The sequence below is a fragment of the Amblyomma americanum genome, chromosome 10 (genome assembly GCF_052857255.1).
Source record: "Amblyomma americanum isolate KBUSLIRL-KWMA chromosome 10, ASM5285725v1, whole genome shotgun sequence".
Lineage (NCBI taxonomy): Eukaryota > Metazoa > Arthropoda > Arachnida > Ixodida > Ixodidae > Amblyomma > Amblyomma americanum.
This window is the reverse complement of record NC_135506.1, coordinates 105,125,369-105,269,547: the sequence shown is the minus strand read 5'-3', so window position 1 is coordinate 105,269,547 and position 144,179 is coordinate 105,125,369. Positions and strand designations below refer to the sequence as shown.

The window sequence follows — 144,179 nt, the reverse complement described above, 5'->3', positions numbered from 1 at the left end:
TTTGATTTATGAGGGCTTAACGTCCCGAACGGACTAAGGCTATGAGGGATTCCTTAGTGAGGGGCTCCGGAAATTTCAACCACCTGAGGTTCGCTAATGGGTACTGACATCGCACAATACATGGGCCTCTCATCTCCCTCTATCTTGACGTGACTCAGAACCCAGAATCTTGTCATGCGACCTTCCGTTCTGAGTTTTTCTATGTTGTGTATATTACGCTTCCAACTATAGGGCTGAACTGCATTTCTAAAATGGAGTGCATGGTGTAGGCTCAGTGAATCAGTGTAAATTATGCTGTTTTTAGTGCTGCAATTCATTATTCTGCCCATAGCTACACACACCGAATAACATTCAGCTGTGAAATTTGATGCACAATTCGGCAGTCTTACTATCTTTTTCCCAGTTTCCTTGTACTGCAGCGCTCCCAACATATTTTCCCGATTTTGAGCCATCTTTATAAAATTATATGTACCTTGCGTACTTTTCCTTAAGAGCCAGATATTCATGTAGTATGTGTTCATGTGGCTTTTGTTTTTTGCGAAAATGTGCTAATGTGAAGAGAACCTGTACCATGGCGGTAGTGGATTACGTATTGGGGTAATTTCAGGTAGGACATCCAGCAATCTTAACTCTTTATATTTGTATTAAAAGCGTAACATCTTAACTGTTGATATTTATCTTCAAAACGTAATAACAGAGGTCTTATTCATTGGGCCTTATTACTGAAGAGTCTTGGAAGGGCACTTTGTGACCTAAGGACAACAGAGGTGTTTCGGTAAGGTCTTTAGTTTTAGTAGGTATGCGCACATAAGCAAGGCTCTTTTTTGTGTGAGGAGTGGTTCATCGGTTTCGACGTAAATACTATTAACGGGGGATGTTCTGTATGCACCAGTTGAGAAACGCAAACATAGGTTTTGTACCGGATCCAGTTCTCTAAATTAATATGATCTCACTGACCCATTAATTTAGACGACTAGATAACCGCTGGTTCTTAAGTGTAACGGAGTGGATTCCAAGAGAAAGTAAGCGCAGCAGGGGCGGCAGAAGGTTAGGTGGGCGGATGAGATTAAGGAAATTGCAGGCAAAGGGTGGATGCAGCTGGCAAAGGATAGGGTTAATTGGAGAGACATGGGAGAGGCCTTTTCCCTGCAGTGGGTGCAGTAAGACTGAAGATGATGATGATGATGACGACCCATGAACTAAACGTCCATAATCTAATGTAGAACGTAATACAAAGCAGTAAATTCGTAAATGGCGTCTTCTATCGGACCCCAGTATTTTCGTGAACGTACTTTGACTATGTTCAGGGACTGTGAGGCCTTCTTTCTGAGAGCGTTTATGTGAGGTATAAATGTGAGTTTTTAGTCAAATGTAATGCCAAGAAATTTATGCTTATTTTTTATAGGCAATTCGCTTTCGTTTAGGTGTAAGGTGGGGTCGGTTTGTAGGCCTCATATGAGTGAGAACAGAACAGCCACTGTTTTGTGTGCAGAAAACTGGAATCTAATCCTATCTGCCCGTGTCACTAGTTTGTTTATTGCCAACTGCATTTGCCTCTCGCATGTTGCTACATTTGCGGTTGTGCAGGCTATTTGAAGATCATCAACATAGACTAAATACATTATGACTTTCGGGATTGTTTTATTTACGGAATTCAATTTTGTAATAAAGAGCATTGTGCTAAAAATACACACCTGAGGTACTCAATTTTCTTGAACGAAGTTCCTTTGGAGTGTTGAGCATGAGTGTACGTGAAAGGAACGGTTGGACATGAAATCATTTAGACAGTTTAACATCTTGCCACGGATGCCAAGCACTTGTAGGTCACGAAGAATTCCGAACCTCCAGGTTATACCGTATACTTTCTCCACATCAAGAAAGATAGCAAGGCAGTGTTGTTTGCGTAAGAAAGCTTCTCTGACTGTATTTTCAAGGCGAACTAGATAGTCAGTTGTTAAGCATGCCATTTTGAAACCACACTGATGGATGTCAAGAAGTTCGCGTACTTCAAGGACAAAAGATAGCCTTATATTTAGAACATTTTCAAAGACTTGGCGAGACAGCTTGTAAGGGCTACTGCCCTTTTGCAACTAGGGGAGGTTGGCAGCTTTCCAGGTTTCATGAATGGTAGCGTAATAGCTCTCTTCCACTCCTTGGGTATTTTTCATTCAATGAATATCTTGTTAAAGAAATTCAAAATTTTCTCTACAACAGGCTGGAAAAGATGGAAAACCGTTTCATAGTGCACCTGGTTGAGTCTTGAGTCCTGGAGCAGTTTTTTCTGCTGGCAGAGAGTACTCTATTGATCTCTTGGAGAGTAATCGAACTGTTCTATTGTTCGTTCGCACCTCCACTTATCGGGAGTGCTCATTTTTTCGCTATGTTTTGTATGTTAAAAATGACTATGTATAATGTGAAGAACTTTAAACCACAGCACAGTGCTCCCCCAATATGTCTGCCGGTTCCCCCATACTTGTTTGTGTACAAGGTGTTATCAAAAAAGGTCTTATAAATGGTGAATAGCTCCCAAAGGGGTGGAGCGCATATGGCAGGTTCTCTCAGATCGTGAATGGCAGTTTACCAATTTCCCCCAAGAGAAAAGTGTACAACAGCTGCATCTTACAGGTACTCACCTACGGGGCAGAAACGTGGAGGATAACAAAAAGGGTTCAGCTCACGTTAAGGACAATGCAGAGAGCTATGCAAAGAAAAATTATAGGTATAACGTTAAAGAGACCGGAAGCGGGCAGAATGGGTGAGGGAGCTAGCGTAGATTCATGACATCCGAGTCGAAATCAAGGGGAAGAAATGGGCTCGGGCAGGGCATGTAATGCAAAGGCAAGATAACCGCTGGTGCTTAAGTAACGGAGTGGATTCCAAGAGAAGCCACGCGTTTGAAGGGGCGGCAGAAAGTTAGGTGGGCGGGTGAGATCTAGAGTAGAGCGTCCTTTCGGGGTAGTTGTTTCATTGCAGAAAAAAGTTTAGTACTACGCGAATGATACACAACAAGAGAACAGGAACAAAAACGACAACACCTGCAGGGGCAGACTTCCAACTGTTTATTCGAGACCGAAAGGCAAACTATATAAGGGCTGAACCTAGGGGCATAACCACCACTGTCATTCACACAAGACCTGATTCAAATCTAGACCACATTGATTAAACATTTACATTGCAGAAGGGCCGATAAACCGCAGAGCACTCAGACAGCATGTCCTCAGACACTCCATGTGAAGAAAACGATAAAAAAATAAGGAACCTAACAATCTACCTAAGTATAGAGGGGAGAAAATACGCAAAGTGACATTGCAGGTAACCCAACAGACAACAAGAGTACAAAAGAAACTATGAGAACACGATAAAATCATAATGTTTGGAAGCGCACGTTGTATGCTCGTAAAATGCGCCAACGTAATCGTAGCCTGCCAGCCTGCCCTAGAAAAATAATGCAACCACAAAATAGGAGAAAGCTTTAGCCAGCAAGTTCAACGTTTCCGCGCAGCTGGTTATCCGCTCTACCTCATCACTGCAGCGTGTGAAAGCCTACTACAGAAGCTTAAAGGCCGTAAAAAGAATGAAAAGGACGAGGAACAGCCACTGCAGGTGATGCCTACATTCAGCGGGTATCCCACAACATCAGAAAAGTGGCGAACCGATATGGTGTCAGGATGGTTCTTTCGGCACCGATTAAGCTGAGCAGCGTCTGCCCTTTGATGTCGACAGAAAAAAAGAACCAGGCCGCTATGCCATACCAATCACGAAAAGAAGTTCACAAAGTGTGGTTCTGGCCTTTTCTACAAAATTCCCCTCACATGCGCTAGAGTGTACATTGGGCAGACTGGTAGGTGTTTTAATGAACGGGCACGCGAACATAACTTGGCAGTGAAAAACAATATGGGAGGTCATCTGGCACATCATTGTAAGAACTGTAAAGGGAAGGTAAGGGCAAGAAAAAAGTGTCTTGCACTCCAGTTTTGTGCAGCACTACCTTTTTGTTTAAATCAAGAGATAAGACGGAAAGGGAGGTCGTCGAAGCCAATCACATCGTGAAAAATGATGAAAAATGTGTCAGCACTCCGTTTCGCTTTGACTGAGTGAAGTCACGTTTTTACAAGGCCAACCTGTAATTGTATCACTTCTGTCCTAATTTTGTTCCTAAGATGTACTTCAAGGTCGGAAATGTAGTTTTATTTGGCTTTATGCTCACCTGTACACTTTTTCTTTGTTGGCTTTCATGTCATGGTTGTTTTTCCATATCTCATTCCACTCTTCTAGGTGGTTTTAATTTTCACCTTTACTTTTGTTCTTTGTTGTTTCCTTGCTCTGATGGCGGATTTTCCATATATCACACTATGATTATATTGCGTTTTCATAGCTTTTTTGTACTCCTGTTGTCTCTTACGTCAACTGCATTGTCACTTCGCGTGTTTTTCACCCTCTTTACACAGGTTAATCGTTAGGTTCTCTACTTGTTTTTAATCGTTTTCTTGACATGGAGCGTCTGGGGACATGCTGACTGAATGCTGTGTGGTTTTTCGGCCCTTCTGCAATGTAAAAATCTGATCAATGCGGTCTAGATTTTGATCAAGTCTTGTGTCAATGCTGACTGAATGCTTGTGGTTTTTCGGCCCTTCTGCAATGTAAAAATCTGATCAATGTGGTCTAGATTTTGATCAAGTCTTGTGTGAATGAGTGATGGTTATGCGCCAAGGCTCATCCCTTATATAGCGTTTGCCTTTCGGTGTCGAATAAACAGTTGGAAGTATGCGCCTGTGTTGTAGTTTTTGTTCCTGTTCTATTGCGTCTCATTCGCGCAGTACAAACCTTTTTTTCTGAGATTAAGAAGTTTTCGGGGATACGGTGGATGCAGCTAGCAAAGGACAGGGTTAATTAGAGAGACATGGGAGAGACTTTGCCCTGCAGTGGGCGTTGTCAGGCTGATGATGATGGTGATGATAATCTGACCTCTGATATCTATTTTCCCACTTTTCTAAAAAGGGGAATGTGCTATGAATTCTCCAACTACCACATTTGGCTCTGGAGTTGCTCTACAAGTAGGACGTTCTTATGGGCTTCTTGGTTTATAGCTCAAGTAATTATGGAACTTCGCAAAAGACAAGGACATAAGCAACGAGGAACACACAAAACACCACGGGCGTAGGATACCAACTGTTTATTCATGAAAATGCAATGCAGTCCACATGAAGCGAAAACCCAAGCATGTGACCGCCTCGTCACTCGCACATGTTCAGATGAAATAGAGGTGAGAGCACAGCTGAATAACCAGTAATACCCCTGGATACAAAAGACCAATATAAAAAAATGTAAAAACTTCAGCCAAAGGAACACTGCGCTTGATTAAAAAAGAATAAAATGAGCAACAATATTTGAGCATGACAAAGCTGGAAAGAAGGCAAAAGTCATTCAACTATCGACCGGTGCAAGGGCGAAAAGTGAGGGAATAAAAACATGGAGGTAAAAAGCAAAGAACAGACAACCAGATTAAAAGCCTACAAATCAACAGACAGCCAAGTTAAAGATGAAAATGACGAAGTTAATAACGTGGATTGCAAAACTTGAAAGACTGGCATGAAAAAGGCAGAATGGGCGCGAGTGTGGGCACAAAAAGCAATGGTAAAAAAATGTTTACACAGCAAATGACACGTGAACAGTTTCATCACTGGAAGACTGAACAGTTCGAAAAGAGACAAGAAAAGTTCTCAAGAAAAGCAATTTCCTCTGGTAACAGCGAAAGAGAGGGGGTACCGACACCTATGTTACTAGGCTTTCTTATGTGCAACGCGTCCACGACTTCCCTTTCTGTCTGGTCCTTTGAAAAGGGGCGAAGGTGAGGGAAAAAATGATTCCATGCAAGCCGCTGTTTGAAAACACGACCTTTGTGTTCAGATCGAGGGACCAGACAGAAAGTAGGAGGTGGAGGAATAAACATTTTATTGAAATAGCAGACTGAGGTTCTTGCGGGTGAAGCCCCTATTCCAGGGCCCCACTGGCTCTAGCGGCTCGTTCGGCTTGGTCCATGGTTGCCTGCTGGCTTCCCAGGTCCTGCCGGGCGAGTCGCGCCTTCCACGACCTTTCAAGTTCGTTGCGTGTGACGCGGGGTGAGTTTCCCTCCGCTGGTCTTTGTTTGCAATGCCAAGTGATATCTCTGAGGGTTGGTGTGTCGCCGCACCAAGGACAGCAGTCATCGTATTGGGACGGATGTATTTTGCTGAGTGTGTGTATGTTGGGATATGTGTTGGTTTGTAGGCGTCTTCAGTCCCTGGATGGCCAGCGTGTGAGTTTAGGGTGGGGTGGCGCCATTTTCTGCCTGGCGCGTCTTTGGCTGCCGAGGATATCTTGCGGCAGCGTAGGTGTGAGGTATTCCTCCCGGGTCGATGTGTCCGCGGAAATTAGTCCTCGAGCCAAACGGTCCGCCCGTTCGTCTCCCTGTACACCTTCGTGAGCGGGGCACCATTTGATGATGTGATCTTCTCGAAGGTTTGTTCCTAGTAGACCTAGGACGCTCCGAGGGAGGACGCCCCTGAGAAACAGTCGGCAAGCTTCTTGCGAATCCGTGAGAACACGTGCAGATTGCCTCATACCCTCTTCCGCTCGTATAGCTAGTGCTATGGCTGCCGCTTCGGCCACGGCCGTGCTCTTGGTGCGGATCGTAGCCGACATGATTGCTGGGTTTCCTGTAGTGACGTCCGCAGCAAATGCTCTCAGCCTCAAGGGGTAGGGAGTTGCGTCTGTGTAGCGAGTGTTTATCCTTCCTTCTTATCCTTATCCTAGGATAAGAATGGGGTGGAGAGCATATGGCAAATTCTCGCTGATCATGAGTGGCAGTTTACCAATTTCCCTCAAGAGGAAAGTGTACAACAGCTTAATCTTACCGGTACTCACCTACGGGGCAGAAACGTGGAGGCTAACGAAAAGAGTTCAGCTTAAGTTAAGGACAACGCATCGAGCCATGGAAAGAAAAATGATAGGTGTAACGTTAAGAGACCGGAAGCGGGCAGAGTGGGTGAGGGAACAAACACGGGTTAATGACATCCTAGTCGAAATCAAGAGAAAGAAATGGGCTTGGGCAGGGCATGTAATAATAATAATTGGTTTTTGGTGGAATGGAAATGGCGCAGTATCTGTCTCATATATCGTTGGACACCTGAACCGCGCCGTAAGGGAAGGTATGTAATGCGAAGGCAAGATAACCGCTGGTCCTTAAGGGTAACGGAGTGGATTCTAAGAGAAGGCAAGCGTAGCAGGGTGCGACAGAAGTTTAGGCGGGCGGATGAGATTAAGAAGTTTGCAGGTAAAGGGTGGATGCAGCTGGCAAAAGATAGGGTTAATTGGAGAGAAATGGAAGAGGCCTTTGCCCTGCAGTGGGTGTAGTAAGGTTGATGATGATGATGATGAGCAAGTGTTTGGGTCGTTGCGTAACCGTTCGAGTGCCACCGCTCTCACTCGTCTGCGGCCGGCGTTAAACATGAGGTGCATGTTCTTGGGTATTGTGTCCACGTGTATGCGTTCCCTGTCTTGTCTGTGTATTTGGTGCGTCTCCATCCCGCCGAATTGGGGTGCCAAGGGGTAGTGAAGTCTCGGTAGCAAAGCTCTACCTTGGGTGGTCGAGTTGAGTCTCTCGCTCTGCGCGATCAAGACTGCCGCGGCGTGTCCATCGTATGTATTGTAAATACCAAGACTCACCAGACGCTCTGTGACAGTGCAGTCAGGGAGGCCCAGTGCAGCTTTGTAGGCAGTGCGTATGAGTACTTTGACCTGCTCTGCTTCACATCTGTGTGAAAGCTGGTATGGCAGAGCGCCAGTCCTTACTGCGGGCGATTCTTCTTATGAGTCTCGATACACTCCTGGCCGTGTGTTTGAGTTTGTTTAGCGTTGCCGATACGCTGCCCGTCTCCTGAATTAGCATGCCTGGGACCCTGAGCTCCTGCTCTTGTTTGACCTGGCTTCCGTTGATCTCCAGATTGAGGATAAGGGAGCGCGTCTGCTGGGTGTTTTTAAGCCTAATTTGTATAAACTCCGATTTTTCCGGTGCGCATCTCATGCCTGCCCTCCTCGCGTGTTCGGCAATTGCGTTCATCGCTCTTTGTACAGTGTCTTGTCTGTGCCCGTAGGACCCCTTGGTCGCCCAAAGGGTGACATCGTCCGCGTAAATGGCTACTCCAAGTTCTGGGTCTTCCTCCAACGCTAGAGCCAATTTCCTCATCCCTATGTTGAAACGTATTGGGCAGAGTATAGAGCCCTTTGGAGTGTCCTTGTTGACCATGTGAATCTTGTCCGATCTAAGGTGGCCCAGCCCTATGGACGCCGTTCTGTCTTTGAGAAAACTATGCACGTAACTGTTGATCCTCTCCCCACAGCCTACCTCTTGTAGGCCGGTGAGTATCGCGACATGTTATATGTTGCCAAAGGCCTTCTGCAGGTCCAAGGCAAGCAGGATTCTGTTCATGCTTCTGGGTGGTGGGTTGAGAAAATCGTCCCGAAGGAGGAGAAAGACGTCCTGCCTGGACACCCCATGCCTGAAACCATACATCGAATTTTGTAGGAGTTCGTTACCCTCTAAACATCTCACAATCCGTGTTTGGATGACTTTTAGAAAAGTTTGCCAAGGCAGGGGGTTAACGAGATTGGTCGGAGGTTCTGTAGCGATTTTGGTTTCCCCGGCTCAGGTATTAAAATGATCTCAGCCTCCTATCTTCCAAACCGTGTCGTTGAAGAGCTGCGTTAGTTTCTCTAAAGCTTCGGTGCCCAGGTTTCTGATTATGACGTTTGTGATACGATCCAGTCCGGGCGCCTTGTTCCTCTTGAAAGACAGTGCTGCAGCGTATACTTCTGCAAGCGATATCGGTTCGTCAAGGGTGGGGTTGCCAGTCCCGTATAACTTGGTACACGCCTGGCACACGTAGTGGTGTTACAGAAGGGATACGGCCAAAGGTACCAGCCTACTGAAGGCAACTCAGACTCACGATCTGATCCTCGTCCCGCAGCTTGACTCGCTCAACAGATTGGGAAATAGCGTGTCAAGAGATACGGCCCCTGACCTCACTTTCTTAAGTGATGAACGAGGAGTCACTTGGACTAACCTAGACGAGACATTGGGGAGTGACCATTACATTCTCAGTGTCTCCATTAAAAGGCAAAAATAAGACATCCGATAGGCACGGCACGTCTGACAGACTGGAATAAATTTAGAGAATGCCAAACTGGGGCCCCGAACTTCAACACGGTACAAGATTTGACGGGGTATTTACGGGACGCAGCGAAACAAGCCACCAGACAATTTCAAACTACACAGGAAAACCCAGTGGTCGACATCCATCTGAGCCACCTTTGGGAAGCAAGAAGAAGCCTTACCAAAAGATAGGAGAAACAGCGGCACAACCGAAAGCTTAGAGAGCGCGTAGCACAACTCACGGAGGCAGCCAATGCATACTCGCAAGAGCTGTGCGCTACGAACCGGAAGAAATTCTGCGAATCTCTCCACAGCACTCTAAGCACTAAGAAAACGTGGGCAATCCTTCGCAGTATGCTCACCCCTGCAACGACGCGGAGATAAACGACGTTCGCCCTGAAGCGCATAGCTAACAACTACGCAGGCTCAGACGAGGAGCTACTAAACGAGCTCCAAAACACGTACGTGGGAGAAAGGGCGACCTCAATCACAGATAGAAAGGGAAGTCGTGGAAGCGTTGCACATAAGAAAATGCAGTAACATGTGTGTCAGTACTCCCTCTGCTTCGCTGTTGCCAGAGGTAATTTCTTTTCTTGAGGTCTTTTTGTAAAATCTTGCCTTTTTCTGAACTGTTATTCCGTCTTCCAGGCATGAAATTGTTCACGAGTCACTGGCTGTTTAAACATTTTTTTACCATGTTTTTTTGTGCCCACACTAGCGCACATTCTGCCTTTTTCATGGAAGTTTTTTTTATATTTGTAAATCACGCTTTTAACTTCGTCATTTTCGCCTTAACTTTGGTTGACTGTTGATTTTTAGGCTTTTACTCTGGTTGCCTGTTGCTTTATTTCTCGCCTTCATGTTTTTATTCTCTCACTTTTAGCCCCTACACCGGTCAATCGTTGAATGACATTTGCCTTCTTCCCATGCTTGTCATGCTCACTTATTGTTGCCCTTTTATTCTTTTTTAAACAAGCGCAGCGTGCCTTTGGCTCAAGTTTTTATATTTTTTTTATATTGGTCTTTAGTATCCATCAGTATTACACGGTTATTAAGCTGTGCTCTCACCTTTATTTCATCTTAACATATGCAAGTGACGAGGCGGTCTTATGCTTGGGTTTTCGCTTGATGTAGATTGCACTGCATTTTCATGCATAAACAGTTGGCACTCTACGCCCGTGGTGTTTTGTGTGTTCCTCGTTGCTTCTGTCCTGGTCTTTTGCGCAGTTTTAACATTTCTTGTGCTCTACAAGAATTTCTAGTTCCCTGTGAGATACTGTCAGATGTGGCTCGAAGTATATGAAGCACACTGCAATGGTTTTATATGTAAGCAGCGTGGCTGCTGCAGCCTCTAATCTAGCTTTTGTACGTCACGAGCTGCAGCTAAACTTTGTGCTACAATGGCAACTTCGCCCGAAAGCCTGCTCTCGATCCCTGTGGAAAACATTGTATTTCTTTAGCACATTTGTGTGGTGGGGCCCTAGGTTCGTTTCCTACGTGCAAACGGCGACAGGAGAAAGTAAAGCAAAGATTTATTTTTTTGTTGCTTAACTTACATAAAAGGTGTTTGTTGGCTCTGTGACTTGGAGCCTCCAATTTTTTGACCAATCCGACCATCCGATGTGGACGGCAAAAAGCTGCCTTGGGTCTTGTCCATCGTCTCTTCACAAGTGCTAGAAGACCGTGCTGAAGGCACACAGACATTTGAGTTCAACCTCGCGACCTGTGGGAAGTGGCCTTGAAAACCGCCGACCCGGAGGTATGCACAGCCTGCTTTGGGGTTGGCGGTGTAGTGTTAGCTGCTCCACCTGGCGGTGCGGATGGCCCTGCCATCGGCTCACTGCATGCGGCCTGGCCAGTTGCCGAAGCCTTGTGTGGTGCGCCGCACCCACGCAACACATCGGCGAAGTTTGCTTTTGCAGTGAACGAGAATGTGTTTGTGGTTAGAGCAAATCGCCTTCTTGCTTTCTTGAATGAAATGTCTTTAGTAGTTTTCAGTGTCATTATTTTTCTTTCTTCCAGGATGCCCCGGAGTATGCAGCATGGTCTCTGTCACAGTTTACGCAGCGCGTGGCGGTGTCACATTCAATAGATGGGTAATCTTTTGAAGTGCATTTTGTGCAAGTTTTGTGGCCGCGACAACTCTGTTAGCTATGGCCAAACCTCTGGCAATTGAAACATCTGCACGGGTTAAGTACGTATAGTTTTGTTTTTATTTTCATGAAGCCCACTTCAGTGCTTTCAGGCAATCTGGTATTGAATGCCAGGATTAGGTGTTTGCTGTCTATTACCTTGTGATCCTTCCGAACCTTGATCCAGTAAACATCTATTACATCTTGGTCTTAAGCCCTTCAAGCATATCTCTCTTAGAGAAGTGGACAACACCGATTTCCGGGATTACACCTCGGAGAGTGTTTAGAATCGGTAGGGAGTCACGGAGACAGGGATGTCCCCTATGGACACAATGTTTGAGAATTTTGAGTACTGCACAGTGTAACGTAGTTCAAGCAGTAAGTCATTGTGTCCCCTATGGACACAATGTTTGAGAATTTTGAGTACTGCACAGTGTAACGCAGTTCAAGCAGTAAGTCCCTGCTGGCCATTTTTGATATCTTGTAGCTAAGGCCCAGAGCATCTGTCAAGCACTTTGGGACTAGGAATGGGGATATGGTTCTTGCTTGTTTTCCTTCTGCTTCGCTATAAATTACATAAAATTTGGGGAATCTTACCTTTCTTTTCTGAAAAATGTCACCTGCTTCGTTCCACCGTCTTTTCAGAGAGAGATAGTTTTTGGAAAGGCGGAGCCTTATGTTGTTGTTAGTGGCCATTTATTAATAAAATAACAATGCAAGGAAAATATGTTGCTAGCGGCGGCATCTGCCATCGGAACCTGAAGCACTTGAGCTGCGACTAGTGGTAATAGAAAGACAGGGAGAGGGAAAGAAAGGGGGGAGTGATAGTAAGAAAGAATACGGTTTGGGGGTAATATACACTATGTACAAATAAATAATATGGAAATAAATGCGAGATCCTGCGCTGCGCATGATAGGAGTACTCGGTACAGGTGTATGCAAATAATGCTTGGTGGGGGGAAATGGCCGGTCATGGCCCACGCGATATCTTCTATGCCGGCACAGATGGGTTGCCCTGCACCAGGCCGAACGTCGCGCGCGACCATTGTCTGCATGCCGGGGAATCGACTCTCACGCACTCTCTCCCTTGGCCGTCACGTGCCGACCGCTCACAGTAAATATTTATATGCTGCGCCCTTACCTCTAGAGTCCAACCACTAAAGAGAAAAAAAGAAAAACATGGAAGGAACACGCTCGCGGCTCACTGTACAAAAAAAAAAACGAGTGGGGGCGTTCAGCTGTAAAGCATTCGAAGGTAGTACTCGCGGAGCGTTTTGTCACCGCGGAACAGACGGGACATCAAGCCCGTCTGTTCGAAGTATACACAGAGCCTCACCAGAGTTCACTCACGTGTGCGCGCACTGTCCTGCGGCCACAGGAGTGCCGATACACTGTCCGGGATAGGGAGCCATACAAACACTAATTTTCTCGGTGATGGTGCCAGCCACCCACCATGGAGCCCAAACAGGGGACGGGACAGGAACTTGCAAACAAGTCCTGTCCATGCCAGGTGTACACCCCAGCTATAACCAAATATGACGCAACTCAGGGTAGTTAGTCACACAAGGTTAACCCTCGCCGCCAGGAAGAAAGAAAAAGCCAAGAAGTGAGCATGAGAAAGGAGAGATGTGAGAATGGGATAGGAGAGTGAAATATGGAGGGGAGGACAGGAAAATGTGGCTGCCGATTTGCTCCGGTCGGTTTAGGCTGGAGGTGGAGCTGGGGCCAAAGTGATGCATTGCCATCGCCAAGGGGTCTTAAAGGTCCAAACGCTCGGCATCGGCTAGACCACCAGGAATCCCTTTTTTTAACACGACGCTGCCACGCACGGCTAGAAATTGGTGCTCGGGTGCGTGGTGGCGCACTGCTGACCATCATCCCCCTACGGGGGTGTCCCTGCAGATGCTCAGAAAGCCGTGGTGTCGCCACTCACTATCATCTGCATAATGCAGATGTTCCTGCAGGAGAACAGTATGTAGAGGGCGGATGAGCGTGAGGACCTGCTGCATTTGAGAAAAGCCAGGTCATCGAAGGTGGATGTAGGTGATCGTAGGCTTCTGTAACGTTGTTGAAGGAAAGCTAGTGGTGTAGAGAAAGAAGGGCAGTAAAAGAAGATGTGGTCAAATGTTTAGGGGAATATCCCAAGGTTTGAACGAAAACATCTTCGCGGAATTCCGTCTGTTCGGGGTTCTTAAGATCGTTGAGATAGTGAGAACTATCCCCCAAGGTGGAGTAGACTTGTAATACCGGAGTAATGTAGAGCTCTCCTTTACAGCCGTAAGGCTGCGCTTGGGCGGATGCCAATGAGTAATTAATCCCTTATTACAAATCTACTCCACCTTGGGGGATTATCCTAAACATTTGACCATCACTATACCCACTTCGAGTTATTCATCAATTCGCTCTCGCCCTACAATAAGATTGCCCTCCCGGTCAGCTCAGTTGGCAGTGACTGCGCCGGTCAAGCGGTGGTCCCGGGTTTGAACCCCGGACCAGGACAAAATTTTTTTCAGCTACGAAGTTCCTGAGAAAGCTGTATAGCTTTCCTTTGTAGCAGTATGGCTGCGCTTGGGTGGATGCCAATGAGTAATAACTCCCTTGTTATAAAAGATGTGCTCTAATGCCTCTGCTGGTTGGGCTGGTTGCACAGCCCTGGCCGAACATTCATTCAGCGGTGTAGGTGCTGCCAAACAACCAATGCAGAGGCGGAGAAGGAGCGAGCGGAGGTGTGCTGTCAGACCAGGTTCTGTAACGAGGCGGAAGAAGAAGAGACTATGCGGGGATCAGGATGGGAGAGGGAGAGATGTTTGCAGATGAATCTACGAGTGTCGTCAAGGAACGATGCAGAGAGCCCAGGTGGCTGTGCATCCATTGTCTCGTGCAAGGAGCTGTTGGAGCGCATGGGCTGCTTGGCAGAATTCAGCAGTAGATGAAGAGAGGGTAGTTTCCCATTTTAGGTTAGACCTTGGTACGGTACTGGACTTTGCTACGCCAGGGAATAGAGGCGCTGTGATGATGGAGGTTGGGAAAGTTGTTTTGTTCAGCATGACAAGGGTGGGCAATGATGGCCTCGGATTTGGCTGTAGAATGTGAGACCGAGAGAGTCAAGGTCTTGAGAGACAGGAGTGTGGATTAAAGTACAATATTAAGTTAATGATAAACTGCAAATTAGAAAAAATTTAGAAAAAATGTGGGTTAGGGTGAGACATATAATCCAAATAATAGAGAACTATTAGTCCGTTCAGCTAACATATTAGATTTCAAGTCAACTAAACTAGCAGAGGACAGCCGAAACTCATAGGCAGATGTTAGCAAATAAGCTGGTATTGCAGGCTGTGGTTTGTGCGTGGTGCAATGATAATTGCAGATCACTGGGAGAGCCCTGTGTTCTTCACAGTATCTAATACAAGCAATCATGATGAATCGAAAACTCGGTTTCCAAAGTAGGTATTTCAACTGCAGTGCCCAATGCAGTGCAGTTGAACTATACTGAGTGGGAAGCCTCTTCACCCACTTGAATCACTCTGTTCATAATGAAACCCTGGCATGGATTCAAGTGGGCAGAGAAGCTTCCCACTCAGTATAGTTCAACTGCACTGCCAATGTAGAGCAGTTGAACTATACTGAGTAGGAAGCCCCTTTTCCCACTTGAATCCATGCCAGGGTTTCATTGTAAACAGTGTGAAAAGACACACATAGGAGGAACACCGGACTAGCAGTCCTTCACGTGGTCATTTTTTGCGCTTTTTGTCATAATGAGCTATTTCCACTTTCCTATTAAATGCCCACTTATCACCAAGTTCTTACTTCCAGCAGCTAGGAGAAGCTCATACGTTCTTGGGAATATAGCAGTTACATTACAACTGAATCAGACCACTTCTGCTCAGTTGAGACAATGGATTTTCTACAACTTGAGAAAAAGTGTAGCATTGCTCATCAGCAGGTGCTTGTGCAGAGGAAAGTCATAATGCCTTCGATAGGTAATGTAATTTGCGGTTTCGTATTTCGTTGAGATGTTACGATTGGTTTCACTTTTCCTTTCTATGTGGTGATCATCATCGTCAGTTTGACTGCGCCCACTACAGGACTAAGGTTTCTCCCATGTCTCTCCAAATAGCCCTCTCCTGTGCCAGCTGCGGCTACCGTATCCTTGCAAACTTCTTAATCTCATCCGCCCGCCTAACTTTCTGCCGCCCCTTGATATGCTTGCCTTCTCTTGAAATCTGGTCCGTTACCGTTAAAGGGGTACAGACACAAAATTTAGAACGCATACAAACCGCAAGATCTGTTTCATAGGCATAAGAAGATGCCTTGTAGCAGTTTTCAGTCACAGGCATTCAGGGGAACATATTTTCAGTGTATTTTCAGTTTTCAGTGTTGTATGAGCAGCTTCTTGACGTTTCCGCCAGAATAGTGTGTGTCAGAGTGCACCTACCCCAATTATTGTAATGTCATTGAACCCAGTGGTTGTTCGCAGGAACAACTAGAGCTTGCCGGCAACGCCGATGTCACCAGAATGTGGTAGCCCAGGCTGGCAGGTCAAGGTGCATTCCTGAGCTGGTGGCGACCGAGACTGACACTGCCAGCACAAAGTCGATTGTAATTAGTTATTCGCGCTTCGCACTGGTATTTTGAAATCATTTTCATTTTTGCTAGGCCTGTAAACCTCTTTCAAAGCAAGAAAATGAACACCCAAGATCTTTGTGTCTTTGCCCCTTTAACGACAAACAGCGATTTTTCCTTCACATTACATGGCCTGCCCAAGGCCATTTCTTCTTTGTTATTGAATGAGATGTCATAAACCCCTGTTTGTTCCCTGACCCACTTTTCTCTTTTCCTGTCTCATAACGTACGTCACACTTATTTTTCTTTCCATAGGTCACTGAGTTCTCTACAGTTTAAGTTGAACCCTTCCTGTTAGCTTTCATGTTTTTTACCTTATCAGTGAGCACCCATAAAGTACAGCTGCTATATACTTTCATCTTGAGGAGAATTGATAAACTGCCATTCATGGTATGAGAGTACCTGCAAAATGCGCTCCATCCCATGCTTAGTCTTCTAGTTACTGCACTCTTGTGGTCCGGATCTGCAGTCAGTATACCTGCCCTATAAGTAGGTGTATTCTCTTACCACTTCCAGTGCCTTGCTACCAGTCAAACTGCTGTTCCCTTCCGAGACTGTTTAATTTTACTTTATTTCCTACAGATTAATTTTCAGACCAACCATTCTGCTTTGCCTGTCCAAATCATTCATCATGCTTCGCAATTCATCACCTGATCAATGATTCAGCAAGGCAGTATTAAACCTGCAAATTGCAGATTATTTAGGTATTCTCCGCTAACTCTTATCCACAACTGTTCACAACTGTTCCAGGTTTCTGAATGGCTCCTGTAAACTGGCGGTGAATAGCACTGGAGAGATCATGTCTGCCTACCTGACACCCTTCCTTACTGCAATTTTATTGCTTGCAGGAAAGGAAGCATGCAAATGAAATCACGAGGTACGTGCTGGCATACAATAAGTTTGAAGATGTCTTTGAACACTGTTGTCCTTCACACATCTATTAAATATTCAGCGTGGTAGAGAATTGGGTCAGTTGGCACATAGTTCTAAGGGGAAAAAAACCAGCGGAAGGACGCAGGCACAGAGCGTGTCATCCTGTGTCCCTCTCTGTGTCTGCGTCCTTCCTCTGGTTTTTTTTCCTCCTTATACCTATTAACGATGTCTATGAAACAACGCCGCCTCGCGTGCAGCGCTGAATCAGGGGGGGGGGGGGGGGGCTAAGGGGGCTGCAGCCCAGGGCCTCACCTCGGACAGTAGGAGAAGGGGGCCCATTTATACTAACCTGTTTAGTATATGGAACCATGAGCAACAGAACTTCGAGCGACATATATGAAGCGAGAAAACGAGAACGAGCAGACGGGGCCCCCCACCTAATGTAGCAGCATGCGTTTATCCTGATCATTTGGGGAGAGCTTGTCGAGCTGCAAAAACAAGAATCCCCCGCCACCCCAGCGGGGATTTCTTTCTTACGAAGCGAGGCGCGTTTGCTTGGAAGAGTTTTCGTGGTTTCCTGTCAGTCCATCTGTCAAGTGCTGTCTGGAGAGGAAGGGCAAGAGGGAGACACTTAGAACATGTAATGTGGGATGAGGACCCAAATCTCCCTTGCCCCTCGTCACCACCACGCCACCATCCACCTCTCAAATAGTTCCGCCGCTGTCCTTCTCATAGAAAGGATGTGCTACAGTACCCATCAGTGCCTCCCATTTGACTTTCTTTACCGTGATGGTAATTTGGGCGAGGAAGGATGAGTCCGATATCAGACGATGATGAGTCTGAAGGCAGAGTCTAGGCAGGAAAGGAAAAAAGACGTAACACGTGCTTTTATCCGCGTGCCGTGGGGCATGGAATGTTCACTGTTCGGGCTAGGGTTGTGGAAGAGTCAAGGGGAAGTTGGAGAGCTGGACACAAAGGACTGTCTCCAGGGCCCATTCCTGCCTAGTGGCTGCGCACCCTCGCACGCGCTCGACAGAAAAAGTAGGTCAGACTGGCTGCCGACCTTTCCAGAAAGAAATAAAAAGGAAATTGATCGCGGACTGCGATTCAGGCTCGAGCCGCCGGTTAAGCTTGCATAAGCCCGCCGGCTGAGGAGCTCCCGGGGGACACACCACTCTCGGCCAGCCACGGACCGTCCAAACAGCGTGCCCCAGTCACCGGGACGGCCACTGTTGGACACCTGCGGTCGCGTTGGACTGACGAAGTGCCCGGTGCGGTGAACAATTAGCATCCATTCAGGCGAATATGCTCGGTCGCAAGCATCAAAGTGGTGCGTTTTAACGAAAGGCGAAGTTAGAAAGAGAAGAGCGTGAAAAGAAGCTACCAAAGATGACAAAGGACCTTCTGAATGCAGCTTCCGCGGAGCAGTATGATCGCTCTACCCAGAGTCCGTGTCAAACCCTCAACAGTACCGACTGTGCTTCTGTGGAGGACTTGCCAACTCCATCACCACGGTTTCCTGGCAAGAAGGAAGGTTTGACTCATCTTGTTTTTCCGGACCCTGTTCAAACGGTGCCAACCTCGGTCGTCTATACTTCTGAAAAACGGCGGCTAACCGAGCCCTGTCCTGTTCCTGACACCAACGTCTACGCTACTCGGCCAGGCCCCTGCCATAGAGCTCCAGGTGCACGGTCCGCCACGCTCAATTTCTACTACTGCTGATCAACAGGCGCCAAACCTCCCCGATGAGCCTCCTTCTACTGATGAGCGCCAGTATGATACTCCAAGAAGCGACTAACTTGTTTTCTGTTAGTTCGGCTTCAAATAATCATGTTCCAACCCACAAAGTTTGTCTCAAGAGGACGAATGAGACGGCTTTTCGTTGCGGCAACAGAGAAGTACAGACACTCCCGCAGCAAGAGGTACGTTACGAGATTCTCCGAAGTGACCCTGCTAAGTGGCCGGACGTTATTATTGACAGCTTTCGGAGTGTATACTTTGAGAAAGGGCCATTGTATTTTCAAAATCGGGCAGCAAATTGTCCGTCTTCCGAAAGGCAATAAAAAACTCAGAAACGCTATATGTCACCTCATTTTTCGTGCGAAAGGCTGTAAACGGGGAGGCGTACGAGCGACACTGGTTAATGTGCTGGGAGTCCAAAAGTTTCGTTTACTATTTCATGTGCAAACTATTTTCGATTTCAAGCAACCCTAGTGCTTTCACCACGCACGGTTTTTCTGATTGGAAAAGAGCAGAGGAAAAGGTTCGCGCACATGAAATTAGCGTCGAGCACCGGAACTGCGTGGCAGCATGGCTCGCCCGCTCTAATTCGAGCAGCACAATTGACAAGGAGCTGGTGAAGCATCTTGTCACTGAGACCGCTTACTGGACAGAGGTGTTGAAGAGCGTAGTCGTTGTAGTTAAGCTTCTAGCTGAGCGCATCCTAGCGTCTAGAGGCAGTGAGGAGCTTTTTGGTTCACCGAGAAATGGCAATTATTTGAGAGTCCTTGAGGCCATCGCCAAGTTTGATCCCTTTCTAGAGGAGCACATCAAACGCTACGGGAACAAATTAAAAGGTCACCCATCGTATCTGTCAAAAACCATTTGTGATGAATTTATCGAGCATATGGCAAACGCTGTCAAGGAACGTCTCGTTGACGAATTGAAAAGCGCAAAATACTTCTCTTTAATTGTTGATTCGACTCCAGGCCTTACTAACGTTGATCAGCTGTCAGTAGTTTTACGAAACTATTTAAATGGGAAAGAGTACGAACGCTTTCTTGGATTTGTTCCAATCGAATCGCATACCGGCTTTTATTTTTTCGATACCGTAATATCCCTCTTGACGACCAATGGCGTCTCAATTAATGATTGTGGGGGCCAAGCTTATGATAATGCGAGTAATATGTCAGGAAAATACAAAGGACTGCAAGCTCAAATCAAGCACCTGAACGAATTGGCAGTCTACGTCCCGTGTGCTGGTCATTCACTGAACTTAGTTGGCGCGTGTAGCGTTGACAGTTGCCTTGAGGCAGTCAAATTTTTCAATGCAATTCAGAGACTGTATGTGTTCTTTGCTGCCTCACCTAAGCGATGGAGGCATCTTTTGGACAGCATGGGCGGAACTGGCCAGCAGCTTGTTTTGAAAAGTCTCTCTGAGACCAGGTGGTCAAGACACGCTGAATCATGTAAGACCATTCTGAAAAACTTCAATGCAGTCTTGTGTTGCCTTGAAGCTATATCAAAGAACGAAGAAGAAAACGGTGACACTAGGAACAAAGCGCGCTCTGTTTTCAAGAAAATAACAAAACTAGAGACAGCATTCATGGCGATTTTTTGGAGTGAAATCATGGAGCGCTTTGACAAAACGAGCGTAGCACTTCAGAAACTAGGCCTAGACATTTCAACTGCTGTAGACCTGCTGAGCTCTCTAGAAGGCTTTTTTTAATTCTTTTCGACCCCTCTTTGATACCTTCGAAGAGAGAGCACGCACGCTAAGTACCAATCAATGTTACCAGGATGAGGGCAAACGCATCGTTTTGAGTAAGCACCCGGACGGAAAAAGTGATAGTGCGCTACAAGATAGAAAAGAGTTTTGTCGTAGAGACCTACAATGGTGTAATTGACAGTATAGGCTCTGCTTTGCGTGTGCGAAAGGCTGCCTACACTGAACTCTGCGAAAGGTTCTGATTCTTAAAATTGCTGACAGAAGTTGGGAGCGAGGCCTCTCTGGCACAGGAGGCTGAGAAGTTGGTGAAGACCTACAAAAAGGATTTGGAGCCAGCATTTTCCGCTGAAATCGTTCAGTTTGCGAACTTTCTGCACAACTCTGTGTGCCAGGACACCAGTCCCCCGAGAATAATGAAGTTGCTGCACGAAGGAAAGCTTATTGATGTGTTTCCGAACGTTTCTATTGCTTTGCAAATGTACTTAAGCATACCCGTGGCGAACTGTGAGACCGAACGATCGTTTTCCAAGTTGTCGTTGATAAAAAATCGCCTTCGTTCGAGCCCCTTTGATGACAAGGCGAGCACGCTTGCTATCATGTCCATAGAAAGCGACCTCCTCCGCCGTCCATCCTTCGGACAGACTATATCTCATTTCGCCAAAGTGAAGGCGCGAAAGATGCCATTTTAAAATAGGACTGTTTGCGCTATACATGAATAGTTCCAATAAGTTCGCTGTGTCGCCTCCCAGGTTCCACGTTGCCAATAAAACGCTGAGGAATGTAATTCAAGATACGCAAATCTTCGTTGCTCGTCTCTTGTTTGTTCTTCTTGTGATATTTAGCGTGCTTATAAAGAACTGTATTTTTGTCGTTTTTGATAGTGCCACGTTTATTTAGTGTCGTCCTTGCTTGTCTTACCTTTAACGAAAATATTTTCAAAAAATGTTTTGTAATTACAGTTGGTAATTTTCATCTGTATTCTAGTGCGTTTTTATGGTGTTTGTATTGCCTTAAGTATTGCATATGTCTATTGCATATTTATACGGTAACGTGTATAACGATTACTGCAGTCTGATGCTTGAATTTTAACTAATGTTTTGGATACAATCATGCGTCTCCTCACGGGATTAAACTTAGTGATGCAAACAAAGCCTAGCTTCAAAAGGATCGACATCTGAGCTGTGTTGTCTTTTCTACGTTCTTGTTCGTCTTGAGTGTACTAAACTTTAAAGCCTAGCTTTTGCTGAAAAGAAAATGGAGATTAATCACAAAGTGAACATATGTGTTGGTGTTTACAGCAGCGCGTGTTTCAAGCAAGTTTTGTTGTTTTCCTTATAATAATAACAATAATATTAATCCCGTTCATCGCACTTCGTTCTTTTTAATTTGGTGGAATTAAACTGAAACATGGCATATTTCCAGTAGCATAGCAGGCGACAGGGGGGGGGGGGGGGGGGGGGTCAGTATGGGGAAAGGAGGCAGGCATGCGCATTAGCTCAGGGCCCCCATTTTTCTTAATCCGGCCCTGCTTGCGTGATCGACGATGGACCCGCAACGAGACTCGTGCGCGCACGTTGAAAGCAGCCAGTTCAAATTACGCCCTTTTGCAAATGCTTGAGTGACAGCAATGCAGGTGACGACACTGGCGAAACACAACAACGTTTTTTTTTTTCAACAAGAAAGGCACTTAAAAACAAATTAACTTTCATGCTTGTAATCTCGTGCGCAGTTAATCTATCTTTAATTGAAAGGCGTAGTTTCGCTTGCAGCAAAATTTTAGAATATGGCACTGCATGCGCGTTTTTTTCTCCCCCCCCCCCTCGTCTTTTTTTGCGCAGACTTTGAGCTGCGGCGCATTAAATGAAATATGGTGTAAATGATGTTTGTCGTGTTGTTGTTCCCGATTACTGCCCTTTATGTGCTCCGCTGCGCCTTTCGATGCTTTTTCCGGGTGCTGTTAATACTAACGAACCATAAAATGGCTTATGTTCAGAGAGGCATCCCTGCGGTGCCCTCGAACCTTCCCTTGCAATGCGCATCATTTCAGTAAGTGCAGCAAGACAACTGGCAATCTTGCCAGTTTTGCGGAAGGTAGTGTTTGTTAATACTGATTTCTCGAATCTCAACGTGCTTGAGTGCCATTGTGGCAAGTACGGTGCATGCGCTGGAAGGTATCGTACTTGCCAGTCGCGTTTCGTCCGCAAATCGCTGTGTGAAATAAGCAGGAACGATTTTCTCCGAAACGTTGAACTCCACTTGACTTAGCGGCTAAAAAAATATTTTGTGGGTGCATATGAGCATGTTTGCGGGAAACTTACGCCAGATCTCGAGATACTTTGACTTTAATTTAGAGCGAACATGATGCACGCGCGCCTTTCAGTGGCAGTTCTAGGATCATCGAAACCAACGGCCGGTTTACACTCGCAACTGACTTCGGACGTAACCTTTTATGCTCGTGAAACCTGTTATGCTAATACAAGAGCTTATGATTCAGTTACCGAAATATGGCTACCCTGGACGCTCTGTATATTCCAAAAAATGCAATCGAAATTGAGAGCGGGGAACTCCTCCCACCGGCAGCTACCGCCATATTGAATGCTCTCGTGACGTCAATAGGGCCTACACGGAGCAACGTCGTCTGCTCTCGTTGCTGCAATCTGCGCAGCGAGGTCCCATTCCCCCCTGTACATTCGCGGACGATCTAAGTAGCAGTCGACCCCCATATATGAGCGACTGGTGCCGAAAAAGCGTTAATAACAGTAACGCAGTAATTCTTCGGTATAGGTAGGGTCCGGTTACAATAGGCCGATGCGACGACGATCGACGGTCGGTTGGCTGGTCGGTATGCAAATGCCGTCGCTGACGCACCGGTCTGTCCCGCTAGACCGACGACGACGCCAGCACGACCAACGATCCCGTATCGCAATATAGTGTAAAGAGTGAACTTAGTGGGAACTGGCGAAGTGTGGTGGGGGACTAGTTGGTATGGCATTCTATAAACTTAAGAATTTTAAACTTATTGGAGCTGATCATGCTAGCCAAGGCGACATACGCGATGTGCGTGCACCATGCAGCGAAGATGTGCTTTTAACCGGTGCCTGCGCATAGAACCTATCGGAGAGACAAGCGACACGGGCAGAAAACGCTGCACGACGGTGCCGCTCGTCGCCGTCGCCTGGGCTTGTGCGGCCGAGCGAAACCTTCACGCCAGGTGAATAGACGGCCCGAAGAACTGCACTCGTGTACCTTATCCGTATCGAAAAAAGCGAAACGAGCGGCTTCATTTCATATCTTCACACTTTCTTAATAATCAGCGGGGAACTCTTGCCAGATTCTTCAATTTCGGTCGACGGTGGACCGCCGGCCCCTTTCGTGACGAGGCCTAGCGAGTGCGCGGGATTCGTGTGCGCGATTTCGGCGATTGCGGAGAGCGAATTCGCAAGTTTTAGCACCTGAAAATAGCTGCCGAGCGTAGTTTTGGATACAGTGCCCTCAAAGCGACGACTGCCTACATCGCAGGCCTCGAGTACAATAAGGGGGTAGTGTCGACATGTGGCCGTCTTTACAGCGTGTGCTGAAGGCAGACGGCAGCAGCCGTCGGCGTCGACCGTGGACTGGTTGTTTTCATTAATTCAAGTAATGTCCGAACTCATTTTAGCTAAAGCAATTTAAAATCAACTATTGTTTACATATGAAAAAGCACATACAATTAAGCGGGAAGCGCCGGTCCTACTTGAAGCGTTTCCCAAGCAGGCGATATAGCATATCAGCGGCGCTTAATTATTGCAATGTTATCATATATAGTGTGTAAATGAGTAAAACTACAATTTGTGAGCAATACTACGTAATATTTAAGATAAGGAGAGCCCACCTTGAGTTTTATGCCACGCAAACGAGCTGTACTGCTTGCGCACAGCTATGTAAGCAACCCCAGCGCGGGGCTGCAGTTGTAATCGTCACATTCCTAGGCAACACTGCGCACGCACAGTAAACACTAAACGATGTACTATTACTTTCAAGAACTCATTTAGACGGCGGCGACTATTCATCGGTGCGGGCAGTGAAAGCATTCGAGTCGCGTAGGGTTTTGCAAGCAGCATTGGTTCCTGCAAAAAGGTTCTACGAGCCGAAGGGAATGTATGTACGACTTACATATGCACACCTGCAGCGGGAAAGTCGTCTCATTCTGGACTTTTCCCTCCTGCTTTCGTGCTTCAAGGTTACTCTAGTGCCACCTTGTGATAATTTCAGTTTAATTATCGAGGCGATGAATAGCGTACAAGAAATTGGTAGGCAGCTACAGAACGCCGCGGCTTTCACGGCGCACATCGGCGAAGGCATGCACGGCACGTGCCGCTTTTCACATACGGGAGCACTTGACTGCTGAAAAGAGACCACACTAATAACATAAAAATAACATGTTTCTGAGCGTAAATAATAAAGCAGGGATCCATCGATTTCTGTTTTCTCAGCAACACAAAACGAGCGCCACGAGCAAGTGCGCTTTCCCAAGGATCACTCAGCTCGCGTACTAAGCTGAAGGCTTCCGAAAAAAAACACGGAAAATGTATTTTATTTCGATAAGCTAAAAAAATAAAACTTTCCGAGCGACTGCCGTCTATGCTGTCCATGCAAGCCTCAACAGCACCTCAAAAGCGCGAAGCAGACGACGCGGGGCGGGTATGCCCCTGTGACATCAGCGATGAGAGGTTGCCAGACCAGCAAGCAGTTCGCAGAAGAAATGGGAAAAACTCGTTTTAAAAATATTTACCGCACAGAATTGACTGAAACTTGGGGGAATTTTAATTTAACGTGTTGAGAATTAAATGCGATAAGCAGGGCATGCGTGAAAATAGGCTGATAATAATAATAATAATAATTGTTTTTTGGGGAAAGGAAATGGCGCAGTACCTGTCTCATATATCGGCGGACACCTGAACCGCGCCGTAAGGGAAGGGATAAAAGAGGGAGTGAAAGAAGGAAGAGGTGCCGTAGTGGAAGGGTCCGGAATAATTTCGACCACCTGGGGGTCTTTAAAATGCACTGACATCACACAGCACACGGGCGCCATAGCGTTTTGCCTCCATAAAAACGCAGCCTCCTCGGTCGGGTTCGAACCCGGGAACTCCGGATCAGTAGCCGAGCGCTCTAACCACTGAAAATAGGCTGTCATGGCCCCTTTTAATGGGGCTGCGAATCACCGCCTGAGCGGATGCCAGTTCCACTTTAGATGGATTCTTTATGTCACACAGATGCTGACTCAAAAAGAATTGCGAGAGTCGATGCATAGGAACGGGAGTTATTCAAAGAAATTTCAAAATACAAGCAAACAAAATGCTGCCCTCAACTCGATTTTCGCGCAGCTTCCCATTCCCATTTCATCTCCCAACGACGGCCCTTACTGCGACGAATCAAAACAGCCTATGTGAGCACGTGGCGGAAGTTTGTCTCCATGGTTGCCTGTTCTCTGTAACTCGTTCATGCCATGGCTGGCAGCACCGTTTGCATAGTTACAACAACTATGTGAACGTCCAGCTGACCCAGCGATGCCTCACCGTCACGTCGACAGCGCATAAGGGAAAACTGATGAGTGACGCTACCTTACTTGTGGATCCGAACTCGAGCGCGAGATAGTGCGACGGTGTGACAGCCTGCGCAAAGTATCAGACACATTAGGCATAGCGCGTACCGCTACTACTTACCGCCAACCATCGCCCGTCGCTCCTAGCGCCCTGGTTGGTCACGGCGAGCAAGGAGCGCGCGCTGTTGACGGGAACGTGGCGCCATCTTGCGCCGCCGCCCGGTGATCCTCCACCAGCTGACGATGCGCACTCCCTACCAAATGAAAACGAACGCATCCTACCTTGGGACCGGAACGAACGCTTATAGAGTTCAATGGCTCGATCGGATCGATTCCGCAAAGCCGCTCTCAGATACATAGAGAGTAGCCATAAGTGTTGAGTGCTATGTCGTAGGATGTTTACAGAAAGGCGCAAAGTCCTTCTATTCAAAAAGTAGCCAGACCCTCTGGCATGTGTATTTTCGTTTTACTTGCTTTCCAGTGCTTTTATCTAGGGCAAACAAGTTGGTTTTGTTAGTGTAATATAAAATACAAAAACTTGACAAAACGTATCCATAGTCATTAACATAATTTGCAGTATATTTACTCTGTCCAATCATGAAGCTCCCATTAAGTGATGCCATATCCGCTGCTAAAAACCGCTACTGTATGGTGACACCGTCAGCGCCACGAATTTCTTTTTGCGAGGTGATTAGAATATTAAAAACCGCAAGTATACGCAGTACGACCGATGCTAATAGCATCACGATAACTCATTCTATGCAACCAACAAGCAAAACAATGCACTGAAAATGTGTTTAGGGGCCCTTTTAAGAGCCATATTGGTGGACGAAAGTGCGGAGGAAGCCTGTTCGTCCATCTAATCCGCTGATAGCTGCCTTCCCCATGGAAATTCTTAATTCCGCCTTCTTATATAACGGTTATGGCTAGCGGGGCCTGAGAAACACTGGTGTGAAGGCTTGGAACAATCTTCCCCAGGGTGTTCTGCCTACATTTTATAAATTAAAAACAACAGCATCGAAGAAATATTTTGGCACAGGTTTCTTGATGATGGCGTTAAAATGGGATTATTAAAATAAATCTGCCTGGTCACAGGTTATGTCCACACATTTGTTAAAGGGGCTGCGAAACACCGCTTGAACGGATGCCGGTTAAAGGGACACTGAGGAGAACACTATCGAAATTTTTTTTGTTGGCAATATCTGATAGTTCGGCATTTCATGGCTTTGTTGACGCTTGTCCGGGAGTGAAAGATGCATTTATTTCAAAGAAATTTGGATTCGAAGTTGAAACATTTTTTCCCGCCGCTCAGATTCAAACTCGAGAACTCTTATGACGACACGGAGAACTCTTATGACGACACAGAACGGAGTGACGTGAAACGTGACGTAAACGGAGCTCCGTGATTTCTGGTGGCTAGCGGTGCGGTCTAGCAGCTGCCGAAATGGAAGCTACCGCCGCCGCACGTTGAAGGCATCTATCGGGGGTCGCCACCGTCGCTTCGTTTACGTTTGCACCGGCGTCTTGCCAGCGTTACGATGGATCCCGTTCCCGAACCCGACGACGTTGTTCTCGCAAAAACTCTGGCCTGCATTTCAGCGGCCTCAGCCCCACAGAGCGTGCGATGCTTTTGAGGGAGCACGGTTAGGTTAGGCGCCGGCGGGTGGTTTCCCCCTTCCTCAGAGAGCAGCCGTTGCAAACTAAATATCATAACCCCAGTGCGGGGAGTCGCGAGGGGTGCGTTGCGCCCATAGGAGGCTTGCCGGGGCTTTGGGCCCAACGGATTGTGATTGCTTAAACGGAGCGGTTGCACGGCGCAGCAAGCAACGTCGAGGTCTCCCACTGTTGCAAGGGCCAAGTTATTTATTTATTTTTGGCCACAAAAAACAAATGGGTGCTCGACGGCGGTCGCGTTTAAAGTCGGCGGCTTGAAACCAAAGCCGGCGCACGACGCTTCAACGGCTTCCGCTAGATCCAACGGGTCCACTGGATCTGGCTCTCTCGCCAACTTGCATGTACCTTCAGATATGTACTGTGAATGGATTAAAATAGCCGAGCTCGAAAAGAACAGCTCCGCCGAACTGTCGCAGCTATTGAATATAACGCGCACCTCGCCGCGGAGCCAAATCAGTCTGACCGGGCCGGCGGCGGCTGGCGCACTCGGCGCGAAATAGATACATGTTCCAATCTCCCCGCCAATGAGGTCAGAGTGCGCCGAAGCCGCCGAACACGTCGGCGGTCAAGCGCAGTTGCAGTATAGAGGGTCTCGCTTTGACCGGCGTAAATTCGCCGTGCAGGGCGCGCGCGCGCGCGCGCCTCGCCGCAGCATAAACGCGCCTTAACAGAGCTTGCGCTCAACCGCTAACCAACGTATTCAGCTGCGGCCTCCATGGGAGCCACTGAAACACCCCGCCCACTCACTAAATAAAAGAAAAGAAGTTCGGTGCCGAGGTTCGGAATTGAACCAGGGCCTTCGGCGTTTCAGGCGGGAACGCTGCCGCTCCGCCACGACGGCTCAAGTTACAGCCGTCAATAAAGGCGCATCTAGTGAATGCACTCTTCTGATGCAGAAATCTCCGCGCTTTCGCTGGGTATATCCTGGCCTAACAGAGCTAGGCCATCAGCAATTTTTCTGAACTACCTTGTACCTTGTCTCCCGTCCCTGATAAACGATTTCCGTTAAGTAGTTTGAAGTTGACTGGCACAGACGGGAATGTTTCGCCGGGCAAGTGTGCGAATACACAAGTGCTGCCTTGTACGATCACCGGCCATCGCGCCATCATAGCTTTTCATCGACCGTGGCGATCATCTGACAAGCCTTAACAGGCTCCTTCAAAGGTTAACTAGCACTTGAAGCGGTACTTGGAGTTCCTCTGCTGTTCGGCGCTTGTAAATCGAAGCGCGTCAAAACCAAAACCACGGGGCACGCAAAGCTCATAGACGCGAAGCGCCATAAAAAATCGAAACTCTCCTGGCCGCCTGTGGCGCCGCCAAGCATCTGTTTTCTTTGCTTCCAACATTCAGGTTGTCTTTTGCCTGCCTGCCTTGTGTGATAAAAGTGCACTATTGGTTTTAAAACAAAACTTACTTCAATATTGATCTGCGCAATCGGCGTTTTTGTGATCAGGAGCTGGTATTCTATCGATACAAGCCAACTCCAATTTCTCCTCAGTGTCCCTTTAAGCTTCAAATGGATTCTTTATGTCACACAGATGCTGACTCAAAAAGAATTACGGGAATCGATGCATAGGAACGGGAGTTATTCAATTAAGAAATTTCAAAATGCAAGCAAACAAAATGCTGCCCTCAACTCGTTTTTCGCACAGCTTCCCCTTGCCATTTCACTCTCCCAATGACGACACGCAGGGCGACCAATCAAAACAGCCCATCTTAGCACGTGGCGGATGTTTGCACTCCGTGGTTACCATCGGGTCAGACTGTTTCAGGTTACTTTTGTTCGTTAACCACGCATCCCTTATTTGTTGCTGAACAAAGCGAACAATTATTCCTGGTATTGTCTCTGGTCTTGCTGGTAGCCTATGAACAGATACCACGTCCTGTTCGACTACATGAGGAACTGTAAGTTTGTCAGGGACTGTGTTTAGTGATAATAATAATAATAATTGGTTTTTTGGGGAAAGGAAATGGCGCAGTATCTGTATCATATATCGTTGGACACCTGAACCGCACCGTAAGGGAAGGGATAAGAGAGGGAGTGAAAGATGAAAGGAAGAATTAGGTACCGTAGTGGAGGGCTCCGGAATAATTTCGACCACCTGGGGATCTTTAACGTGCACTGACATCGCACAGCACACGGGCGCCTTAGCGTTTTTCCTCCATAAAAACGCAGCCGCCGCGGTCGGGTTCAAACCCGGGAACTCCGGATCAGTAGCCGAGCGCCCTAACCTCTCGCAAAAACTCCGGCCTGCATTTCATCGACCTCAGCACCACAGAGCGTGCGATGCTTTTGAGGGAGCTCGGTTAGGTTAGGCGCCGGCAGGTCGTGCCCCCCTTCCGCCGTGAGCAGCCGCTGCAAACAAAATATCATAACCCCAGTGCGGGGAGTCGCGAGGGGACAGGACAAGGTCGGCGCGTTGCGCCCATCGGAGGCTGGCCGGGGCTTTGGGGCCAACGGATTGAGACTCCTTGGACGGCGCGGTTGCACGGTACAGCAGGCGACGTCGAGGTCTCCCACGGTTGCAAGGGCAAAGTTATTTATTTTTTTCCACAAAAACGGATGGGTGCTCAAGAGCGGTCGCGTTTAAAGTTGGCGGCTTGAAACTAAAGCCGACGCACGACGCTTCAACGGCTTCCGCTAGATTCAACGGGTCCACTGGATCGGGCTCCCTCGCCCACTTGCATGTGCGTTCAGATTTGTGCTGTGAATCGATTAAATTAGCCGAGAGCTCGAAAAGAACAGCTCCGCCCAACTGCCGAAACTATTTAATTGCGTCACAACGCGCACCTCGCCGCGGAACCGAATCAGTCTGGCCGGGCCGGCGGCGGCTGGCGCGCTCGGCGCGAAATAGAGACATGCTCGAAGTCTCCGCCAGTGCTAGGGAGCCTTCTTGTGCCAGTGCGGTCAGAGTGCGCTGAAGCCACCGAACGCGTCGGCAGTCAAGCGCAGTTAAAGTAGAGAGGGTCTCGCTTTGGCCGACGTGACGTCGCCGTGCAGCGTGCGCGGGCGTGAAGCCGATATATAAACGCGCCTTAACAGAGCCTGCGCTTAACCGCTAACCAACGTATTCGGGCGGCCTCTATGGGAGCCACTGAAACCCCCGCCCACTCACTGAATAAAAAATACTCTGCCGAGGCTTTGATTTGAACCAGGGCCTTTCGCGTTTGAAGCGGAGACGCGACCACTCCGCCACGACGGCTCGAGGTATAACCAGTAATAAAAGCGCATCTAGTCAATGTCTCCTGAAGAGCATGCCTGAAGCATCAGCTCGATTTCAATGGGTGCCGAGATCGCCGCGGCAGTGCGCAGACTGGCCGCGAGACGGCGCTAAAAGATGACCCTCGCTTCGGTTTCAATGGCTGGGAGACTGTGATGCGTGGCTCCCTATCATGCTGTTTCATTCTTTTTTCGGGCTTCGAGCAAGAGCATTTAGTTAACGAAAAAAACATGTTTTTGGATGTCTCAGAGTGCAGCAAATGTTTAAAAAGTCTAAGCTGACTTCCTGAAGGGGGATCACCAGTATCGATTTCGAAATCTAAAAGCGTGCTGTGCACCCCGTTCTATCATGCCGTTAGGACCTTTTGTCTGCTGCATAACCAGTAACTTTTGGACGGTTTGCAACAAAAGGAACATGTTCGAAAATTTCGTATTGCAACAAGTGCTTGAAGTGGCGAGCAATGCCGCGAAATAAGTATTTAGACTGCATGATGCGTGGTTGTATATTGTACTGCTGCCAATGGCAGTAAATCAATAACTACTTCGGACAAGCAAAAAGGGAAAATAATCCATTAGATAGAATAAGGACAGGAGGAAGTCCGGAATTACCTGAGCTCTCAACTGTAGCCAGGTGACCCGTTGGAAAGGACGACTGCATGGCGCTCAATGGAAGCAAGCCGGAGACGTTGCGGTGACCTGCCTGGAGAGTTGTTGGCCCGCAGGAGGCACATCCCTCATATCTAATGTTCTTCGAACTTTGCGAAGCCCGCGTCTGTTGCAATCTTGCTGCGGAACGTTGCGAGAGATGTTTCGATCGGGTGAAGCACTTGGAAAGCCCAGCCTGCGCCGTTTCTGGTTATTTTTCCGACGAGCCTTCGCCGAACGGTACCTCCTTGAATAACGTTGACAAATTTCAAATAAAGCTTTGCTCTTTTTCAGTATTTCCGCAAGAAACACACCCCACTAGGTTCCTTTGTGATGCACACGCGCACACTGCAGTGACTTTTGGAGTAACACAGCAGGCCTGACTGACCGGATTTCTCCAAATGACAAGCACGTGCGTTGATGAAATGACAACTGGAACAAGGGGAGTATCAGACATGGCGAGCGACTTGTGTTTAAAAAAAACTGCGCTTGAAGGCACAGACACGTGCGCGTGCGCACTTACAAGGAAAAATTGCATGCGTCAGTGCGATGAAGGCGGCGGAAATCATTTCTTACTGCAGTTTAAAGAATTTTTGGGAAAGAGGTTTCTTGTACATCTTTGCAGCTGCGTTTTTGTCTGTTATGTCAAGTGCATGGTTTGTTAGCAATGGTTTGATGAACTTCTTGCATATAATATGCAGTAGTACTTCCCTGTGGCCGCTTTCCTTGATCTCGCAGGTCAGGACAGGCAAACCCATGATTTTGTTCATACTATAGAGCAAGCATGTGTCCAGTGGCCTTTGAAGATGCGTTCGGTCTTTGAGCATGATATCGATGAACTTCTTGAAGCCCTGTAACACTCTCAGGAGCGCTGACGTCGGGTAAGACTCCACCCCTGTCTTGGTGGGCAAACTGTCTACAGCAGCATTTCATTTGGGTTTTAGCACCAAACCGACACAGCTGTCACATTCGACCTTCTCGGAAACCACACGAGCTATGTAGCCCCCAATAAGGCTGATAGCTGCCATTTTCGGATTCGGCAGGATAGGCTGCGACGACATATACGTCTTGCAGTGCGTTTGTAGCCAGTTCTATAGTTTCGTTTTCAGCAGCACGGCGGCCCTACCTTCAGTTAAATTGTCAATGGCACGGGATGAGACAAAGGAAGTGGAGCTTCTCACGTTGCTGTTCTCTGAGGCTGCAGCAATACCTGTACGTAGCATTTTCTTCAACCCGCACAAAACACTTCTCACATCTAGCATGTCCTTATATCATGCTGAACGCCGCAGAGCCGAAGAGAGGCTCAATGGGGTCACTTGAAAATTTGCGCGTCAAGACGAACTTGAAGTTGCACTCATTTAGCAAAAATCGAATGCAGTGCACATTTGAAAATGTCGTGAACATGAGGGCGTGGTAGGTCTCTTAAGCTAAAAAGTTCTCTTGGGTGCTCGCATTTTTCAGGCCTCCCATGTACTCAACGAATTCATGCACCAGCCAGTGCAGCCTTCGATCATCAATGTCTGAAAATTCTTTTGTGTCCGGGTAGTTCTGATGAATGTGCTGGCTACAGTTACTGGTGTCCATGGTTACAAACCATTTGTTCATGTTGCACATGAACTCGACTGTCGGGCCTACGTTTAAGAACTTAGCATCGCATGTGTGCCCAGCCTGTTCTTTCGTAAAGCTCAAGGCAGCGGTCACAAGAGGTGAAAAGAGCTCAATCGCTGGTTTTACTGCCATTTTCTCTATGGCGGATGGGTAGACGTGTTTTCTAGTGAGAAATCGCACTGGCTTCACGGTGGACCCCTTTTGCATGTTGTACGGTTCTCTGACATAGAGTGAAGAGATTTCTTTCTTTGCTTCCATTTCCTACGACAGGAACTGCGAACGTACGTTTTTGATTGTGACTGGTCGAAAGCCAACATGAGGTGCCTAGACGGGTCGGCAGCATGTAGCACTCGTATTTGTGGCTGCCGTTGTTATAGGAACTCCATTGCAGTCACGATGACCTTGTGGTTGTCTGTGACGAGTCAGACAATTTTATATCCAATTTCTTCCATCTTCTTTACCACATGCCTTAGCTTCTGCCAGCACTTCGTCTGTGCATCCCTTGGTGAAGAAATACCCCACTGGAATTTTGAACCTGGCGTGCAGCCCGCAGAGCAGGAAACACAACAAAGAATTGGCGAGTTCACCCCTTTCCTGCACTGGCAGGAGATGGTCAAGATCTGGGCTGATATCAATGTCTCCCAGAAAATCGTCCCTCTGCCTGCGATATTCCAGCTTCTGTTTGATGTGCATCTCGTCTATGACTAGGCCACACACTTGATTGTGAAGTGACTAAGCAATCTAGCTCTGTGCTCAACCTTCTCTTGACCAGGCTGCCGAGCCCAACTTCTCTTGAGCAGGTCCGCATGTATTTGTTAAGTGTGGTTCTACTAGGCAGGACAAGGAGTTGTTCTGCTCAGAGATGCTCATAGCACCCGGGAGAAATGTTGCGCAGAATGATGCAGTGTCGGACGGTGGTCTCACTCCACACTTTTATTTTGCCGTACAGTTAACCTGCTCTAGTAATAGCCTGGCTTTCTGGTCGTGTTCGGAGTCTCCCACAATCCGGAGGAACGTTTTTACGTGGCATGTTTCCTTGAGGCGTTCCAGTTCTTTTTTGTACGCGTCAACAGTGCATTTGAGCCTTTCATTTCGTGACTTCCAACCACGTTCCTTATTGCGCTACTTTTTTCGGTCAAGGAAAGCCGCTGATGATTTTTTTTTGTCTGTTTGGATGCCGGACGAAAGTAAGACGGGCGCGGTCTGACGGACGGGAACAGGACTTACTGTGCCAGCTGCATCACTTGATTCGCTGGCCGCCAGGCAAAGCTCTACGGCCTCTACGGCGGTCACGCCCGATGGTCCAGGTTCAGGACTATGGACGGTGCCCACGGGCGAGTCTTCGCGTTTTCGCTTTTTTATACTGCTGTCATCGCGGGATTTCGTTGGTGCCGGCCTTAGGTACGACGGGTACTGATTGAAGACGCTTGGCACGACACCCTTTTTCAACATCGTCAACTTGGTGTCTTCTCGAAAGTTACTTGGCTGGAAATGCAAGCTACAAACACAGAATAATTTGATGTGGTGTTTGGCTGTCAGTTTTTCCTTCTAATTACCTTGAGCCATCTTTCCCGGGGTTCTAAGTCGGCAGGAATTTCATGGAACGAAACGCCGGGCTTCTTGTTTCGCTGACTGGACGTGCAAAACGGAACGCAACAGCAAGGCATTTTCGCTCGCAACTCCCTCCAGCAACTGCAGTCATCAACGTATCACTTGTTAAACGGTGACACTAAACACACCACACCAAAAATATAAGAAACAGCGCACCAGAAGGCATACTTTTTGCTGAAACGGCAGTGACAAGAAAATTCTGTACTGCCTGCGTGTCGTCTGCTAGAGGGTCAGCTGACGGCGCCTCCGTACGGCGGACGCGCGCTCTACGGCGGGCAGAGAAACCCCTGACGCTTCAGGCATGTTCGTCAGGAGGCATTGATCTAGTGAATGCACTCTTCCGATGCAGAAATATACGCGCTTTCGCTACGTATATCCTGGCCTAACAGAGCTAGGCCATCAGCAATTTTTCTTAACTGCCTTGTATCTGTCTCCCGTCCCTAATAAACGAGTTCCGTTAAGTAGTTTCAAGTTGACTGGCACAGCCGTGAATGTTTCGCCGGGCGAGCGTGCGAAGACACAAGTGCTCTTTATACTGCGAACTGCCTTGAACGATCACCGACCATCGTGCCATCATAGTTTTTCATCGACCGTGGCGATCATCTGACCAGCCTTAACAGGCTCCTTCAAAGGTTAACTAGCTCTTGAAGCGGCACTTGGAGTTCCTCTGCTTTTCGGCGCTTGCATGTCGAGGGCACGCAAAGCTCATAGACGCGAAGCGCCATACAAAATCGACTCTCCTGAACGCCTGGGGCGCCGCCAAGCATAGATTTTCTTTGCTTCCAACATTCAGGTTGTTTTTTGTCTGTCTTCCTAGTGTGATAGAAGTGCACTATCGGTTTCAAAACAAAACTTACTTCAATAATGAACCGCGCAACCTTACTTTGTCAGCGTCGGAGACTCGCGGCAAAACGTAGGAAGGAAAATTCCTTCAAGGTGGCGTCTCTTGTCCTATGACGTCGCCACGCTTGTACTTGCGAGATTGGCCTGTGGCGGCGATACCTGTATTTTGGTTCTTGCTATTTTCTACCTTACAAGAGCTTTGTTTCAGTAAAAGTGGCATTTCTGTGATCAGGAGCTGGTATTCTATCGATACAAGCCAACTTCAATTTCTCCTCAGGGTCTCTTTAATATTTATGCGAATTGGCTCCGAAACTAGCCTTCAGCTATGGATCCGTTCGATATAGATTTACCCTTAAATAACAATAAATTTAAATCGAAACGATGCATGGTTTGAAGTTTAGTTTCTTAAAATACATGATGAGAAATGCATGCATACACTGATTGGTCATACAGAGAGGTCCCAGAGCAATATTGTGTAATGGGTCCTCTCCACCATCATGTACGAGCCATCACATGTTGCTTTTATGCAGTCCAGGTTCGTGCACTTTGATGCAATGTTCTTTCTTGCTTCTCAGAAAAGGCAATATTTATTCTGTTCTGGCACCTTTTATGGAGATCACTCTTGCATTTTTGTATTGTTCAGATTATAGACATCTGAAAACTGCAAGGAACCTTCAGGATTCATGCAATGCATTCAAGTCATGCTGCAGTGTGTATGCAGTCAGTAAAAGTACCATTATGTTTGAGTGTACAAAATAAATTTCTACCTTTTGCATGTTGGCTTCTATTGTCCAGAACGTATTAATTGCTGCTAGGAAAGGCTGCAGTTTAGAAGAGGCTTTTGAATGCCTCTTTGCTGCTTTATGTGCCTGGTTATTACTGTCTGGCATGCTAAACTTTGCAGCAGTGCGCAAATTATGAGAACATACTTTGGCAGTTTAGGCACCAGAAGTATCGTACATTCTATCCTGTCGAGTGATGTTAGTAATAGAAAATGTATGTATAATTAATTGCGCTGGTGATCAGCCTGTGCCATTGATGATTATGTGTCTTAATGCGTGCATGTTTAGGCAACTAACTCAGTAGACACAGCTAGGGAACGCCAAAGGACGGATGCGCTACTGATGGGACATAACATGTTGCTTCTCTTCATTAGGTGTTTTGCAGTTCGCCCAAATCATCAAGCAAATGGAAAGGGAGCACCCTGAAATCGCGGGCTGAATGCCGCCGATGGTGCCACCCTCGTTACCAGAAAAGTAATTATCACTCCTGCTTGCTCGCAGTCACTGCTCGAGTAATTTGTGTCTGTTCTATGTCAGGTTTTTTGGCATTCATGCAGTTTGGTATATTGTTATTTTTGATGAAGGCGGATATGCTGTAGCCCATTTTATATTTATTCCTCATGCCAAAATTCAGTGACTTGTGCTTTTATTCCTGCTTTTGGCGATTTTTGATTCCATATTCGTCATTTCATTCGCTTCCTTTAGACAATTCCAAGAAGCCCTCCCTGGTCAATGCCCACCCTGCACGTAGCGGTACAGCGAGTAATATGCCAACACACCCCCAGGGAGTGCTTTCTTGGAAAGGTTTATTCAGTTGTAAATGCCATCCATGTAAATTACCACCTTCTTTTTTGTGTTGCTCCGATTCTGAAGTTGGCTGACATTGCAAAACAAAAAATAGCCAAAAATGCACTTCATTCATAATGAAAGGAAGCATTTAAGAGTGTGCAAATAGGCAATTCATTGAAGTCACATTACCATTTTTGATGGCACTATAATAGCAGGCTTGGTATGACGGACATGAACTTTTTTTTTCAGCATTGTCACCCAAGTGTGCCCTACCACAGTGTGCTGCGATTATAATCTTTCATTCTTGCTTTCATGGCTGTCTAAGCAGACCTCACTGCTAATCATGCATTTTTGAATGGGGCTGTTTGAGTCAATGACATTAGACTTCAATTAGGAGATGAGCCTATGTGTACCCCATCAATCTGAAGTTTATGGAATGCAATATTAGCAAAATATTTTAATTTCATTGCCATCTTTGCACACAAGCTGGGATAGGTAGATATATGCAGCCTAATTCTGAGTGTGTGTATTGCACAGTGCATTAATAAATACTGAGCAGTCTGCCCTACACGTTAATGTTCTGTGCCAAAGTTGCTTTCCATACTTTTTGATGCAAGGTGTACTCAAAAATGACAGCTTGTGCTGAACAAAAAAAATGACGGATAGCACCTAATGAGTTCCATTATTCACAACAGCTCAGGTGTTTCTCATGCTGCTAAAGTCTGCACAAAATTGCCTTCAGGCAAAGTTAATTTTGATGAGTAAAGTGAAAAAGTAAGCTGCCTCATTGATGCAGCAACCTGGGCACATAATTTGCTAAAATTTGTATACAGATTGTGGTAAACTGTGGCGGAAGTCTGGATTGATGTTTAGAGCGAGTTGCTTTCACTTATTTATGCTTGATGTAAAAGGAGCTTTTCCGTGTAAAGCACTTAGAGAATTCAGACTGCAGTGTATTCAGCCTCATTTTTTTATCTAGAACGCTTTGCAAATCCTTTAATGATTGTCTTAGCTTATGGCAACTGCACTTTCCAGAAACTCCTTGCACATTCGCGTGCAGTTAGTTCCCACACAGATGACTTTGGAGAAACTACACAGGAGTGGTGGCAATAACAGGAATAGTCTGCTGGAAACCTATATTGTGTGCAGTGAATTTTTCAATGCAGTATAAAGATTTTGCTCGTATTGGTGTACTTGCAACACTAACTTATAGTTATAGACCACAGCTGCAGTTTGGAAGTGCAATTGTTTACGTTCACAGTTCAGCAAAATTGTTTTGAAGGCGTTCTAAAACGCTTTACACAAACAGTGAGGTTTCCTTGCTTTCATTCTCATTTTGACATCATTAGTGTGTTGGGAGCCAAGGTTCAAGGCTTGGCACATCATGTGCGTGGTCCTTGGCCAGTAGCGGCATTGCTAGCATGTAGTGAAAGCTACATGGGCAAGCTTGGTCTAGCACACGCAGTGTGAGCATTCCGTGACTCATGCGTCCCGTCCCTGTGCTGTGTCGCTTTTTTTTTATGGTACACACCAACTTGCTCTCGTTTCTCAAGAAGAAAACAAACCTGTGCTGAAATGTTAATTCATCCAACAAAAGAAAAGATGCAACGAATGGTAAGAGATTGAAAGGAGCACAAAAATGTGTGAATTGTGTACAAGGGCCACTTTTCGGGGGTACCAAGTTGTTTTCAGCCCCTTCCTGCATTTATTTCAACCTTAACCCTTCCACTATTCTTCATGGCATTAGCATGCTGCTAGTAGCATCATAAAAATAAGATGTCACCATTGGGTGGCTTTGTTAAGCATTGTCAAAAAAATTAGCTTGAAAGCAGTCTGTTCTTCCATTCGAGTAAACGCTGGCAGAAGCCCGCTCTGCACTTGCAAGATGTATGCGGCTAAAAACACCATCACATGTAGCCACAGAATGCATCATGCACCATCATTCAAGAAACTATGTCTACAGCTGACGTATGCATAATTCTTGTGTAATATGCAAAGACTGACTTGTAACTTAGTGGCCCAACTTGAGGCACTTGACAGAAAAACGTTGTGGCCTCATGCACACAAGCAGCGTGACAGCATAGCTTCTAGAGCTCTGGCAATGCCCAAACAAGAGAGAACCTTGGAGATAAATAGCAGTTCCAATAGAGGCAATTCACGTCATGGTTTAGAGCAGAAGTGGAAAAGTGGTGCATTTTTCTTAAAGGTTAATGGCAGTTTTTCAGTTCAATTCCACACTGAAAATTAATTGCTTGTGAAGAGCCTTTGGAACCAACTCTTCAGACACCATGTCTTGCTTACAATAGTAAGTGGCATTGTTGGCTGCAGTGTTGGTTTTGTGAGCACTACGCACTGTTTGGGACCTTGTAATGCAACTGAGATGTTTATGAATGTGCGGTCTGAATGTGATAACTTGTCAAGGTCACGGCTGCTTTGGGAAAATCTTGGACATGTGCTTGCTGTTTGATTAGAGTCTGCCAGTACCATGCATTCTCAGCACTTGAAGCATGTTGTTGCTGACCATCACATGATGAGCCACATGACATCACAGAATGTCCACAGCTGCAGTAGCGTCTGCAAAGCATAATTTTGAAGGTTACCTTGTGTATTGTGGCCATCATTAATAAGCTGATTATGAAAGATGGAGCAGTTTGTGCGGTGCTATGACATCACAGAATGTCCACAGCTGCAGTAGCGTCTGCAAAGCATAATTTTGAAGGTTACCTTGTGTATTGTGGCCATCATTAATAAGCTGATTATGAAAGATGGAGCAGTTTGTGCGGTGCTCAGAACCTCAAATTTAGCTGTCACGCAAAAAGTTACCATTGGTATTTCAGAAGTCTCCTCGATTTGGCTGCACTTTCTGCACAAGTTCAAAAGGCTCAGCATTCTCGCACTCAATCTGACTCCGTGCTACACGAGTTCTTCTGCACTAGCCTCCCAGCAAGTTCTCTTCTCGTGCAAGTAGTGCAAGGTGCTTGGCGCACTCCATAGCAGATAGCTAAATGGCCATTTACTGAGTGGCATTGAGAAAATGGTTGAGACAGCCGCGTACCCGTGATAGATGTGGCATCTGCGCTGTGTCCTCACCAAAAAGCTGAAATGATAGTGCGCGTACGTGTGTGAATGGCGCACTGTGTATGGGTTCTCATCTTTCTGTCCAGCCTCGCATGTTGCTTTACACCATTTCTATTTTGTATGCAAGTATTATTATCACACGTAGCGCCGATGGAGCATTTCCATAAGAGGCAGATGGTGAGATTTTTTTAATACGTAAGTGATCGCAACGTTCGTGATGGCTCGCTGCGACATCAGTACCTCCGCTTATTGCAGCTACTGGCCTTGAGGTCACCATCAGCCCACACCTTTGCCTGCCAGTTAGTCTCTGTCACTCCGCCGTCACCATCCGCCAAAAGTGAACTCGAGTTGATGAGTTCAAATATAGTCGGAAGTCATCAAGCAACTCTTTTGTTCTGTAATAGGCAGACAACTGCAGTCACTTTTCGATAAAACATCAACAGCCTGAATCACGCGTATGAACTGTAAAAAGCCGTCTCGAGCGGAAACCTAAAGAGGCGGCAAAGTTTGAATTCGAGAGGTTATTCAAGTATCCTTTGAAATGCTGACGGTCAACCGGCCTGCGCCACTTTGCCTAGCGCAACGGAAAGGACGGTGTCAAATTCTTCACCACTTTTGTAATTAACAAATTTCATAGCCGCTCCACAAGATGCACCACTTCAAACAGATGCACAGGGTTCAATACAGCTAGCACAATCCCATGCATATGTCAAATCCCGCGACAAACACCAACACACGGCCACAACAGACGAACGTTCCTGCACTTATGCACTCTCTCGCTGCAAGAACTGGAGATGCACTGGCACGGCACTTTTGTGAACTAGTGCAGTAAGTGCAGCCAAATCAAGGAGACAGCTTGTGTTTGTGTTAGCAATTTCTGCAGTAACATACAAACTTGCCCAAGTCCCCATGCCATAACTGAGAAAGGCCTGCATGCATTCTCATCAGGTCTGTTCATAATTAGATACAACAGACCGCATATTTCCCCTGCACTGCAAAGTTCACATCACTGCCTAGTCCGGAATATAATTCAAGGTGCAGAATGCCTTGGAATGGTGATGCATCAAATGGACATAAGATGCATAAAAAAATTTGAGGTACACTTGAGCCCCGTCTTAGAGGTATGATACGAGTGTTCATGGGTCCCTTCTGCGGCACAGGGTCCTCTTTCCATGTCATTTCACATGAACACTGTTATTTTATTTTATTTTTCATTTACCACAAGATCAAGTCAGACGAACTAAGTCGAATGAATGTTCCTTAGTGATTGAGGGGTAGCGCACCTGGCTCACAATCTATAGTGCAGCGGTTAGAGTCCCAGCTCAACCATATTTCTTTTTAGCACAACTGCTTTTCTTTCTTCAAAGGCACTACACAATGGTGGTGGATTGATGGTGAAGACCCTGCCGCCTTTTGAGGAATTGTGTGCGATTGTTAAGGCATTTGAATTACCGTGCGAGGTCATGTGGTTCCGACATCACGGCCCTCTCGACCAATCCGTTTTCTCGACACGCCAACTATGCCAGTTTCTCGGCAGTTTCCCATAACACTATCGCGTGAATACACTGGTGTCTATAGGCTTTATGCCAGGCTCATGTGAATGTGATGCAACAAGCAGAAAGAACTGCGAGGAGCATATCGATGAGCCACATAGCACAGTGACTTCACCAGGAAGCTCATTGTAATCATACTGCTTAAGTACAAAGGGGAGAACTCTTGGTAGTATATGCCATGAAAGGGCTACAGACACCCAACTTTAGTTGTGTGTTTTCTTCTTTCAAATGATGCGTTCTTAGATTTCTTCTCTCATGCTCTATTTCGGGATGGCTGAGACGTGCACTTTGTCATGTGAGGCACGAAAAAAACTGCAATATAATCGCTGATACGTAGCTTCAATTCACTACAACACTTAAGTCAGCCTGCTTCTAAACCTGGAATGACAACAAACAACGTATCAGGAGTTATATTACCATTTTTTTCCTGCCTGGCATGACCGAAGCTACAGCTACACATCACAGCCATCGTTCGGCTGATGAAACTAAAACAGCATCAAGAAGAAACTCAATTATACATTACTTAGCAGTCAAAGGTGAATATACCACTTGTAATCCATATGTACTAATGCCTAATGCATCATTTGAAAGAAAACACATGAGCAAAAATTTCTTGTCTGTGCTCCTTTCTACATGAGCAATGAATGCGGTACAGAATTGCTTCATGCATTATTTTCTTTGCCATTTCAGAGGTGCGTTCCTCACCAGCAATTACTGTGCAGAAAGTATGTTTGAATGTGACAAAAATAAAATGCTTCTTTTTCTGTTTTGTAGGACTTTATTTACCACAGAGTATACTGCACCTTGGTAAACTGCTACACAAACAATAATAATGACTGAACATGTAGGCTGACTGAGTCAGTATGTGTCTGGCATCTGTGAACATAAATTCAAACAATGGTACCTCCTTGTATGATCACTTAAGCACAGAGTATACTGCACCTTGGTATACTGCTACACAAACAATAATAATGACTGAACATGTAGGCTGACTGAGTCAATATGTGTCTGGCATCTGTGAACATAAATTCGAACAATGGTACCTCCTTGTATGATCACTTAAGCACAGAGTATACTGCACCTTGGTATACTGCTACACAAACAATAATAATGACTGAACATGTAGGCTGACTGAGTCAATATGTGTCTGGCATCTGTGAACATAAATTCGAACAATGGTACCTCCTTGTATGATCACTTAAGCACAGAGTATACTGCACCTTGGTATACTGCTACACAAACAATAATAATGACTGAACATGTAGGCTGACTGAGTCAATATGAGTGTGGCATCTGTGAACATAAATTCAAACAATGGTACCTTGTACGGACATTTAACACAAATGAAGTAGACTACTAACACGTAACGTTTACATTATGCTCGTACTATACGTAGAGCCAACATAAATTCAAATGAGAGCTTGCATCTTGGAACAAACAGTAATAATTTGTATCATCTTTTAACACAAATGCAATTTAAACTTTTACCACAGAAAGTTCATGTAATAGTTGCAATATGAACTTAGTCTTAACATACATTTGAGCAATGATAACTTGTAACACAAATCGAACAAAAACCATGTAAAGCTAACACGGTGGTTGCAGTGAGTCAGCGCACATTAAAAGAATGATAACCTGTATATCCTTTGAACATAGATGGAATGAAAACTTTTATCATGTAATGTTTACATGACGCTTGTACTGCCCGTGGCATTATTGCATCTTTACGTTTTTCACTTGGTCTCAATGAATGCAAATTTCTCCTTTTCCTTCCATGCAAAACCTCAGAAGCAAAGGGATAAATGCGCATTTCCTTTTGCTTCCATGCAAACGCTCGGGAGCAGAAGCTAATGTCATGGCAGTTTCCTCTTCTTTCATGCCCATTACATTCGTAAAATGGCCCGGCCACACGTGGACTGCAACTCTGAGCATGCGTCGTGATTACGCAGTTACTGCATGTATAGGCTGGACCACAATTGGCAAAACCACTTAAGCACGTGGTTCGATGGCGCTTGCAACACCAGCTGTGGGCATGCCGTGTGCTGGCACTGCGAGAACCACAAAACCACATGCTCAAGTGTTTCTGTTGTGTGTGGTGCATCCTGTGCATTGTGTGAGAGTCTAATGTAAGCTGTACAATTCAAGGTTCTATGACCAGTCAAATTTCACCCTGACAAGATAGTCGATCTTGGCCTGGCTGTTCGAGTACACAATGTACTCATTGTACAGGAGTACCGATTTCATATGTGGATCCAGGATCAGCCGTCCACACGCTAATACGGTGCCATTCTCCCTGAAAAATCAAGACAGAGGTGCACTATTTATACCTGAAACAAACCCAGGAAAATGCCACTTGACACCAAATGAGCGCAACGATAGTCTAAGTGGGCAGGAATCTAGTGGAATGCAAGACCTCCTGTTCACTTACCTCACTACTGTGCACCTCCCTCTACCGTGCGACAACCATTCAAGTATCAAGCAAAGCTTTGCTCAGCCAGCATCAAGGTTACAGCCATGAAAAACATTTTGTTATGACCTGAGCATGCAGCCTGAAAATGACTGAAACAGTGCAGTGTTTCCACATAACATGGGTAGTATGTCTTCCACCTTGGACTGCATAATAAGGTCACAAGAAAATTCAGTTTCAGGTCCATAAAGTATTGACACTGGGTGTATATATTACGGTCGCAAACCCTGTATATGCAAATATATTTGCATTTACAACTGCATTATAATTGGACAGGCGGATTGATGAAAAGAAAGCTTTATTTTTCTTGGATTTGCCGTACCTTTAATGAAAAAGGAATATAGCCACTGGCTGGTTTCAGAAAATTCTGAGGGCACTTAAGTCTGCTTACGTGGCGGAATGTGAAAGCATGGAACTTTCTAGAACGTGGATTTTTTCCACGACGCCAGTATGTGTTCTATTTATTATTTTATTATGTGAAAGCATTAGATGGCTATGTCCTGAGTTTTGTGTCAGCAGAACTTTCTCCGCATGATTAGTCGTTCTGTGAAGATGTGCAAAAGTTTGATTGTGTTATATTGTGCATAATGAGATCTTGTTGTGGGGAAACATTTGGTTGATGAATCAATTACTTCTTTAATTACACTTTGACGCCACAATAGGCACGGACGTCAACATTAGCACCTGCATGTCAAAACAGCCACGGACGTCGACATAGCACTTGGGTGTGAAGACTAAAATAAATTTTAAAAACATAATAAAAACAAGAAAAATTGAAAATAAATTAAAAAAATAGATCGCGTACTGGTGTCCTGGAAAATACCACGTTCTACAAAGTTCCATGCTTTCGCATTCCTGCATGTAAGAAGACGCAAGTGCCCTGGTAATTTTTTTCATTTTTTATTTTATTTCGTTTTATCTTAGTTTTGATGTCCAGCTACTATGTCGACATCCATGGCTACTATGGTGTCCAAGTGCAATTTTCACTTTTAATTACTTCAGTAATTACAATTCAACCAAATTTTTCCCACTAAAAGATCTCATCACGCACTAACATGATCCAAGTTTTGCAGATTTATCTTCACAGAACGACGTAATCGAGCAGAGCAAGTTTTGCTGACACGAAACAAGGGACTATTGTGATGTCAAAGTGCAATTTTCACGTTTAGTTACCTAATTACAATTCATCAACCAAATTTTTCGAATGGCAAGATCTCATCCCGCACTATGTAACACAATCAAACTTTTCCACATTTATCTTTATGGGACGACACAATCATGCGGAGGTTTTGCTGAGGTGACATAGCCAAAGTGTGAGTTTCACATTTAATTATTTTACTGAATATAATTCATACACCAAATTTTTCCCACAGGAAGATCTCCTCACGCACTATGTAACACAATCAAACTTCTTCACATTTATCTTTATGGGACGAAACAGTCGCGCAGAAAAGGTTTTGCTGACGTAACATAGCCATCTAACGCTTCCGCATTAATGAATTTCTTTGTACACACTCACAAAAATCATCAAATAGGTGACTGGTGAGGCAGTGTTCTCAAATTCAAAAGCATTATTGTAAAGAGGATCCTAGAACAATTTTGACAGCCAAATTTTAGAGTATTAAGTCTATAGAGGTCTTTGCAAGAATAAAAGTTTAAAAGCTGTGTGTGTGTGTCCTGTAATTTAAGATAGTTTTTTTTTAATTCAGAGCTCAACTGATTAAAATAACACGTGCTGTGGCTCTTCAATGAATCGCGAGTTAGCTAGCTCCCAAGTTCTCAAGAGGTGGAGGGCCTGCAAGCACTTGCCACCAAGGTGAACCTCTGAAAACTGAGCGTCGCTGCCGTAACGGACGTGGTCCATGAAGAAATCCCACGAGTTGTGCAGCCACCCCCAGTTCCACACCCGGCGCCCTCCGTTATGACGTACAGCGAGGCGCTACGAAGTCCCGGGCCAGCGATGCGAGCCTTTTCCCCCGTAGCTGCTGTGCCATTTCTGCAGTACCCAACCGCAACAGTACCCTCCGTGCCGCATGAGTCCAGGACCCTCGTGAGCAAAGCACACGTGTGGGGTACGGCAAGCAATCGGCCGCTCTGTTACCACTGCGGGGAGCACAGCCACATCCTCCGCCACTGCCCCTACCGCAGAATGGGTTTAAGGGGGTTTCCACCTGACGCACCTCGACCACGCTACGGTGAAAGACCACGGGATATCGAGCAGTACTTTGCTGGTAACGTGCAATCTTCGACCTCGCAGTGACGCCAGTCCCGATCGCAGTCTCCAAGGCGGTTCTCTTCGCCCAGCCGCCCGTCATCCTCTGGCCAGTTCAGAGGTACGACCCACGTTGGGAAAACTGAAGACGGCGTCCTCCGGGAGTAGGGCTGCCGCTACTGGACTGAGTCAAGAGCCTCCAACCGACGATTTGCCGCGATGCTCCAACCGACACCAACCTGACAAGACAACCTCGACTACGCGCTGCAACCGACTGGTCTCCGCCGAAATTCTGGTATCCGCCGACAACCACGTTACCGCACTCGTGGATACCGGCGCCGATTTTTCTGTAACCAGCGGGCGGTTAGCCACGGCCTTAAGGAAGATTGACTCCTTGGTCTGGGCTGCAGATCTGGACAGCTGGTGGTCATGTGGTAACTCTGATCAGTGTCTGCACTTCGCGAATCCAGATCCGTGGTGTTACTTTCCCTGGCTGCTTTGATGTGTTACCCGAGTGCTCCAAGGACCTCGTACTCGGTTTGGATTTCCTTCAGGTGTACAGTGCCGTTATCAACCTTCAGGAGCTAATCGTGTCGTTTTTTTCACGCAAGGCCCTGTCGACGACGATACCGAGCCACGCAGGGCTAAGTTATGCATCTGTGACGACCACGTATTGATCCCGGCAAGAGCCAGCATGTTTGTTACCATAGAGTGCGAAAACATCACCAAAATTCGTGGCATCGCTGAAGCCAACCTGCCGCTGCTCCTTGGTCGGCAAGTCTGTGTTGCTCGAGGAATTGTTGAACTGAACAAGGGCCGAACCGAACTTTTGGTGACCAATTTTGGTTCTGAACCTCAGTAAGGCTGATGATGATGATGATGATGGTGAGTACGAATTCCGGGTGCTCCCTTTCGACCTGTGCTCTGCTCCGATCTAAAATGGCAGTCCTGCCTCGTGTATCTGCATGACGTAGTCATCTTCTCCGCCACGTTCGAAGAGCACCTAAGGTGCCTGCGCGCTGTGTTCGCAGCAATTAGTTAGGCCAGTCTTTTCCTCTAGCCCGAAAAGTGTCACTTCGCTTTCCAGGAGTTGAAGTTCCTCGGCCACATCGTGAGCGCTAAGGGAGTCAGCCCTGACCCTGATAAGACAGCCGTCGTCGCTGCTTTTCCTGTGCCAACCGATAAGCGAAGTGTCCGCCGCTTTCTGGGTCTCTGCGCCTATCATCGGCATTTTATGCTTAACTTCTCCCAGATCACTGAGCCCCTCACTGGCCTCACGAAAGATGCCGAACCGTTCCTCTGGGGTCAGTAGCAACACAAGGCCTTCGAAGACCTCCGTACTCATCTCCAAAGTACGCCCATCCTTGGCCACTTCAAAGAGTCAGCCGACACTGAACTGCACACAGACGCCAGCAACATCAGCCTCGGTGCGGTCCTTGTGCAGTGGCAGGATGGTCTCGAACGCGTCATCGCATACGCAAACTGCACCTTGTCAAGCTCGGAGGCGAACTATTCCACTACTGAAAAAGAATACCCAGCAATTGTGTGGGCAGTGACCAAATTTCGCCTGTATTTATACGGGCGCCCTTTTAGAGCCGTCAGTGATCACCATTCACTTTGTTGGCTGGCGAACCTCAAAGATCCTCGGGACGGATTGCACGCTGGAGTCTTCGCCTTCAAGAGTTCGATGTCATTATCGTTTTTAAGTCCGGTAGGAAGCACAGTGATGCCGACTGTCTGTCTCGTGCTCCTATCAAGGACAACCAAGCTGATCCCGACAACGATTCTGTTTTTCTCGGTGCCATCTTCCCGTCCGTCCTCACTCAGCACCAAAGAGACGACAGTGAACTACTGCCTCTCATTGAGTATCTTAAGGAAGGGCTGCGTCGCCCCCTCGAATCTTCTCGCGTGTACTGTTGTCATTCTGCTTGTGCGACGGCATTCTGTATAAGAAAAACTACAAGCCGACGGAAGCTGCCTATCTGCTCGTCGTACCTACGGCCTTGCGCGATGAAGTCCTGCAGGCGTGCCATGATGACCCATCTTCTGGTCACCTGGGTTTTTCCCGCACTTTGGTGCGGATACGCCAAAAGTACTACTGGCCCAGGGTTGCTGAAATTGTCCAGCGTTACGCCAGAACTTGCCGCGACTGCCAAAGTCACAAGACGCCATCGACTAAGCCAGCGGGACTACTGCAGCCTATTGATCCGCCACAAGTCCCCTTCCACCAAGTCAACATGGACTTAGTCGGCCCATTTCTGGAGTCTTCGCTGGGTAACCGCAACATTGTAGTCACCACAGACTACCTCAGCCAGTACTGTGAAACTAAAGCCCTCCCTCATGGTCCCGCTGAGGAAATTGTGAACTGTTTCGTTCAAAATATTGTGCTTCGTCACGGTGCACCCATCATCGTTGTAACTGACAGAGGAACAGCGTTCACCTTGGCCCTTACACAGGAGGTTAGGTGCCTTAGAGGCACAAGTCACCGCAAAACAACCACTTACCCCCCTCAAACGGATGGACTCACCGAAGGGCTCAACAAGACGATCGCCGACATGATTTTCATGTATGTTGACCCAGACCACCGGAACTGGGACACCATACTCCCTTACGCCACATTTGCCTATAATACTGATCTACAGGAAACGACGCGCTTCACTCCATTTCGTTTAGTGCATGGTCGCGAAGCCACAACCATGCTGGATGCCATGTTGCTTCCGACTAGTAGTACCTCATCCGCCCTCCAACTCGCTCGACAGCGCATCCGGCACCAGCAAGTCCCCGACGCTCACTGCTATAACCTCCGCCACAGAGCTGTTAGTTACCAGCCCGGCGAACAAGTCTGGGTTTGGAGCCCAATCCGCATGTGTGGGCGCTCCGAAAAGCTTCTGTGCCGATATTTTGGGCCCTGCGAGGTACTTTGCCAAGTCGGAGAGGTGAAATATGAAGTTCTCGCCCAGGGAACAGTTAGCTCCTCTAGACGGCCGACCTCCAAGTCGTCCATGTCGCACGGATGATGCCGTGCCATGCCAGCTAGCGCTTCAGGCGTGTCTGCACCAGCCGCCAGACACATGCAACGTCCCTTGTCTTCCTGCGTCTCATTGCTGCAGCACCGAGTCGTTGCCCTTCAGATAGGGGGAGTAATGCCACAGTACTAATCAATCCGGTGGTGTCATACCGCGGCCGAACTGTTTGAGATGGGACGACTTGCCATGCCTTGTGCACTCTAGGGGCAAGAGGATTGTCATCTTCCTCACCCGAGCGCCCTACTGTCTTGCACGCCCAGCACATCTAATAAAACCTGGTCTGTGTGCTTCGACCGTTTATCGGTGACAATATGTTGAAAGGAAGCGTTGTTTTAATCAGTATGTCCTGTAATATAATATGGTAACTGTACATCCCAGTAAATTAGCAGAAAAGCAGACAGGCGTAAACGACCGCCGAATTTGCCTATGGCCGTCGAATTTGCCCATGGCGAGAGAGGGCTTTCTCTTCATACCGCCAAAAATAGCGAACAGTGGGAAATATTTTTTTGCATTCAACAGACACACTTTATAGAGCAAATATTTTTGCAAAAAAATTGTTTTAGCACTTCTTTTTGATCTACATAATGCAGCAACCAGCATTGGGAAATCAAGCACAGGAATTCTTAACATTCAGAGCTGCAAGTTATACGTAAATGGCATGTAATGTCCCATACCACCATGCAGGCTGTGAAATGCATTGCAGTGCATAACTATCCATGGTTAATTTTGTGTGTGAGTGAGGTTCTTATGCACGTAAATGAGTGCACCTCTCTCAGTGCTGGAATAGCTGCTATGTCACTTGCCTATTCATGCCCTTTATGCATATTAGTAGAGGTTTGCAGCCACAAATCTCGGCGCATGCTCGGTGCAATTCGTACTGGCAGAAAGAATACAGTACGGCTTAAAATACAACACATTTGTCACCCAGTTGCATTTTTGCATTACAGACGAACTGAAATTCAGTTGCTTAAGACAGTTATTATGCATGCCAGCTTGTGTAGTAATTATAAGCCATGGCAAATAATCGACAAAAGTAGTTGAGCTGACAGCAACATTATTCGACATCAAAACAGATGGTGCACCTTTGCTAAGGTTGTGAAGCATTGTTAAGTACAGACTTTTGGGAGGAGCCCAACACGCCGCATGTTCCAATTTTAGCGCAGCAAATAAAACGCGCTGGAAACCTCGCTTGCTGGAAACGACAGCTCCGGTGCTACCACAAAGCAAGAAACCCTCTGATGCAGTGCACGTGAAAGCTTTGTAAAGGCTATAAAATCACAAAATATTGTAAATTGTATGGTGCTACATCTAGAAGCGATACATGTGCAGTGAGGGACGCTGCAGTTAAAGGCTCCGGATTAAGACAGGTTCTATCACACAGCACACAGGCGCCTTTCATGCTTCGCCATCTTCGAAATCCGGCCGCTGTTTCCCGGATTTAACCCGAGTCCTCCAATTTGGTAGCCGACTGCCCTAAACACTAGGCCACCACGGCTGGTGTAGAAAAAGCACCGCAAGTACTCTGAGGAATTTTCATGATGCAAGCTCCTCGCTGTCGCAGCCACTCTGCTATAATGTGCGCAGCAGTGCACTCGTACATAATGCTAGGCTACGGTTGCTGGTAGTTTATATATTCAGCACCTGGTATCGTGAAACCTCTCGGAAATATGTGCCCTAACATATATTAGAGATCAATGTAGCAGCCGCATGATAATAGTAACAACAGGAGAACTTTTTAGCGAGTGAATGAAGCGTCTTAAACTTCTGCGCGGAGACTACGCACGCTGAAACATTCACACTTTCAACACTTTTTCGCCAGTAATTCAAATACGAAATGTCGAGCGGGGACATAGTAATGCATGTACGGCATTGTACACACACGCTGTACATGCATCTCGCCGAACGACCCGGAAGTCAGAGTACCCAGCATGCCTTGTGGCCCATTCAGATTGGGCACCATTTATGAGGGGCAAACAGAATTTAGGCCTAGCAGGCACCAGACACTGTGTTCAGCTCACTTCGAGTCAAGCACCTTCGGATGCTTTGGATCGCAAATGAACTGTGTGCATAGCTGCACTACACAACCACAAAACAAAGCACACAAAACATCAGCAAAAACTACAGTGGTAAAAGCAAAACTGAACAACCAAAAAAAATTCATTCCGTACCACAGTCAACAAGCCTCTAGATGTCAATCCGGTGTGTTATTTTCTCGGTATGCCTCGGGCGCCCATGGCGGATGAAGTGAACAGCCGCCAGCATTCCCTCTAGTGTACAGTAAGAAACTCTCTGCTATTTGCTTTGATTCGAAGATATTCACTTTGCTTCGGAATTATTCAAGCAAAACTATTTGCTCTGAACTGAAAATTCACTATTTGCACGTGCCTGCTTTTTTCTTTATTTTTAGTCCATGCCTGATGAAACTATATCACTTTTCTCAGTTTTTAAAGCTGATTCAAAATCTTAAAGGGACTATGCAACAAATAAAAAGTTGCTTGTAAATATTTTCAATGCTTAGAAATGATGCTAAGAAGCATTCACACTAAGTATGAGTCTACAAAACTGAGCCGGCAATTTACTACGAATATTTAAAAACCGCGTTTTTTAGAATTCGCGGGCCTATTGGTGTGCTCATAGTGATCGATTTTGAAACTAAAATCTGTGAAGATAGACGTCACCATACCCATGATGTCAGCAGGCCACCACACACTGTCATTCGCTGGAGCCACGGCAGCCACGACGTCACGGGCACACTTCCAGTAGCAGTGAAAATCGTCTGCTTGTGCCGCCACGCAACCCTCTCGGGCAAGCGCGAGCCAGGGCATTGCCTTCGCGCATATGCTTTCAATTTTCCTCTGCCGCCTCCTTCTGTCGGGAGTTCCGGAGCCACTCGCACGGTTCTTCGTGCGCACGCATAGGGCTCGATGACCATCGCGGCCGTATGAGCGAGCAGTCGCACCTCGAGGTCCGGGTTTATTACTGCTAACTACAACAGATGACAAGCAAAGAAACCTGACGCGCGCCGCAATCCAGGAAGGCGAAGAGAGACCGGAGAGATGCCGCCACGCCACCGACACTGCTGTTGGGGCGCTAGGAGCGACAACCGGAAGTTGCAAAAGGAACGTCAGCAGATAACGTATTCATGGGCGGGGCGCAGTCCCAGAGCTGTTTTCTTTATTTTTGTCTGGTGCCCTGCGTGTACGAGTTGAGGGGGGAAAGAAGGAGCGTAATTCTTAATCATCTATATCTTCGTTGTTATTGATGCTAGCTCAAAAATTCTTGCGTTGGGGTGACGAGTGGTAAAATGCCTATCTCTCATCTGCTTTACGTAATCTCAATTAATTTATTGCATAGTCCCTTTAAATTGCTTTCTTCACAGATAAGTTAGTTCCTATGATAATTTATTTCAATTAGTCATTGATTAATAACATGGTGCAAAAAAATGGCTAAATAACAATAAATTTTTATGCATGGCTACATAGTCTTAACGATAAAGAGTGCAATAATAGACAGTTTTAGTACAACGTTAGCGTGATAGCGCACTTAAGAAAAATTACGCGAGCGTGCCGTAAGAACCTTATCACCACTGAAAGTTTTAGTATAGCGTACCAAAAATGTTTCGCACAATCTACGTTATATAAAGGCCGAAGGTGCTTTTATAATGGTTGCCACAGCCGGTGATTCACCAAAATATTACATTTTGGAGCTTTTTACAGCCTACTGACACAGAAACGCTTATTCCCACCAGCAAAATACCCAAGAACATGCCTCGGCAATTCAAAGCCTGCTAAATAAGAACTGTAAACACTGTGGCACCAGGTAGTTAGGAAAATGCTACATACAAACTGCTCAAGCAAGAATATTTGTCATTTCCCGAAAAGCATACTCGAAATATTTATGCAAATTTAATTATATTTATCGTAATAAATTATTGAAATACATAAAACACCACGGCGAAGCGCGCAACTATTTCTGTTGCGTTTAGAGCAGTTGCAAATGGTTGCAGCACAGCAGGAGGTCCCATTAGGCTTGACAGCGCCAGAATCGAGAACTTATCTCAAAAACCGGGCTGATGATTTCCAGCTTAAACTTTGTTGTCGAAGCAAGGTGAGTCATAGCGAAAGGCAACAACAGCAGTAGGTGCTGGCAAATGTGCTGACCGGAAAGGCAAGAACTGCTTATTCGGCTGAAGCGGGGACGCCAAAGCCTAAGGCCGCAATACTAAGGCTCTCTAATAAGTTCTGAAAATTGTGTGCGTACCCTAATGCTATACCAAAGGTAGCATTCTGCACGTGCGCAATGAGGACCCGTTATTCCGCTAAGCACGCAATCGCGTAAAGGCAATGGCTGCTGCGGCATTTGCACACTTGACATGAAAACATGGCAGCGCCCTTATGAGAGAGCCGCCCACTTCAGCTGAATAAGCAGTCGTTGCGGTTCTGGTTGGCATGCCTAGCGGTTACTGCTGGTGTTGTTGCCTTTTGTTATGACTTATACCCCTGTCAAGCAGGCAAGTTAAGTGCACTTGTGGAGTGTGTGTCACTTGCAAGTGGACTGTCACTGGCAGAAGAGTGCACTCCGAATGTGTTCACGGAACACAGTTTGAGGACCGAGTGCGTAACCTCGATAGCAGCAACTTTGAAGGCACAATATGTATGGTGCATAAAAAATACTCACAAGTTAACCTTATTTGCTGCAACACTGTTTTTAAAAAATTTTTTCGCTGTAGCTATAAGCGAAGCAACACAACCAAGGAACACGATCAGATGCAACGCAACTTCGCAGCATACGTGGAGGAAAAAAACTGAGGAGAGAGCACGATGCCAAGGGGCCAGCCTTTGCAAGCCAAGAGCTCGTGAAGCCGCTCCCTCGTCCGTTTTTCGGCTCTCCCCGTCAGTCTTAGTGTTTTGGTGTTGGTATGTTTTAGTGCGCACGTCTGTGCAGCCCGTGGTGCGGGCATCTACAGCAAAGAGGTTGATCTACAGTCTGTCTGCTGCACTAGTCTGTGGATGCGCAAGCACAGCGCAGCTAGATATCACCGCACGCTATCACGTGGAGCGATCACGTGGGACAGACTCTTCTTTTTAATGTGTTTTTACTTTTTATGACTAGGCTTCAAGGCTCTCGCCAAATGCTCCCTCCTCAGTTTTTTTTTCCTCCATGGCTGCATGCCACATAGCTGCCATCTTGTTTGTTAACAAAATTCTGGATAGTCTTGGCTTTTCTTCTATTTCTATTTTTTTCATAGAAACTGTTTAAGCTCCTTTTATTTGCGCTGTCATGTCACACTACAGTGCACTAGATTCTAGTCTAGTCAAACAGTCAAGTTTAAAGCTTTTTCTTTCTTTTTCGTCGACCTCTTCAAAAATTCCGCTTGTGTTGGCATTTTTTTTTTCTATGAGTTTAGCATCGCGTAGCCTAAAGTGTCACTTGGGATGGCAAAGAGCACTTAATTTGTGCACTTGACAGGGGTATTACCTTGCTTTGATGGCAAAGTGTGAGCTTTAATTCAGCCTAGTTTTTAGATACACTCTCCATTCTGGCGCTCCTGGGCCTACCGTGGCCTCAAGCTGTGCTGCAAATGTCTGCAACTGCTAGGAAGAGACACAACCACTAGAACCGCAACAAAAATTGGTTTCAAGCTTTGTCATGGTGTTTTATGTATTATAACAATTTCTCATGGCAATTTATATATATACAAATTTTTTTCAAGCATTAAACATCTGATCACATCATGGAAAGTATTCTTGCTCGAATGATTTGTACTTAGAATTGCCTATACTACATATCGCCAATGTGTTTAGTTCTCTTATTTTACAGAATTGCCAAGGAAGTGCTCGAGAAATTTTTCAGGCAGAAATAACGTTACTGCATTAATTGGCTGTAAAAGACTAAAATACACTACTTTTGCGAATTAGCAGCAGTACCGACCATTTTAAAAGGACCTTTAGCCTTCATGTGAAGTAGATGCCAGTTAACGTTTTCAGGACACTATACTAGAACTCTGTGGAAACTGCTTGCTTGCGGCATGCTAACGTAATTTCACTTAGGTCCGCAATCACGCTAATGCTATACTATCTAACCAGACAATTTAACATCTCTATCTGTCCTAGATGCCGAGATATTGACATACTAAGCCAGCCAGGTGTCCAAAACCTTCACGCCGTTAAATTGTCCGCCCTAGCTCAAATAGCCCACACGATGATCTAAATTGATATTACGGTCAAAATACTGATTTCCAGAACAACGAAAATTGGTTTCCGGGGCATTTTTTGGGGGCCCACGACCAGTGCCCCCTCAATTTATGCAAAACAGAGAAATAACTTACATGTCAAGATTTCTGCGGGGGTCTGGAAAGTATTTCCCCATCCCATGTACACTGTGGTAGCCACGTGGCAGCAGTGAAGGTGCATTCTGTTGAGCACTCGTAAACCCCTCCATGTTTCCCAGAGACACCTGCACATTTTATTATAAGAACTTGAGTAAGATGGAACGTTACTACCTGCCCTTGTACAGTGTAAATGTCACTGCTTGTCACATGCTTATGATAGTCCTTATGATAATGCTTAAATGTCACAAAGTAAGCGCACAATTTATTTTTGAATCTAGCTTTCAACTAAAGATAAGGTGAGGTGCTTCACAAAGCACATTTCTCCACACATTTTTCATCACTGCTAAATATTGTGTGTTCCATATATATCTGTCCAGGTTGCAAAAAGTTCTCCTGCGCAAACTACTGGCCTATTTGTACTCAGCCATCAACCGCAAGGTAGCTTATGACAGTCCGAGTTTTTCGATAAATAATTTAAAATCTGAACTTGCCTGGATTGTCTGGAACTGGCATAAAACTGCAGTCGGCTGCGGCTGAATTTTCGTCGCAGCGAGCAGGGCAGATAATTCGTGAGGCTGCACCATCTGGGGAGCTGCTAAACCTACCCCAGCTCTGACCAGGGATATTGGTTGCCTCGCAGTTCGGCAGAAGGCTCTCGAATCGGCTGCTTCACTCGCTGCGACGCCATCTGGCTGCGCCATCGGTGAGATATATGATGTTCCTGTGCAGTCAAAGCTACATACAGTTTACATTATCCTTTTTTTTTCTATACCAGCCGCTCATGTAGCAGTATGTACCACATAAACAGCTGCCTTAAGAGTTGTCTTGCAGAAGAACGTCGTACAGTCATAACAAAAAGTTATAATGCCTAAGTTAAATGATTGGGCCGTGAAACAAAATCATAAGAGGAAGCTTAGTTCTCAAAACTTCATTGTCACATAATGGTTGCACTTGACGCTAAATTAGAGCTCTGTGCACCCTATGCTCTTCATGCTGAAGCAGCAATGAAACTGCCGTGGCTTAACTGTTGTGGAAACTAGAACACGACATGTTTGTGCTGTTTATGCATGGTTTCGGATTGACGGTTGCTTGTTACCTTTTCAAATGTTTTCTATGAAATGGAAATGGAAAAACATACATGAAATGGAAAAACATACCTGCCGAAACGGTTGACCAAAACAGTTACCATGGGCAACAGTGGGCGTGTAGCGCCTCTATTGATACCTATACTTTCGAACTGTTGTGTATATATATATATATGCCCGTGTAGCGATCGAAGTGGACCCCCCCCCCCCCCCCCGGGACCACCATTTGCATAAAATTTGGGGGCCACCCGTTTGACGCTGAATGTTCGACATGGTGTAAAATTACTTGGTATGTCCTGAGGATAAAATTACTAACTGTAAAGCCCAAAATGTGTGGGATTCCAACGACGAGCTTTCCGAGGACCTTCAGACGGCCATTACGGCCGAAACCGTTTGTCACAGTGAGTTCCGGATGGTGTCAAACAATTCGTCGTAATGTGGTGCACACGTTTATAAAACTTATTAACTGATATGACGAGGAAATATACCGGATATAGCGAAGGTGGCTGTAATTGCAACAGTAGTGCAAAATCAATGAGGTAGATGGCACTGCTTGTGTCTTGGATTTGGTCTTCTCCACGTTTGCTGAGCACACCGATGTAAACACTTGAAGCTCCCGTAGCTAACGCTCTTAAGTCTAACACTGAGGCAGTGTTGGCAGAGAAATATTTTTTTTTTCAAGCGTCAGAAGATGTTCTCATAATGTCAGTGCTGCCGACTGCATTTGAAATCCCTGCGGGACAGAATGACAAGGCTTGTTTTATGCCTAGAAAGCAGGATCAATCTTTCAAGAACAAGTAATTAAGATGGACGTCGCACAGTTCTACAGTGTGCGTAGAAACTGCTGTCTGGTGCTGCAACTTTTTTCTTTTCTCACACGGTGGAATCCTTTACTAAAGGACAATGTAGATAGCTTTTCATTTGGGAAATGGCTGCAGCTGATAATAAAAATAATTAACTGAGCATAAATGTGCTCTTTTGAAGAATAGGGCTGAAATCCTCTGATCAAAAATGTGCGGAGTGCATGAAATTCTCAAGTTTTTCAGCCATTTAAGTTGATTTTGTAAAGTAGGGTGTCCAAAGTAAACACAGACACATTTTTACATTTTTGTCAATAGTAGTACATAATGCGTGTATGAAAGGGTTAAAGAAGAAGTCGAAGGCCTCAAATCAACCTGAAGGCCCACAGATAGTAAACAACTGTTCATCCAACAAATAACTTTGTTTTTCCCACAAGAGCTCTCAGAAAATGAGACGAGGAATTGTTCAATGCTGGCTGGAAGGCGCACATTTGTGCCCCCTTTTTCTTCACACCGCTTCCTCACAGTGACGGCAAACGTTGACTGAAAAGTGCTGGCTTTCCATGAAACTTTGTATGCAAGCTCCATGCAGTTATGAGCACACTGCGTGCAAGTAGTATGTGACGAATTTGCGACACTGGGCATTAAAAGGTTAACACACTATGCACACACTGGCCATGTGTCACGACTCACAACACAACAAATATAGTTGAGTCACTCTAACCCTTTCATACCCGTGAATAAGCTGCACTTTCATGACCCTGCAAGTAAAGACAGGCTGCAACACAAATCTACATATCATGTGTAGTGACCCTGAATCTGACATTCTTTAGTTTGAGGCTCCCCTAAAAGGACTGAAAAATAACAGTGGCAGTTAAGTCAGAGCGTCTGTCTACATATGAAGGACCTGAAAGTGTACGTGCAACCTGTGGCCTGTTATTTCATATAAGAGGCAGACTGCAAAGTATGACAAATTTCAAAAGAATTTTTTGGGCTTTCCAATGAGGCAAGAGACAAGAAGAATCCTTCAACGAAATTGTTCAACAGGTTTCTAAGATGCTCCACTCATAGCCTCTTCCACTAGAGGGGGGGGAAAAAACTGCGTTAATGATGTAGTGCAAGATAATTCTCGAATGCAATACTGTGCACCTTTTGTGGAGGAAATGAAATAAGCTGCGCAGTGCTCAGTGGAAAAGAAGAATAAGTCAACCAAAAGCATAATTACCTCACAAAGAAGCAGCAGCCCCTCTTCGGTTCTACGTTCAGAGATGCAGTAGTTGGCACTCTTGCTGACGCAGTCAGCAAAGTATATACCTTTGCCAAACATGTAGCCATTGCTTGGAACCTCAGGAGGAGCAATGCGGAGTCCTTGACTGAGAATGCCTGCGAAGTTTGAAGCTCGCGAGCCATGCCACAGCATTCGACGATTTCCTAAAGAGGAAACCTCCTGAGATTTCTTGTGCACTTTGAACACATTCTGTACCACCAGCCGATAAGCATTGTGCGTTTCCCCTTGTGTGTTAGTCACAGCTTGAAGAATAAGCTGAAAAAAAAAAGAGTAAGAGACAATTTAATCTGCACTGCTGCATTATTCAAAGAGACAATTTAATCTGCACTGCTGCATTATTCATAGAAAAGTTAATAGAAGAAATTTTTTCGAGCTCAAACCGAGTTCCATATTAATTTATAAAATGCAGCTATAGTAAAATTGTAAATTGTGTGGTTAAATGTCCCGAAACACTGGGTATAGTTTTATGGAATTTAATGTCCCACAGTGACTCGGGATACGACGGACGCCGTAGTGGAGGGCTCCGTATAGTTTCGACCACCTGGGATTCTTTTACGTGCACTCACACTGTACAGTACACAGGCCTTTAGCATTCTGCCTGCATTGAAATGACTGCCATGGCTGGCATCAAACGCAAGTCTTTCAGGCCAGCAGCCGAGCACCATAACTAGTGAACCAATGCAGCAGCTTAAACCAGGAAGGTTCAGCGTTCAGTAAGAAAAAAGTGTGACAAGCTGCACCTGTCCAGCAACATCCTGGCAAGGCCTTTCTCGTAGTGGCAGGCCATCCATAAATGGCAAGTCTTTAACACTGAAGGTGTCTACTAGAAGGAGCAGCCACGTTCCCTGTCGGCTATGGATTCCCGCTCTGTCTTCGTACCTGCTGTTCTGCTGCCGGCTCGCTTTTGGCGCAGCGGGCCCATGCTGCTTGCTTGTTAAGAGCAGTGTCACTGACGTAACACAAAGCCGTGCGCTGGAGTTTAAGTTTTGCTTCAATGTGTTTAGGCAATTCAAAATTATCTTTTGAATATATAAAATGAATTTATGTACTCTGATGAGAAAGCCCTCAGCAATATAAATGAGTCATTAACTGACTACGGTCCACAATTTGCAAGAGTCGCCCTTTAAGAACAGCCACAGTAGAGGTGCCAATGGCATCAGAATCAGACCAGTTAAACATGCACTGAATTTCATTACACGTGCATTAATTCATAAGTTCAACTTTGCACTGTCTACACGCGTTTTCACTCAGAACATGAAGGTTACGCAGGTAAAAGTTAGTACAAAAAAGGCAGGAAATATGAACCACACAATTATTGCCCGGTCTCCAAACTTCAGTTTTTTCCAAAGAGCTCGAAAACGTAAGAAATGCCAGAGTTGACAGTTTCTCTCACAAATATAATTTAATAACAATGTCAGCATGGTTATAGACAAAACCTTTCCATAAAAGGTGCTTTACTAGTACAAAGACAGGATTATAGGTAATTAAAAACAAAAATGATGATGCAATTTACCTAGATTACAGCAAAGCTTTTGATAGAGTTACAAAAACTAGAATGATATATCTGATGACTTTCACTTCATGGTCGTTCCATGGCCACTGATCCAGACTTTGCGCTTGACCATCTTCGATTTCTTTTCGAAAAAAAAAAAAAATTGTGGCTTATTGCGTTACTATGACAAACATTATTTCAGCTTGTCTTTGGTGAAAAAAACCTTTTTTTTTGTGTGTCACCGACGCCACCATAAGTTTGGAAGTAGCAGCAGAACCTAGTGTTACAAAAAAAAAAATTATGTTTTTATGCATGACTACGAGAGGTTTTTCACATAAATAAAAGACATTGTGCTTTCATATGCAGTAATTAAACTGAATTTGTTTTATATTTAAAATATAAAATATGAAAGCAGGTAAGGTACAAAAATATGCCATTCTTAAATTTCTTATAAAATTTTTGTAGTCATTCCAACCATTTTTCCAAGTTATCCAGAAAGTAAAGACGCAATAAAAATGTTTCAGAGACGAAAAAATGCTAGGCATGTCAGCTAAAAAATTCTCAAGTTCAAGAAATTTGCCTATTGAGGCATACATTCAGCCATCAATTGGATTGTGAGGTTGTCCTAGTAAAAATACGAAAGATAGGAAGTTGCATAGTACCATTTAATGGCATCTATTTCTGGAGGCTTAATTACAACATTTTTTAATTCAGGCAAAAAGATAATTTTGCAAGTTGAGTCACTCAACTCAACCTCGGCGTTGTACCCTGCTTGTTCTTCACTGCAGCACACTTTGCCGCCGACTGCAAATACTATACAAAGAACCAGCACTCCCATGCTTGAATAAAATGGTGCGCTAAGCTTGGGCGCTGCCAGCTTCCCCAATACAGCAATTTGCTTAAGAGCACTGTTACAAAAAATCAAAATGAAGCGGCCGTATGGCTGGACGATCGGGACACTCCACACGGTAACTGTGGATGCGGACCATGACTGCTGCAGTCACTCTACTCCTCCCGCAGCTGCAAAGAGTGCTATCAAATGCAGGTGCCACTTTTGGTCTGAGCTCAAGCAGAATGGTGCTTGCTTTTCATCGTAAACAGTACAAAGCTGCCCTTTGGCCAGGAAATTTATTTTGCGGTCAGAGCAATCGGTTAAAACCACTCCGGGAGAATGCACCATGCTGCAAAATGGAAGATTTTTTCACCACCTTGCACGGCAAAAGTGCTTGCAGCGGTATTGGTGGAACTGTGAAGCGATTGGCAGCAAAAGCAAGTGTTCAGAGGCCACACAAAGGTCAAATACTGACCCCCTATGAGCTGTCTTATGGTTGCAGCACTCTGGGTGCCGCAAGAAATTATTCACGAAAATGAAGCCAAACTCATGCGGCGGTTTGCAAGAGTGCTACCACTGAAAGGAGTATGCGTGTTTCACCGCATCAAGCCTTTCTCTCAACTGTGCATGTTGCACTTACGTCATACTCGGCGACCCAAGAGTTGGAGTGGTCATTCACGAAATGTGACTGAACACGCCAATGAACCTTTCAGCACTGAAATACAGCAACCACTTGGAGCACCGTGCAGCACTGCTTATGTGTCTCCTTGACATCGGCTCTAGCGTGTGCTGGAGTGAAGAGCAAGCACTGAGCAACGCCACACAGGGATTCAACTTGCAAAATTATTTCCTTGCTTAAAACAAAAAATGTTCTTAAACTTTCAGAAACAGATGCCGTTAAACAAAGCAAAAATGCAGAACTTTATTTCCTACTTATAGCTCTGCCTTCCTTCATCCATAAATACTCTTGTAATAGACCTTGTGAGCTGGTGGGTAGTAATTCTCTGGTCTTCCGTAAAAGCTATTTTATTAGCAATAAAGAAGTCTCAGCTATTTCATCATCTAATTCGACTCCGAAGTTGCCATTTGGTTTCGTGCTCACTACAAAATTCAGTTTGCGTTTTTTTGTGGCGAAAGTTGCCTCATTTCGGCAACGCTTGTCTTTACTGAAGGTGCAAGCGGCACCAGCCTGTCAACATGAACACAGAATCTTCTTGTTTCTGGGATAAAAGGGCTTTCCTGGCTCAGTTTGGAGTACCAGAAGCAAAAAGCACACCTATAAAAGTTTAATTAAATGAACTATCGTTGTCTTAAACACTATGAAAGCTCGAGGTAATTATTTCATAAATCTGATTCCAAGCCAAATTGCCATAAAATTTTGCAATAGGGCAAAATAGTGAATCCCATTAGCCAGACGTATAAGGAGCCACGTGAAGCATCAAGCGCATTACAAGAAAAAAACTTGCTTTCAAGGTATCTTCCCAGACCCTGCCATTGTGGTAACTAAAACTAAACCACATCCGCTCAGTTTGAAGTTGAATTCATGACCACTGCTGCACACAATACCCATGCGCACAATTCATGCACACAGTACCCATTAATGATAATAAAATATGGTCTATGTTAGGCCCTTAATTTTATAGTTCAAAACAATATAATGCAACACTTTTTTCTGGATCTAGAATTAGCAGGTACTGAACGTGTTCCAGGGAAATTTTAACAAAAGATCAGAGAGGATGTTTTTTTTAGAACCCCCGTCAAAGCTTGCCTTTTTTCGAATTCTAAATGGTTCCAGTGCCTAATTAAAAATCATCTGCCCGTTCTCGAAGTACAAGTTTTGTCCAGCGAGAGTAAAAAAGAACGAATTAACAGCAAGAAAAAATTTCAGTCTCCGATTCTTACTCCTCCTTGTCCCTTTATTGTCCTGAAAACTGCCCTTTTTGGAATGCCTCACTTTTCCAGCAATGTTCGCAATTTTTTTGCTGCAAAATTAGAGGAGCCAAAAAATATTTTTGCACTATTTACAAGAAAGTATGCATACAATTACTGAAAAAATTTTGAGGTTCCACAAAATTTTACTTTAATTTCTGCAGGAATCCAAACTAGCGACTTTGCAAAATCACAAAATCAGCATTTTCATCTAGTATGATACAGGATTTTTTCCAAGGAAACTACAGTGTTTCTTGCAAAACCAAGCACGATTCCCTTGTTGTCGACACATTTGCCCATCACATATAAAACACAGGACAGGCGCTACTCTCAACTTGCAGGTGGTGACAGCAACCAGGTTGACCAGGGTTATGGCAGAATTGTGCATAGTTCGTTGACAGAAAAAAGCCCAATGTAGGAGAAATATGTTCTAAGAGGACCTTGGTGTGGGCTAGTTGGTTCATACTTGACAGAAAAAAAGAGCCCAATGTAGGAGAAATATGTTCTAAGAGGACCTTGGTGTGGGCTAGTTGGTTCATACTTGACAGAAAAAAGAGCCCAATGTAGGAGAATTATGTTCTAAGAGGACCTTGGTGTGGGCTAGTTGGTTCATACTTAACAGAAAAAAAGAGCCCAATGTAGGAGAAATATGTTCCAAGAGGACCTTGGTGTGGGCTAGTTGGTTCATACTTGACAGAAAAAAGAGCCCAATGTAGGAGAAATATGTTCTAAGAGGACCTTGGTGTGGGCTAGTTGGTTCATACTTGACAGAAAAATACATGACATTTTTTTTTCTGTCAACGACCTATGCACAATTCTGCCATAACCCTGGTCAACCTGGTTGCTGTCACCACATGCAAGTCGAGAGTAGTGCCTGTCCTGTGTTTCGTGTTTCTTCTACTTGTCCTAGTTATGTTGCGCTTTGTCAGTCTGTGTCGTAGCAGTATGAACCAACTAGCCCACACCAAGGTCCTCTTAGAACATATAAAAATTTAATGGAAAAAAAAAATGGCCATGGGACCTCAATTACCATTACCTGAACACACCCGGCTTAAAAGAAATTAAAGAAATTCCGCTCAGTTTATTGTATATGAAAGTGCCATGTCTTTTAATTCTGCAAAAAATGTTTCACAGCAATTTTTTTTGTAAGATTACTAGGTTTTTGCTATCGCTTGTGAACTTATGATGGCAGCCATGACACAAAAAAACTTTTTTGCCAAAAATAAGCTGGGATAAAGTTTGTGATAGTAATGCAATAAGTCAAAAAGAAATCGAAGATTGTCAAGAGCACAGTCTGGATCAGTTTGCATGGAATGACCTTCAGCTCCTCAAATCGTACCTTGGCTTACAAGCTCAATTCGTACCAATTAAACATAAATCCAAGCTTCGATTGATTAAAACTGGAGTTCCACAAGGCAGTATCCTTGATCCCATACTGTTTTTCTACTACATAAATGTTACGTAAACAATTCAAAGTTGTAAATTTGTAACACTATATGCCGATAATTGTGCTGTGTGTATTGCAGGCCAAGATTCACTAAACATGCTCTGAAAAGCAAGTTCTGTTCGCCATGTACTAAAAGTTTGGTAAAAAACACAGACTGATAGTCAATTAAGTACAAACAATTATGTGTGCTTTTCCGAGATAGAGAGACTTACTTCGAGGTGGCAAAACTTAAATTAGGGCCATTTAGTATATCTTGTGATAAGATGACAACAAAACTTGGAATTAAGACGTCAAGACGCCTTGCACAAGTGTGCAGAAAGCTGGTATTTTAACTAAGTGCTGTCGCTTGTTACCAACTGGTATCAAAAGACTTCTTTGCAATTCTTTAATCTATTCACAGCTTGATTACTGCTCAATGATATGGGGCAACACGGCCTCAAAGAATCTACATAGCTTAGTTCTATAAGAAAAATAAAAAGCAACATGAGCAATTGAAAATGGCCTCCTACTTGGATAGGCATGTGCGAAAAGTGGAATTTTGGTTCAAAGTGAATTCAAAGTGAATAGTAATTCACTTCGAATAATTTCGAAGCGAATATTTCAAATACACCTGGCACACACAAAAGGTTGAACGGTACAATATGCATTAAAAGTCATGTATTTTTCAAATACACCAGACCATTACATTAAAAAACTAATACTCGTGCCACATGGACAAATTTAATGCCATTAAGTGCCTACTACCTTAATCTTTAATGCCATTCTCGCGGTGCCACACACCTGTATTTGATGCCAATTGGCCTTACTGCCATTCGTGACCTACTTAGTTCACCACAATTAATCTGCCTGAGCAACACGCACTCTTGTCCCCGTTCTATATGTAGAAAAGCATGCAACTTTTTTAGTAAAAACTTTCTATCCAGTAGCAAATTGTTTGTTTATAACTTTCAGTCATTTGAGGCACTTCTGACAGATGCTCTCGGCTTGTGTGCTCACATGCAATGTTTTTGGTGACTTTTTAGACTTGTCAAGCAACAACAGTGTTGTTTTTCCGCAAAATAATTTTCGCATTACTTTAAACAACATTCCCGAGATATTGTGATTATTATGACTGTTTATATTCAGGAAAAATTTGACTGTCTTGCAGTCTATATCTGACTTTTGTATAATGACATTAAATCTGGGTGTGTAGCACCAACTCCGAAAATAATGTCATTAACAAACTAAAGGCCTTAAGCATTTACTGCCATTTTTGGTGCACATGTGGCAAGGGAAGTGCACTGAAGCTTTGCCAGACTCAATGAACTTGTGTTGACTTTCTGGAAAAATGGCCATCGCAAAAGTGGGGAAAGCAGACCTACATGCAGTGCCGGTATATCTGTGGGGTGTGAGAACTAGATATATGTGGGCCCTCCAAATGATGCTTTTAATTGCGATTGCATCATTGTGCAATAGGGCATCCATCTCCACTTCTTATGCTAGCTCCACTTCGTGCTCGCACCATTGCACCTGTTTCGCAAATTTTACGTGAACAGCGGCTGTGGCAGCTGCAGTCAGTTGACTCATTCCACGGAAGTCATGTCCTCCGATTAGAGATTTAGCATAGCGCAATCCGCTTCCGTGGGGAGCCACTGAGCATGCACAGTACTTACTGCGGACGTCACAAGCAACCTGGCACCGGATAGCTGTTTGCACATCTGCCCCGTCGGGACCAATCAGCGTGCGCACGCTAACAGTGCGTGGAATCTGATCATACTATGCTAAATCTCTCTACTGATGCATGCGGCCGTGCCGGTTACAACCATACCGGAGAAGGTATGCTCAACTGAAACCACCCGCAGCTATAGAGTTCCAAAAATGTTATTTGCTCGAGATGGATCCATTGAGATTTCGAATACCAAAGATTCGGATCGAATCAAAATTCTAATACATTACTATTTGAGTGAATATACGAAATGATCGAATATTCGCAGATGCCTATACTTGAAACACACCCACTTTTCGTCAAAAACAGTATTAAAAGCTATTGATATAGTACTTACAATTTTAAAAAATGCTACCAGTGAACAAACCAAAACTAGATAAATCCTTAAACCATGCAACTTTTACTATTATATTCATCAGGTACCATGGCACATTCCTTAATCACGTACATACTATGGACAACAAAGTATCGTGCACACATTGCCAAGCACACTCATTTGGAAGATGTGGATGAGAAAACGATTAAAACAGCCGCATTTTAGAGCTGTTCTTGTATCATAAAAAACATTTATCATGCTAAAGTATCTAATCTGCGTAAATAAGGTTTCATTTCATTTTATGAGTATGTTTGAAATTGCAGGCATGTTAGATTGTGAAATTTATAATTTATATAAACAGTAGCAAGTAGGTAGTTATGAATGAGGGGGTTTATCAGGTTTAACGTTCCAAAGCAAGCCAGAGTTGTGGGGACCTGCCCTGCAGTCCCGTTTGCTTTCCCGCGAGGCACCGTGCAGCAGCAGCCTCGCCTCGAGGAGGAACACATTTCCTTGTCAGTTACATCAACTAGCAAGAGAGGGCGCCAGCATCGCAGCGTGAGAGACTGCTTGCAGCCCACGCGCGGGACAGGGCATGAGTCTTCGGCTGGGAACGTCGGTGCGAGCAGACGTGTCGCTCACGGCTCCGCTCTTCGCCAGCAGGGCGAGGAAGCGACGGAGACACACTCCCATATCTCGTCCTGTCCGGCCTTCAGAGTATCCCTTGCCCTAGCGTGGGCGAACATTCGCTCGCAACTTTGCTGGTGAGTAGGACGACCTCGATTCATTAGTATATCTTGTTGCTAGCTGGTGTTATTGATGCTGTAGCAATAAATGCATGTTTGTGTCTGCCAATGTGTCATTCCTTTGTTCCCTCAGAGCAAGGCCCACCATGGTCGGTGAGCGCTCGGTAGCGTACGCGATCACGGGGCTGGGTCTGGCGGTTTTCAACTGTGTCAGCCGCGATTAAGCGGGGAGAAACTATCTCCCCAATTTCAACCCCACATCTAGCAGCCCAACATGGGGCCCGCTCTTGGAACACTGGTCGACTGTCGGTTCGGTTCGAGGAACACTCTTTGTCCGGACTTGATAAGTGCTAGGCCTAGAGTGAATTTTGATCACTAGGACCTGCGGCATGCTTTCTTCAGTGAGAGGTGTATTGCACTACCACATGTGTGAACTTTTCGACATCCTCAGCGCATTTTTGATTAAGTTTTCCCTGGAGTTTCTTCACGAGAACCACTTGGTCCGCATCCACGGAGCGCGAGGCCTAGCGCCTGCGGAGTTGCCGAGCCCAAAGCCAGTGAGTACCGAAGCCGTGTGGGTGGTCCGGTGTTTCTGTATATATTTTCTCTGCTGCCTCTTTTTCGACTCTGGGAGTCGCGGCTCCGGGAGCCGGGTGGCCTGGGGCCACGGGTGCAGCTACAAGCTCGCTGGTATTGCAGCTCGGCACCGCGAGCTCCAACACTGTCCGATACGGTGGGCGCCGACTGCTCAGGAGCTGCTTCATGCAGTGAGCGGGGTAGGACCGCCCCACAAAGCTGATGTCTCCTCGCGGCTGCGCACATGTTACCTCTTTCAGGTCCTTGTTGTGTTTACGTTTGTTGTCGGAGTGGTAGTTAGGAATGAGGCTTTTCGGAGCTGCCTGCACCACGTCAGAAGAGACACGACCACCGGACCGTGCTGTTGAGAGGGGGCGCACTTTGCTGCACACTCGGTTTTTTTAGCCTAGGTTTTTTTAACCTCGCACTAACTGAGCAGTCTTGTTCAACTCAAGAAAGGGCTTGTTCACTCGAACTTTGCGTTTGCACAGCCGCCCGACACGTTTTGCTAGTGAATTAGGCATTGTGCCACGAGGCCCTTGCGGATGCCATTTCCCCTCCCATGACCTACGTTAAAGGCACGCCGAGAGCGCTTCGGCAATTTTGCAGATCCGGTGGAGCCACCCAGGCTTGCTGTCTGGTGCACATCATCTCGATGCCACCTGCTGCGATGGAGCGGCCTGTATCCTGTTCGCCGCACCCTTCCGGGGCAGCTGTGGCGAGACCAGTCACCAGTCTCCTCCAGCTGCTGCTGCTCTGGCGACTACTGCGGAATCCTGGCCTGCAGTTTTCCCACCGGCCTTCTATTCACGGGCCTGCGGACATGGTAGTCCGCGGGCCATACGAGTCGTCCCAGCTGAGACCTTCACGCCGCCTTCGGAACACTGCGGAAGCCTGCGTGGACGCTGACGGCGTGACCTCCGCTGCAAGACGTGTCTCAAGTGCATGAAGACCAGGAGACTCCTCCATAGCACGCACTTTCAGGCGCGTGGGTCTATTTAAGGCTGGGGGGATGTGGGGATCTGCCCTGCAGTCGCCTGTGTAGACTTTCCCGTGATGCACTGTGCAGCAGCAGCCTCGCCTCGAGGAGGAGAACATTCCCTTGTTAGTTACCTAACGAGAGAGGGCGCCAGCATCGCAGCGCGAGAGACTGCTCGCATGCGGGAGAGGGCAAAGGGTCTTCGGCTGGGATCGTCTGCGCAAGCGGACATGTCGCTAGCGGCTCCGCTCTTCGCCAGTGGGGCGAGGAAACGACGGGGAGACTCGCTCCCGTATCTCGTCCCGTCCAGCCTTTGGAGTATCCCTTGCCCTAGCGTGGGCGAACATTCGCTCGCAACCTTGTTGGTGAGTCGGACGACCTTGATTCATTAGCATATCTTGTTGCTAGCTGGCGTTATTGTTGCTGTAGCAATAAATGCATGTTTGTGTCAGCCAACGTGTTGTTCCTTTGTTCACTCAGAGCAAGGCTCGCCGTGGTCGGCGAGCGGTTGGTAGCGTACGCGATCACGGGGTGGGGTCTGGCGGTTTTGAACTGTCAGCCACGATTAAGCGGGGAGAAACTATTTATCTCCACAATAAAACCCCAGAGTATGAGGGCTGCAAAAAATTTAGATTACCTAGGGTTCTATAACATGCATCGACACTGCACAGTACATTTGCCTCTAGCATTTCGCCTCCATTAAAAACGACCGCCACGACCAAAACTGAGCCCGCGTCTTTCAGATCAGCAGCCAAGGACCATAACCACTGGTTCACCACGGCAGCTAGTGTGTGAATGAGTTTGCACATGTAGTTCAAACTCATCCAGGGAACAAAGACATTCCCAATGTTACTTCTTTGTTTCATAATCCAAAATATGTAAGCTGTTACTGTCGCCCCTGGTGGTGGTGGGGGGGGGGGGATGGAGCATTGTGAAGGTCTATTTAAACACCTTTTCTCCGCCCTCCCTTTTTGCCCTCTGAGCGAAATAAAAAAAATTGGAGGGGACACTCAAGCTCCACCTTGAGGGTATAACGCTATAGTGTAATGGGTTGTAGATTCCCTACCTAGACCAACTTGCTACTCTTTTATATTTATTAATCCTTCCGTGATTCTTTGCTCACAGTCAACGCCTTCGACGCGGCGTAAACCTGATGATGCTGACGCTATTGTATGGTGAAACAGACGCGCAGAGAAGCAAACCACGTAGAAGCGCTGCCAGGCGCCTTGCCGAAACGCGCGGGACTCAAGTTGCAGTCGTAGTTCATCGGCACATCGTTCTCGACAAACCCTATGCCACGAACGCCAGCATAGCTTCCATGCCAAATGAACAGGCAGCAAGCCGCAAGCTTCATTCATGTTGAACACGCCTTGGATGTGCACTGTGTTGTTCACCGCTAACCGCGTGATTCCTGCGTCCCCGCATGGCCCCGCTGCACCCGAATGAGATATGAGCGGGAGGCACTGCCATCGCACGCTATCTGTTGGGGCAGTGGCATACATTGCGAGGAGGAGGAGGGAGTGGTTTTAGTGGGTACCTCCTGATGGCGCTACAAGTGCGCCAAGCGAAGAGGAAAAATAGCGGCAACGTACTTTGTTACTTGCTTAACTGCGACTTCTGTAATCTCCATGCTCATAATTACTGATATACACCACAGTACATGTCTCTAAACTACCCTTCTAAGACAACGTATCCACTAGATGCGCCTTTGTTCATTCCAAACCATCGAGCTTGCGTGGCGGAGTGTTTGGCGTTGTTTAGCACACTTGTCTCACTCCGGAGGCCCTGGTTCTATTCCCCAACTCGACCAATTTCCTATTCGGTTTTATTTATTAATGCTTCGGGGATTTTTTACTCATGGCCAATGTCACCGACACCGGCTTTTCTGCGACACGGGGCCCTTAACGCTATCGCGTCATTATGTTCAGATTCTGATTACCACCAGATCTTTGTACATAAGATTGGAGCAAAAGTAACAACTAAGTCAACAGTCTAACACACAGACTTAAGAGTATGTACTCTTACAACATTCTGTACTTATCATCCAACATTTTTTTACTCAATGTGCTCTAGTAGGCCAGGGGAAAAAAAAACAAAAAACATGGTTTCATGCTGCAAGGCATACAGACAATACTTAACATTTTTGTTGTCTCTAAGGTATGAACCTCAAGCTACATACATGCAGAAAATTTAAAAGATAGTGTACAGTAACGAGATAATGAAGAAAAGAATGGACAGTTTTCAACAAAAGTAAATATGCTGCCATTTGCATGGCCAGTGCTGCCATTGTGCCCTTTGTGACAGAGCTCCACTAGTACTCCTGGCAGCAAACGTCCGACATTGAAGAGGACTCTTCTGAACTTTTAAAAGGCAAGAGTGCTACAATGCCTGGCGGTTGCTAAGTTATGTACACAGTGACCTATACACTTCTGAAAAAGAATAAACATCAATCTTCAATGCTTTCCTTCGTTCCATCAGGCTCATACTCCGGACAAAAAAGAAATTTCTAATTTGAGGAATGCTGCTCAGCTGTGTGAGAGTTTTCTTAGCTAGGGTTTTAAAGAGAAGTCGAACTGCTGACAAAGATTAAACAAGCAACAGTTTAAGTTGGATTATTAGTTGTATATACCTAATCTAAGTATATTCACTGCAAATTCGCAGAATGATTGACCAGGTTTAAAGATGTAAGAATAAATATTCCGATTAAGTGAGATTTGATATATGCACTTTGACACAGATTGCAAGGAGTTTGTCAATAAATATGCATTAAGTTTATTTCCAGCAATAAATAGTGCAAATAAAAATAAGCAGCAAGATGATACAGAGCTCATGCTAGGCAGCCCTGTGCGCAAAGCGCTAAGTATACAGCATGAATGAGGAGTCGCCATGGTGGCTCAATGGCTATGGTGTTCTGCTGTAAATCTCAGCTGTAGCAGCTATATATTGAGAGGCAAAATGTAAAACCTTTCTTACTGAGATTTCAGTACTTTTAAAGAAGCCCCAAGGCCAGAACAGATCCAGCGTCCTCCTTTACAGTCCGTTAAAGACTCCCTTGTGAAGCCCTTAACAGACTGCAAAGTTGTAGACATAGAGTGCAACAGCCAGTTAAACTCTGTTTTGACTGCTGTTGCGGTGGCTATCTACGCTAAGACATAGTTCTACACTTCCGGAGTCAGAACATCATTGCCGTCATGCTTTGCATCAACGCACATCCTAGCCACGTTTCAACAATTCACTTACGGGCAAATCGCTGTCGCTGCTATCCAGTTCCCTGATGTCACAACCAAGTGAGCTGTAAAAGTTGTCAAGAGGATGCACGTAGTTTTGAATGTCCTTCTTCAGTAGTTTCAGGGCTGTCTCGATGTCTTCTAAAGCCTGAAATTCACATTTAACTAAGTTCAATTTCAAAGTTCTAACAAGCAGCTTTCACAGGCACACAAGCAGTGTTTTTCAAAATAAATAAGTGCACCAACAACTGCTCAAGCTTTCTATACCAATGGTCAAACAATTCTAAATACTACCTACACGTTTGACAAAGAAAAACTTCCCTCTAAACGATTGTTGCTATTATAAACATGCCTTGCTTTCATTTGCAGCTCCACTTAAAGCAGCTGTCTGAATTCCCCAGCATTTCATACTCATATACCTAGTGTTTTAGAGCTACAGCTGCACAGGAATAGCTCTCTGAGAAAAGTGCTTAACAATATCAAAATTCACTGAAGTGAAAAAATACATGCTACTGAGTTTACTGCTTAATGTCCTTTATTCGCATCTTCATGCTACTAAGGTTTCCCCACTGAATGTAGTTCTCATGCCAGCGGAAATAATCTGAGCGCCGAGTGATAAAATCTGCACATCATATAATTTAATCGGAGTGCTAAGCACTCAATCCAAGCACCAGCGTATCTATATTTAATCCAAACCCTTACTTGAAAAATGCCAGTGCCAATGCAAATAATACAAGCGCCAGTAGATTTAATCTGGGTGCCAACCAGTTTAATCCACATGTGGAAATTGAATACAGGAGAGGACTCTGAAGCACAGAAATGAATGCCAGGAATAAAGAGAAGTTGAGATAGTTTTTGAGACCATGGGACACCTAAGCGAAGCATCAACATATTGCACAGCTGATGTCAATATTATAAGCAACACTGCCTTGATGCAAGTGGATTTCACTAATGTGCGCACTGTTTATTACAGAACATTTAATTAAACTGTCTTCGGTAAAAGATACAATTGTTTTGTCAGACAAGTAAAAAAAATATTTAAAGACTAGCTAATTTTGTCCTATGCAATTTATTCAGTAAAAAGTGCACAGCCAATGACAAGAAAGTTCTAAAGCAGACGGTAAGTTACGCGCTTCTGTTGAGTGTGCCGCATTGTCGTCTGCCTTTGTACCAAAGAGTAGAGCCAAACAGTGGTGGTACGTATATAGCATATAAGCACCGTGCACCCACCAGGCGCCTCCACTGGCTGCGCTGCATTCAGTGCCACCAATGGCCAGTATGATGTCCCGAGTGAGATCGCTCCGCACCGTAGCAGATGATTTTCCATGACTATGACAAAAGGCACCTGCGCGCCGCTGCTTATAGATGCCGAGTTCCAGCCTCCCTTTGGGCTGGCAAACTTTTCTAAGAGAGAGCTTGGCTAAAGGCATCGAGGTTTTTTTAATCCTGCCATGTTCACGATGTGAATGAAATTTTGACGGAAGACGGACGTGGAGTGTGGGCCTGGTGCATCGAGCAGACATGCGTTTCTGCACCCTCGAAACCAATCAACTTGAAGGAATATTCGTTTGTTTGCTAAGGCAAGTTTTAATAGTTTCTCTTTCTTACACAGCTGCCACCAACCAGGCACCTGGTCGAAGCAACCTGCAGCTGCAAGGCAGGCATTGCAGGAAAATGCAAACGTGCCGCTGCTGTGGCAGCTTTCTGGAACGAAGCGACACACTGTCACTAGCCACCCTCAAGCATGGGGGATGCCGAGCTGCAGGAAAGTGTAGCCAAAAAATTTTCAGGAGGCAAATCAGACAAACTAGAAGGTATTTTTTTTAAAAACACCTATGAAATCCTCTTCTGGCAAACAGTGACAAGTTTTTCATTTCATGTGTAGGAGGTTAATTTACCTCATGGTATTCTACATTCCGTGCTAAGACAAAATGCAAAGAGCGATGGTTCCAAGATATTTTTGTAGGCGCTGTGTTTAATGTTTGTTCTTTTTGGAGACTGCAAAGCCTGCTAAGACTGCAAAGCAAGGCATTAAATACCACCTGAATGACCTCTTGCAAGCCAAAGAATTAAGAGTGTGCAATGACCTTTCTACTAGTGAAAAAAGTCAAGAAGGCACAATAGAACTGTTTGAATGGGACAAGCGATCATGACGCAAATGTCTCTGCTATGAAACAGTGCCAAATTGCGCAACTTTGATACTGAAGAAACTAGATTTTTTCGCAAGGTTTGTGTACATTTAGTTTATTGGAGGAAGTTGGATTTGAACGCTGATATGCATGAAAATATATCTCCTGGATATGTCTCGGTCTCTCAGATACAGAAGCAGAAATATATCAGAAACATATCGCAGTAGCTCCAGAGAACCTGGCCGCGCTTCTCCATAAGCACCCAGAAGAATAAAGTTCATTGGAAAGAAGAAAGGATTCCGCGCATATCTGGAACTAAGGTGGGCAGTCCTAAACTAAGAATTAATCGAAGATTACTGTGGTATGACGTACGTGACGTAATGCAGTAGCATGACGCGCGACAACTACAAACTTCCTGCTCCCCCCATTTCACTTTTATCTGAAAAGCCGAAAATGTAAAGTACATTCAAGATAGCATGGACTGCTTTGAAAAAAAGCCAAAATGAGAAAGTATTCGTTTTTCAGCAGCCGCACAGTAAGGCGCAGATATTGTGCTCAGTAGAAGGGCTTCAATATGATTCATTACTGAGTACCGTAGAGAATGTCTTTTTTTTTTTTTAGGCACACAATTTTCCTGGCGACCACAAATTTTGAACACAGAGCAAAATCTTGTTCTCGCGAGATATTTCACAGGGGCAGATGTGCGATATGGAATCGCAATGGAAGTAAAAGCTCAACCTGTGGCCTAGAATGAAAAGGATGTTTCCGTGTCCCTTTTCGGTCAGGAACTATACGTAAAACATGGTCCCCGGTGAATTCTGGTAAGACCTGTTGCAGCCAACATAATTTCTTATACTCTTCACAAAGTTCATTAGGGCCCGAAATAACCTCACCGGCGTGCCGCAAAATTCTGCTTCACTCACTGCCTCTCCAGCGAGTTCGCGCTGCCTTCTCGCTCTGGACATGCGCGCTGCCGCTACTGGCACACATCATTCCGGAGTTAGATGCACACGGTGCCTATAAGCAGGCGGTAGTTTGCGCCTTTTCATTCATCTCACACGTACATTAACGTGCGGTATTTTCTTCCATCGAAGCCAATGAGCCGTGCTCTGATGTCCTATCTGAAGCCTTCAGATGCACTATGAAGAAAAAACAGCAGTCTCCAAACATGACAGGGTCAGAATTCTCAATGCATCCAGGCATGAAGGAGATGCGAAAAAAAATGGCAGACACGCTCGGTATCAATTTAAAGACAGCGATATCCACTGTAGTGACCGAGAGGAGTTGAAGAAAGGTGGAGCTTCGAAGAAATTCGAAAATGAGGTTGCAGTGGCTCTAAAAAATATTGTGGACAACACCCCTGTTTACACGCTAAATTAAATAAAGCAGGCAATGGAAGAAAAATTGCTCATCACTGCCATCAGCACAAGTAGCACTGATCGCCTATTGGATGCGCACGGCCGCTACATGAAGTTAGTTAAGACTCATAGCCCAGCCAACCGCAACATAGAAGACGCAGCCGCAAAGCATATGCCACAACAGTTGCAGTGTGAAGGACCCCACTTGTTCAGGTTTTATGTAAATGAGACTAACTATAATATATGGTGTTCGAGGAGCGTCGACTGCGCGGTTAAGGGACAGCCTGTTGTGCAGACGACTGGCACCAAAGAAGCAAACCTTACAGAACTATCGGCACCTAATTTTGTTGCGTTTTTTCTTCCTTCAAATGATGCGTTAGATATTAGAATGCATGGATTACTCTGTGCAATTCGCCCATGACCGCTAAATAATTTAGAATCGAATATCTTCTATCATGCTGTTTCGGTTTTACCAACCTAACGATGGCTATGACGTGTAATGGATTCCAGTGCTATCGCCGAACACTGCATATCGAAACAGCACATTATCGACTGGGGCAAGGCACACGCTCTTGCGGCAGAAAAGAGGAAATTCCCTCGCCTTCACCTGGAATCTTTTATTACACAAACGACCTGTCACACCTTGAACCGAAACTGCGGAAACCTGACAACTGCTTACGCACGCTCCCTGCGCCCCCTTTTCCAGCATACATAAGCTCGCGCACACACTTCTCGTTTTTTGCTATGAACAAGGCTCCCGTATGGGAGCCGAAACGTCTTTTGTGTGTTCTTTTCTTTGTTGTGGTCAGTGTCTTCAATCTCACATTTTACTATTCAACCCGACCAGATGAGTTATCGTCCAACTCTTGATTTCATTAGCCTTCGCCAGGCGTACGGCCAACCCATTGATACAAGCATTCGTCAATACGTGTCCCTAACAACTCGTGCGGCATCGTTCAAAGGCCACCTTCAGTTCAATCTCACCTGCAAGTCTCCTGCCCTTATTCCTCGTTCGCTTCACCCGATTCGTCCTGTCTGCACAAGCTTCGGACACTGAACTCCCCGTTTTAAACCTTGGCCTCAATTTCAACTGTGGACCCACCCTGGACGCCAAAAATCTGGTTTGTGCTCTGGAGAACGCTGCTAATCAAGTGGATGCGGCATGTCAAGATAAAGCAAGGAATCGTGCTATCAGCGTACTCTCCAAGTACCGCCCGGGGCGATTCCTGCCCCCTCTTACTACGGAATAGCGCCAAGCTGTTAGCCTTCGCAACAATAAGGAACTAGTCATAGTTCCCACTGACGAAGGCAACACCACTGTCCTTTTGGACCGGACAGACTATGTAGGCCGGATGCAAAACCTGCTTGATGATGTCAACACCTACTGCCGACTGGACAGGGACCCAACTGCTAAGGTGCAGCGCGATTTACAAAAAATTTTCACCAACGTCTTCAGTTTCATCCCTCTTACCTACAAACCACTTTACTTCAAACTCCTGTGCACCAATGGTTCGGCCCCCACCCTCTACGGCCTTCTTAAAGTGCACAAGACTGGTATGCCGATGCGTCCAATCGTGGACTACAGTCGTTCCCAACTCCACAGCTTAACTGGTTACCTTCATCGCATCATCTCGCCTCTTGTGGGTTGTGGCTAGGCACACGTACAAAATTCGACTTATTTTATCAAAAAGGTAAGTGACATATCACCGGACGACAACGAGCTGCTAGTCTCGTTAGACATCAAGTAGCCTTTCATGCGTATCCCTGTTGATCTTGCCGTACAACCCTGCTCTTCTGCCCTCGAGTCTGACAGATCCTTACCTGAAAGGACCCCTGTTGACGTTCCTGACCTCTACAGACACCTACAGTTCTTCCTCAGCAACACGTATTTTGTATTCCAAGGCCTGTTTTAGCGTCAGCTTCAAGGTACTCCTATAGGTGCCCCTATCTCTGTTACCGTTGCGAACCTCACCATGTAGTCTGCCGAACGCTGCCCCATGCAACATTTGCTCACACGCCAAAAGTTTTCCTCAGATATGTTGACGACTGTTTATGCATTATTCAAAAAGACGCTTTGCCTGCTTTTTCATCACATTTGAACCCCACAGAGAACATCATTGAATTCACCACCGAGGTCGACACGAACGGTGCATTGCCCTTTCTAGACGTCTTGGTAGAACGCGATAGTGGCAAACTATCATTCAGCGTTTTTAGGAAACCTACCCACACGGGACGTTACCTCAACTTTAGATCCGTCCACCCCGCCTCACATAAGAGATCGGTTGCTGCCACCTTATTAAAAAGGAGCCAACGCACTTGCAGTTCTCCCGAAGACAGGGCAAACGACTTTGATATGGTGCGGCAAGAACTTTCACGCAATGACTACTCAATATCTTTCGTGGCATCCGTGAAAAACAGCCATGTCGACCAGAACGTGAAACTGCTGTGTCTTCCCCCCTGAAACATGCCGCTGTTCCCTACACTCATGGAATCAGCGAGGCGTTGGCACGCATTCTGCACACCTTCAATGTTGACATTGCCCACGTTCTGACCAGAAAACTGTAACATGCTTTGGTCAACGTAAAGGATGTTCTTCCAAAAGAAAAATATCCCGGCATGGCTAACAGCATTCCCTGCTCAGTCTGCGACTGCATCTACATTGGCGAAACTGGCAACTTTGAAAGGAGCCTAAGAGATCACAAAAACGACGCTAAAAACAGGAAAGTGGATTCCAGTGCTATCGCCAAACACTGCAAATCGAAACAGCACATTATCGACTGGGCAAGGCACAAGTTCTTGTGGCAGAAAAGAGGAAATTCCCTCACCTTCACCTGGAATCTTTGATTATACAAACGACCTGTCACGCTTTGAACCAACCGAAACTGCAGAAATCTGACAACTGCTTACGCACCCCCTTTTCAAGCATACATAAACTCGCGCACTCGCTTCTCGTTTTTAACTGCGAACAAGCCGAAACTTCTTTTGTGTGTTTTATTTCTTTGTTGTGGTCTGCGTCATCAATGTCATGTTTTATGATTCAACCCGACCGGACGAGTTTTTGTCCAACTCTTGATTTCACAGATATACTCAATGGTGAGCACCTCAGCTGTTGATTGTATGCAAAATGTTCAGGGTAAGGTATGCAAGGAATAACACAAGCAGCTAGGCAGAAGATCAGCTTGCCTTGTGTTTTTTTTTAATGCAAACCTCAAGCCAAAGCAAAGCATCAAAGCCTGCTGCACAGCTTAGCTACAGGCACCACAACATAAACGAAGTCAGGCAAAAAGACAAAACCGAAAGCAGACCGCAGCCAAAAGCAGAACTAACTATTCACATAGGTAGCTTTACTGTTGAACTGCAAAATGAGAAAGTTCATCGGCTGTTAATTGGAAACTTCTTGTCAAGTGGGTAATAACATCTGATATAACTTTTGTCTTGCAAAAACTCTTGCAGGCACATTTTATACAGCACAGCACGTAATAAACGAGTTTAATGCAGGAGATCTGAGCAACAAATAGTAAATTACAATAATTAGTATGGTAGAGCATAAAAAAATCATGCTTCAACTTTTCCAGCACGCACAGAAGCTTGATTCGAGTTGCTTTAAGCATTTACTACAAGTTCCTTTGACCAAGTCTTCTGCAATGTTGAACAAAAAGCATTCCCACCCAGTTTTAGTTTTGGCATAAACACTGCGGCATAGCTTGTATGTGAACTGACTTTGGCAAAAAGTATGGAATTAAAGTATGGTAAAAGTACTTTGGTAAAAAAGTATGGAATGTCCACGAACACAATGTGTTCCTTGGCCCTTTAAAACAAGCAGTTATAGCACGTTTATTACTCTTTATGCTTACAGATAATTGATCCGACCAACCACCAGACCAGACTTTGCCGTCCTTGCAGCATTCTGCACTTCTTGAAATCACTAACGTCAGAGTCAATAAGTCAACCATTCAGTGCAATATTCCGACATCCAAGCATGCAATGCATCACACATAAGCTAGAGACACAGACATTTATCTACTTCACATGCATGTTCAGCACCTAGACCGATTTCAAATGATGCTTTGCTGCACAGGGACAGCTCAGTATTATAACATTTGTCCCAGATTCTCCTATGTGCGGTACAATGAAAGGTGATAAACAACTAGACTATGTTGGCTGCTATATTTTTTAAAGTTCGGTTATCCTGAAGTGAAGCTTTTCATAACTTACTACCTCAGACTATGAAAAGAGTGGTGGGGAGTAATTCTTATTACTTTGTAATGCGATCATCTTGTCTGTCACCCTCCCTCTCTGCACACAGGAATGAAGAAACATAACTGCGGGTCTACGGAAACGGGGAACTTTAACGTAACAGCTCGCTTATAATTTTTCCATACCTGCTACGTACACATGTCGACTGGTCTGCTGGTGAAAACGTGTGTTTCACTTTGGACATGAAGTTAGCAAATATATTCTCATACAACAATTAATAAATCCTAAAAACGCGCTTGTAAACACATACTGTGACCAGCAGTCTCAGGCAACGGGGCCCCGCCGTAACCGGTGTCGCCGTTTCAGCAGTTGACGGTTGTGATCGCATAGGCCTGAAGTGTTAGCTCTGAATTCTAGCAACTCGCATGCAGCACAAATTTCTGAGGAATAAATCGTTCTGTCCTTTAACATCTTGTCAAGCTGTAGTGACGGAGGCCGAATAACACATATCTGCATGCACACCTATGACAGCGCGGTTCTGCCGCCGTCATGCGAGACCGGCGGTGGCCGAAGTTGTTTGAGAAAGAAATTGGTGCTCCTCAAAAGAGAGAAAACAGACTACTTAACCAAATTCCGAAACTTCCATAATGCTCTAAAACATTTACGATCAACAAAATGCTCGAAGTAAAGACAAGTGTTGTCCGTGCAGCTCGTAGCAGGCAGTCTGCCAGCGGATCACAACGCCGTACTGTTTTCGCCATTCACTACTTGACGGCACTCGGAACATGTTTCATTTTGCTGCAGTGAAGTTGCTGCAGTTTGAGGCAGTGCACAGCATCATTTTTTCAGCGGTGTGAGTGTTGGTATTAATGAAAGAAAGGTGGAAACTACACGTCTGCAAGCAATGCCTATACAAACGAAACCGCAGGAACGACCCGGAAGTCTAAATTGACGTGATGGAGCTTCACCGTGACGCAATGTCTGCCGTAGTTTGGGCGCCCCCTATTTTTAATTATTTAGCGGTCACAGATGAATACCATGGGGTGCTCATTGTATACCAATGTATAACGCATCGTTTGAAAGAAGAAAACAAGCAAGCAAAAATTTGGTGTCTATAATATAACATTGCTGCCTGCATGTCAGCAAATGGTGTCATACAACTTTCGTCCGTAAAGTTTCGAGGCTGATTTATTTTCTTCTCTGGAAATGATTGCCCAAAGCAAATGTTGGTGCATATGTGTAGCGCTATCTTTTCAGGCTAACCTGAGCAATTTATGTTACTGCTGTCGCAGCCGCTAGATGGCACATGTAGAAAAATACGTTGTCACTAGTCGTCTGAGCATTCTATTGCGAGTGAATGTGGAGAGATGGACGTCCACCTCGAACAGCGTGTAAACATAAAATTTTATGTGAAGCTTGGCAAGACAGCCACACAGACGAATGAGCTCCTTTGTGACGCTTACGGCAATGAGACGTTATCGCGGGAGCAAGTTTTCGAGTGGCACAAGAGGCTTGTTTCGGGGAGAACGTTGGTGAAAGACTACACAAGGCAGGCACACCCTTCAACCTCATGGAATGAAAACAACGTGGCTCGGATCAGGGAAATCATGCAGCAATACCGCACCATTTCATGCAGCAGACTTGTGCCGCACTCCCTCACACAGGACCAGAAGGACACGAGGGCATCATTGAGCGCTGATTTGCACTCCGAGGCAGAGAAGAATGCTGCATTCGTCAACGGCATCATTGCTGAAGACGAAACATGTTGTTTCCAATACGATCCTCAAACAAAGAGGCAGAGCACTGAATGGCACTCCACAAGCTCTCCGTCGTCGAGAAAGGTGCGGAGGCAGAAGACCCAAACAAGCACGATGCTGATAGTTTTTTTCGATGCCAGAGGTGTCATACATCACGAGTTCATCCCACGAGGGCAGATGGTGAATCAGGAGTTTTATATCCGCGTGCTCCAACACATGCATGATGCACTGCGACGCCGTCGCCCTGACCTATGGTCATCTGGACAATGGAGCCTACTCCACGATAACACAAGGCCGCACACTGCTCTCAGCGTGACAAAATTTCTTGCGAAGCATAGCATTACTGTACTTCCCCATCCACCATACTCGCCTGACCTTTCCCCATGTGATTTTTTTCCTGTTTCCTCGTGCGAAGAGAGCCCTAAACGGTCGCTGGATGGGGAGCATGGAGGCCATTCAAGACGCCATGACGAAGGAGCTGACAGCCCTGCCAAAAGAAGCGTTTTCCAACTGTTTCCAAAAGCTCAAGAATTGTTGCAAGTTGTGTATAGACTACAAGGGAGACTATTTCGAAGAGGTGCTGCACAAATGATTTCAATGTTAAACGCATTTTTTTTTTAATAGAATCAGTCTTGGAACTTTACGGACAAAGGTTGTATGTTGGACGGCTGTCAACAAGGTCCAGTGGCTCATGTTCAATGAATGTTTAAGCGACATATCAGCCCCTGTCAAAAGAACTTGGTTCAGAAGCTCTTTTTATTTTTGACAATGCTCCCACTTACAGCCATGCGGAATAGGCAAGCTTGACTAGTCAGGTGCACACAATCCAGTGGCCGTCTTTTTACAGCCCATTTTTTAACCCTGCAGAGAAAATATTTTTGAAGTTCAAGTCTGAATTCAGAGCTTTCCTTAGAGAGCGGAGGGACTTGGCACTCATCACTCCACCCAGAATGACCAAAAGAGAGCATAGGCGCAGTTTGTGGCTCAGCACTGCTAGACACTCTATGCAGCAAATATAGTGGGTAGAGTGTGCTGCTTTCAACTGCCATAACTCTACGTTTATGCTGACACCTTTGTGTGACAATGATGTGCAAAAAGTGTGAGGTCACGCTGCTTTCAGCCACCTAATGTGCTCCAGAAAATAAAACTGCATTTCAAAGACTGGCTCTTCTGTGCTATATAAGCCTAGATTGTTAGTGACATACTTTTAGGATAGCCGACCTGGCAAAATAGGCACTGCTGCTAATGTGATAATACTAAAAGACCAGTAGCCATTCTCGACCAAGGTTGTAAGCTTTGGTGAAGCTCCGCTCACTTTGCTGTGTAAAAATGAAAAGTGGTAAAGTGAAGAAATGTTCTATGAGTATCCCCACCTGGATCAACTCTGCATTACACTATACCCTCGTTTCTGCTAGTAGTATTAGAACCTCAAAAATACGTTCTGCATTGGTTGAGATTTCATGAAAACAGCCAGCTGTTGTGTCAAGGCCATACAAGGAATCAGCTTGCAGATCCAATGCATCTAACTACCCATAATCAGCTGTGCTTAACCAGCCAACAGAACACAACAGCCATATTTATTTACCGGTCATGCGTCTAAGCTGAAAGACACAAGAGCTGTGTCAAATACTGAGGTTTTACAGCTGTGCGTGACTCTTGGTTGCTGCAAGATGCATGAAGAAAGCGAAATAGTGCACGTGGGTCTGACACTTAGGCATCATATAGTCTCAAAAATAATCTCAACTTCGCATTAGGCCTGGCATTCATGTTCTTTGCTTTAGAGTCCTCTGCACATTCATTTTCTTTAAGTGGATTACATTGGTTGGCACCTAGATTAAAACAGCTGGCACTCGTATTAATTGAGTTGACTCGGATTAAACTGGTAGGCGCTGGCATTATTCGAGTTGGCATTTAGATTAAATATGCTGGCTCTTAGATTATAAGTGCTTTGCACTCAGATTAAATTACATGGCGTGCAGATTATATCAGTCAGCACTCAGATTATGTTCAGTGGCACTAGGATTGAATTCAGTGAGAAAACCTCTAGTAGGCAGCTTGCAAAATAATCTAAACCTGACCACGTTCTCCTTGCCAATTAGGCATAGGCAGCGCAAGCAACCAAGTCCAACACCAAGCAAACCCTAACTTTGTAGCCCTTCAAGGCACAGCAACGAGTAAGATGCTTGTGCACGCAGCCCACAGAAAGCAATTTACAAAGAAAGAACACTTATAGAAGTGGAATCTGTTCTAATTTCTACAGAGACAGCAATGCAACAGCAGTCAGCAGCACTCAGGCAATATAGTGTTTCCTGAAGAAAAGGCCTTGGCTGTTGAAGCATATCTGTGCAGAAGTTCAGAAAAAGTAGTAAAGTGCAGTTTCTGAAACAAGTTTCATAAGTGGCCACCATCTTAGATGATATTTTGAGTTTGTGAAATTTCCCAGATTACCAAAGTGAATGTATGTCACATCACAAATGCACCCAAAAGTGCCTGTAATAAAAAATCTTGTCTGACAAAAAGCATCCACAGGTTCTATGGCATTAATGCAGCAAACTGTGTTATTATGGTAAAATAATTCACAAATACTTTATTTACAATGCCTTTTTTATGAACTACTAAGAACAACTCATTACCGATACAAAAGCACCGAAGTTTGGGCCAGTTGGTATTGATCCATTTTGAGAAAACGAAGCAGCACGAAAAAACGGGGACGAAAAAGACACACATACCGACAGGACGAATGCTGCACTTCCAACTGATTTTTATTCAGAATACCAAAGCTTAAATACAGCGCTACTATCGCCTCGTGGCAATCAACCGCAATGATCCAAAAATGCCATTTCATTATCAAGAAGAGACAAGGAAGCGGTGCTGACACACTGACCACCTGCTTTTCTGATGTGATATGCTTCAATAATCTCTCTTTCCATCCGATCCCTTCCACATCCAAAAATTTTAGCTTTCCGAGATATGGGTTTACACTTACAATCCCGGCAGTGGATAGCAAGATGACCACTTTTCCCTTCTTTCACCAGATTATAATGCTCCCTAGCTCTCTCATTAAAACAGCGTCCCGTTTCACCAATGTACACTCTATGTGAGCGGAATGCTGTACACTACCTTAGTAGTGCAACGGTGAAAACGAGTTGGTGGTTTGTAGTGCAAACCGGCTTTTTCTTACTAACCATCATTGGGCAAACTTTTGATAGCTTGCTTGGGGCGGAGAAGGGCACGTTAACACCGTATCTGATTGAAGCTTTCTTAAGATTATGAGAAACTCTGTGAAGGTATGGAATTACTTGCGTTGACAGCCCCTGGTCTTGCTTATCCGTCTTTTTGATGTGCTTTTTCTTTTGTAGCAGCGTCTCTGCAACAGCTGACAATAAATCTGGAGGAAAGCCGGACATGCGCAATCGCTCAGTTTGCATTTGAACACTTTCAAACATTTGATGCGGACATGATTTTTCCAAAACAGAATTGAGGCAATTTGTGGCTATTGCTCTTTTGGTTATTTTTGAATGAGCACTACTGTAAGAGAGGAGTGCTTTTGCAAAAGGCACTCCTTGCAAAAGGTTGCAAAAGGCTTAAAGTTTACCTTTGAACTCCCTAGTGGAAATTGTATACAGCTCCTTGACCTGAGAATTCATTTCTTGGACAGGCATATATGCTGGATGTACAACCCTAGGTCACAAAAGGCACTCCTCCCTTACAGTAGTCCTCATTCAAAAATAATCAAAAGAGCAATAGCCATTAATTGCCTCAATTCCGCTTTGAAAAAATCATGTCCGCATCAAATGTTTGAAAGTGTTCAAATGCAAACTGAGCGATTGCGCATGTCCGGCTTTCCTCCAGATTTATTGTCAGCTGTTGCAGAGACGCTGCTACAAAAGAAAAAGCACATCAAAAAGACGGATAAGCAAGACCAGGGGCTGTCAACGCAAGTAATTCCATACCTTCACAGAGTTTCTCATAATCTTAAGAAAGTTGCAAGCAGATACGGTGTTAACGTGCTCTTCTCTGCCCCAAGCAAGCTATCAGAAGTTTGCCCAACGATGGTTAGTAAGAAGTAGTTAGTAAGGCCGATTTGTACTATAAACCACCAACTCGTTTTCACCCGTTGCACTACTAAGGTAGTGTACAGCATTCCGCTCACTTGCAATAGAGTGTACATTGGTGAAACGGGACGCTGTTTTAATGAGAGAGCTAGGGAGCATTATAATCTGGTGAAAGAAGGGAAAAGTGGTCATCTTGCTATCCACTGCCGGGATTGTAAGTGTAAACCCATATCTCGGAAAGCTAAAATTTTTGGATGTGGAAGGGATTGGATGGAAAGAGATTATTGAAGCATATCACATCAGAAAAGCAGGTGGTCAGTGTGTCAGCACCGCTTCCTTGTCTCTTCTTGATAATGAAATGGCATTTTTGGATCATTGCCCTTGATTGCCAGGAGGCGATAGTAGTGCTGTACTTAAGCTTTGGTATTCTAAATAAAAATCAGCTGGAAGTGCAGCATTCGTCCTGTCGTATGTGTCTTTTTCACCCCCGTTTTTCCGTGCTGCTTCGTTTTCTCAAGATGCCTCATTACCGATAACAGTGTCAGTAAATAAAAACGAAAAAATTTCTTCTCTAAAGAGAAAAATTTCTGATATGGCCTGAAACACTCTCTACATGACAAATGTAATTTGTGTAGCAGATTTCATTTTTGCATTGACTTACACTTTTGAATTCCAATAACCTAAAATGTTGCTTTTGAACAGTAAACAAATAGTCTGAAACTGCTGCACCGATTTACTAATTTGTGAAAGCCCGCCATGGTACCAAGTCGCTACGCCTCGTACAAGAACAGCCAAAATAATACAGAGCATGATTCAGTATTTAAACTTTTTTCACATGCTCTACAGAAAAAATATGGTTTTTTGGATATATTCATGAGCTCACCAGCAGCATTTGCTAGAATATGTATTAAGTTCCTCCGAATTCTTGCCAAGTAAAGCACAAGAGCAATTTGATCACTAAAGCATGCGCCACAATATTATGGCCAAGACTGTACACCCACCACCACATATTTAAGGAACACAAATTTGCAAAAGAAATTTAATTTCTTTACGTCCAGTTCCCACATATTCTATAATTTAAAGGTGTACTAAAGAGGAATCTGAACTACTTTTCTAACCGCGGGAACTATCTGCACATTCCGGGCATTCTTAGAAACCTATAATTATTGTCCTGTGAAGCCGATTGCCCTAATTAAATCGAGTTAAATGTCCCGGCTCCCATCTTTTTTTTTTAACTCAACACGGTAGGTTGGAGGAGTCGACCAACGCGTCAGCCAGTCCTGTGGCGGCTTGCCGCTCTGCCATCGGTGGAGTGATTGGTAAATCAGAGTCCACGTGTATTTTTATTTCCGTGGGCCTACTTTGCGGCTATATTGTCTGTGGCTGAGACTGTTTATTCACAGAAACCTAAAAAACTAAATAAATGCGAAAGCAAAGTCGCCACTGAACTGGCTGAAAGGCACTACATGCGTTGGTTGACTCCCCCTACCAACCGCGTTGAGTTAAAAAAAAAGGCCTGAGCTGGGTTGTTTAATTCAATTTAATTAGAGCAATCGGCCGCACAGGACAATGACAATAATTCAAAGTTTTCTAAGAATGCACGGAACGTGTAGATAGAGTTCCTGCAGTAATAAGAGAAGTTCAGATTCCTTTTTAGTGTATCTTTAATGTTGCACTATGTAATTGACAAGCTGGGAATTAGACTGCACGTAAGAATTCCAGCCTGTGAGCAAAGATGGCAGTGAAATGTGTTTCACTAATATTGTGCCCCACAGACTTTTTGGCTGCAGCTGTACATTATTCTATCTTGTGAGCCCACCTCCAGAAGTCTCATCTTCATCTGAACCTCTTCATTTGTCTGGATCATCTCAGGTCTCCGTGATCGTCTGAAAATATAAATGCTCTAAATGCTACATGTGTTGCTGAAGCACAGCACATAGGTTATTGCAGATAAAAACAACCATAGGGTGGCTAGTCAACATCATTACTTAACATCTTTATATGAGGGCGCATGATGACTAGGGGATAACAGATCTGCACCTAGTTGTTCTTGAGGAGTTAATTCCTTTTCCTCTCGATGATCGCTTTATCGAGAACTTTTTCCACTTTTTAAGCGAGCTTATTTACACTCCTTCAAACATTCTCTCCATTTCTCATTATGCCCAATGGCAAACACCTCGAACAAAAAAAAAAGATCTGCAATTCTGTATACACTCATGTAAAGGGCGCAACTTATTTTTCGAGATAATGAATTCTCCATCTGCACGACAGCACATATTGTATGACCAATTAGCCCGAGTCTGGCGAATGTTTCATAAAAGTAAACAACTGCAAGTCTAGATGATATGACGGCATACAGGAAGGCATTGCTGCATAATGGTGAAGCCTTTGTGCGATAAAGGTTTTCAGCAGAGTGTGAACAGAATGACACTTCAAGGACACGATCATACTGGGCTTCACTGGGTCAGTGTCCAGTAGTTCCCCAGAGAACGTGCTGTACAATAAAAATTATACACATGTGACATGCAATTACTCTTTGCAGACTCTTTTGCTCAAATATTGGCTGCCAAGTTGGGGGAGGAGGCAGCACAAATGTATACACTAGTTTTGCAGAGAAAAAAATAACTAAAATGCCAAGAAACTATTGTGAAAAGGCAGACTTCTACACTCGTGCATATTGCTGGTTCTGCACACTTTGGTTGTGAATAAACAAATTATTTTGTGAGGTGTCTCAACTTTTGCAGCGAATTTACAAATGCTCATGAGTGCACCTAGTTGTTCTTGTGGAGTTTATTTCTTCGAGTTTATTTCTTTTTCTAAAACTCGGCACACATAATTTTCTGCTAACTTTGTAATAAAATAACTAAATTAAAGACGACAACTAGCTGCCCATTGCAGAACAAACTGAAATCACCCACATGCAGTTCCAGCAAGCACTTTCTCTTACGGATATGAATGAGGAATGCAGGTATAGAACTCGCTGCATGCATCCATCAACTCCTTTTGGCTACTACTCTTGTTAATGGAAGCTTCAACCTTGCAGAGTGCCTTGTAGCCTTCACGGATCTGCTCCCTCGTAAGCTTGCCTGCAAATAATCACACACGTCACTACACTACAAGATGTCCAACTACTAGTATGCCTTCATTCAGTCTGAATTAAGTTGAAAAAAACTTACCCAATGGCATTTTGACCACATCAAACTTCATATCAATGACAAACTTTTGCACTTCCTTGACATCAGATATAAATATCATGAGATCCTGGAAAATCGATAATGCAGAGACCGACTCAAGCTTCTTGAAAGAGGAACTTTAACACTAGTACTTACCTTCACGCTTGGCTCAAGTCTGCTTTTGACAGTATTGTTGGCAAGATCAACAACCTGCTTTTCTATATTCTCACTGTCAGTATCCTTGAAAATCAACATGAGCCATTAGCACAAGTATTCCACTTTCTAGTAATTACACGCATGTACTCACTTCTCCTGTGTAGTCCATCTTGAGCATATCATACTTTCCACTGTACTTAATAAAGCTGTGTTGTTTGGACCACTCATTCTTTGTTTTTTGAAGAAACCTATAACACAAGAAAGCAGACACAGCAGTTAAAACACAAGATCACTTCTTCACTAAAATTTCTCAGTAAGACAAATAAAAAAGTGACTAACTTTTTCTCAAATAGTACTTGTGCCTTGATGAGGTTATCACCACAGGGGATCAGTGAGAAAACTCCCTTTTCTCCGACACGACCCCAGCGGCACCAAAGGTAATAGCTGCGATCATGTGAGTTTACGAGAAGCTGCATTGCATAGAATTTGTTCATATTTTTTTCCAAGCATGTTTGAGTAAGCATGACATTGTAGAATCCTTTGTTGTTTGAATAGACAAAGGCTGGTCCTATAACAGTGCACAAGGGGTCAACAGGCGGGAGTACCCCTAGTGGCTTTTTTTTTACATCTTCAGCAGCAGGTCTCCCCTCGGGCTCTTTCTCTGCCGGTTAAAAATAAAGACAACAAAACAAAAACAGGAGACAAAATTAGCTGATGAACATAAAAGAAATCACGGCAGTGGCACCACGAGGCAACATAACACCTACAGGTGACCACAGCGCTGGTACAGAAGAGAGACAGCACAAGCAAAAGAAGAGAGACAACAAGGTGTGATGACTCTTCTGTTCCATCCTGTGTAAGCGGTTCCACTTGTAGGTAATGCACTAACCAGCTCCACTTCTTGCCTTGCTGAAGCAATTTAAAGTTTTGGAAATAAACATTTTGAGCAAATACTGCTGATGGCTGGGCTGATAAAGCTCCACTGGGTGAATGACTCGAACCTGATAGAGTGCAGGCTCTTTTTAGAATTCGTCTCAGTGCAGTGCAGATATAATTTAACTAGTTCAATTCTAGGTGCAAATGCTTATACAGGAGGATCTCTCTGAACATATAACAGTAATAGACAGTGTGCCGACCCCATACAAAAATAGCGCCGACTTGTGTGCACATTTACCACAAAACATGCATTAATTTTTACAGAGAAATTACTGTTCACACTGATTATAATGGTAAGGTTGTCATCTGTTGCTTGCACATTCATTCATTCAATATAGTGGTACTTTACTAAAAAAATGAAAAATAAAGCATCCCAGCCCAAGCCTTTTAAACGAGCTCTGGAAGTGGCTCTCAATAAAGTTGTGGTGTGCATGGAATGTAAAAGGACACCAATTGACGAATATTCTCCAGCCAAAATTTTCTTTAATGCAGGCGGAGCTTCCCGACCTCCCGGAGCAATGCTGACTGGCAATGGCCATGGTAGCTGCCCGACGTCTAAAAAGGATCTAACCAATAGCAATCCCTTGACTATTACATGAGTGACGGAGGAGGGTGTGAACATGAAAAAGTCACCGGAAAGGGCTTGAGAACTTTCACACGCAATAGTGGGATCTCTGCTATATGTAGAGTGTATTATTTGGCTCAGGTGTTTATGACAACACAATGCAAGTTGATGTGCTCTCCTCAAAAGGTGTTTCAGAGCCCCTTTAAGTACAACGGGCTTTCACTGCTAGTACTGGAAGGTCAAGGTCATCTCCCTTGGTTAAAGCAAAATATTTGTTCTCAAGTGAGATCCTGTATTCCTGCACTTTCCCACTTACCGTGAACTAGTTTACCTGCTTCTTCCTCAGTAGTTATTTGCACTCACTGTTCAAATCTAGACTAATTCTAGCTCTCACTACCTTACGGATGCTATATCTCACCTTGCCTAGCACCTCCACATCCTGCACGATGCCAGCATGAATGCATACTACAAGGTCTATTTCAATTTTGGTATCCCCATTCAGACCCTTCCATGCTCATTTCCTGTTCTCACATTTGTAGAAGGCATTTACAATTGATACAAACCATTTCAGTTCGCAAATGCTACTAATAGATCCAAGCTGCTATTCCTAGAACATGTGCCCCTACTACTACCTCGTCGTCTGCCTGCTTTTTGACTTCCTGGGAATCCGCCTTTTTCATATTCCTGTGCTGCCACCTCACGTACAACGTTGGAAGCTCACTGGAAGGGTACTGTGCGCCAAACTCGGCTGGACTGAGTGCCGCTGCGGAGCACGTTTTGTTGGAATCTGTCAACGATGGCGTGTCCTGGGCAGCACCTGATACCTGGAGGATTTCTAGGATTGACTGATGGCTGGGTGCGAAGTCCGAAGCAGGCTGCTGTGCCCACCGAAGAGCAAATTCTTCAGTATCTCCGATCAACCGGCATGCGATGTGAACGCCAGCTGAGCAAGGGCCGCCACTTCAGATATGAAGGCTACATTCGGAACATAATGTTCAATGAAATATGCCCGATCAGTGAGGTTGGTGTTTTCCGCTGTGTAGCCTGCCATCCATTAAAAGGTGGATACTACATAGTGCACACCGTAGTGCAGAAAACGACAGGAGACAACAGTTTTCATGAGCAATCGTTGTGCTCAAGCGCTGCCGAATAGCTACACGAACTACAAAAGCACAAGCGTACTCGCAACATGGCAGCTCTGCTAGAATTTCGCTATTTTCCCACGGCACACCGCTGCATAGGTTAAACAAGCATGCGCGTCCATAAACATGAGCGCGAGGGGCGCATATTGAGTCATTCCAGCGATACCACGCAGCGCTCTTCATCATGGATATGATGCGAACACACGCATAACGCACCTTCTTCTTCTGCCTCTTAATACATGGCACATACCCACACCGGAGGATTGGCCAGGGTGTAGTGGCATAAGCAAGGAAATTTCAATAGGAGATTATGACAAAATCTAGCACCATGTGTGAATGCTCTCGTAGCTTTTTTTTTGCTGTCCGCTCCATCGCGCGTTGAAAGCAGCTCACAGCACTTGCCCAGTCGGCCTTCTTGCTTGAGAAAGCAAAAAGCGTCGGAACGAAGTCTAAATGCCGCGGTGACATTCGAGGCCTTCCTGCCCATGGATAAACCATTTCGTGATAGACTGCATACGAATTTAACCACAATATCTTGTCCGTACCTGCCACAAAGTGATTCTCGCACAGTCTTGACGTACTTGACGGTGCCCAAGGGCGGCCACGATCGTCGAGCCGACGAACTGCTTTTATCCACGCTTTGCGTCGAATGCGGTCCCGGGAAGCGTTCGGAAAGCAAAAAAAATCCGAGTGCTTCCCTTTACACATTGGGCATTGCAGCCGTATGTAACACATGTCGTATGCATCGTCAAATGCGTCGCGCTGAGCGCCCGACGCTGCACCCCGCGTAAGAAGCCGGTTTGTTTACACTTCCACGGCCGGTCTCGAGTGGAGCGCGCGACCCTTCCAATATGTTTCGCGACACCGCCGCCAGGGGATGGGCGCATGCGCAGTCGCGTCGTGAAAAAGGCGGATTGAAGTCACCCACCAGTACTGTGTACTGCATTCTTTGTTCACAGCCGTTTTTATGTTTTCAATAGAACCTTTAGACCATCTTGTCATCATGACTGAATGTAGGTGTGTGTAAGAGTGAACAATCTTCAACTTATTAAGTGTAATTATTAACTTAATAACAATTATTAGCATATTAAATCAATTATTATTAAGCTTAGCTCTTATTAGGCGTAATTACATAAACTGCCACCCTTTTGTTAATGTTGGACAATTTGTTGATGTTACCAGATATATCCTTTGTGTCAAAAATCCTACATCTGCAGTTCTTGCCTCGCTACTAAACCACTGTAAGCAGAATATGCACCCACCCTTTAACACTGTTATATGACACATTTGTCCTCCTAACCTCACTAACACCTATGATATCTGATTTAATGCTCAATAGCTCCTTGAAGAGCGCTGCTAGGCTAGCCTCCAGGGATAATTTTCTTGCATTAAACGTTTCCAGGTTCAGCTTCTAGCGTTGCCCTGTCTGGACCCAGAGATGCTTAACACGCTCCGCTTAACAGGCCTGGCCACTTCCTTGGTCAGTTGCTCTGCAGCCACTGGGGAAATGAGGGCCGGAGGTTAGTTGCTGTATTGGAATTAAAGGTGCTTACGCAGCACTACACCAGAGTGGCCAAGTACTGCATACACGTGGATGTCCAAATACTATTCTCATGTGAGGGCAGGTTGTTGTTCTCTCAGGGAACCTTAAGGCGCGTTTATACTCTGACAAAACGTGCGCGACACAGCAACGTCACGTCGGCCAAAGCGAGACCCTCTATACTCCAACTGCGCTTAACCGCCGACGCATTCGGTGCCTTTGGCGCACTCTGACCGCACTGGTGGAGGGAGACTTGGAGCATGTCTTTATTTCGCGCCGAGTGTGCCAGCCGCGTGTGCCAGGCCGGTTCCGCCTCTCGTCGGGGCGGCGCTGCTTCATAAGTACACGAGAGATGGCGCGTCTAACGTTCTGCGCATGCACTACTCCTGGCGCAGCCGCTGCGCTGCGTCAGAGTAGTTGGACTGTAGGAGGGCCGAATTCGCGCCTGGAATGGCATCGCCAGCCTGACATGACTGACCACTGCTGGCACTCGCCTGCGCCCCGAGGAAGTCTGAGTATAAACGCGGCTTTACTAACGTGGATGAACCTTGGCTACCATAGCATCCCTGGTCCTTGGCTCTGTTAATTGCTGCCGGGATCAGGCAGCAAGCACCCTAAGTTTAGTAGGTGAATTCTATTAACACTGTAATTTTTTCTTGTTTTAACCAGTGGAGAACTGCGACGGCATAAGCATCTTAACCACAAGCCTTTTGCACACTAAATGAATGCACTACCTCTGTGCCCATATAATTGTGTAGTAGGCTACAAAATTACAGGGTAAGGAAGCTAGAAAGGATACTGGCAAACTCTCCAAGGAGACAAATAATCCGGTTAAGAAATGCCAGAGCATGAAGGTCATGATCCCTATAGATACTAGCAGGACTGTCAACGCTAATCAATTAGAGTAAGGTAAGAGCCTAAAGTACCACAACATGGAGAGGATTGAGCAAGCTCTAAAGAAATGAGGAAACCTAACAGCGACAATGAGAAAATTGGGCATGGGCAAAAATCAGATGTACATTTGCAATATGGACACAATAGTTAAATGTAGCCAAACGATTCTACACAGATTTGCACAGAAATTGAAATAATTATGACGCTAATGAAAAAGACACTAGGCCAAGGAAACAGATATCCCATCGGTAACAAAGGAGGAGGTAGGGAAAGCCTTAGAAGCAATGAAGAGGGGAAAAGCAACAGGAAAGGATCAAGTAACTACATATTTGTTGAAGAATGGAAGAGACATCAGGCTACAAAAACCTGCCACCCTGTATATACAATTCTTCATGACCTCAAGTTTGCAGGAAGCATGGAAGAATGGAAGCATTATTTTATCCTATAAAAAAGGGGGTGTAGCGGAAGCTAGGCTGACTAGCTTGTTTTCTGTTGCATATAAGGCATTCACAAATGTAATCACTAATAGAATTAGCTCAACCTTAGACTTCAGTCAACCAAAGGATCATGCTCCAAGGGGTTTCCAGAAAAGGGTACTTGACAATGGACCATAATCACACCGTCAAACAGGTTACAGAGAAATGCAAAAAATATAATCTGCTTCCACATATGTAACCAGAATATAATCAGCCCTTCCAGACAATCACTCAACCAATGGCTAATACCCCTGTTACATGGCATTCCTCGAAGGCCTTTCCAGCAAAGGCACCTCTTCACGAAAGGACCAAAAGCTCAAAGGAGCAGCAATACAGCTACACGGCACAGCCCAAAGGCAAAACAGTTGTTTAGGCTTAGCACCCGCTGCTGTGCTTAAGGCGGCTGAACTGAGTGTTTTAAAATTAAAGTGGTGTATCCTGTCCATTTCTTGAGCTCAGACAATTTTTTTATTCTAACTGCTTCCTTAAAAGAACTGCAACAGCTACTCTCAAAAGCACCGGCAGGTTTTGTGCATTGCCTTGGCCACCAGGGGCGCGCAACACTTTTACTGTCTTGAAAGCTGGGCATAAAATATAAATACCCTTGCAAAATGCAAAGCCGGATGCACCTTTCGTATCTTTTTAAATATGTCTTCAAACATAGTTGGCTGCATCTTTTTTTCATTGCTTTTATTTTTTTACATTACACAGCACTGCAATTGCTGGTTCTCGAAGGCCGCGCCTTTGGGCTACACAGGTCCCTGACGGGTGCCTTCGTCTCCAAAGCCTCTAGCGGCAAAGTCGCAACATTTGTGCCGTGCAGCTGCACTCCTTACGCCTTTGGGTATAAGGACCTGATTCTCAAAGGCTTTTGCAGTGCCCATGTGACAAGTGTATAACATCAGCAGCCTATTGCATAACCAGGATATGAAGGAGACATAAGTAAAGGTGCTAGAAAATACTTACAGGAACTGCACAATGACCCTAGTACACCACAGGAAAAGTGATAAAATGGCAATCGGGAAGGGTCAGACAAGGAGACACCAATTCTTCACTGTGTTTATCAGGGGAACACTCAGAGAATTTAGTCGGGATGAGTGGGGATACTTTGTTGATGATATTGCCTAGGCATTTAATGCGGGGGCCGAATTGCAGCATATGATTGAGGACTTTAAAGGGACTCTGAAAGGGGCTCCCAAAAAAGGTGTGATATTCCTGGGAAATTAAAGCACCACTTTACTAATATCCTCCAGCAAGAATTTTTTTATGCATTTCGTAGAAGCTAAGTTATCTATAGCCAAAATTTGAATTTCAGTGTTTTCGCACCTTTTGCTCTCCTCTCGTCACTTTTTGCACACTCAAATGTCAGCGCTCCTCCACCGTCCCTATCGATTAGTAATTCAACAAACAGCCATCTCTAAAAGAAATACGCAAGAGTGTGAGACGGAAAAGTGTGCGAGCATGAAAATGTCGACGAAAAGGACTCTCCAACTTTCGTGCGTGGTTGCGAGTTCTCTGCTGCATGTAGAATTATATTATTTGACTCAGGTGTTCATGACAACAGTATGTTGTGATTGAGAGCGTTTGTGTGCTACTATCCTATTCCAAGCACATTTTCAAGCACTTCATCTTTCTTTCACATGCATCATTGTGAAACTTACTTCCCTTTCTTCCAGTCAATAAGGTGTACATAACTGATTCATCCCTGTCTCGCTATCATGAGAATTATGTTGGGCAACAGCATCATCGCTCTAATGACTGGGATGATCAGAATCCACAATGAACATATGTGTGTCATCATCATCACTGGTAGAATCAGACTCGATGCATATCACAGGTGCATTGCCATCATCAGTGATGTGATAAGAAACAGGAATCAATTACAACAACTTCCATCAGGCATTAAACTGATAGCATGGCAAGCATAGCTATGGCTGCACAGCCCCTTGCTGAAACCACCTAGTAACAAATATTTGAACTATCTGAGAATCGAAACAAATTTATCTTTGATTATTCAGTACTATCAACATAATTAGAAGCGTCAAATGAGTCAGCCAGCTCAGGTAATGTTGTGCTATAATGCACTGCAAGCAAGTCTCCTCTTGCTTCCAAATGAGGGCAATCGGGGCAAGTCGCAAATTGACAACCTACTGCTTTCATTCCCAGTGCTATTTTTTTCGCTTTCCAAAATAGACTGCACTGGTGGGTGCAAGTTGGAATTTCAAAAAGTAGGCACGACAGTTTTCTTTTGGTTGATAAAGATGAGCATCATAGCCTGGCTTGAAACAAGGCTCTCAGGAGCTTGGCATAGTTAGTGTGCTGGATAAGTTTGGCCTGGCATTTACGTCGCATCACTAGGTTCCATAAACTTGACTTCAATGGAGGATATGCTTATATCACTATAAAAAGTAGAGAAGAACAAGGAATGCAGCAAACATGCAAGAAAAGAACAATGTCACAACGAGCTTTTCAAGGTCAGAAGCTGCACAGCTCAAGCTCATGTGAGCCAAAATAATGAGCGTAGTAGAAATAGTATCCGAGAATGATTTTGTTACTTAGTGAAATGTGGAAATGCTAGCGTCTGTGTTGTGTTACCATCCTAGTCCAAGTACATTTGCATGCACTTCATCTTTCTTTCAAATGCATCATTGTGAAACTTACTTGGCTTTTTTCCAGTCACTGAGGTGCACATAATGGATTCAAATGAAGGAAGCTCATCGTTGTCGTCGCTATCATGAGGATTCTTTTGGACAACAGCATCATCGTTCTGATGACTGGGATGACCGGAATCCACAATGACCGTAGCAGTGTTGTCGTCATCATCAGACTCAATGCATATCACAGGTGCATCGCCGCCGTCAATGATGTCATCAGACTCTGAGTCAATCACAATAACTTCCTCCACTTTCTTCTTCCTTCATAGAGACAAAAAAAGCAATAAGAGGGAGGTAAGATCAAGGAAGAGAAACAAATCTTTTAGTACTAAGCAACAGATCAGTAAATAGGACATGCAGACACCCAACAATGTAAGGATAAAAATTCCCAGCACCTTGCTGTATCGTGTAAAAGAACAGCAGCAACAACCAAGGCACTGCATGCTTTGCAGCATAATGTCATGCCACATGTCATTTTGTAGTCCTGGGGTCATCAAATGGGCTTGATCAAGAGTGGCGGCGGGTCTCATCGACAAAAGGAGAATTACTTTGTGTACTGTACTATTGTTCATAATACCTGCTGTCAGACTAAGAAACAGAAGCCAGCTTCTTGAAAATCCCCCTAAATACACTTGAATGAGTAGCATAAAGTGACCACAGCTGCTCTGAAATCTTGAAAAAGAAAGGCATGATCATTGCCAATTTTCCAGTGGTTTTCTGTGCCAATGGCACTAGGCGCTCAAGCAAAGGCAGTGGTTTCACGCACATACGCCCTATAAACAGTCACACTGCTAGAATACATCCTCCAGAGCTATTCATAATTTATTTCTGCCTAGCACAAACAAGAGCCTTATGATAACTGAAGAGTTTCACTAAAATTAGACAGTCGACACTATAAAGTTCTTTTCGCGGCACCATCTTGAAGAAAGCGCAAGCCCCACGTGGCCTATTAAAAGCATTGGAAGCTGCACTCTCCAACTAGCCGCGGAGGTCAAGGACTCAACGTAAGGTCCGGTTGATTCACTCTGCACGATGTGGGCTAGTTCATGCTGATGCAAAAAAGTTTGCACTCATGCAATGCCAGTTCAGTGATGCAGGCACAGTACTACACTTGTGCCGAAAAGAACAAACACAAAATGCAGAAGTTGTGCAAACCTCTATGGCCATTGGCAGCTTATTGCCAATGGCCATAAAGGAATTTTGATTTCAAGCATCTTTGCCCATATGCCAAGGGTGACTGTTCAGAGGCGAGTGCAGAGAAGACATGCCTTGTTATCTGCTACCTTGGGACCCAGTGCAGCATGTATTTGCTGGCTGGCCTCTTCAATGTGTCGGTGTCGCCCATAGAGTTTCTTACTATTACCCAGAGGAGAAGCTGGCAGCACGGCACTTCAGCCACCATGGATGCTCAAAGCATCACAGGCTGGTGAGCTACCTGGTGCGAGACAGTCGGATTTTTTCAGGAACACAGAGTGGCGTTACTAAGATGTCCCATTCTGAAAACACTGCTCTTCGTGTAGATATATCAGCTGCTCTTCAGGATCGTGTCGGAAAAAAAAATGGCTGTGGTTTAACTCCGGTTAAACCTGGAGTGACGCGATAGCTACATCTGGCTGAGTGGAACTCACTCAGTCGAAATGCAAAGTCAGTCTTTCACCGCACCGTTTCGCTGGGCGTTCCTTCTTCATCTTCATTCCTGTATGTGGATTCACACTCCTCCCCCCCCCCCCCCCCCCTCTCCGCTCTCCCCCCAATCGGTTTCGTCGGCAGTTGCTCCGCACCACGTGATCAGCCACGGCACTGCCATGGAGCTCAAGGGCAGCCACGCAGCTCAAGGGGTGCCACGCTGAAGGCTCGAAGTGCTAGCGCAGTGTAGCTATCGCTACAATATCTTAAATGTGGTTGAGAGGGAAAGGCAGATGGTAAGCGCAAGTTCACGGTTGACTTCTGCACTGTTATTCGCATGCTTCATTTTAGCCTGGGTCAGAAAAGGTTGCATGCATCAGTGGACATGGTCGTCATTGATGGCGTATGAAGAAATGTATATTATTGATCATAGGTCTGTTATAGCACGCAGTATCACTGATTTCAAAGCCGGGCAGTGGCCGCCAATTGCACACAGACACAACTTCATGAATTCACGGAAATACCCACATGCTGCGCAACTGTCAACATACACACACACTTACTTTTGGTAGGACAGGTTTCCGCTTTGTACTGTACTTTATGATTCTCTTTGCAAAGTCATACGCACAGCGCCAAGACATGGTAAGAGCCACAAGGGGTGCGCAGACAACTTTGGCGCGAACGTAGTGTGCAAAAGCCACATTAGCGAAAACGCAACAGCACACAATGCCAATAAAAAGTTTGTTTTCCAAAATGCCATTAAAATCCTCTTAAAGTGTTTAAGCAACAGCGTTATTTTTTACATATTTCTTTTGACAAGTGCAGCTAGTAAGCACGAAATATTGGTTTCTGTGGTGTGCAATACTTGGCCAATAGGAGAGCAAGCCATCTCTTATTTTGGGCAAACTTTGCATTTACATGCTTTTCTGCTCGTTTGTTGCAATTTATAGACAGGACACTGAATGCTAGGGCATTCTTGATTATCTAACAATGTTTATTTTTGCTTTATTTTTTGGCCAAAAGTTGACAATGTTTATTTTTCCTTTATTTTTTGGGAAAAAGTTGTGGTTCCGCATCGACCCATGATGCTAAGAGCACCCATGGTAGCTGAAGTGGTCTTGGGGAAGCTCCATGCAAACTCCCATAGACAAGAGTTTTCATTACCTTTAGGTAATGAAAACTCTATGGTGTCACTCGTGTATACTTGTATTCAGGGAGTCCGTCGTCTGCTGCCGTCTACTTCCATGATGCACTCTGCTATTGCAAGAAAGCGGCACTGGCAGTCGAGGAAGTATAGAGTTTCGCTGACCTAGGTCTGCACGACATCTGCACTTGCTTGAAAAGAATGGCGTCATGCAGAAGATGCTAGGCTGCACTCCGGAAACAATTTCAAAATGCATGTGTGTGTGTGTAGTGTTTAATGGCACACAGGCTACTAAAATGGTAAGTGCAGCCCAAAGGGAACTAGTCCAGGTCGTGTAGGCGGATCAAACAGACCTATAACTTCTCAGGGGCAATATTTCGATAGTGGCGAAGTGCAAAAGAAGACCGTGTGCTGTGCGACATCACTGCAAGTTAAAGAACTCCAGGTGGTTGAAATTAAGTCGGAGCCTTTCCCTACGGCTTCTTTTCTATTTCACTCTCTTCATCCTTTCCCTCAAGGGGCGGCTAGTATATCCACCTAGAGTGAGACAGCCACTACGCCTTTCCTTTCATCATAAGCAATTAATTTTTTTAACACACTGCTTCCTCATCAATAACATCTCTCATGCTGCTCACTTGTCTAGCCATTAGGAATGATTTTTAAAGGCTGTCACTGTAATTCAAGCTCAGAGAGGGTTGCACCTAATTTCTTTGAGATTGCATTACTGCGACAGCCGTAAATGCCTAGCCACACGACAGGGTTTCTTCAGCGTCACATCAGCGGCTACTGGCGTCGCCGGAGGCGAAATTTTGGCGCTTGGAGCGAAGCGACACTAGGATGGAGAGGCCAAGTCTCGGCGCGGAAATACCTCGTAGGTGGGGACTGCTGGGGAACAATGACTAGCCGCGTATTGGCCGCGACATCCGGATTAATCCACGCCACTGCGATAGCACAGCATCCCTTCTGTCCCCCTTGCCCCCGCAGAATCCTCCCATCACAACTGAACAGGACAATTAGCTACAGGTAATGTGATGCCAACTGGACATGTTTATTCCAGCCAGGTGAATACCGGCACGAGCATGAGACACGTGCCAGCCACCACGAACCTCAATTGAGCACGGAGCAAAGCTAACCAGCTTAGCCACTGCATATGGCTACTGCCTACAACATCTCCCCTGACAAAAAGCAAACTCTTGTGAGGAATGATGCATTGTCCACACTTGGTGACGGTGGGAGGCATCAGCGCAGGCTGTTTGTGAATCTTCTGAAGAAACTGAAGTCCCAGGTAGTGTTAGTGCCTTGTCTTCATGTATGTCGCCGTACAGTGATTCCTCATATACGATACCTTGGTTGTCTCTCTCCTCTTCCACAGGCTTGAGAAAAGGGATAAGATGGGTTCGATTTCGCCATATAGTGGCGGTCCCCGTGTCAACTATATATGATCTAGGCTTGCTTGCGAGCGCCACCATGTTCCCTTTGCGCTTTCAAGTCTGTAACCCAGACTACATCTCCTTTTAGAAGTGTCGGAAGTAGCCATACACCATGTCGTCTATCGTAGTTTCTTCGCTACTGTTCGCGATATTGGGTTTCGAAATTGCGAAGTTTACTAGTGTTTGGCAAACAGGAAACAAGCCTTCCGAGAGTCAGAGGAATCTTTGTCTGTAACCGCCTCCCCACCAATAGTTCAGAGGGGCTGTAACCATTCTTCAGTGGAGTTGACCTGTAGGATAAGAGGGTCAGGTCTTCTTCATTGAAGTTTTGATGATTTTCACAGCGGCCTCAGCGAGTCTGTTGCTCTGAGGGTAGTGTGCGCTTGATGTTTGAACCCGTATCCTTGAGCAAACTTAGTAAAGTCAGAGGACGAGAAATGCATCGGACCATTATCGGAGACCACCACCTCTCGAATGCTGTTTCAGGTGAAAATTGATTTGCAGTGATTGATCACTGTACTAGATGATAGCTTGTCTAGACGAGTCAGTTCCGGATATCTGGAGATAATCAGTCACAATTAACCCCTAGTGGTTATTGAAGAACAGGCCCATTCCAACTCTCTCCCATGGTCTTGAAGGAAATTCAGTGCTTTCAAGGGGCATTTTTTGGTTGCTGGACATCTTGAGACATTCTGGACAATGTTTTACGGTGGTTGTGATGTCTTTGGCCACTTCAGACCACCAAACGAAGTCCTTAGTGCGGGCCTGGGAGTCTTCGTGATGCCGAAGTGACCTTCGTGCAAAAGGCGCTATATTTCTTTCCTGCACGTGAGTCAGACAACCACACAGGCTGCGTAGAGTAGCAGATTGTCCTCTACGGTTAGCTGTTGACGATGCTCACAGAAGGATCTCACTTCAAGGGTAAATCTTGTTGGGAAAGCCATTCTTTGATGCAGAGTTCTCAGAGATACAAGCACACATGATCCGATTTTTGAGATTCTTTCAGCCACTCAAAGCAGTGCTGCTTGATGGGAAAGGTTGTCCTCATGCACTGCAAAAAAGCCTCGATGTCGCTTTTTAGCTATATGCCGCCAGTTTCCTGCAGGGGCGCTCTGGAAAGCATGTTGGCCGCAAGCAGTTCTTTGCCAGGTACATATACCACTTTGCACTGGTACCTCATCATTCGTATTTTAAGTATTTGTAGCTGCGGTGAAAGGTCATCAAGACTTCTTGACATAAAGGTAGGTACCAACGCCTTGTGGTCTGTTTCGATTGCAAATTGCTTGCCAATCAGGTGGCCACTAAATTGTCCGCAAGCCCAAACCAAAGGAAGAGCCTCTTTTTCTATTTGTGCATAGCATTTCTTCGTGTCAGACAGAAGCCGGCAGGCATAAGCGTTGACAAAAAACTTGCCACTGGTCCGTTTCTGTCGAATCACTGCACCCAGTCCAAAGGAAAAAGCGTCTGCACTGACCACTGTCTCCTTAGCAGGATCGTAGACCCCTAGCACTGAGCGAGATGAAAGTAGCTGCCTCTATTTGTCAAACGCTTGCTGTTGAGGAATGTCCCAAACGAATTCCTGCTTTTTTGACACCAAACAAGTAAGCGGCTGGAGCAGGTCCACAAGGTTGGGTACAAAGCGGGAAAGATATGTAGCTGTTCCGAGCAGCCTTTGCAACTCGCTTCCACTGGTGGGACTGGCCATTTTTAAGATGGCTTCAGCCTTTTTTTTTCGTCAGGTTTGATTCCGTGCTGGTCAAGCTTGTGACCCAGGAATGTGAGCTGGTCGAGCTAAAACAGGAACTTGTTCTCGTTTAGCGTGACACCTGCCTCAGTTAGTCAAAGAACGGTGTGAAGTGTCTCATTGTGCTGTTTCGTCTGAGCTCCAGGTGAGGATGTCGTCCATATGACGCAAAACTGTTGACACCTTCCAGTATTTTGGACATCTGCTTCTGGAAGTGCTCGGGAGTGGACGCGATGCCAAATGGAAGCCTGCTAAAGGAAAACCTCCAGAATGGCGCGATGAAGGTAGTAAGCTTCTTGCTGTATTCACTGAGTGGTATCTGCCAGAATCCTGGATTGGCATCGAGCTTCGAAAACACCTTGGTCCCATGAAGCAGCCCAAGTGTATGCTCGACGGACGAAATCTGATGCCACTCTCTCAGGACGTAACAGCTGAGTTCAGTGCAGTCCACACAGATTCTAACATCACCGTTTGGTTTTTGGGCTACCACCAAAGGTGCACACCATTCAGTTGGCTCATCAACAGGTGAAATGACACCAATATTTTCCATTCGCTGCAGTTCAAGCCTTGTTTTCTTGTAGAGTGGAATCAGTGTGTGGCGAGGAGAGCTCAAAGCAAACGGTTTAGCACCTCCGCGCAGGTGAATGTGGTGTTTGTTCTCTTAGTAGCTTGCCGAGGCCTTGAAACAATGAAGGAAATTCATCTCTTGGGCTCACCATCTTTGCGACGGCGCTGACAAAGGTTAGCGGCTACAAGTCTTTGATGGCAGGCTTGCCGAGTAAGGGGCTGTGGTCATCTTCCAGTACGTAGACGTCTTGAAGCATTTCACGTCCATGGTACGAGATTTGAAGATGCACTACGCCTTTGGCTGCAAGAGGTCTCCCATCAGGACTGTAGAGTTGCCGAGCAGCACACGACAACGGAGGCTGATGGCAAAGCATGCTGAAAGTCGCAGGTGGAAGGACAGGTTCGTCGGCGTTTGTGTTGATCTTGAATTTGACAGGTTGGCCATGCACGAGGATGGTTCTCTCCCATGTTGACATATTGAAGGATGAAACGAATCAGAGAAATCCCCCTTCGCTGTCAGGTCCTGATGATTCAACGATGTCAACCCTGCATGACATGCACACAGACTCATAGTGGCCCTTTTTTGTGGCAGCCCTTGCATACATGTCGGTGTCCGCGCTGGGCATAGTGAACGCGGGTGTCGTTCTTTTCCACACCAACGCCACAATGCCGGAACGGTGTCGGGTGGAGGCCTAGTCAGGGAAGTGCATGGTAGATGCAATGGCCAAAGCCCAGGAGGTTGTGGGGGGCAACATGGATGGCAAACACCTAGTCGTTATCCATGCTGGTCTCAACGATGTGCTGAAGGGGAGGAGCCAGAATCCCGAGAAGCAGTTAGAAGTGGGGATGCGTAGGCTTAGAGAGGCCTCTGAGAGTGTGCATGTGACCATACGCACAATCCCAGAGGTCCAGAGGCAGGCTAGCGAAACGAAAAGGAGGGTCATTGTGGCTAACCGTGTAATTAGGTTAATGAGTCGACGACTAAGATACGGAGTAATGGAAGTTAACAGGGAAGTGTACAAGGTCAGGCCCCACCGTTTTGCACAGGATGGCATTCACTACGGTGGTGCCACTGGCAAAGAGGGTGGGTAGTAGGATAGGTCACCAGGCAACAGCTTTTTTGGGCGGACTCAGAGCTCTGAGGGAACCAGTGTAGAGAAGGAAGACCCAAGATCAAAGGGACGATGAAACCATAAGAGAAGAAATAGACACAAGCGCCAGGGCCACGTTAATTCAGATATATGTTTCAGTAACATGCAAGGTGGCATGAACAGACTCAAATGGGAGGAAACAGAAGAACAGTTAAGACAGGAGGAATTAATGGTATATGGTTTAGTGGAAACGCATCCTAGAGACATGGAGCAACCACCCTGTAACCCAGACTACACATGGGAATATTGCAATAGAACAGAGGGCAGCAGAAAGGAGGGCGGAATTGGGGCATTCATTCATATAAGTAAGAATTTTCAAAGGGTTAAACTGGGATGCAAGGAACATTTATGGCTAAAAGGAAAAGTGGCAGGGGAGCAAACACTCCTTGGCTTTGTATACCTGTGGACAGCAGCTAATGCCAAAGAGGAAAACAGGAAAATGTTAGAATGTATTGCAAGCGATATTGATGAGCTAGGAGGACAGGGTGAGATAATTATATTGTTACGAGCAATTCGAAGGAGAACCTGCAGAGACGAGACGCAAAACTGTGGCGGTCCCAAAGTGGTCCGAGCGCGCGAGCGGGAGAGAAACATCTTCTTTCTCCACGGATGCAGGCGCTTTTTCTTCTTCTTCCACAGTGGCACGTATCAATATATTAGGCGACATGAATGCACATATAGAAGACCTGGATGGGTACACAGATTCGACAGGAAGCATGGTGCAGGACATGTGTGACAGGCATGATTTAGTTGTATGCAACAGTACCGAGAAGTGTGAAGAGCTCATAACATGGGAGGCAGGGAGTCTGCACTCGACGATAGATTATGCGCTAATGTCACAGAGGATGCATAATAGATTAGGGGCAATGAGCATAGATGAACATGGTTCCAGAAGTCTAGGTAGTGACCACAAGCGTATCAAGTTGAGTTTCAGAAAAGAAACCAATGTAGGACTGAAGCGAGATGAAAAATCAGAGGGGAATTTTTGCTCAGAAAAGCAATTGGAAGCAGCAGCCAAACAAATTGAGAAAGTAATTTTTGAGGATAGTGGAACAGAATGGACTTATACCAAATTAACTCGATTACTAGAGCTAGAGCTAGCTAAGGTGCGAGTAAAGCTAAAAGGGAAAAGACGCAAACCCAAGAGTTGGTAGGATGAGGAGGTCAAGAGGGCTATAAAGAAACGTCAGGAAGCGTCCATGGAACACGGATATTCCAAGAAGAGGGGGGACCCTGAAGTTGAAGTAGACAGAAAATGGGATACCTTCATGAAGTGTAGAAGGGAAGCATCCTATTTGATTAAAGAGAAAATTATAAGAAAGGGTGCCCAATGAATGTCAAAAGTAAATCAAAAGGATAGAAAAGCAGCTCAAAAATTCTGGAAGCATCTAAATACAATGAGTAATAAGACTAGGCTAGAGCAAAGGTTTATTGTTAAAGATCAGGGTATTCGACTAGAAGGGGATGAAGTGATAAAACACATAGAAACAATATTGACAGAAAAATTTAAGAAAGAAATGTTGCACATAATTTATCGAAGGAGGATAGACCGGTTACTGCAGTAGCTTCACTTGAGCAAGGAGAGTGAGAAAGGGCAGAGAAGAAGGTTCCTAGTGGCACATCAACAGGACCAGGTGGTATTCCTATTATGTTAATAAAGAAGCTAGGACCAAAATCCAAGCAAACATTAATACAGGTAGTGAATAAAATGATAGTGGATGGGGAAGTCCCCAATGAATGGCGATTAAGTAGAATGAACATTATATACAAGGGAAAGGGGGACAAAGCTGACATAAGCAACTATCGTCCCATTACAGTGACATATGTGGTTTACAGGGTGGTGATGCAGATTATAAAGGACAGATTGCAGGCTTGGGTGGAGAACGAGGGAATGCTAGGGAAGCTACAAAATGGGTTCCGGAAACAAAGGAGATTGGGGGACAATCTGTTTTCATTGACACAGTGTATAGAGATTGCTGAAAAGGAACACAGGCCCCTATGGCTAGCATTTCTGGATATTAAATTAAGGGAGCCTACGACAACGCTATTCAAGAGTATCTGTGGGACATACTGGGCACATTGCATGTGGAAGATGGAGTAATTAATCTTTTAAAAGATATATATAAATGTAACAGAGTGCTTATAAAATGGGGAAAAAAATGTATCAGAGCCTGTAGAGATAAAGCGGAGGTTTAGGAAAGGATGTCCTCTGTCTCCTTTATTGTTCATGTACCTGCAAGGGTTAGAGACCAAGCTAGGGGGGAGCGGATTAGGCTTCAACCTTTCTTTTTTCAAGCAAGGAGAATTGATTAAACAGTCATTACCGGGACTAATATATGCCGATGATATAGTGCTAATGGCTGACAACAAGGAAGATTTACAGAAGTTGATAGACATATGTGGTACAGAGGGAGATAGATTAGGTCTCAAGTTTAGTAAGAAAAAATCTGCAGTGATGATATTTAATGATGAGGGCGGCGAGCATAGAATACAGGAGTTCACGCTAGAAGTAGTAGATGAGTACAAGTATCTTGGGGTGTGGATAAATAACAGTGCTGAGTATCTGGCAGAGCATGAAAAATATGTAATGAATAAAGCTAGCAGGAATGCAACTGTCATGAAAAATAGGGCACTCTGGAATTACAATAGGAATGAAGTGGTAAGAGGGATCTGGAAAGGGGTGATGATTCCTAGCCTGACTTTCGGTAATGCGGTCCTGTGCATGAGACTAGATGTTCAAGCAAGGTTAGAAATCAAACAACGTGGCGTAGGGAGGCTAGCTTTGGGAGCACATGGCAATTCACCAAATCAGGGTGTAGAGGGTGATATGAGATGGGTGTCGTTCGAAAGCAGAGAAGCTAGCAGTAAGATAGCATTTGAGGAGAGATTGGGAAAAATCAGGGTAAAGCAGTGGGCTAGGAATGTTTTCAGATACCTGTATATAAGGAATGTTGATACGAAATGGAGAAAGCGAACTAGAAAATTGACAAGCAAATATCTGGACAGCAGTAGGGGGGCAAATCAGCAATTATCGGTTAAGAAAAAGTTTAAAGAAACAGAAAGAGCTCTGCGGAAAATAGGGATGCTGACGAAATCAGCACTGGGAACATACAGGAATTTTAAGCAGGAAACTGCCAAAGAAAATATCTAAGATAATTGTAGGGGAAGCTCTTTGTTGTTTGAGGCCAGGACAGGAGTTTTGCAGACTAAGACATAGAGAGCCAGGTACCATGAGATAGACACGTGTGCTGCGTGCGGACAGGAGGAGGATAACGGCTGAACACTTGATACTTTTCTGTAAAGGGCTTCACCCTACAGTGTAAAGCAACGGGGCTGATTGATCCAAGGCATTGGGTTTAAGGACAGTGAAGAGAAAATGGATTTTAAGCGGGTAGAAGTAACCAAGCGAAGCTTATCTGACTGGTGGCTAAAATCAAGACAAGAGTAAAATTTCATAAGTCATGGCCAGGTGGCTTGAGCCACTGCCAAATTTAAAGGGTTCGGCTGTATCCATCCATCCATTGCATGTCTCTGCGTTATTGCTATTATTTTTTGTATTTTGTGGACTTCGTAGTTGGTAATTGTTACAAGTTGATTAAACGGATGAGAGCCCGATATTTTAAGAGTGTATTTACCAGAAAAAAAGAAGCCGTGGAACGTTTCAAGAGCTTGTGCCCTTCATAAGCGTAACGAAAAAGGTAGCGAAAATAAACTATATAGTGCACATTCCCCAAAAGCCCTAGTGTAAAAGTGATGCTTAGCCATGTAGAGCGAAGTAATAAGTTTCTTCACGCAAAATCTCAGAACTGCCAAGTGCTGGTTACCTGAACACTATAGCATCTTGTTTCCAACTATTTCGAAAAAACGCTAACTTTGATCAGGAATAACTTTTAAACTAAATGAGGCAGATGAATGATATTTTCAGAAAGGAAAGACGATTACATGACCTCAAGCTGTGCAAAAAGTCGCCGCAGGACAATGCATATCTGACAAGTTATTGCAGATTACATTGTTGTTTTCTACGTTTTTCAAACATGTGTGGCTAATAAACTAACCTATACACATATTTCTAAATCCTTAAACATGCTCATTGGCATCAGATCTCAAAGTATCTCGAAAGATTTTTTCTATGTGCAATAGGTTTTTCACAACTTTGCATTTCCTGAGACAAGTTGAGCGCCTGCCATTTTTCATATTTGCGTTTTCTTTTACAGTCGAAACAAATTTTCAGCTATCGTTAAACCACATGCATCTTTTGAAAGCAAATGAAATTAGCTTTTTGTAAATACCTGAACCATATTTATGACGCTAACAAGCGAGGTACAGTCGACGTACAAATATAACCACATATCACCACAGGCGTCGAGCGACAACGGCGGTAATCGAGACGGGGACGAGACGCTGACACCGAAGAAACGCTGCCTTGTTGTTCGGCCAGAAATCATTCGTACGGGCTAAACATGTAAGCAGCGTAATGCTGATGAAACTAATGACTACCACGTCTCCAAAAGAGATCGTACAACAGATAAAAGCACAGCTGTTATACACAACGCAATGTAACAGCACATGCTTACCGGACGCAGCTCTCCTTCTTTCGTGCTGATGCTGCTAGGCGTTTCGGCATAGCGAGATAGTGCTGACCGCAATGTATGTACGTACGTACACCAACAGTCGACACAGAATTCGGACACTAAAATGCACTTCAAACGAGGCAGCGTCGTATGTGCGCGCGAGACGCTGATGACACTTCTCTGGACCTCTGGCGTAATGGATACTGGTGCAAAAAGAAGTAATTATAATGAACTGATATATTTCATAAGTTGCAAGCAAAAAGGTACTGCGTGCTGCAAAACCAACTTCAAAAATGCGTTTGTTGTTTTTAGACTATTTTTTTTGTTTGCAAGTAACTGAGGAGACGAGCGTGCAAGAGGCGATCTTCACTTGGCTATTCCACTAGGTGGCTGGATGCAATGCCTCCTGAAGAACATGCCTGAAGCTTCAGGGGTTTTTCTGCCGCCGTAGAGCGCGCGTCCGCCGTATAGCGGCGCTGTATACCGGACCATACCGGGCCACCGCCCGATGTAAAGGGTTCAGCCGTATCCATCCAGGTAGTGTTCCTGTATATGCTCCCGCAGGGAGCTTTATACAGGAACACTAACATTAGGCAACGGGGAGTAGGGAGGTTAGCTTTGGGAGCACATGGCAATACACCAAATCAGGGGGTACAGGGTGATATGGGATGGGCGTCTTTCGAGAGCAGAGAGGCTAGCAGTAAGATAGCATTTGAGGAACGATTGAGAGGGATGGAGGAAAAGCGGTGGGCTAGGAAAGTTTTCAGATACCTGTATATAAAGAATGTTGACACGAAATGGAGAAAGCGAACTAGAAAATTGACAAGCAAATATCTGGACAGCAGTAAGGGGGCAAATCAGCAATTATCGGTTAAGAAAAAGGTTAAAGAAACAGAGACAGCTCTGTGGAAAACAGGGATGCTGACGAAATCGGCACTGGAAACATACCACACCTTTAAACAGGAAATTGTCAAAGAAAATATCTATGATAATTGTAGGGGAAGTTCTTTGTTGTTTGAGGCCAGGACTGGAGTTTTGCGGACTAAGACGTATAGAGTCAGGTACCAGGAGATAGACACTTTGTGCATTGCATGCGGAGAGGAGGAGGAAACGGCTGAACACTTGATACTTTTCTGTAAAGGGCTTCACCCTACAGTGGAAGGCAGCGGGGCTGACTTACCCAAGGCATTGGGGTTTAGGGATAGTAAAGGGAAAGTGGATTTTAAGAGGTTAGAAGTAACCAAGCGAAGGTTATCTGATTGGTGGCTAAAAGCAAGACAGGGATAAAATTTCACAAGACATGGCTAGGTGGCTTGAGCCACCGCCCGATTTAAAGGGTTCAGCCGTATCCATCCGTCCATCCATCCATCCAACCATCCATATAGTGTTCCTGTATATGCTCGCGCAGGGAGCATATACAGGAACACTAACATTATATTATATTAGGCCCTTATGGCTAGCATTTCTGGATGTTAGGGGAGCCTATGACAACGTTACTCAGGAGCATTTGTGGGACATACTGGGCACATTGGATATGGAAAATGGAGTAATTAATCTTTTAAAAGATATATAAGAGGTAACAGAGTACTCATAAAATGGAAAAAAAATGTATCAGTGCCTGTAGAGATACAGCGGGGGCTTACGCAAGGATGTCCTCTGTCCCCTTTGTTGTTCATATGTTGTACCTGCAAGGGTTGGAGACCAAGCTAGAGGGGAGCGGACTAGGCTTCAAACTCTCTTTTTTCAAGCAAGTGGAATGGATTAACAGTCATTACCGGGACTAATATACGCGGACGATGTAGTGATAATGGCTGACAACAAGGAAGACTTGCAGAAGTTGGTAGACATATGCAGTACAGAGGGAGATAGATTAGGCTTCAAGTTTAGTAAGGAAAAATCTGCAGTCATGATATTTATAATGATGAGGGCGGCGAGCATAGAATACAGATCACGCTAGAGGTAGTGGATGAGTACAAATATCTTTGGGTGTGGATAAATAGCGGAGTATCCGACAGAGCATGAAAATTATGTAACGAGTAAAGCTAGTAGGAATGCAGCTGTCATGAAAAATAGGGCACTGTGCAATTACAATAGGTATGCAGTGGTAAGAGGGATCTGGAAAGGGGTGATGGTCCCTAGCCTGACCTTCGGTAATGCGGTCCTGTGTATGAGGCCAGATGTTCAAGCAAGGTTAGAAATTAAACAACGGGGAGTAGGGAGGTTAGCTTTGGGAGCACATGGCAATACACCAAATCAGGGGGTACAGGGTGATATGGGATGGGCGTCTTTCGAGAGCAGAGAGGCTAGCAGTAAGATAGCATTTGAGGAACGAGTGAGAAAAATGGAGGAAAAGCAGTGGGCTAGGAAAGTTTTCAGGTATACCTGTATATAAAGAATGTTGACACGAAATGGAGAAAGTGAACTAGAAAATTGACAAGCAAATATCTGGACAGCGGTAAGGGGGCACATCAGCAATTATCGGTTAAGAAAAAGGTTAAAGAAACAGAGACAGCTCTGTGGAAAACAGGGATGCTGACGAAATCGGCACTAGGAACATACCGGACCTTTAAACAGGAAATTGCCAAAGGAAATATCTATGATAATTGTAGGGGAAGCTCTTTGTTGTTTGATGCCAGGACTGGAGTTTTGCGGACTAGGACATATAGAGTCAGGTACCACGAGATAGACACGTTGTGCATCGCGTGCGGAGAGGAGTAAACGGCTGAATTTTGATACTTTTCTGTAAAGGGCTTCACCCTACAGTGGAAAGCACCGGGCCTGATTTAACCAAGGCATTAGGGTTTAAGGACAGTGAAGGGAATGTAGATTTTAAGCGGGTAGAAGTAAACAAGCGAAGGTTATATGATTGGTGGGTAAGCAAGACAAGAGTAAAATTTCACAAGTCATGGCTAGGTGGCTTGAGCCACCGCCCGATTTAAAGGGTTCAGCCGTATCCATCCATCCATCCATCCTTCCAAACAGGAAATTGTCAAATAAAATATCTATGATAATTGTAGGGGAAGCTCTTTGTTGTTTGAGGCCAGGACTGGAGTTTTGCGGACTGAGACGTATAGAGTCAGGTACCATGAGATAGACATAGGTGGCTTTAGCCACCGCCCGATTTAAATGGTTCAGCCGTATCCATCCATCCACCCATCTAGCAGACGACACGCAGACAGCACATAATTTTCTTGTGACTGCCGTTGCAGCAAAAAGTACGCTTTCTGGTGCGCTTTTTCTCATATTGTTTGTGTGGCGTGTTTAGTGTTACCATTTGACAAGAGACACGTCGATTACTGCAGTTTCTGGAGCGATCAGCAATGCGAAAATGCGCGTTGCTGTCGCGTTCCGTTTTGCATGTCCAGTCAGCGAAACAAGAAGCCCGGCGTTTATTTCCATGAAATTCCTGCCGACTTAGAACTGCAGGAAAGATGGCTCAAGGTAATTCGAAGAAAAAACTGGTAGCCAAACACAGCATCAAATTATTCTGTAGTTTGTAGCTTGCATTTCCAGCCAAAAAATGCTACTGTACACTGTTTAATTTTGCTTCCCACCAAGACAGGGGTGGACTCTTTTAACCGACATCAGCGCATCTAAGAGTGTCACAAGGCCTCAAGAGGTTCGTTGATATCATTATCACAGACCGAACGCATCTTCAAAGGCCACTGGACACATGCTTGCTCTACAGCTAGTGTGAATAAAATCGCGGCCGGGTTTGCCTGTTTTGACCTGTGAGAACAAGGATAGCGGCATATATGTGCAAGAAGTTCATCAAACCGTCGCTAACAAACGATGCACTTGATATAATAGACAAGAACGCAGTTGCGAAGATGTAAAAGAAACCTCTTTCCTGAAAATTCTTGAAACTGCAGTAAGAAACGAATTCCGCCGCCTTCGTATCGCACCAACGCATGCGATTTTTCCTTGTAAGTGCGCACGTGTCAGTAACGTCAAGCGCATTTTTTTTAATATTCACACGTCGCTCGCCATGTCTGATACTCCCCTTGTTCCAGTTGTCATTTCATCAATTAACGCACGTGCTTGTCATTTGGAGATTTCTGGTCAGTCAGGACTAGCTGCTGTGTTACTCCCAGTCACTGTGCGCGTGTGCATCACACAGGAACCTTGTGAGATGCGTTTCTAGCGAAAAGAATAAAGAAGAGGGGCATGGTCTTATTTGAAATTCGTCAACGTTATTCAAGGATCGAGGTACCGTGCGGCGAAAGCTCGTCGGAAAAATGACCACAAACAGCGGAGCTAGGCTGCCCTCCAAGATCTGTTTCACGTGATCGAAACATCTCTCGCAATGCTCCGCAGCAAGATTGTAACAGACGCGCGCTTCGCACAAAGTTCTAAGAACATTAGATATGAGGTTCTCGAATGTATATTGAGCACTATATAATTGGGTTTTGGGGAAAGGAAATGGCGCAGTATCTGTCTCATATATCGCTGGACACCTGAACCGCGCCGTAATGGAAGGGATAAAGGAGAGAGTGAAAGAAGAAAGGAAGAAAGAGATGCCGTAGTGGAGGGCTCCGGAATAATTTCGGCCACCTGGGGATCTTTAACGTGCACTGACATCGCACAGCTAGCACACGGGCGCCTTAGCGTTTTTCCTCCATAAAAACGCAGCCGCCGCGGTCGGGTTCGAATCCGGGAACTCCGGATCAGTAGCCGAGCGCCCTAACCACTGAGCCACCGCGGCGGGGCGCTATCAAAATACGGAAAGGCACGCACACACAGAAAACCTTTCCGTATTTTTGATAGCGCTCACCAATACCTTCAAGAATGCATTTCCAACTAGCCCCCGTAGTAACTCTTTTATAATAATAATAATAATAATAATAATAATAATAATAATAATAATAATAATAATAATAATAATAACAATAATAATAATAATAATAATAATAATAATAATAATAATAATAATAATAGGTTCTGGGGGAAAGGAAATGGCGCAGTATGTCTCGTATATCGTTGGACACTTGAACCGCGCCGTAAAGGAAGGGATGAAGGAGGGCGAGTGAAAGAAAGGAAGAAAGAGGTGCCGTAGTGGAGGGCTCCGGAATAATTTCAACCTCCTAGGGGTCTTTAACGTGCACTGACATCGCACAGCACACGGGCGCCTTAGCGTTTTGCCTCCATAAAAACGCAGCCGCCGCGGTTGGGTTCGAACCCGGGCACTCCGGATCAGTAGCCGAGCGCCCTAACCACTGAGTCACCGCGGCGGGTCCAGTAGTAGTAGCTCTTCTGACTTTAGATATGAGGGATGTGCCGCTGCGTGCTATATGCGACTGCAAATTAAGTTACCGCGAAGTCTCCGCGGCTTCCGTCCATGGAGCGCCATATGCTGTCCTCTTCTGCCACAGGTCACCTGGCTGCAGTTGAGAGCTCAGGTAATTCTGGACTTCCTGTTGTCCTTATTCTATCTCATGGACTAGTTTCCCTTTTTGCTTGTCCGAAGTAGTTTCTTGCCATTGGCAACAGTACCATATATACAACCATGCATCATGCCTCTAAATACTTATTTTGCGGCATTTCTAGCGACTTCAAGCACGTGCTGCAATACGGATGTTTCGAACATGTTCCTTTTGTTGTAAACCGTCCAAAAGTTACTCGTTATGCAGCAGACAAAAGGTCCTAACGGCATGATAGAACGGGGTGCACAGCACGCTTTTAGATTCCAAACCGAAGCTTATGATCCTATTTCAGTAATATGTGAAAGTCAACTTAAACTTTTAAAAATTTTTCTGCACTTTGAGACATCCAAAAACATAATTTTTGTTGTTAACAAACTAAATGTTGTTCAAAATCCGAAAAAAGGATGAAACTAAAGCTCTCAAACCCAGACGCGCTAATATCTTTGTGTTCGTCCCTCGCTGCACCGGTTGACGGTCCCATTTTATCAACTTTCTTATCCCTACTTCCTCCGCATTTGAGCCTTGTTCATTTAGTATGGGTTCCCGGCCACAGCAGTGTGACAGTAAATGAGATTGCTGATAATCTCGCAAAGGCTTCCCTCAGCGGCCCCGTGTTGCCAATCATCCCGGCTACAGCCTACATTACAGCATCTAGATTTTGGCGACGTGCGTTTTTAAGCACGCAAGACACATCACCTTTAACATCGGCGGATTATGAGCACCTTAAATATTATTGGAACAGGAAAATTTGTTGCTCTCGGCAGCTTGAAGTATCACTGACGAGGCTACGCTGCCGCATCCCCCCTCTAAATTTCTATTTACACAAGTCGGGTTTGGCGCTCTCTCCCCTTTGTGCATTTTGCCGTGAGCCAGAATCTATTGAACATTTTTGGCTGTATTGTCGCCGATTCAACTCACTGAGAAAAAGGTTGCTGGAGGAGCCCTTGCAGCATCTTGGCCTGAGTTTGAGCAGCCCGCTCTTGCTATCATTTGGCGCCACCACATTTGGGTTCAGCCACAGATCTGTTTGCACCGCTGTTCAAAATTTCCTGATAGAATCTCACCGACTGCCTTGCTAAGTGTTTCAACCTTTTCTTTTCTATCAATTATTACATTTTGACTAAATCAATAATATTTAATCACTCTCCTTATTATTATTCTTAAAATTTTAAAATCAAAACACTCATTCCTTTTCTGTTCATGACGAAAAATTCACCGGTGTTATGCTCCCACGTGCATTTCCTTTTTGTTAACTGCGTTCAGGTGAATAGCCACCCGATTCTTGGCCGATCCCCCAGTGTGGGTATGTGCCATCTTTTGATAGGCTAATAATAATAATAATAATAATAATAATAATAATAATAATAATAATAATAATAATAATAATATTTGCCCAGGTCGAGGATGGCGCGCATTTCAGGGAACGGTTGTATGCGCCAGCGCAGCGCCTTGTTTGTGTGCGCTATGCGAGCTCGGTGAATTTTGCTTTCAGTTCATGGTTTAGGCAGTGCTACCTTCAGCCTTCTCCAGACTGAGGTGAGTGCTGTGAGAATACTCCGTTGAGCACACGCGATGTTGTTGCGTACTTGCCCGCCAACCCTAGATAGTGTTCTTCGTCGCTCCCTCATCGCCCAGCATCTTGTTGGCAGAGCTGCTGCACGACAGCACAAGTGTGCGGTGGACTCGATTAATAATGCGACGCGTTCGGATGTAACAATTTCGCGACACCCTCCGGGTGAAGGCGCGCGAAGAGCTTCTCGTAGCTTCAGGAGATGGGGTACGCGACTTGCGCTATGAAACCGTCGGGCTTCGCGACAGGTGGGTGGCGCTTACCTGTATGGACCACTCGTGTTTTTTATTTTTCACGCCGTGGTACAGTGCAGAAAATCAGCTTCTTTGTGGCACTGCAGAAGGGCGAAAGAAGGGGTTGCTGGCCAGCGGGGAGCCGAAGTTTAAATATAAGTTGGATCATTGTGAAATAAAACTGGCGTACCTCGTAGTGGCACCAACCTGTGCAGCATTAGATTGCAGTAAGGCTTGTGCTACTCGCTCAGGCCTGTCATTACCAAGTAACTCATCTGTAAGGCGATGGACGCCACAAGGAAGTCATCTTGCATACAGAGATGACTTCATTAGCCTTCAGCTGGCATCAGATTTGAGTTCCGTGGAAATATATGTGACTTTACAACCAAAATAACCGCATTGGTATGACTCCTTGAGCTTGTTTAAGCACCTTGGTTTAACATTTGGGGTGCCTGTCCCTACCACAGTTTCTCACCATTTGTTCTGCATGCTGCAATGCATTTGAGGAAGCTGCGGGAAAGATTTTCAGGAAAAATAATGCATCCATTAGTAACAGACAGTGCGAGGAGAGCTAGTGGCCGCTGCATGGGCCTCACGTGGCCGTCATGCAACAAGGCAGCTGCTACTATAACCACTTTCCAGTGCAGTTCCATGCAAGCAACATATACGGCGCTTAACGTATCGATGTATCCACTGCACTGTTTTTGTTTGTTGCTGATTAATTGTCTTGTAAATGCGCTAGATGTTCATGCGTGTGTTTACCAGTAGCGGCTGCTGCAGGAGCCCTCACTTGTTTTACTCATTCTGGGAGTGGGGTTGTTGAATTTATCTGTGTAAACTAGCTGCAGTTGTAGCATTACTCTGATCTGCAGTGTCCTTCTTTCTTGCCTCTGTTTTTTATTTGCCTGTGCAAAGGCAGTGAGCTCTTGGTGCCTATGTGCGAGTTCCCAGCTCGATTCTACCTTGACCACAGCGAGCTGGGATTGGTACGATGATGTGCATACTCTCACTGTTTCAACAGGTTCAGAGTGTGGCCCTGGTGAAGTTTAAACAGTTTGTAGTTTTTAAAACCTTATCCGCATTTAATTTTATTGTGGAATGTGTATTTTGGCATTATGCATTACCTGGTATGCTGCTGTTTGAATTTTGTTCTGAGCACTTTCAGCTGCATGAATTGCAGAGAGAGAAGTTGGGGAAACACCATTTATTTATTTATTTATTTTATTTATTTATTTATTTACTTATTTATTTATTTGTTCAAATACCCTCAGGGCCCGAAGGCATTAAAGAGGGGAGTGGGAAGGACATACATTGGGTCAGATGCAGTGCAGCAGAAAAAGAAAATAGAAGAAATGAAAACGTGGTGAAAAATGAACAAAACATAACACAAAATGAGGCAAGAGAGGGCAAAGGGGAAAAAACAATTCCCAAAAAGGAGAACATTTCCGGCAGACAGCATTAAGACAACGAAAACGAACGCAAAATAAAACTGACTAAAATCTACAAATAAAGATTACATAGGGCAGTCTTAAAAGAACGTGGGATAGAAATATCGACAGTGCGCCTGGGAAGGTGGTTCCAACTGTCAGAAGTTTCGGGGGCAAAAGAAAAAAAAGCATGATGGAATACCTACTTTGCAAAAATGATCAATGCGGCCTGAAACATATGTAGAGCTAGTTAGTAGCCGGCTCTTAAGGACAGGATTGTAGTAATAGATCTTATGAAATAGGCTTAAGCGCGAAATTTTTCTGCGGAGTGAAAGAGGTGGCAATGATAAGGTAGTTTTCATAGCAGTAACACTGGAGATACGGTGATAATTGGAAAGTATGAAACATGACGCGCGGTTTTGAACAGATTCGATTTCAGTTGCTAATGATGACAGGTCAGGGTCCCAGATAGATGCTGCATATTCCAATTCAGGCCGAACAAGTGTTTTATAAAGGAGCAATTTTATTGAAGTAGAAGAAGGCGAGGAATTTCTACGCAGGTACCCCAACATGTGGTTAGCATTGTTAGTAATAAATTCCACGTGCTGATTCCAAGAAAGATTAGAAGTTATGTGCTCACCAAGGTACTTATATGAAGACACAGTTTCAAGAGGGATATTAAGGTCGTATGTGACTATTCCAGTGTTACGTCGAGAAACACGCAAATATTTACCTTTATTAATGTTTGTTAAGTTCCATGTGCCATAATTTGCACCATTCTGAAACTTGGTTAATATCAGATCGAAGGACAGAAGTAACTGTTAATTTCACGGTAAATAACGCAATTGTCGGCAAAAAGACATATGGAAGAAGCAATGTTGTTAGGCAAGTCTATAATATAAATGAGAAAAAGTAGGGCCCCTAGGACAGAACCCTGAGGAACGCCTGAGCCCACTGGAGAGGAACAAGAGTTGTACTTTTTAGCAGTCACATATTGAGAACGATTAGTGAGGAAAGACTGAAGCCACGAGATGATGTTAGGGTCGAGATTGAGATTATTTAATTTCAAAAGTAGTAATTGGTGAGAAACTTTGTCAAAGGCTTTGGAGAAATCGAGGAATATACAGTCAGCTATGGAACTCCGGTCAAGAATGAAATGGAGATCCTGTGCAAAGCATAGAAGTTGCATCTCGCATGAGAATAATTTATGAAACTCATGTTGGCAATGACTGAAAAAAAAATGCGACTCAAGAAAATTGGCAAGGTGAGAGCAGATTACATGTTCCATGATCTTACAAGGGATGCTAAGAAGTGAAATGGGCCGATAATTATTAGGAGAATGTTTGACACCAGCCTTGTGCAGAGCAACCACCTTGCCTGCCTTCCAGTTGCTAGGAATACAGCCAGACACAAGAGATTGTTGAAAGAGTTCAGCAAGAATAACAGCACTATACACCTTGGTATTTTTCAAAATTTTCGTGTTTATGCTATCCACTCCGCATGATTATGACGTCTTCAGCTGATCAATTATTTTTTCGATGCCAACAGAATTCATTATAATGGGGTTCATAGTCAAGAAGTCGTGGGGTGGGTAAAGAGGAATTGCGGTAATTAAATTGTTAGTAAAAGAAGCTCTAAACACATCATTAAGGACACAAGCACACATTTCACTGGGAATTACTTGATCGTCTAAAGTTTTAAGATTAATTGTAGATGGATCAGTTTTCTTAACTACGTTCCAAAATTGTTTGGGATTATTTAATAGCATCGACGAAAGAGTATGACTAAAAAATGACTCTTTAGCTTGTTTTAGTGCTGACTTATATTCAGACGCAGAGGAGTGATAAGCATCCCACTGGGGCACAGAATTGGACAGTTTGGCGAAACAAAACAGACGTTTCTTTTTGTTTGATAGCCTTTTTAGTGAAGAACTAAACCAGGGCGAACATTTGTTAGTTAATACTTTTCTCAGGGGCACATAAGAATCTGTCAGGGACGCAATTTTCTGCTTAAAAAGGTTCCAGTTAATTTCGATTGGACGCTCGTGAAAAGACGGTAAGTACACATTGATAAAAGCAGCGAGTTCACGATTTATGGCCTCAAAGTTAGCATTTTTGTAGTCACGGATGTATTTAGAATCGTAATTTTGGCGTGGTGACACGACGTTCAATGAAAAATGAAGCGTACAATGATCACTTAAGTCCGGCAAACAAGATATTGGAGCAACAAGATCGGGCGACGTGGCAGAGTTCCCCGCAGGGGGCCGTCTGCAACTTGCAGGCGTTGGTGAGTGGCGACACCATGGGTTCCCGAGCATCCGCAGGGACATCCCCGCAGGGGATGATGGTGAACAGTGCATCACCACGGACCCGAGCACCCGCACCTCGCTGTGCGTGGCATCGCTGTGTCCGGGGAAAAGGGGATACTGGTGGTTGAGCCGATGCCGAGCGTTTGGACCTTTAAGGCCCCTCGGCGGAGGCAACACACCACTTTGGCCCCAGCTTCCTGTAGATGGCACCTCCGGCCTGACCCAACCGGGGGAAATCGGCAGTCGCCTTTTCCTGTCCTCCTCTACATCTTTTACTTTCCTATCTTCTTTCTGACTACTGTCCTGTCTCCTCGTCGTTTCTTGGTTTTTTCATTTCTTGATGGGCGGCTAGGGTTAACCTTGTGTGGCGAACTACCCTGGGTTTCGTCATATTTGGTTATAGTTGAGGTGTACAGCTGGCGTGGGCAAGACTTGCGTGCAAGTTGTTGTCCCGTCCCCTTGTTGGGCTCTGTGGTGGGTGGCTGGCACCATGGCTGAAAAACTAAATTTTTTTACGGCTCCCCTCCATTCCCAACCTGATCGCTCTCTAAAAAGAGGGCGGAACGATGAGGAGGAGGAGGAGGAACAACTTTATTTACGTCATGGCCTAATGGCATCATGACCTAATGGCGCCGTGACGGGGGCCCAGGCGGCAACTCAGCGGAGGATCTGAGGCCTTTGTCGCTCAAGAGCCGCCGAGACCTGCTGGACGGCCCAGGTTTGCACGTCACGGTCAGAGCATTCCGCCGCAGCCGCGAGTCGCGGCGGAATCGTTATGCTTTTAGAAGCCTCGTCGGGGAATTTTGTGCAGTCCCATAGGATGTGCGTCAGAGTTGCCCTCTCCCGCTGGCACACGCGACACACATCACTTTCATATAAGTTTGGGTATAGATGAGTCATTAACACCGGGGTTGGTAAAGAACCAGTTTGTAGTTGTCTAAACAGCTACGCTCGGCTCAGTCCCGGGTGTGGGGGTGGGAAAGTCCTTCGAGCGAGGCGGTAAAACTGCGTAAGTTCATTGAATGTTGTCATGTGGTCTTTGGCACTACACCACGTTGGACGGTCGGTTGCAGCGGCGCGGTTGGTTAGCGCTCGCGCCACTGCTGTGCCGTCTCGTTGTGGTTAGCGTGCTTCTCCGACGCATCGTTGCCCGCATGCGCCGGGAACCACCTGAGTCTGACATACCTTTCTTCCCGTTGTAGGTCAGTCGAGCACAAAACGCGCACAGCCTCACCGCACACTTTGCCCTTGGCATAATTCCGCACTGCACTTCGGGAATCACACAGCACCGTTTGGCATCCGGGGTCGGCAATGGCCAAGGCAATGGCTACCTCCTCCGCCTGACATGCCTCTGGGACCCGTAAGCTTGCCGCTGCCCTCGTGGCGCCTGATTACGCATCGATGACAGTAGCTACGAACGCCGTGTGGTCTCCCTGGTATTCAGCCGCATCCACGAACCTGGCGGAACGATGAGGATTTTTTCAAAAAAGAAAAGTGTCATTCCCAAAATTTCATGTCATTCACAGTAAAGCTGAAGAACAACAAGCAAGACTGATTTCCCCATTCTTGGTAGCAAAGTGCCTGACAGATACCTAGGGGTTTGGGTACAAGGTATCAAAAATGGCTAGTGGCGACTTACTGCTCGAAATACGTGACACTGTCCAGCACTCGAAACTTGCAAACATTGTATCGATAGGGGAGATTCCTGTCTCCATCACGTCACACCGATCTTTGAACACAGTCCGAGGCGTCTTATCAGAAATTGATTTTGTTCGCCTCTCTGAAAAAGAAATGCTTGAAGGCTTTGCCGACCAAGATGTCATAAATGTTCAGCGGATAAAGATCCGGAAAGATAACAAGGAAATATATACGAAACACATGATCCTCACTTTCAACCCCCGCACACTACCTGAAAGCATTGAAGTCGGGTACCTGAAAATAAATGTAAGGCCATATATACCCAACCCACGCAGATGTTTCAATTGCCAGAGGTTCGGCCACGGCTCACAGAGTTGTCGCGGCCGCAAAACTTGCGCGAAATGCTCCTCGAAGGACCACCAGTCAGATGAATGTGTTGCTGCCCCGCGGTGCACAAATTGTGAGGGAGACCATGCTGCATACCCCAGGGCTTGTCCGTCCTGGAAAAAAGAAAAAGAAATAATTACTCTGAAAACCACCGAAAACATTTCTTTCAAGGAAGCGAGAAGGCGATACGCCGAAACCAACCGATTCTCCTTCACTGCGAAAACAATCTTCGCCGATGTGGTGCGTGGGTGCGGCGCATCACACCAGGCTTCGGCACCTGTCCAGGCCGCCCACGCAGTGGGCCTATGGCAGGGCCATCCGCGCCCCCTGGAGGAGTAGCTGATACTACTCCGCCAACCCCAAAGCAGGCTGCGCAGACCCCCGGGTCAGCGGGCCTCAAGACCTCTTCCCACAGGTCGAGGTCTAACTCAAAAGTCAGCGTGCATCCTGCACGGTCGTCCAGCGCCTCTGCTGAGGCGATGAACACGACCCAGGGCAGCCCCGTGCCGTCCACATTGGACGGACGGTGGAGGTCTTTGGATCGATCAAAAAAATGTGAGGCTCCGAGTCAAGGGGCCAAATCAAAGTAAATCTAATTTTATATGCACACATGCACACAACATTAAAATGGCTTTCATAAAACACTGGAACTGCAGAGGTCTCGTAAATAACTATAACGACATAAAAGACATTTTAAACACAATTTCTCCTATTGCTTTATGTGTGCAGGAAACCAATCTAGGCCGTTAGCAGACAAAGGTGCTAAAGAAGTATACTGTCTTCCGCCGAGACCGAGAGGGGCCGAGCAGACTCTCGGGAGGCGTAGGAATCATTGTGCAACCTGGCGTAGCAGCTAGCGAGATCCAACTCAAAACTAGGTTCGAAGCCGTAGCAGCCACCGTGGTTGGTTACAAAACCATTACAATTTGTAGCGTTCATCTTCAACCACATCTCGAAGTAAGACAGCATGAATTAGAGGGCCTTTTACAACAGTTACCGGAGCCATACTTGATAGTTGGCGATTTTAATGCACACTCTTGTTTCTGGGGCAGTGAGAAAACCGATAGCAGAGGTCAGGTTATTGAGGATTTTATACTATCCAACAATATTTGTTTATTTAACACCGGTAAACCTACTTATTGCTCCCCTAGTTCAGGAAAAATGAGTGTTTTAGATTTGTCTTTTAGCTCTCCTTCAGTTTTTAACGATTTTAAATGGGATGTCTTAGACAACCTGTACGGAAGCGATCATCTCCCTGTTAAAATCTGCCTGTCATCCCCACCATCAGTCACCCAGACAAAACCACGGTGTTGGAAGCTAAATTTAGCACACTGGCAGCTGTTTAGAACAGCAGCCACGTTAGAAAATATTGCGTTAGAAAATCTTAATGTAAATTAAATAAATGAAAAGTTGACAAATTGCAATCTTTCTGCCGCACGCTTGGCTATCCCCCAATCTTCAGGAATAGCACAACGCAACCATAAAATGTGGTGGACACGAGATTGCAAAGAAGGAAAAAACAACAAAATAAAGCTTGGGGTATATTTCGCCGATACCCCACACAGGAGAACCTTATAAACTTTAAAAAAGCAAGAGCAAAAGCGCGTTACATACGTCGTAATGCCGAAAAATCATCCTGGCAGCGTTTCATTTCCTCGATAAACTGCCAAGTCTCTTCGACAATAATGTGGGCGGCAGTACACAAAATGGATGGTCGCTTCTCTCCATTCACAATTCCTCTTTTGACCGCCCCTGGTGTACAAACAAATATAAAAGAACAAGCAGACATATTAGGCGAACATTTTTCGACTGTATCTAGTTCCTCTAACTATACAGAATCATTTTTAAAATATAAAAACACAGCCGAAAAAGAAAGACTGCCCATAAAGGGCAGTGCTCACGAAGCATATAATAGCCCATTTACACTACAAGAAATTAACAGTGTACTTTCTTCGGGTAGACAGACTGCACCAGGACCAGATGAAGTCCATTACGAAATGCTTGCCCACTGGTCCGAACATGCTGTAGACTCGGTTCTGAAATTTTTTAACTAAATATGGTTATCAGGAGAGATTCCAGAGGCATGGAAAAAAGCCATAATTGTACTGTTGTTGAAGCCGGGAAAAGTACCTACCTCCCCTGGCAATTACAGACCTATAGCCCTAACAAGCGTACTTGCCAAATCTATCGAAAGCATCCTTAACATTAGATTAATGTTTATATTACAATCCCGTGATCTTCTTGACATCCATCAGTGTGGGTTTAAAAAGGCGTGCTCTACAACCGACCATCTAGTCCGCCTAGAGAACATAGTCCGAGAAGCATTTATACACAAGCAACACTGCCTTGCGGTCTTTTTCGATTTAGAGAAAGCCTATGACACCACATGGAGATTTGGCATACTGCGGGACCTTGGAGACCTCGGAATCCGTGGTAGAATGCTAAAATGCTTGAGTGACTTTTTGACCAACCACTCTTTCTAAGAATTTCATTCAAGAGAACGGCGTGCCTCAGGGGTGCATTTTAAGCACCACGCTTTTTATAGTAAAAATGAATTCCCTAGCAAAGATAATCCCAAAGTCTATCACGTATTCTGTCTACGTCGATGATCTCCAGATTACTTGCACATCCTCTAGCATTACATCATGTGAGAGGCAAATACAGATGACAGTAAATAAACTAACAACATGGGCAGACAGAAACGGTTTCAAGTTTTCCACGCAAAAGTCAGTAGCTGTTCTTTTTTCGCTTAGAAGAGGACTGCACACTGATTCCTCCCTGTATTTAAATGAAGTCCCACTACCAATTAAAGATGAGCACAAATTTCTAGGAATGACTTATGACAAAAAGCTGACATTCCTACCACACATAAACATACTCAAAAAGAAAGCTTCTAAATCTCTGAATATACTAAAAGTACTTTCACAAAAACATTGGGGTTCCGATAGGAACTGTCTTTTACGGATTAATCGCTCTGTAGTACGTTCTACATTAGATTACGGATGCATAGTTTATGGATCAGCGAGGCAATCGTACCTTAAACGGCTAGACCCAGTACACAATTTAGGCTTGCGTCTTTCCACCGGTGCATAGAGGACGTCACCGATAAACAGTCTTTATGTGGAAGCCAACGAGCCGTCGCTTACAGAGAGAAGAACCAAGCTCACTTGCTCATACGTTTTAAAAATCCGTTCACTACCTAAACATATCTGTCGCCAAATCGTCGCAAAGTGCCCATCTAGAACACTATTTAACAACAAACCATTAGCTATTAGGCCACTTCTCCTGCGTTTTGAAGATATGTGCAAAAACCTCGGCGTAATGGATGCATTACCTGGCGTTGCTTGAAGACGTGGTCCACTGCCTTCATGGTTCAATTTTCCTGTAATCTGTGACCTCACTCTTGCACATTTCCATAAAAAGCGAACTCCACAGCAACATATATTACAAGAATTCCTTGCCCTTGAAGAAAAATACAGTAGTTTTACAGAATTTTATACTGATGGATCAAAAACAGATAGTTGCGTAGGAAGCGCAGTGGTGCGAGGAAATTCGGAGCAAATAGTAAGACTACCACAAAGTTCCTCCATCTTCACCGCGGAGTGCTACGCAGTATGGATGACCATAGAAAAATTACTAAGTGAGAACCTCAAAAATGCTGTTGTTTACACAGACTCCTTAAGTGTACTTAGAGCTCTCCATTCTGAAAATGCAAGCTCCCCTCTGCTTGGTAACATCATACACAACATAGTAACTGCCAAAGCTCAAGGACAAAATATAAAACTGTGCTGGGTCCCGAGTCATGCGGGAATAAAAGGCAATGAGAGAGCAGATGTGTGTGCTGGTAAATCTCGTGGCAAGGAAATAACGAAAGTAAATATGCCGTTTAATGATTGCATGAAATTAGTAGCAAGGAAACTAAGAAAAAAATGGCAGTCGGCTTGGAACATTGAGGTCAAAAATAAACTACACTTGGTAAAACCAGTTTTAGGTGAATTTAAGTTGTGTGTGCACCAAGAACGTTTCAAGGAAATGATCTTATGCCGTCTCCGAATAGGCCACACGCAGCTTACGCACAACTTCCTACTAACAAAACAAGACAAACCTGTTTGCCAAGAATTTGGAGATGAACTCACGGTTAACCACATTTTATTCTCTTGTGTGGAACTGGAAGAAATAGGAAAAACGTATTTTACTGAATTTTATAATAAATGTATTCCTTTTCATCCCGCACTGCTTTTAGGAGATGATGCAATTGTTAATATATCATGTGTTTTTAGCTTTCTTAGCGAAACGGGATTTCTCAAGAGACTCTAAATTTTTACCCACTGGTTTGTTTGAATTTATTTCACCTCAGCCAATTTCTCAGGCCTGAGAAGAAAGCTGGTTGGTAGCCTCGATGTCCTTCTGCAGCCAAGGAAGGCTACTGAGGTTACCCGGCCCTCTTTAAAGCTTTTACTTGTAGCCATTTATAAAATTTGTGTATGTGTTCACTGGGTAATATTAATGTTTGAGGGCCGCTAGAGCAAGGATGATTCTTGCATTTCTATAATATTCAACAAGACTTTTCCTATACCTTGTTCTTGGCGTATGATGGCCTCAGTTGCCTATGAGCCATAAAACACAACACAACACAACAACGAACAACCAGCGGAACCGTCCAGGCACAGATCAGAGACCGCGTTCAGTCCAAAGCACGCATGAGCGACCGAGCGTTCGGCGCTTCTCATCGTCTTCTTCGTTGAGCGCCAGCCTCTGAAGACTCTAAAGCCCGTGTCCAGTCTTACAATTCCCCCCGGGTGAAAGGGCGCCATCCTGGCGGCCTAGGGCGATGTTACGACGGCGGGGTCGTAGTAAGGTTTGAGGCGGGTCGTGTGGACAATTTCGCGGCCTTGGCGGCGTTGATCAGGAGATGGCGTAAGGGGTTCGATGAGGTAATTGACGGGGGATGTCTGCTGAAGAATACGGTAGGGTCCCTGGTACTTGATAACAAGTTTGGAGGAAAGGCCGGGACCTGAGGAGGGTATCCAGAGCCAGACCAAAGAGTCCGGAAGGTAAGCGGGAGGAAGTGTAGGGGGATCACGGGTGCTTTTCTGCTGCTGCTGGGCGTGAGGAGTGAAGGACCGGGCAAGCTGTCGGCATTCTTCGGCATAAGTTGTGGCTTGAGAAAGGGTTGTATAAATTCGCAAGCATCAGGGCGGTAAGGTAGACTGGTGTCTATTGTGCAAGAAGGCTCACGGCCGTACAGGAGAAAGTACAGAGAGAATCCGGTGGTGGCTTGAGCAGTGGAGTTATAAGCATATGTGACAAAAGGGAGAACGCGGTCCCAGTTACAATGGTCGGAAGCAACATACATGGCCAGCATGTTGCTGAGGGTGCGATTAAAACACTCAACCATGCCATTTGTCTGGGGATGGTAGGCGGAGCTGGTGCGGTGAACAACGTTGCATTCCTGAAGGAGAGCTTCTACAACTTCTGAGAGGAAGGCCGGACCTCTATCACTGAGCAGCTCCTTGGGCGCACCATGGCGATGAATGATGCCATGGAGAATGAAGGATGCAATGTCGTGGGCTGTAGCGGATGGTAAAGGCGATGTTTCAGCGTAACGTGTAAGGTGGTCAATGGCAACGATGATCCAGCGGTTCCCGGTTGATGTGCTGGGAAGAGGGCTGTAGAGGTTGATGCCAACACGCTCGAAGGGCTGTACTGGGCAAGGCAGCGGCTGCATAGGAGCGGCGGGTCGGCGAGGTGGATGTTTTCGTCGCTGGCATGCGGTGCAGGACTGAATGAACTGGCGGACGTAACGGGCCATCCCATGCCAGTAGTACCGCTGTCATAGACGGGTGAAAGTCTTCAAGAATCCGGCATGGGCATACTAGGGATCATCGTGGTATTAAGGAGCGCAGATGTGTCGGAATGACGAGAAGCTACTTGCGACCATCCGGGCGATAGTTGCAGTGGTAAAGGAGCTCGTCTCGGATGGCGAAATGGTGGGACTGACGACGGAGAGTACGGGAAGGAGGTCGAGACGATTGGCCAGATAGGAAATCTAAAAGGCCAGTGATCCACGGGTCTTTGCGTTGCTCGGAAGCCATATCAGCGAACTCAAACATCAAAGAAGGCAAGGCGGATATACAAGGCGCTGCCTCAGATGGTACAGGGGAACGTGAGAGGGCGTCAGCATCGGCATGTTTGCGGCCGAAACGATAGATAACGCGAATATCGTACTCTTGGAGTCGCAGAGCCCATCGCGCCAGTCGACCAGAGGGATCTTTCAAAGAGGACAGCCAGCGGAGGGCGTGGTGATCGGTGACAACGTCAAAAGGGCGCCCATACAGGCAGGGGCAAAATTTGACGTTCGCCCAAAGGATGGCTAAACACTCCTTCTCGGTGACAGAATAGTTGGCTTCAGCTTTTGTGAGTGTCCGGCTAGCGTAAGCGACAACGTATTCATCAAAGCCTTGCTTTCGTTAACGAGTACTGCACCGAGGCAGACGCCGCTGGCATTGGTGTGGAGTTCCGTCGGAGAACGAGGGTCGAAGTGACGCAGAATTGGTCGAGTGGTGAGGCGACGGAGTGTCGTAAACGCTTCATCACAGGCTGCGACCAGGCCGAAAGGTCGTGGCTGGAAAGGAGCTTGTTCAGGGGGTTGACGATAGTGGCAAAATTGTGGACAAAGCGGCGGAAGTAGGAGCAAAGGCTGACGAAGCTGCGGAGGTCTTTTACAGAAGTGGGCTTTGGAAATTCGGCCACAGCTCGCAACTTGGCCGGATACGGGAGAACGCCATACTTCGACACGACATGTCCGAGAATGGCGGGATCGAGAACGGCAACACTACTAAGCAATTGGCTACGGAGTAAAGTGGTAGGGCAGGAGAGCGGGTTGGCCACATAAATAGCGCTGGAGCCACGAACAATTGTCAGCAGAGCATGAGACAGCAAAACAGACTTCTGGTCAGCGCATCGTAAAGAGGGGGTATAAGTCACAGTTGCATCTGAGAGCGCAGCACAAGAAAGAGGCACCAGCACTGAAGAAAAAGGTGGAACGTCTGTGTCCTCTGAGGTGACCACAGTAGCGGCAGCAGCACCGGTTACGTCCAAGTAGGCGTCACTGTAGGGCGACAAGGCAAGCTGAGCACGGGCGCAGTCAATAACGGCGTGATGTGAGGAGAGGAAGTCTCAGCCAAGGATAACCTCGTGAGAGGAGCGGGCGAGGACGATGAACTCGATTGTGTAGGGAACGTTCCCGATGTGCAGGCGGCGAACGGTCGAATGTCCTGAGCGCTGGCCGTGCGGAGAGAAATGGGAGGAAGAGGCATCGTCACTTTTTTGAGTCTGCGACAGAGGGTGTGACTGATAACCGAAACGGCTGCGCCAGTGTCGACAAGTGCTTCGACGGTGACTCCTTCAACGAAAACGGTAATAATATTGGCAGGCGCAGAAACAGGTCTTGAGTGAGCCGCTGGTGACGCAGTTCTTGCCTCCGGAATTGCGGTGGTTAGTTTTCCGCGTGGACGGCGGGTTGGTGACGGAGCATTGGAGAACGGGAATGACGGCCAGGAGATGGCGAGCGGTGGGAGCGGGGATGGTAACTAGGAGAAGAATCCGGAGGCGGCAAGTGTGACGAAGGCGAGGACGACGGCGGAAGGTCTTACGTCGGCTCACGCCTGTAATCATAGGAACGGTGGTCACGACTGTGACACAAACGAGCCATGTGACCAGCTACGCCACAGGCGTAGCAAATAGGGCGGTTGTCTTGTGTGCGCCAGGGGTTGTGGCTGCGGCTTTGATCGGGGGCGGGCAACCGGGCAGTACCGGGAGTTCGAAAGCCGCTCTCGAACTGAACGGACGTGTGCCAGCGAGCTCCTGCCCATCTGCCCATCTTGTTGTTGTTGTTGTTAGCCTATCAAAAAATGGCACATACCCACACTGGGGGATCGGCCAAGAATCGGGTGGCTATTCAACTGAACTCAGTTAACAAAAAGGAAAAGCACGTGGGAGCATAACACCGGTGAATTTTTCGTCAAGAACAGAAAAGGGATGAGTGTATTGATTTTAAAATTTTAAGAATAATAATAAAGAGAGTGATTAAATATTATTGATTTAGTCAAAATGTAATAATTGATAGAAAAGAAAAGGTTGAAACACTTAGCAAGGCAGTCGGTTAGATTCGATCAGGAAATTTTGAACAGCGGTGCAAACAGATCTGTGGCTGAACCCAAATGTGGTGGGGCCAAATGATAGCAAGAGCGGGCTGCTCAAACTAAGGCCAAGATGCTGCAAGGGCTCCTCCAGCAACCTTTTTCTCAGTGAGTTGAATCGGCGACAATACAGCCAAAAATGTTCAATGGATTCTGGCTCACGGCAAAATGCACAAAGGGGAGAGAGCGCCAAACCCGACTTGTGTAAATAGAAATTTAGAGGGGGGATGCGGCAGCGTAGCCTCGTCAGTGATACTTCAAGCTGCCGAGAGCAACAAATTTTCCTGTTCCAATAATATTTAAGGTGCTCATAATCCGCCGATGTTAAAAGTGATGTGTTCTGCGTGCTTAAAAACGCACGTCGCCGAAATCTAGATGCTGTAATGTAGGCTGTAGCCGGGATGATTGGCAACACGGGGCCGCTGAGGGAAGCCTTTGCGAGATTATCAGCAATCTCATTTACTGTCACACTGCTGTGGCCGGGAACCCATACTAAATGAACAAGGCTCAAATGCGGCGGAAGTAGGGATAAGAAAGTTGATAAAATGGGACCGTCAACCTGTGCAGCGAGTGACGAACACAAAGATCAAGAATCAGTGATTACTGCAACTGCTGTAATAGAGGTGTCTAGCTTGCGTAGAGCAAGTACAACTGCTAGAAACTCTGCTTGAAAAATAGGGGTGAAATCTGGAAGGCGCAGAGAAAAGGACCAGTATAAATGGGAGCAAAATATTCCCACACCTGCTTTTTCATTGCATTGCGATGCATCAGTGGCTATAGCTATATCGGTTGGTAGGGTCCTCAGATGATCTTCTAGAAGGCCATTTAGAATACTCGGTGGCAAAAGTTTTGCATTTTGTGGGAATATGTCGTCGAAAACAATGTGGATAGTGGGCCCATTCCGAAGCGCAGGAAGGATATCATAAATGTTTACATCTAAAGGCTGAAGTAATCTTTGCACAAACACTACCTGGGGGGAATTGAAACGAGACCAGGGGACACCAAAAAAGGAGGTCGGCTGAGAACAGAAAATGCTTTGGGAACGGTGGAAATGGGATTCATAGATCCTGAGGTAAGTTTGCACAGTTAAAAATTGAAGGCGTGATAAGAGAGACGGAATGCGGGCTTCAAGGTACAGCACATTGATAGCCACACATTTTGGAAGGCCGAGGCACATGCGAAGTGCTTCCCTCTCTAAAAGGACGAGAGGGCGAAGTTTATATGTAGCCGAGCCTGAAAACAACACTGATCCAAATTCTAAAATTGGCCTGACATACATTATGTAGATCATTAATAGCGCATCTCTGCGCATGCCGTACCGGTGATGACATAATCTCCGTAACATGCCCACGGCACGAGCCCCTTTCGCCGCGACATGGTCAATGTGAGGTCGCCAGGTGAGTTTGTTGTCATAAATGACCCCTAGGTATTTTAGGGATTGAACCTGCGGTATTATTTTTAACTGGCAAGTGAGAGAGACCACTACAGGAGTGAATAGAGGGAAAAAAAGAGTAGCGCACTTGCCAACATTTAACTTCAGGTGTAATCCGCTCAACCAGTGCTCAAGTGTATTCAAATATGACTGCAACAGACCATACAGAGAATGTATATCCGGCGCAGCAGCAAAAAACGCAATGTCGTCCGCATAGACGTAAGTGCGTACATGGCGGTGGAGAGGAATTGAGCTTAACAGAATATTAAAGAGCACAGGAGAAAGAACAGCTCCTTGCGGTACACCTCGCGTTTGTCTATACCTCTCTGAATGAACACCATTATGGATGCAAAAGAATTCCCTGTTATGAAGAAATGCAGATATCCATGCCACTATATAATCTGGAAATTGAAGAGACTGTAGCCTATGTATCAGGATGGAGCGTTCTACACTGTCGTAAGCTTTGGCGACATCTAACGTAACCAAAGCCGCGACCAGGCGTTGACGACGAGCAAGGAGAATTCTGCTCTCAAGATCAGCATGTACATTCCATATCGAGCACCGTGGCCGGAAACCGAGTTGGCACGGGCTGAGTATACTTTTGCGGTCCACAATGGCTGACACCCGAATTAGTAACAACCTTTCTATCAACTTTACCACGTTTGATGTTAAAGAAATTGGCCTAATATTATCCAATTCATAGCCTCCACCCTGATTTTTAAGTAAAGGAATCACCTTGGACAGCTTCCACTCAGAAGGTATCCAAGCGTGTTTGAGAGAGTAGTTTATTAGGTGCAATAAGGAGTTGGGAGACTCTTCAAATAGAATCTTGAGCATCTTTGTGGTAACACCATCAGGGCCAGGAGCAGCAGCTGGCAATCTCTGGACAACTTGTGAAAGCTCTGATAGATTTACTTGTGAGGCATTATCATTTGGTACGACTGGTGCAAACAACAATGGTCGCATAGGTAGTAAAGACGAGAACCGCTTTTGCAGGCCTGTGGCTATTAATTCAACCGCCTGGATAGCTTCTACAGGTGACATAACTAATGACTGAACATTATGAGAGGACATGAGCTGTTTCCTAGACCGTAGAAAACCGAATAGTGCACGTCGGTTTCCCGCCTTTGAAAGATAATCGAAGTGTTCTGAGTCATATTTTTCCTTTGCGCGAGACACTGTGCGTTTAAAGGTGGCTGCAATAAATTTATAATCACTCCAGTTATTCGGACATTGGTTATGAAGAAGCTTTTTCCATGCTGCCTTCCTCCGCCTGTAATCTCTTGTACAGTCCGCATTCCACCAGTTAGAAGAATTCCCTTTTATTGGCCTCACCAGGAACTCCGACTTTTTACGGCTTTCCTCAATAGCCAGACATATGCTTGCTGACTGGTGGACCTCGGCGATGTTAGACACTGGAGCAAGGGCAGAGCGCAACGCCGTCTGAAATCTGTCATAATTTACATGTGACCGCAACTGAGAAGACGCCAGAGTAACACGACATATGATATCAAAATGAATAGGTATATGATCACTTGAAGTGCCGCTATCAACTGTCGACCAATTCGTTACGCCAATTCCAGGACTAATGAACGTGAGATCTAAAACAGATTGAGTGTGTGAGCGAAGATAAGTGGCCGATCCTGAATTTAAGCACATCAGGTTGTGATCAGAAACCCAGTCCCAAAGGCGCTTGCCGCACGAATTAGTCCTAAAACCCCAAGACACATGGTGAGAATTGAAGTCCCCAGCCACGAGAACTGGGTTTTTACAGTTTACGAGTAAAAAATCCAGAGGTCTAACATCCTGAACTCTATTGGGGAAATAACAATTTGCTATTGAAAATGGAGAGCACCCAGGAAGGACAAAGTCTATTGCCAAAATCTCACAGTCAGGAGACATTTGTTGAAAAGATACCACAGCCCTGTGGCAAAATTTTGAAGAGACTAAAGTTAGTAAACCCCCGCCTCTTGACTGGCGGTCTAGGCGAAATGACCGGTAATTTTTGATATGAAAATGTTTGTCGGCTGAAAGCCACGTTTCTTGCAGAATAATGACATCCGGATTAAGCTGAGTAGAAAGGCAGTGTAAATCTGTGGAAGCGGAAAGAATAGAGCGACAGTTCCACTGCAGAACTCACAACGACGCTATGGTTGCGGAAGTCTAGCAGCCGCAACTGCCTGCTCCAAAATGGTATCCTTGGGTTTAGTGCCAAGCTGCTTCTTCTTTGATTTGGGCTGGGTGCCCTGAGAAGACAACGAATGAGACATGGGGGACCCACGGCGCTTAAGCCGCGCATCAGGCTCCACCATCTCGGAATCATACATTATATCAACATCCCTCGAAGTACCCGAGGTAGGTACAGCGGAAGTGACAGAAGTTTGTTCCTGGGGTTGTGATGCTACTGGAATTTGAGACCGGATAAGAGAAGAGGGAATTGTTGTCGAAAGAGGTGCCAAACTAGCCTGCACGGCATGTGTAATCTGAGCCGCTAGAACATTTGTAAAGCACTCCGACACACTTGCGACAATCTTTTCTACCATTTTAGACATCGAAGCCTCCACAGCAGCCGCAATTGCCTGGGACAGCGTTGAGTCTAGCATGACACCTTGCCGAGCGGTCACACCGGCATAACCGCGTGCACGTTCTTTGACCTCTGAAATAGCGTCACGGCGCGAACAGCGTTTCCTGTCAATTATTTCCAGAATTTGAATTTCCTGAGCTCGAGAGGGACAATTTGAGTAGTTTGCAGAGTGCGCACCACCGCAAAGGCAACACTTCTCATTCTTCTCAGTGCAGGTGCTTGTTGTATGACCATCCCCACAGATGCAACACCTCAAGTTGGATTTGCAACCGCCAGCGCTATGTCCATAACGCCAGCAGTTGTTACACTGCAGAGGCCTTGATGATAATGGGTCGACCCGAAAAATTAGAGGCCATGCCTTGATTTCAGAGGGGCAGGAAGTGCCGGCAAAGGTAGCAATCACTGATTCAGTGGGCATCCGCAAGTTGTTTACATCCCGGCTACAGCGGTGCACAGCAACAACACCTGCAGCTGACAGAAGCTCAAGAGTCTCTGCCGGAGATAGGGAAGAGTCTACACCTCGTACAATACCTTTCGTGCATGCCAGATGAGAAGGGATGAAAGAACTTACCCGAAGGGAGGCAAAGGATGAGGAGTTTAGTAAATCTCTTACACAGGCAAGGTCTGGCGATCTGCACAGAATCCCACCGCGTCCAAACTGGCGAACCTCTGAGATGGACTCATAATGAGAAGTCGTCGACTGGAGAGCAGCCCGAACAGCACCAGGGTTGTTCATCCTGATAGCACCACCATCCTTAGGCACCAGCGCGACAGGGATACTGCCGACACCACTGCGCAAAAAAGCTTCCAACGGTAGGAGATCAGTTGACAGAGAAGCCGACCAGAGGGAAATCCCCTGGCCGGGAGACTGGGTGGACATAGTCCGGGCTTACTGCCTTACCGCGCAAAGACGCAGAGAGAAAATGCCACAATCAGCCACCCGAAACTTAGCCGATCGTTCCCAGCAGAGCAGAGCCGTCGGGGCAGCGATCAACAGGACAGGGCCTTTCACCGCTGCTGATGTCCCGGGGCTGAGGGCCTTGGTTCCTGAGGTCCTCCAGCCCCCCTGCCACTGGATTTTCCCCGGATATTCATCTCCGCCAGCGGTTTTTAACCGCTTTTTTGCGCTTTTCCGCTTTTTGCGGCGGCGGGCCCAAATTGGATCACGGCCGGTGAGGAGGAGGACGAAGTTTCTCCTCCTGCCCCGCCCGTCCCTGCTGCGGCCCCGGGCTCCTTTTTGGGGCTTTCGGGGCACCTTTTGCGGTCCCGGTTCGCGGACCTGGGCCTGACTGCGGGTTTCGCCACCTGCCCGCGGTCCTGGGACGCGGCGGTCGGGGCGGTTTTTTGGCCGCTTCTGCCTGCGGCCTCCTGTGGCTGCTCGCGGCTGCCTCTTTGCCGCTGCTGGCGCCTCTGGCTCTTTCTGAGCCTCGGGGCCGCCTGTTCCGGCTGCGGATCCTGGTCCCGCCCTTGCCTGCGGTCCCCGCCATTGCGGTCCGGACACTTTGTCGTCGCCCGACCCCCAGCGGTTGCGTCCCCTACGCTGGTAGGGGTGCTCTTCACCGGCCGCGGTCCTACCTACTACCATCTTCAGGTGGGACGCATACTTCATTTTCTCCGCCCTTCCACGACCACTGGCCGCTACTTCGGGCGGCTGGTTTTTTCTCCCACTTGAACGGGCTTGCGGACTTGGGCCCTCGCCCTGGGGTTTTGCCCTAGCGGGGCCTGAGCCCGGCCCCGCGCTGTCCCGTTGGTGGTCGGCTATCTTTACGCCCTCCGGCCCTACCATGAGCGCTTCGCGCTCTCCCTCCCCTGCGTCGCCCACACGGGCGAATATCCCTATCGTGACTTTGCACCGCATTTCACCGACCGCGACTTCGGGCTCGAGCGCTTCGAGGGTGCCGTCGGACCTCTCCGATTCCCCCTTCTCGGAGGCTGGCGACGCCATCATCGCCCAGGTCCCGGACGAGGTTCCGACCGCGCAGCCTCCCGCTGCGCCTCGGCCCGTGCCGCCCGACGTGGCGGCGGACTTCGCGGGACCTTCGGGTCCTGCCACCGGGTACTCTTCGTCGCTGGTCCCGGAGTCGACGGCGGCCGCTCCGAGCCCGTCCGTGGTTCCGGTTCCTGCGGGTGCGACCGCGGAGGCTGCCCGTGACTTCTCGAACACCCCCGTCGCGGGCGCCGCGGACTCCGGCGCCAGGCTAGACCTGGCGTTTGCTGCCATGCCGGACTTCGCGGAAGTCACGCAGTTGCAGGAGGGCCTCACGGCGTTCCTCAACCACGACAAAAACAAGATCCCGGTCCAGGCCCGCACACAAATCTCGAACATGTTCGGCGAGATGGTGTACCGCTGCGCGGAATATCGCGCACTGGCCTCCGACGCCCGCGGTCGCGCCGAGGTCCTCCGCGCCATGTGGTCGACGGAGCGCCGGGAGTCTTCGGCTGCCCGGACCAGGTCCTCTACCGCGGAGGCGCGACTGGAGGCGGCGTCTACAACATTCCAGCAGCGTCCTGTCCCGGCGGAGCCTGTGCGGCCTCCCACTTTCGCGGAGGTCGTCCGAGGTTCGACCCCGCGGGCGGCCCCTTCCATTCCTACACAGCCGCCTCAAACAGCAATGCGGCAAGTCAATAATCACGTTGCATTTTTGACATCTGCGCCCGCGGCGCACGTATCGCCGCGGGATTTGATCACTACCTCGAAAGCAAACATCACCCCCGAGGACGAGGGGATCGGTCCCGTCGTGCTGCGTGCCACGTCCGCTGGCGTAACGGTTCTGGCGCGTGATCGAAACACGATCGATAACCTCAGGTCGGCGGTCCAACGAAACGAGGCCACCCGCACAGTCATGACTGTTCGGGTGGCCGAGCGCCGCAAGCCGCAGGTTCGCGTTTATGGTGTGGACCCCGATGTGCCGGACGAAGCGGTCGTCGCCCAACTGGCGGCGAAGAATCCAGACCTCAGTCTGGACGTTAGATCCATCCGCCGCCGCTACACTTTTCGCCAGCGCGACGGGGCGAAGACGCACGTATTGTCCCTTCCGCCCGACGCATTTCACCGTGTCCTTGCGCGGGGACGTCTTACTATCGGCTGGTCCTCGGCCTCTGTGGTCGAGGACCTTCACGTACCAATGTGTACTTTTTGTGCTACTTACGGCCACTCCCGCAGGGCTTGCCGCCAATCCTCCAACAACGACAGTGCTGTTTGCACCAAGTGTGCAGAGAATCACTTGGCGGAGACTTGCTCGGTGCGAGCGGGCGATGCGGCCGTTGCCTGCGCTGAGTGTCGTAGGGCTGGTCGCGAGGGTCCTCCGCAACCTTCGGGAGCGGCCTCTTGTCCCATCTTGCTAGAGAGGGTGGCTCGCCTAAGGGGACGAACGGATTATGGCTCAACGTAATCATTCCTTGTCTTCGCGGAGTGGGTGGGCAACCGCGCCGTTCCATTACGCGTCGCGCCCGGAGTCGCGCTCTGACGCGCTTCTTCCGCACCCTTTCTTCTTTCTTTTCTTTTCCCTCCCTCTTTTTTCTTTATTTACGGAGGTTTTTTTTTCCTTGCATTTCTTCTTCCGTTTCTCTGTCTCCAGCGGCTCTGCGTGCACGCGCTCGAGCCGCCCATTTCATTTCCCACTCATTATTTGTTCCTTTCGCTTCCAGCTTCCGCCGCCTTTCCTCCATTTCTTTTCTCGCAGCACGGTTTGCCTGCCTGCTCCGTCTGCCTTCCTTTGTTGATTCTTTCCCACACTTTCCGCTCCATTTCTCAACTGCTTTAACTCGCGTTTTTTGCTTTTCCCGCCCTTTCTGCCGCCGGCTCCGTTCGTCCGGGTGTGCCCCCGTGGCGCCGCGCCGGTTTGCACTGCCGTCCTCACTTTCGTGCGTGCCTGCAATGGTCTATTCATTTTTCTTTTCCGCCTTCTTTCATATCTTACATTTCATTCCTCGCTTTTTCTCGTCATGACTTTCAACTTTCCTTTCTCATTTATTCAAGCAAATTTGGACCATTGCAGGCGCGCCACGGGAGTTTTAGTCTCCAGATTTGAGGAACATTCGTTTGATTTTGCATTGCTCTCGGACCCTTACGTCCGGGATGGTCGCATACCGCAGATTCCGCAGGAGTGGGCGGTTTTCGCCGACCCCTCCGCCCCTCGATGCGCGGTTCTCGCTCGCGACCCGCGCGTCGATCTTTTTCCCATATACGTGTCCTCCAACGTGGTCGCGGTGAGGTGCACGCGACAAACGGCGACGTTCGCGTTAATAGCAATCTACGCCGCTCCCCATTCCCCGCTCTCGCATATTCTCGCAGAAGTGTCTGCGGCGCTGGCGCTCGCAGCTGGCGTTCCGACAGCGGTGGCGGGCGATTTTAACGCCAAGCATGAGGTGTGGGGCCCAGACGTGTGCGACGCGCGCGGAGGCGAGCTCTTGCGCTTTGCTGCGGGAGCGGACCTCCTCGTGCTCAACGATCCGGCGTCTCCCCCTACCTACTCTAACCGATATTCGGACAGCTGGATCGACGTCACCTTGGCCAGCCCCGCCCTTGCTCTTGCGGGCTTTCGCTGGTCGGTGGCTGACGCCGAGACGCTGTCCGAGCACAAACATATTGACGTTTCATTCGGCCCAGTGAGTGCGCCCCGTGAGAGAATTCTCACTTTTCGAGGGGCTGCCCGAGTGGTATCGGCCATCGGCCATTCCCCCTTTTTTACGGCGGTGACGGGCGCAGACGTCGGGTCGGGCGTCGCGCTCGATTTAATCGTGAGCCGTTTTCATAACATCTTCGAACGCGAGCGCCGCCGTTTCTCTTCTGCCCGGAGGCCAACCACTTCGCGCAGGGAGGGCGCGTCGTGGTGGACGGACGAGTTGGCACTCGAGCGCAGACGCGTGCGCGCGCTGAGGCGGCGTTACCAGCGCGCGCGCGACGCTTCGATCCGCTCATTCCACCGCGCTGCTTTCAGCGGGGCCCTGGCCAGGTTCCGGAACCGGGTTGCGGCCGCGCGGGAGGCGGCCGCGCGCGAGCTTGCGCGCGAGGCCACGTTACAAAATCTATATGGGCGGCCTTTCAGGAGGGCGTTCGGTCGTCTGCGGGGACCCCCTTTGCTCCCTCCGGTATTGAGGCCGGACGGAGCGTTCACGGAGTCCGTGTTGGCGACGGCCGCGGTCCTCCTGGAAGCCCAAGTTCCCAGCGACTCGACGGCGTCGGACACCCCCGAGCACGTGGCGCTGCGCGCTTTGGCGGCCCGTCCTTATTTGGGAGGCCCCGAGGACGTTCCCTTCACGTTTGGCGAGGTCGAGTTGGCGGTCTCCCGCGCCAAACTGGGGACGGCCTCGGGCCTCGACGGCATCAGCCCGCGCATGCTGCGTGCCCTTTGGGCCGTTCGCTCCGACTTTTTCATGTTTGTGTTCAATACCGCGCTCCGCCTCGGCCACTTTCCCCGAATCTGGCGGCGGGGAAGAATAATCTTCCTTTTGAAGCCCGGTCGGCCGCCCGAGGCCCCTGCGTCGTACCGCCCCATTGTCATAAACTCCCTCGTCGGAAAGGTGTTGGAGCGCCTCTTGTACGATCGCCTTTACCATTTCTTGTTTCGTTGCGGCCTGCACCACGAGGCACAATTTGGTTTCACGAGAGGGCGGGCGGCTGTTCAGGCCCTTTACGCTCTCGTAACAAAATTGAGGCAGCTGCGGGACTATGGCCTGCACGTGCTGTTGATTTCCATAGACTTTCAGGGGGCATTTGACAGCGTGTGGCACCCCCTGGTCCTGAGTTCTCTCGGTGACTGGGGATGCCCGAGGAACCTCTGCGCGTTGCTCCGGTCATTTCTATCCGACCGAGAGGTGGTTTTCCGCGCCTTTGCGGGAGACGCGGTAGCGCGTCCCACCTTGGGCAGCCCGCAGGGATCCCCGCTGTCTCCCCTGCTGTGGAATGTAATAGTGCGTGGCCTTCTGGCGGTGCGGATGCCGGAGGGCGTGTCGCTCCAGGCGTATGCGGACGACGTTGTCGTTCTGGTGCCTGGGGCGAGCAGGAAGGAGCTTGAGCGTTTGTCGGACGATGCGCTCGGCCGAGTCGCCGCGTGGGCGAGGGGGGCGAGAATTACCATCTCTCGCGACAAGACGGTGTGCCTGCTCATTTCTCCTCCTCGGAGGGGAATGGGTCGCACAATGCCTGCCGTTCGCCTTGACGGTGCCCGCCTGTCTTTCAGGCCTGCCGTCAAGGTCCTCGGCGTCGTCTTCGATCGCACTCTCTCATTTATTCCCCACGCGGAGAGACTCAAGAAGCGTGCCGAGACGCTGTCCACTCGCCTGGCGACTTTCTTCCGCATTAGCGGCACGCCGGCGCCTGCTCGTCTGAGGGCGCTTTACCGCCAGGTCGTGCTCCCGACGCTCGCCTACGCATCGCCCGTTTGGTGGACTGCGTCTCCTCACTCGGGACTTTGCTCTCGCCTCGTCTCGGTGCAGCGGTCCCCGCTTTTGGTGTTGGCGGGGGCCTATACCACAACGAGCACGCGGGCGTTGCAGATACTTCTGCACGCTCCTCCCTTGGCGATAGACCTCGACAGGTTGAACGCCGAGTTTGACCTCTTCTCCCGTCGGCAAGACGTTGCTTTCGGGACGAGGTCCTTCCGTGCTGTCGAGGTCGAGGAGGCGTTCCTCCCTACCGATAGACATCCTTCAGAGGTTGTCGCTTTCGAGCACCGCCGATTGGATGTGGAGGCGGCGGCGGCTGCGGCGTTGCTGGCGGTGCACCACATCTACACCGACGCGGTTTACACCTCTCTATCTGCGGGCGCTGCTTTTGTGGCGTTTGGCGTGCGCGGTGACCTGCGGGCGGTCGGCCGTTTTCGGGTTGAGGGTGCTACATCTCCATACGCCGTGGAGCTGGTCGCCTTTGCGGAGGCGGTCACCTTTGCGCGTACACTTCCGGGTGCGGCGCCGGTATTCTTTTATACCGATTGCCAGGCAATCCTTTCGGCCTTGGCTTCCTATGCCACACACGATTCCAAGATTGATAAAATTAAATTAGACCTCTCCGCTTTGCAGACCACCAAAAATTTCCAACTATTTCATGTGCCAGGACACTATGGTGTCCTCGGCAACGAAATTGCAGACTTAGTGGCCTCTCGCGCCAGCTTGTCGCCGCGGGTGCGGAGTGTACTGCGCTCGAGAGTCTCGGTTCGGGTGGCGTTTCGCGCCGTCGTGCGTGCCAGGTGGGCTGCATGGTGGCGCGAATACAACGGGGGAACTGGGATTTATTCCTGGGTCCCTGACGTTTCCACCTTGCCACTCTCGTTTCCACCGTCGCGCCCTCTGGTTTCCCTGTTGACCGGGCATGGCAGGTTTCCGGCCTACCTGCACAGATTCCGCATAGCTCCATCATCGGTTTGCCCATGCGGGGCCCCGGATGGAACGGTACATCATTACATAACAACCTGCCCTCTCACGCGCGCAATTGTGGCGCAAGGTGGGGTTGCAGGTCGCTGGGGTTCTAACTGCCGGGTGGGTGGCCTGTAGACAGGGGCAGCAGGTGAGGGCCGCGACCGCACCACGGCATCGGCGTACGTCAGAGGAGCCGCGATCAGGGGTGGCTGAAAAGGAGGTGGCAGGACTTCAGCGACCTGCTCCTCGATAACACGCTGTAGGTTGGGAGTGAGCGACGGTGCAGGCGTAGGCGGGCAGGTAGACAAAGATAGCTAGCGTGCGACTTCCTCACGTACAAACTGCTGGATGCTCTGGAGGAGCGACTGTTGGTCCAGAGCACCGTCCCCTGGGAGAGCCAAGCTGCAAAGTGTGGCCTCCTGAAAGCCTGCACGCCGGGTAGAAAGGCGCTGTTTGTGCAGCTCATCGAAGCTTTGGCAGTATCCGATGACACCGGAGACAGTCTGGGGATCTTTGGCGACGAGCACCTGGAAGGCATCATCCTCAATGCCTTTCATAATGTGTCTGATCTTGTCGGCCTCGCTCATAGAAGGGTTTACACGCTTGCAGAGGTCGATGACATCTTCTATATAACTGGTGAAGTTGTCATTGGTTTGCTGGGCCCGACTTCGCAAGCGTTGCTCGGCGCGAAGCTTTCGCACCGCGGGACGGCCAAAGACTTCTGTCAGACTGGTTTTAGAGCTGCCCAGCTTGAGATGTCAGCCTCGTGGTTTCGAAACCAGAGATTGGCTACGTCGCTCATATAAAATAACGTTGGTGAGCTTGACGCTATTGTCCCACTTGTATGCGCTTACACGTTCATAGGAGGCCAGCCAATCCTCCACATCCGTGTCATCTGTGCTGCTGAAGATGGTCGGGTCACGCTGCCGCGCGGCGCTGGAACAGAAGACAGCCGACGGAAGCGGTGAAGCGGTTTGGGTGACAGACCGGTCTCGGGCATTGCAGAGGTGGTAGGCAATGTGCGGGTGCGAAGCTCCATGGCGAGGGATTGTTGGCACCCCCACCACTTGTAATAAAAACAGAACACTACTAATACAGCACACACAGCACACCACAGTAATAAGCATAGCGACACGAACAACCAGTGGAACCGTGTTCAGTCCAGAGCACGCATGAGCGACCGAGCGTTCAGCGCTCGAGCTTCGGAGTGTTCGGCGCTTCTCGTCTTCTTCGTTGAGCGCCAGCCTCTGAAGATTCTAAACCCCGTGTCAAGTCTTACAGCAGGTACTTATAGCGCACTCAATATGAAAGAGAGTGAGTGTGTTATCGTGCATCCGACAGCGGCATGCTCCTAATTGCTGGAGCGCATGCTTGGTGCGCATGTGTGTGCCAGCGCAAGTAGATATGATACAAAGTAGATCAGAAGTCACGTATGTACCCGCAACACCTTTTTCTGTAGGCTACTTTCACGGACCGTTTTTGGGCGATGGACGAAGTTTTCTGCAAATCGAGAACCTGAGAGGTTTAGCGGCCCTCAGCTCACTGCTGCAAATCATCACCTCATGCAGTTAGCACTTTGCGATAGAGTTCATGAACTTGAGAATAGAACTCCAAGGAAGAACTTGGTCGCTCATAGTTAGAGGTTGGCTTTTCAGTGAAGAGCAGAAGTAGTTTATAACAGTACGCCAAATACACTTTTAAAATTAATTTTAATTGAAAATGGTCACATCAGAATATTGACATGGATGCCAGCTATTGGGTACCATTTACATGGAATCCCGAGAGAGAAGGAAATGCAAAAGCCATGGGTGTGTAGAGAGTATGGGATTGTTGGATTGAAAAGCACCGTTGTAAATTTTGACACCGTGCACCACAACCTCAAACACAGACACAGGGAGCTGGTGCCAGACTTGTACGTAACGTGTTAAAGGTAATTGGTTACTTGTAATATCGTAATTAATCAGCTTCTTTTTTGAAGTGGTAACGTTCTGGGTAATTCAGTTACTTTTTTCTGTAATTTATTACTGGTAATTAGTTACTGTTTTGCCAAGAACAACTTGTGACCAACGGTACAGCTTTGAGAACCTCTACTTAATGGAAAGCTATCGCATTCCTTTCTCTATTTGCTCTTTCACTCCTACATTACTCCCTTCTCTTGTGGATATCTTGTTTGTGCTGCCTATATCTGCGATCAAAACGTGCGTTCCTTGTGGTGAGTGATACGTAATGCTTTGCCTGCTAGCTTATTAC

The 144,179-nt window shown here is 46.3% G+C and overlaps 1 protein-coding gene across 1 annotated transcript; it reads right to left on the bottom strand.

Moving 5' to 3' along the window:
* Nucleotides 1-42,420: 42,420 nt before the first annotated feature.
* LOC144106573 (poly [ADP-ribose] polymerase 2-like) lies at nt 42,421-109,578 on the bottom strand. The gene is made up of 12 exons (XM_077639420.1): nt 109,374-109,578; nt 97,145-97,398; nt 89,270-89,591; nt 89,082-89,178; nt 88,931-89,014; nt 88,778-88,862; nt 88,549-88,687; nt 87,421-87,487; nt 72,119-72,253; nt 58,797-59,114; nt 55,684-55,811; nt 42,421-43,943 (listed from the first exon to the last, which is right to left on the bottom strand). The coding sequence occupies exons 1-12, from the start codon at nt 109,421-109,423 to the stop codon at nt 43,799-43,801; spliced, it is 1,824 nt and encodes a 607-aa protein (XP_077495546.1). The 5' UTR covers nt 109,424-109,578; the 3' UTR covers nt 42,421-43,798.
* Between the last annotated feature and the right edge of the window lie 34,601 nt (nt 109,579-144,179).

Coding starts and splice junctions, on each gene's coding strand:
- LOC144106573 (XM_077639420.1), bottom strand. CDS start 109,423: ATGCCGAAACGCCTAGCAGCATCAGCACGAAAGAAGGAGAGCTGCGTC. Junction 59,115..72,118: donor GCAGCGACAGCGATTTGCCC/GTAAGTGAATTG, acceptor TTTTTTTTTCAG/CTTATTCTTCAAGCTGTGAC. Junction 55,812..58,796: donor GGCTGCTGCTTCTTTGTGAG/GTAATTATGCTT, acceptor TAAAATGTGCAG/GTGTCTCTGGGAAACATGGA.